Raw genomic sequence first — 144,179 nt, 5'->3', positions numbered from 1 at the left:
TGGTTGGAGTTTTCAAAGAAGAGAGATAGGAAAGTAGCTTTTCTATGGGAATGCATTTCATGGAAAAGAACACTTACGTGAGATACAGGAAAGTCACTTTTCCCCGGGCTCGAAATTGAGCTTTTTTTTTTTCAAAAGTGCCCTTAAGCTTTTATATAGAATGGGATAAGATCTTTTCCTTTATTAAGGGCACAACAAGTACTTTACACAACTTTTCCAGAAAAGTAGATGCTCAAACAAACATAAGTCACTTTTAAATATAGCATTTTGTCATGGTCAACCAAAGATACAAAAACCACTTTCTCGGGCATCATATACCCCAGCTTCAGCTTCTCAGGCAAAACATTCTAATAAGAAAAAAAAATTTCTGCAAACCAAACGAGTCCTTAAAATAATGAATTGGTCCGACTAATTTTTAACATGGCAAGTAATTTCAATGTATTAAGATTCAAAACAAAAACGATCAAATCGTACTTACACAATTCAACCAGTAAGCAACCAGCTAATTGAGATCAAAATTCTCTTTTTGGTTAACCTTTTTTCGGCAATCCTTTGATTGTAATAAATCATGACCCAAGAATACAACATAAGAAACTACTTACCTGGACAATGGTTTCTGCTGTCCACGGTACCATCCAAGGATTGCCATGTAAAGTGAAGATTCTGTCTGCTACCTGCAATAGCAATCTCCATATTAGTTGACCTGATGCAGCGTAACAACAACCACGGAAACCAATAACTAAATTGTTTTTCAATCTACACCTGATTAAACCAATTGTTACATGAACTAGTTCAATCACCAATCAATAAAAGAATTGATTTTGTAACCCAAAATATGGGTTTCATGGTTGAAAAATAGCCAAACAAACTGACTCAGCAGATATTTTAAGCCCTGAAGTTGAAAGACTCATTTATATTGACAAAAAGTATAACCACTTCTTCCATAAGTTAACATCTGGTGATTCCTTACCAAGCATGCAGTAAATCTAAAGCAACCATGTTTTCTTTCCAGAAATGGTATAGGAATTACCAGATTGTAAGTTGTAATTTTTTACTACTTTTATTACATTAATTCTCTAGAAGAGATTAGCCACAAACAGAATTTCAGGCTTTCAGTACTTACAGGAGTGACAGATTTGTATTAACCCATAGCCACAACTAGAACATGCCTAGGCAGCAGAACACCATCATATTAGACTTAGAATAAGATTTACATATCTAGCATTACATAAACTGCGGACCTACCTAAACATAGTGAACAATCTGTAAGTCATTCATTCAAGTGATACAACTAGAGCATAACTCAACAAAAAATTTCTAAGGAAGGTCAAGCTAAAGACGGCATCAAGAATATGTAACTGCATGCAGAACCATTTTTCTATACTTATCATGAGCTACAAAAGTCAAACCTTCAGTTATTATCTTCTGCAATTATAGACTAGAAGATCAGGACTTACTAATACCTATCACATCTAGGTGTACTTGGGTATTGTTTCTCTAATTGCTGCAAGCAAAGTTTTTAACTCATATGGCACATAAATTATCTTAATATGCTGGATTTCATTCAGTTAGAAAAATAACAAATAAATCATCAGGTTAATCATTTCGCTACTTTTGATGCCTCAAAGCCTACGATAACAGTTTTGTTTGTTTTCAACCATGATCTAGGTACTTGTTTTAATATTGCACCATAAGCCATAAAGATCAAACCAGATAGAGCACGAATTTGCTCAAGTACTCCAGGAGAATTAGAGAAGCACCACTTAGGAATTGCACAAATCACATGACTGTTGAACCATTCCTCCCGTTCCTTCTAATGCCTTAAAGTCACGAAAATGATCAACAGCATGATTCTTGCAGGTAGAACTGAGATCCTTGTACTTTTTCATGAATAGGAAAAGCTATATATTATGCTAGGTATCCCTTTTCTTATATTTATGTTAATAGCATGCAACTGTGTAAATAGTTAATCATTTAAAGGCATAAAAGTTGCAATTTGTCTCAGCTTACTCATAAACATAATAGTTGTTGCAGCAAGTAGTGAATATAATATACAGGTTTTATGGCTTGGTCAAATATATTTTATTTTTGTCATATTTTTATCCTTTTTTGATAAGTCCCAATGGTTCAATATATCACAGTGCCAGTCTGCTGGCTTTCATCACTATACGCAATCAAACAAACTGTAATTACATGAAACACGGGAAAGAGATCTCATCAAACCCAAGATACAATAACTCCTAAACTCGCAAATAGTCCTGGTATGGTGGCAATGCCATTGAAGAATGTTTTTCGTCACCACATTCTTACATATATTACTTATATCCAAGAAATGGAAGGGTCCTAGTAAAACATTAATTTTGCCTTCTAACCACCTATCTCACCGTATCAAAAGTCGCCATGAACTGTGAAGAGACAGCAACACAAAATGTGATAAAGACCACTTGAAAAGTGAAGGAATATAAAGAGGAAAGCAAATACGGCAGGAGGTGAAACACAATGTTGAGCAACATATAAATGCCAAGGAACCGAACAAAATTTAAATATGGTTAGCCATAAGCTATGCAAGGGCATGAGGCTGAAGACCTTAAAAAACCATAAATATTCTAAATCACCAAAGAATACAAAATATGAACAAAAGAATCTTTAGTGACAAATGATGCAATAAAAAAAATTAACCACAAAATATTTAAATAATGCCACAGAAAAAAATTATGTAATAAAAGGTGACTACGATTAGAATGGCTTGGAGTCAACAAGAAATCCCTGATAAATTAAAAAATGCCACATAAAGAACAAATGCAAGGAAAACGAGAAAAGATCTAAAGAAGTGAGATAGGGTCATGGCAGTCAAATCCAGATAAAAAGAAATGAAACAACCGAAAAATGATAGAATAACCAATAGAGGAGTTTGCATATAGTAGAACACCTAGAAAGAATATGAAGGACAAAACTACAGTACAAGATCAAATCCCAGGTAACAAGATGCCATAAAACCATCTGAAACAGCTAAGACATATTGATAAGTACTATCCAAAGCTATGCTTAGATGGAATAAACTATAAGGAGATGGGAGCTGCACAAGTTAATTTGACAATTTAGATTGAAGGTGGATGTTGAAATTGTTTATTGAAATGGGGGACTTGGCTATCCATTTCATGGGGGATAATTTTTGGTGATTTTGGTGGAAGCTTCTCCAATAGTTTCTAGATGTGTGTGTAGGAGGTCAATGGTGGATGATAATGAAACTTGGAAAGTAAGATGAGTTAAAAGCTTGGGAAGGAGTGGAGCTTCTAAAATTTAGACCATATTCAGTTACAGAATAAACCCGGGATAGGGATATTTTATCCCACCATCCCGCCAGACACCTTTCTGTTTTGGGAGATTACGTTAACCTAGACAACCCTACTTTTCTCAATATTCTGGATTAATTTAATTACAATGGGAGGTGGGACCCCCCCCCCCCAAAAAAAAAAGGGTGTTTTTTCTTTTTCCTTTTTTTCTTTTTGTGTGTGTGTGTGGGAGAGGGGGGGGGGTGTGGATATCTATTTCAGTTAACTCCACCAAATCCCAACCAAAGAGAAATTTGTTCTTATCTCAGAGATAAGGATATTTTCAGGGATACCAGGAAAATAGGGCTTGTTATGCGACCTTCTTCTATCTTGCAACCAACCAAGGCCTTAAAGTGATGGGGGACAAAGAAGGTGGAACAAATATAAGAGGAAAGGCTTGTTGTGAAGGAAACAATAGATGAGTTGGAGTCAAATTGAAAGAAATTAAGATGGTAGTAAAAAAAAAATGTGATGTCCTATTCCATAGATGGATACTTTAACATTCAGGGAATTGTCATGAACTAGGGTGTTCGTTTGGTTCGATAAGGCATGGCACATGTGCTTGATGATGTGGTGTATAAAAATGACATTTGACCTTAGTGCATTGATCAAAGAATATAAAAAAAGCCCATTGCAGGCTATTAGAAGCAAAACAGGGGCAAGGGAGAGGGAGGCAGTTACAAAGATTGATAGTGAGGGCCTCATAAGCTTTACGAGGACAAGATAAAGAGTACAACTGATGTGAATGGCCTACCAGAAAAACATGCTCAGCATCATCATTTTTATCCTACGTTCTAAGAAAAAAGTAAATGGCATAAGTAATAGGCACTAGCCACTCCATGTAATATCACAATTCATAACAGCTCCTCCATCCCCCTTTCATCTATTATAAATAATGAAAATTTATAATTTAAGAATGCTTTATTTGGAAACAAGGTTTTATGACCACTATTTCTTTTTTTTTCCTTCTCCTTGTAGCTTAAGGACTCCCAAAGTATAAAATTTCCAGGTGCCATATATCTTGCCAAAAATCAGGGGTTGAATTGATATCTTTTCAGCTGTAATTCTGGTTGAACAATGTAGTTACCCTTCAAAATGGTGAAACATGCATATACCTGGGAATGCTTATTCTATGGTAATCAATTTGGCTAATGAGTTAGATACCATAACCATAACCATCGAGCATTATCCAAACTATTTGAGGTTAGCTTTATGGATCCTCCTTTGCAAAGAATTCTTATCTAGGCCCACCTATTTAAAGGATTACGTTAATAAACTTTAGAAGGAGAGCAAATAACTGGATATATGGGCCGCCGAACCCACTGAATCTGTAACTTAAGCAGAAGATTCAGGCTGTTGGCATTTTATCCAACTGTAGCTGAGTTATTGTTGTCATTTCCAATAATTATGACCACAAATTTTTTTTTCTCACTAAACTAGACGTCTCTACTTGGAAGCCGCGAACAAAGAAGGAAACAAGAGTGTAATGAGCAAGAGGGAAAGGCCAAAAGTTTTGATTCCACTAATTAGCACTCTGAAGCTCCACTCAGGTCTCTCTACAGGTAATGCACAATTATCCAACAGATGTGGTCCCAATCTCACTCAAGTTGGAATTCAAAAAGATTTGCACAAGGAATACAAACTGGACTTGGATATGTTTAAGCTCAGATTAAGAGGTTAAACAATAGGAAGGGTGGATGAAAGATAAAGAAATAGCGTTGCCTTCCATGACTAGAGATTTCATCATCACCCTATGGTAGCAAAAACGAAATATTAGACCTTTGCGCTTTGAGTAAAATATATCCTTCTGACACTTGTGGGTTCAATGAGGTTACGATTCAAGTCTACAAATTGGCTACTCCAAATCCTAGAATTGATATTGAAGCTTTATTATTGTTTGAGTTGACCGCACTCACAAGGTATCTTGCAGGGAAGGTAATACTTAGGAGGAGATCTCAGACACTGCAAAAAATGCAGCAAATTTGGCAGGGATCCAAGAAAGTTCTCGATAATCAATCAGGAAGAACATTAAATTTATGAAAAGAAAGAAAACAGAATTAAATAGGTTAAACTAACAACTGATAGCAAACAACAGCATGTGTAAATGAACAACAATTATTTTATTGGTATTCAAATAATTCATGAATAAGCTGTCACTGTTTTTATCTAAATTAATGAAGTATCTGAAAATTTGTGAACTTCTGAATTATTCAAGTCATTTGGCTGTTGAGTAAGCAAATGGGCTAAGCCTTGCTTTTCAGTTATCATGTTTGTTGTGCTAATCTACCACTGAGTTTGAAACCATGAACCTTAAATATCCTACCAGCTATTGAACATGATGGGCATAAGCAAGACATAGAATTGCACAAAGTCAATGGGGATCTTTACACCAGCATGATGGGCTCTGCACATACAAGACCGAACAATGTGAATTGGTTACCAAAATATGGCATGACTAAATATTTCCATGGGAAATCAGAAATGGCTTGTAGTCATATCCATATCTCCTGGTGCACAATGCACCAAAATACTAAACGATGTAACATCTCCAGAGGTTCAACCAAGTCCCTCTATTCTTAAAAGCTTACTATGTTCTCCTTTTCCCCTATGTAACACCTCCTGGGAAAAAAGATAAAAACAAATATATGTGCCTTGCCTTAAAACACAACTCTGTGTGCATGTAGACTCTAGCATAAACCCAGCAACAGCCCATCATCAAACAGACCCCAGGTTTTCTCCCCTTCATTCTGTGGTACCAAGGATGCATGGTACCCACTGTTTCCAAAAAAAACAGGCTCCAAGACCCACACGCCCTCTCATGTGCAATCATGTGCTACAAATTAGTTTTTATGTGATGAAAAGAGGAACCTATGATCAAATGTATTTCATGCCGAACAAGCAAAAACATGGAAAGAATTATGATAATATATGGAATGGGACAGGTTTAAGATTTAACTATCTTTGACATGTTCTAGCATCAAATAAGCACTAGGAATAGCAAGAATGATGCTCATATACAACACAAACTTATACAAGCAAAAATGGGAAAAGATCTAAAAATATCACAACTAAGGATGACAAATGGTTAGGGAGGGCCCAGCCTTGGACTGGTGAAGATTTCGTGCAGCAATTTTCTACTTGCAATGATGTGAATCAAAAACTGTATCAGATGGTGCTCCAACTGACCATAGAAATATAGCAGAATTGATATTCAGATACATAACTAAAATAGTTGGCTACCATGACCAAAATAATTGACACGCTGACATATGTATCGTGCAAAGGGTTCCAAATAAGTGATATTATGGTATCCAAGTCCATAATCAGGGTCAAAGTACAACACAGATTAGCTTTAAAATACTAACTAGTGCCATAAAATCATGGCAAGATATCTGTAAAAGACAGAAAATTTAGTAGCCCTACTATGTACACACTTTCATCTGTATATCCTGGTACATTATCTGTGATTGATGTGTTGTTTATTCTTTCTATGAATGTATACATGTATGCAACTATGAAATTTCTAGGTATGAGAACATCTATAAACTAATTTTCCCAGCATCGAGAGAGGAAAAGAAGGGAAAAATCATGGCAGCAAATATAAGATAAAAAGTAGCGCACCTTTCTAATTTTTGAGGTCCAGTGCCTGTTCTTCGCACTTGATTGATCCAACTTAGCCTTTCCCAAGTCTTCAATTTGCTTACTATCCACAAACTCAAAACTGCCATTGATGGAAGAGGCTTCTTCTTCTTCATGCATAAAGCATGAAACACGACCTAGCTTCCATTTCTACACATAAAGAAGGACTCAATTTGGAAACTTGATTCCAGTAAATAGAAGAAGTGCAGCGACCAAAATTAAGACTGCACATAGTAGGAAATATAAATTAATATGAAAACTCTGAATTGGAGAAGACCACAGTCATCCTTTCAATACTGCTTCCTCTCAGTACTAGCCCAACCATAAGCGCAGAAGTTTTGTGGATAAAATAATAACAAAATCCCTCCAAACAACCCAATTTTTGGCTTCCTTTTACCAAAAATGTGAAATTACCCATAAAAAATTCGATTTGCATCTTATATTTACGCATAAAATGAGAAATTCATCAAAAAATCCATTTTTTGTCTTACCGTTACCCACGGTAAGGCTCGCTTGGGAGCTGCTGACAGCTTCCATCGCAGAGAGACGAGAGGGAAACGAGAGCGAAGGGGAGGAACTGGGGGAAGAAAGGAGGGAAGCGAGGACTGGTCCGTCTGCCGGGTTTGGGAGAGAAACGTTAGGGCTGAGGCTTGTCGCGGGGACGAGAAAACAGCACCCAGAGTAGACATCATTGCAGAGTTCCTCAGGAACGGTCCGCCGTCTCTCTCTCTCTCTCTCTCTCTCTCTCTCTCTCTCTCTCTCTTCGCTTCTTCGCCCCTCACCGTCTTTCCACTCCGCCGCTGCTCCTCCTCTCCTTCCTCCAATCCTCCGGCCCTTTCTCGCAGCGGTCCTCGCGGCCAGCAAGGAGGAGGGAGGGGAGGAGAGGAGAAGAAGGCCGCAGGAGAGGATGCAGCGGGCGGCGGCGGAGAGGCCGGCGGCGGGGGTGGAGAAGTTTGTAGGATTTGATGGGGAGTAGGGAGATGGAAGGGAGAAAGGTGGAAGGAAGGGGAAGGGCAAAGGGAAGTTTTGATTTGGTGCTGTATGGGCACGTGCGTTGCACGTGAGCATATGCCTGGAGCCCATCCCATCCTATTCCTGACTAGAAAAAAAATTAATAATAATTAATAAAATAGATTTTTAATAAATAAATTGAACTATTGACTCTTTTTGCAAAGCAACTTTAGGATGAGCCGGATGTTAAAAGCCCTTTTGCAACTTTTAAAGGAAACAATTTTAAAAAATAAATATTTGATAATATTGTATAGAAAATACTTCTGCAGAAATATAGTTAAAACAAAGAAGCTAAAATTTTAATTTATCCTTTTATTTTCATAAAGTAGAAATAATACAAAACATACCCTCCCTGAATCTAGATAAGTAAACAAATATGATATATATATATATATATATATATATATATATATATATATATATATATATATTGTATTTTATTTATACATTACCTTATCCAAGTTTGAACTTGAAGTCAGGATAAAATCATCCAAAAACTTCTAAAATATATTCTTAAAAAATATTGTAATTATATATATATATATATATATATATATATATATATATATATTATTTAAAAAAATCTTTAATCACATAATTTTTTAGAATATTTTAATTAGTAAGATTATTGTTTTTTCTTGAACTTATTTAACAGGATCAATTTATTAGAAGATGGAAAAAAAATCCTATTATTAAACCCGAGGTGAAGGTTGTAGGGATGCCTATCTCCATGTATATCAATGAGGCAAGGCATATGTGAGATGTACCCCCTTTTTTAATTATTAAAAATAATCAAATAATATGAAAATTTAAAAGAAAAATTTAAATGATGCTGAAATAATGCATAATTTTGAGATTTCTCTTTCCAAAGAAAAGTTAAAAGCCGTAAAATTTTACACAAAACCCAGTGCTAGTTTTTTACAAGTTGATCAAAAGATCCACTCTTTCTCTCTCTTGTGGCAGGGCATTTTAGTTTGCGAAATATTGGGCTTTTTATCAGGCTTTTTTAATTATTTTTGTTATATGAGAAATGCTGTGGTTAATTGCTCAACTTGCTAATCTCTTCTTAAATTACTAAAGAATAAGGATAAAAAAAAAAGGGATAAACTAGAAGCAGGAATATCCGGATGCAATTTCAAAAAGAAATCTTTAAAAGTTGGAAATGATCCATAATTAATTGGCTTCCAGACGTAAAAATAATTATATTGGCGTGGCCGGAGGCCTCACAGAAGGCATATATAAATAAAATTACATGTTGTATTGTTAAATGTACTAAAAAACATTGAATTCGTAAGAGAAAGAACACATAATAATCTTGGAAAACCTGCAACTATGAGTTCATATGCTTCAATCATTTCTTTTTTTTTAATGATAAATTTAGATGAATAGATGTAGCACCTGGAAAACATGCCAACAAAGTGTGTAGTGCCAGAAAACGTGCCAGAGGATCTGCACTGCATCAAGGAGACTGCATGGCTTTCAATAATATTTAAAAGAGACATGAATGGAGTAAATCATTCAGCAGCAGCGCGACAAAAAACAATTTCAGCAAAGACAATAGCTGGTTTCTCTCTTCAGTCAGGAAAGGTACTTAACCCAGCATCCATCGAGGCGAAAGGCACCGAAGGTTACACTTGGTAATGCAGAATTGATTTTAGAACACAAACCATGAATGGGGTTTCTACTCTTCAAAACTTTAACATGCATATCATTGTCACAAGTACACTATACAGGAAAACAATAACAGTTCTCATGCCAGATTTACCCTCCAATTTCAAATAACCACAAGTTTCCATTATAACCAAGAACATAAAAGCAGCTTGTGAAGGCTTGGCACAACAGCAGCAACTGCAGGCAATAGAACTCAAGCAATATAGACTAAGATGGTGTGAAGTTTGGAGATGAAAGAAGGTAGGAAACACGAGATGATATAACGACAGAAACTCGCTAAAGAAAAGTGGAGTTTGCATCAAAGAAGGAATGTATGCCAACCAAGATACATTTTGCTCCACAAGGGAGAAAGAGAGGAGCTTTGCACATGTTCTTGCTCAGGTGGAGAGGATGATAAGAGGTAAAGAGAAGGAAAACCAGTTACTGGAAAAAGGTCGAGCTGGCAGATTATCTTTAAGTCTTATATGAGTCAGCAAATTCCTTTTGCTATCAGTCTTGACTCTTGATATCCTTCTGGAGTACAATCCTTGTGGCTGCGAGGAGTGATGCATGTTTGTAGCCTCGGATTTTTTTTTTTTCATGCAGCAGCCTTGTTCTTCTGAGGATCTAAGCTTATTATCCGACTCCTCCATTGAATATTGGCACTCCGGATGGCTGCACATGATGCCTGTGTTTTGGGCATTGCAGCAGCTTTGTGGGGCTTTGCTGTGTCTGCCTGATACTTATCAGTGGCCAATCAAACAACCAAAGTGCATACAGAAGCCAATCTTTCATCATCTTTGCCTTTGTCAGTTGAGGTACCTGCATGCTCAAAGAGACAAAAAAGAATATCATTGCATCATGGTACACCAGACCATCAACATTTGGTAGCCACATCCTTGATACTGCTGGAAAAAAGAACAATTGCATGGTGCTCAACATTTTCGACCATTTTTTCTCACCAAAAAAAAAACATTTTGGACCATGATGTGACGCAAATATCCTTGGATAAAATCTAAAGGATAAAACATATTGATCCCATTATCCCTGAGAGCACATAGTCAAAAAGTTTCAATGACAATGGGGACAAAGTTAACTAAAACAAGCTAAATATCAAGGGGAAGGGATAAAAAAGAAATGAAGTTTACTATGTCCATACTCCAAGATTTTTTCACCCAGATTGCCGACGTATGGTCTGCTTTCACTTTGATCATCAACCTTGCTTTTTGGATCCCGCAATGCAGTCATGTAAATCAGCATTATGATATCTGACATGGACGGTGCTTGCTTCTATAACCAGACAAAGTTGATGAGGTAACACTGGCATAGATGATATATGGTAGTTTTCCGAGGGAAGTGACACAGCCACCTGAAGAATTCTTAATTACAAACCACCAAGATTGGTGCTTAAAATTGCATACATCCAGAACACACAGCATCGCATATATATGTGGTTATTCTGTAGATGCAATGAAATTGATAGATGCAGAAGCCATAATGCAATAAGTTCCAATTTGCCGTAGCAGACAAAAGTAACAAATAGTTCACGATGTCAAATAGAACATCAATGGGGAAGGCTTCCTGTTAATGGTGACCAAACAAAAGGTAACTAGAGACCTCATCTGTCACTATGCTAATAATTATGTTTGTGGCTTTCTTCAGTATGCGATGAAACTGATAATACAAATCCCATAAGTGTTGGAAGAAAGAATAATATATACAACAGATTCCTGTTTACAATTCTGTCATCTATTTGACATGAGGTTGTATCACACACAGCGACCCCATTTTTTCATGTTTAATTCCTCATACAAGTAACACACTTCTATGCCCTCCTTCATATGCTATCCCATTACTCCACGGGAATTGTGATCTTCTTAAGCCTTGTCGGGATTTTGTTTGAGAATGTATGGCCTTAGATTAAGATCTGAGTGAATATTTTGGTTTCATATGCAATAATCAGTTAGCGGCATGGGAAGGAGCTCTTTCTTTAACCTAAGGAACCAAGGGTACTTATACATTTGCTTTAGGTTGCATATAAAGAGGATGGTGGCAATTGGAGATCTACATGTTCCTTTTGGGTTCTTCAAATATACAGTGGCTGGTTGTCATTCACAATGAATTTTACTTGAGCAAATAGCAAAAAATTTTAATAATAATTCTACCTAAATATAGCCAGGACAAAAATCATGTCATATCAATTAAATTATGCAGTACTCTAGATGCTAGGATTGTAAAAAAGAAGTATATGACAAAATTACTCCTAACAACATTTGAAAAGAATGTTTTGACATTGGCCGGCTATAAGATCTTAAGAGACAGAATCATACCCCAAAACATGGAGAAAGTTGATTTGCAATTGGGGCTGCTCTGACTGCATTATTCGTTGGATAAGATGAATCCTCAAATGTTATTCCTGCAACAAGAACACCAACGGGCTATCCAGTATCTCCCAGCTCTTTCCCTCATGATCAAAAATACACAAAAGTGAGCCCTGGGGACCAAGCATGTAGGTTTCATTATGCAGCGTTATTGCAACTTCTTTTGCTATGCAAATGTTATCATACCCATAATAACGCCAGCCTAGATATTTCTTAACAGCCTTCCATGTCTCAAACACCTGCAGCAATGCCATAACACCATAGAAATACTCCATAAAAATGATTTGCTGACCATAGCATGTACACTTGGTATCTCTCCTGTTTTTCCTTTTAAGTTAAAATATAACAAAATCACCAATTGTAGTTATCATTTGGCCATTGATTCTGACTGAGGCATAATAATCATTTACATTCTATTCCCACTAAACTTTTTCTTGCTGTACTTTCCTTAATTACAAAATTTCAGTCTTATGTTCTATAGTTTCTTGCCTTTATTCCAACTGGGGTCCAACCTGGTTCACTCCTGTTCAATATATCAGCATGGAGAAAACCAAATGGCATCTCCAACTAAGTAGCAGCTATTGGTTCATACATTAAAATTAAAGAGAAGAGCTTATTAGTGATCTCCGGTTATGCACCTGCCATGATAAGTGACTTACCACTCTCACCAAGGATACTTCACACATCACACACCTGTCATTATACAATACCCTCTGGAACGCCAATCTTCTTCAAATTACCAAGCCATGGCACTGCACCTCATGTCCTCCCAGAGTCAATAAAAACCATGTTCAGGTCCTCTGTACTCTCTTAATATTCATATCACGGCCACAAGCAAAAATTTAGCTAAAAGGACCTTCTGAAGGAAGTGCAGTACCACCAAGCATCATTCTGATTGAAGTATTAATGGGACAGTATAAGGACATCATGTGCTTATTTTAATGTCTGGAATAACTCTTTCTACATCACATTCATTATTTCCTCAACTTTACAGCATACATGAATGAAGATGCATTTGTTCAACATGAAAAGCAAAAAGGGAAAGCTCAATGACTTGGAAAAGATCAGACCTAGTGTCCATGTTCCAAAGTTATGGCCTCTGTTTATGGAATAGAGACAAAAGCATACGCAATGTCTGAAAGCATTAACACATCATGGTTTGCTATACCAGTAGCATCCCGGGCATCAATTACAATTACCAACTCCAAAAGAAAAGTTACAGTTTCTTATTTCATGGTCATTTAACAGAGTAATGCAATCAAAAGACAATAAAATTAATTATAGAATGGCGAACAACATAACTAGTTAAAATTTAAACCACTAATTGGTAAAGAATTGGTCATGCAACTATTGTAGATGTTTAGGCACACCATCTCTCAGAGAATCTCTTAGGTGACAAAATAGAAACTTTATATCTTTATTCATAAAAAAAAAAAAAATCAATCATCACCCCATCCAAACCTAATAAGATGGTTTCATCTCTTATCTACACAACTCCAGATAGACAAGATCTTCAGCTCCATCCCCAGCAATTCAGCTGCCCTCGATATAAACCTGCATCAAAAACCAACCTTTGTCCATCATCGTCGTCCAAAATGGCCAAAGAGAACAAGTTCATAATCCAAACAATTTGAGAAAGAACAATACCAGTAAAATAATCAGATACCACTATGAAATTATGTAGAGAGAAATAAAGAGCATGCTCAATAATCCAGTAACCAATTCATTCGATATCTGAAACCATTCACCTCTGTTCTCCGGTAATAATTCTCAAAGCTGCACACAGAAGAAGACCGATCGACCGACCAACCAACCTAATCCTGTTAGCCTCTTCGATTGCAATTTTCTTCAATCTCCTCCTTGAATTCTCCTTCGAAGCTCCTCGGCCCCCTTGCCTGTCTACTGCGTTGACTCCTGTGAATTATCCTTCGGCGACACCAGAGGCTGCTGATGATCATGATGCTGATGATGCAACTGGCCGCCCTCGCCACCCCTTCCGTGCCCCATCTGCAAGTAGAATTGGCTCAAAACTTGCGAATTTAAGACTCCACCCATGCTTCCATCTTGTGAGAGCCCGAGCTCCAGCCCCGGCAGCTGCTGCCCATGCCCGCTGAGCATCGACAAGAAGCTCATGGCCCCCATGCCACCACCGGCGCCACCAGGCAACTCCATCCCGTGGAACCCAATGTTCGGCATCGCCGGCACCGCCGATGCCGACTGTAAAAATCCCGAATTGAACCCTCCGGCAGCAGGCGGCTCCCATAGCCCCTGGTGTTGCGGCCGGCCGAGGCTGGTAGTAGTGGTGGTGGAAGTACTAGCAGTGAAACCGGGCCAATTGGTCTGGGGGGTGGAGCCGGCGGCGGGGGCGGAGGAGGAGGAGGAGAGGGCGGAGGCGGGGATGGTGCCGGAGCCGGTAGCGGCGATGATGGCGGGCTCGGCCTGGTGGAGGAGCCACTGGATGGTCTCGCCGTCGGACTTGTGGCCGAGCTCGCGGGTGAGCTGGAAGATGCGGGCGGCGCAGAGGGCCGGCATGCGGATGCGGCGGCCGCGGCCGTCGACCTTGGTGTGGCGGTCTTTGTTGGAGCTCCGGCGAGGCGCAAGCTGCCGCCTTTGCTGGTCCTCTTTCTCGGCTACTGCTGTGGTTGCTGGTGCCGTGGAGGTCATCGTCGCTATCTGGAGGTCTTCCTTTCTGCTGCTGCTGCTGCTGCCGCTGCCGCTTTCTTGGTGTTGGAGGGTGGTGGTGGTGGTGGTGGAGCCTAGTCTGGCCGTGGGTTCTCTTTTATCCCCGGGGGGGAGGCCCAGGGCCTGGTGGAACTTGGGGGCCTCCGGGGGGCCCTTTGAGGAGCCCTTGGGATTCATTGATAGCAGAGAGAAAAGCTAGAGAAAGAGAGAGAGGAAAAAAAAAACCTTCTTTTCTTCTTTTTCTTTGTTAAGGATGGAGAAAGAGAGGAAAAAAAACCTTCTTTTCTTCCTTTCTTTGTTAAGAATGGGAAGGAGTTTGGATTGAGAGAGAGAGAGAGAGATAAGAGAGTGGAATCGAGAGGATGGGAAAAGGCTGAACTTTCGAGGAGTCTGCCTACGGTAACAACTACTAAAGACGACTGGGGAGAGAGCTGGTGATGCCGAGTTTTGGGATTTTTTTTAATCGACTACTACTATTATTATGAATATTATGATGCAAGTTGGGGACAATCAAGGGTGTCCATAAGGAATGGCCATCTCTTTCTCTTGTTCCCTTCATAATATTATTGCAAGATGGGAAGTCATGATTACAAGAAGGTGCACCTCCTCTTGCGTGTCTTCCTCTGTGCTGCAACTTGCATGCATCTTTTAAGGAGGAGAGTGTTTTATTTGTTACCTTGGAGGGCAAAGAGACACAGGTGTTCAGGTGGCACTATGGAGAAGGATACATTTGGCAGGGCATGAGTGGATGTTTGGCCATGTTTATGATTCAGTGCAGGCCTATGCTTCAGGTAGAAAGGAGGAATTAAATACTTAAAAAATATTATAAAAAATTTGAATGAGGACAGGGGGTTGTTGCAGTGCTCTCTTTTGTTTTTGTGGGACTTGGATGCTTTAGTTGTCAGGGGACTTGAATAGTTCTGGTTTGGAACTTTTAGCTGGTTTTATAAGTGAGCCTTCTGAGTTTCTCTTGCTGGGAGGAGGTTTCAGACCCTCTTGGCAGTTCATGGCCTCATAGGGCAGTGTTGCTGTTTCTGAATGCTTTTGTGGAGATGGAGAAATTGTATGCTATATGGCTTGCAAGCGCTCATCTCGGTGCACCGCTATAAGAATGAGCGGTTGTGATTGGCCTGGTGCACGGCATGTAAAATATAGTTTCTTCACCTTATAGGTGCTCTGCTAATAATGTTTAGAGAATAACACCTGCCTTTCTATTGTAAATGCCAAAACTCAGAGGAGAATATTATATGGGGTCCCTACACATCCATCCTCTCATGATACGGATGCCCATTTCCATGCGGACTTGGAAAGTCATATCTTTTTCATGCTTGGGTATCCTTGCACACCTCATTGGATGAAAAAAAAAATGGAGGTAAAGAGAAAAAGGCCATCCACAATTAAAGAAGAGGAATTTGGTGGAGATCTTTCATGTCTTAATTCTTCCAAGTCCACTTGGAAGGAATTGTTCCAAGGGAACTGCAATGCGTAGCTGTCAAGGATAAGCATACAATTCAAAAGAAAATGGACTTTTCTTTCAAGCTTGGATTTTTCTCTCTATCTTTTTCGTTACCCTTTTTTTTATTTGGAATGTTGCAGTAGAACTACATTAAATTGACAGATAACTTTGTCTTTATAATCATTGATTGCAGTTCGATTTAATTGTTGGATTCTCTGTTAACAATTATATGACCCCTTACCTATAATGAACAAGAATAATAATTACAATTATAATATGAACCGCAACTGCTTATACTTTGTATTGAAGTTTCTTCTTCCACATCCATTCTTCTCTGCTTTTGCATGATTAATGGCTTATGAAATTGAAATCGAGTGTATTTGAAGTCTGGTTTCTTATCACTAACTTGCTTACTGGAATATCCAAATCATTGCAATATATCACTACAACCAAAGAACACTTTACCATGACATCTTAATTCAGGTGTTCCTTTATTCGTGATTGCGTTCCCCTTCTCTAACAAAAGAGAGAATGGTATGGTCCCTGACAATGATTTTGTTTTGAAAATTCTATGGTGGTAGAAGCAGCATCCTCCGAAAATTCATTACTGAGGCCCTATCACACTAAAAAAGAAAAGGCTGGGTATAATGAATCAAATGAAGAACATGGAGAGAGAGAGAGAGAGAGAGAGAGAGAGAGAGAGAGAGAGAGAGAGAGAGAGATGCAAGCACTTCTTTACCCTTCCTCGGTCATATAGACTTATTTTATAGCCTTACCTTTGGAGAAATCATTGGTTGGTCCAGGTCGACCAACTCAGCGGTGGACCAGTCCAACCAGAAAGCAACATGCACAGACAAAGATGAGAAAGAAAGAAGAGAAAAAAAGGAAGATGAAAAGTCATATTTGCCCATGTTGCTTTCTGATTCTCAGCAGTAGATCTGATCCAACTACAATTTTCTCGTTATTTTTGGCACGAAGAAGACTTTTCAATCGGTGCGAATAAAGTATTGTGGGCGTGCACTGTTTATATGTTGGTGCTTGAACTACTTGTCACATGTGCTTCCCACGTTGGGGACACAAAATGCCCTCCTCTCAAGGGTATCATATCACTCAAAGATCAAGGAATTAAAATATATCTTTCTTTATATGGTTTGGTGGGCATGTTGGGATAAGCTTGGCATATATGTTTGTCCTAATCTTTCCAGCCTCTTAACCATCTTTTTTCTGAAGCTTTTAATGAGATGGGAGGTGGCAAGAAAGTTCCTAATTATTTACTAAGTCACCTATGTGAAAGTCTAAAGTCTTCTAATAACATTTGTATGCTTAGGCTTTGTGTACTTCCTCCTAGTTTAATGGACTCTGCAGCTGAAAAAGGGGAACAAAGATCTAGGGAGATCTGTGGAAAAGGTCACTAAGGTTGGAGCCATGAGTTGGGCCACCCATCTTGGGTTAATTTAATTTAATTCCACCTTCCTAGAATTGGCACTCACCTCTTGCAGGAATCAGCTAAAAGGTGTCTATGTACTTGTGGCCGTGGGTGTCCATGTTCAAAGGGAGGGCAATGTACTTCATAGTACTGCATCTTGCTGCCATTAGTGTTATGTTTGTAGTATTTGATTGATTAGGTTGATATTAGCATTTATTTGCAGAACTCCATGGAGAGAGATAAATTACAGCATAGTCAATTCTTGTAGCTGGATTTCCTTTGGGTTCACAAAAGACCAATAGTCTCGCAACCTGGCTCTTAAGAAGGGCAGAAATTTTTCTTAGAAAAAGATGACAGCAATGAGACTGGATTGAGATTGGACAGATTATGACCAACCATAAAGATGTATTCTGTTTTTGTGGTATTCAAAATTAAACTTTTTGCCAAGATGAAGGGAGAAAAAAAAAAGGCTACTGTATGCCTTCAAATGGAAGAAAGCTGCAATTATAACCACATATTATTGGGGTCCATCATTCATGTTGTTCAAGCTCGTGACAAAAAAGAAACATTGGCATTATTGTCATAAGTCATATTCACTTAGCAATCCTATCCGTTCCGACCCCTCCCACCTTCCCTCTAAAGAAAATCATGGACTCTTGATATCTCGAGGCAGCTGGGGCTTTTCCTCTGCAGTTACAGTGCCTCGGACAGTGTTTATCACTTGGGATCTCCCACCCCCGAGTTTCCTTAAGGTTAATTTCAATGGATGTGCTCTGGAAGGTGGTAGGAGGGGAGGTGGAGCTTTTATCATCAGAAGCCCGGACTCGAGAGTAGTTGTTGCTGGTGGGCACCAGATTTTCGATGTCTCGATTCCAGAGACTGAGCTAAGGGCGGCTTGGTTGGGGCTGGGTCATGCCCGACATGTCCTAGGTGTTAGAGCAGTCCTCCTTGAGGGAGACTCATCTACAGTGATCAGCTGGATTACGGGGAGCACCGACGGTGTGCACGGGTGCCACCCCCTGTTGTGTGATATCTGGGATATGGCTGAGGGCGTAGAGTTTCAGGCTAGGCATGTCTTTAGAGAGGCGAATGGGGCCGCGAACTGGGTAGCCTCGTATGTAGCCGACCACTTCGAAAGTACCCCATGGAGTGGAGAGAGGGAGTTGCCTATGGCATTTCACAATTTGTTGTTTTCTAATTTTGTTGGATGCATTCGTACTAGGTCTGTATGAATCATCTGGTTAACCAGAAGAAAAAAAATCATGTGCACAGACTATTCCAAAGAGGTCGGACCCAAGCCAATCTTGAACGGTAACCCATTTTCGAACTAGGCTAGTGGGGTGGCTTGAAGAGGCCAAGCCCAATTATCTTTGAGTGAGATTTGTAGCTCGCGATGGAATGGAGGAGAAGACTCCTGATCAGAGTCTTCTTCCTCCTCCACCTTCGTTGGACTCTAGGAGTTCTAAGGCGATCAAAGTTCGATTAGAACTCCAGGACTTCACCTATTTATCTCCTTCTCCCCCTCCGTTGAAAGCCGTCCTCAAGGAGTCCAAGAATCATCGCCGATCTCACGATCCTTCTCCTAGTCTCCTCCTTAGTTCGTCCCCAGAAAAAGCCACTAGAAAGCCTCGTCGGAGTTGAGGTAAAGCTCTGATCTTTCTTCCCTTAGCTTCTTCTTTTTTCCATGCTCCAAAAGCACCGTCGTCGGCTGAGAAATCGACTGGAAATCGATCGACAAGAGGGGATCCTGTTTTTCCCCTATTTGGTCGAGACTTTCTTTGTCGGCCTTGTTGCCGAAGCCTTCGATTGCTCTCTCTTGTTGGTCCCTAGCAGCCCCCAGCCGACGGTGAGTAGGCTGGGATCCGAGTACAACTAAGCACCCTGTTTTGGGATGAAATGCCCGGCCGCCACCATCGAAATAGATCACCATGGCTGCCACCATCCTACTCCGAGAAGAAGAGAGGGAGAGAATGACTCTCCCCTATTTCGGAAAAAAAGAAGAATCTTCTCTCTTTTCTTACTCTTCCTCTCTCCTTTCTCTCTCTTATTTCTCTATCTTCGCATGATTCTATAGATCCAGTATGAGGGTCTTAGATGTTTTTATTGTGGACCCGGATCCACCCCAGTAGAGGGTTCTAGATTAGTGTAGCGACCACCTGTTGCGCTAGTCTTATCCGAACCATTGCCGAGCATGGCTAAACTCTATCATTATAAATCCCTATTATGTTACCTGAACTATGGTTTGATTCTCGTTTCATAATTTAGCTTGCTTGATTGGCCAGAGCAAACCAACCCGGATCATTGGATGTTGTTATGTAGTCGATCCTGTTTGTCTTGCATCCGACTGTTATCAGCTACCATTGGACCCATAATTGATAACCCATGATCTATTATCCTTTCTTGATTGGATATATATTTTTTGATCAAATGGATTGAGTTATGATGTGCGATCAATTCAAATAATTAAGCATTGTCATCTAGCTGGCCTCGTATATTTTTCTATACGAATTTATTTTCATAGTCAACTTTGGTTTTATATAAGCTACAGTCATTCAGACAGAAAGAAGCAATACAATATTTTATACTCTAATGTCTAAATTAAGGTAAGACAATGACCCTTTATTTATTTTAATTTTCAATTAAGGGAAATAGAGAATATAGCCAATTCAAATATTAGAACTTTAAATTTAGATAATTTCTGAATAATTGATTTATTAATATGGAGAATGATTGATTAGGAATAAATTGATTTTATATTGACTGGGCATGTTAGGTGTGGATTGGTAGCGTTGTAGCTGTGTTGGATTGCAATAGAGATAAAAATTTCTGTACTTGAATCACCATATATACATATATGTTTATTAGTTTGTATCGCTGGACTTGCATTATGAGATTTGTATCGGTTTGGCATATAACAATATGCTTTTATATGATTTCCATTATAAATATATTTATGTGGTTATTATACGTATCAAATGTTGAGAACATGATTATATGAACAGTGATATCTTGAATTTGAAAGAAATTCATTGTATATGGAATAATTGATTTGACAAGAGTAACACGTAAATAAGATGGATAAGATATAATTTGGACTAACCTCTTCATAGTGCCCATGGTCTGACATATGAAAAATCCCCGCAGGTTATAGCATGGGTCAAAGAGCCCCCACGAGCTATAATGTGGGGCGGAGAGCCTCCACGAGCTATAACATGGATCAGATAGCCACCACGGGCGATAACATGAGTTGGATAGCTACCATGGGATATAACATGGGTCGGTTAGCACCACAGGCTATAATGTGGTACGATATCAGTCTTGGACTGAGTTATGATCTTACTTAGTCTAAAGTCGAAAAAGAAAATTGATAAAAAATTTGAAAATCAAGTTAACAAGAAACGAATGACATGACATAAAAAATTATTGTTAAACAATAGGTTATACCTATATATATGTTTATTAGATGAGAACTTATGTGTCTGTTATTTATGACTTTTTCGACAATTGATACAATATTCAGTTATCTAGCATTATTAATTGATTATTTTTTTTATTACTTATAGTGTAGCAGTTTGGGATTCTTATTAGGTTGAAAAAGCTTATATTCTTCTTACTTTTTTTTTCAGAGTCACAGGAGGCATAAACTCAAATGGGAGGGATGCAGAGTTTGTGCAGCTAGTTATTATTTATTTATTTATTTTAATGTGTGGTGTGTCACGCGCCCGAACCCAAGTGTTAGGTTCAAGGATTGACACTTGGTCCATCAAAACACATTACGATCTAAAAGTTCTTCCAAGTCGGGAATAAGAAAGGGTCCAAACCTTTTTCGTGGCTATGAATTAAGTATCCCAAGGAAAAAGAGATGGACGTACTTTTCACACCTTGTTTGGTTGTCGAATCGAAACACCTATGAGTTCTTGTTTGATTCTAATGCATATGTGCTGATCACCATAACAGCCCAGATGAATGAAGAATAATTCAATACTTAATCCCTTAAGTTAATCCAAATTATGCCCCTAAATAACAATGCTAATTCGACCAAGTGATTTAAATTGCATGTTGTAGAAAGAGCTTGATTTGTTAAAGCTACCAATTGCCTCGTTGCCATTTTTCATGAATGTAATTGTATGCATCATGTTCATAATGCATGCTTATGAAGATCCCATTGGATTGCCCAAATATGTTAAAGCATGATTAAATAACAACAAAGGCAATACGAAGAAGCATACATAATGATGCTTCCTTGGTTTGAAATTAGATTCGATGGAGTTGATTAAGAAATACTTAGGGCTCGTTTAGTTCGCAGGAAGCATTTTTCCTCTTAGAAGTATGATTAATGAGAAGAAGATTCCTAGGAAGAAAATGCCTGGGAATGTATTTTTGGCATGTTTGGTTAAACATGGAAAATTGACAGATTTACAGAATGCTTATGTTTGGTTAACCATCCACTTTCCAGAAAAAGTTATGTGTAATTCCTATTATACCTTTAATAAAAATTAGGTCTTTAATGCCTCTTTAATTTTGAAGGGCCTTTTTGGAAAAAAAGAAGATGGAGTGATTCGCGCCTTATAAGAAAGTAACTTTCCATGTTTCTCATGGGAAAGACTTTCCATGAAATGTAGGAATCATATTTCCATGGAAATACAATTTTTCTATCTCTCTTCTTTAAAAACTCCAACCAAACAAGAGTTATCTCATTACTTTTCCGTTGACTATACTTTCCCCCCTTCTTTTTTCGCGAGCCAGACGAGCCCAAATGTAATCCGAAACAGATGGTAAGTAGCTTGCATGTTTAAGTACCCGAAGCATTTAAAAATTCTATTACTTCTGCTTGTGAGACCTTATTTTTTTAAAAAAAATAAAAATAATTTTTAATCATGTTTTAACTAAACGACTAACTTATTTCATAGCATATCAATAAATTTTTCAACTATATATTCTATGAATAGGTGTTTTTTGTTTTTAAAAAAAAATTATTTGATTCAATCTAGCATTTATTCAATCTTAAACCAAACTTTATTTAGTTTCAACTCAAAGATTAACAAGTTTATTGATTAGACCCGTACCTTTGACTTGATATGAAATTAAACTTGATCACCTATGAATCAAGCATAATCTCAAAATCAAGTCTCACGACAAGCTTGACCAAATCAAATGCAACCAACGATGAGGTCCAAATAGGACCAAGTTACATTTACCCTTTAGTCTTTAAAAGGTACAATATGACTTATTTTTCTTTCACGAATCTAATGAATGGGAATGGAACTGGTACATAAATGGAAAGTTTTCGGGTAGATATATCATCTACCTCAAACCCTCCATTCCCCCGGCCTCTTTCCTCTGGCTTCCTCTCCTCTCTTCTCCGTCACCGGCGGCGCCGCCCCCGCCGCCGCAGCTACCCACCGGTTCTCTCTCTCTCTTTCGTGTTAATATTCTCTATGCTGATCCTGTAGCGTTTCATTTAAAGATCTCCTACACTGTATTCCGATTGCGTATAAATCTGCTGAGATCTAGAGAAGATCTCAATAACGTTCAATTTATTTGAAAATCTTAATAAGTTGTCGCGATCCTCCCATGTTGCTCCCTATCATATATATCTCAGCTCTCACTTCTTCTAGCTTTATCGCATCTTATTCTCGCTTTAAGAGTATCGCTATAAGCTTTTGAAATGAAGTAAAAAGAGTGAGAGAAGTACCTCCTTTGGCGAACCTTCGGCTTTTGGGTTGATGTAGGTTTCATCATTCATGTTGTTGTTCAGATGATACTTCTTGGATTGTGGTGACATGGCCCAGAGAGCGGAATGAAGTTAACGGCAGTCTGTAAGAAAATATATGATTGCATTCGCTATGATCTCAAGGAAATTGCCTTCCTTTCTTCTTTGCCTGACCCCATACATATCAAAAAACGAAGGAAAAATCTAGGCTTTATGCAGCTAGCTGGGTGCCAGATATTGGCCCTGACCTCAGGCCGATCGACTGTAAGAAGGACAGCAAACCTCATGCAGAGAATGGTGCATCTCACAACGGAGAGCCTTCGACTTCAGATGATCTTGCAGTGGCTGCAAGAGGTGGAATGGAGACCTAGGGCCTGCGCTGCAGTGCACTGAAAAGCTTCATACAAGGTTATGGGAAGGGATAAAACAAGTCATGGAAGGGAATTGAAGAAGCTGCCAAGTCTCCACTGAAAGGTGATGACCTGAAGAAATCAATGCAATCTTTAATTGTAAGTTATTCTCTAAGCCATGCCATTCACTAAATTCACAATAAATTCTCAAAATTTGATGAAATAAAGCTGAGATTCTTGTGGTTTGAAGTTTGGTTGCAGAAGAAATCAAAGAAATCTTCTGTGCTTGTGTAGAGACCAGTCGAAACATCCATTCCCTCCCCCCCCCCTATAGCATTACATAGTTTAGACTATGATGGAAGCTTGTACATTCAAATTTTTATGCAAGCACCAAGACATATTTTATCTAGTAAGTATATACTTTTGGATCCTTCATCGCTCCACTGCATTTTATTGAAGGAATTTAGGCATCCCTTCACATGAGCTGTTTGACTGAAGTTGCTAGATTCTTCTCTCTCAAGTTGGATACATGCATGACATCCTTTGCTCAATTTGTATAAAATGCAGCTGCATGACAGGGAATCGCATTCACCTTCTAAAATATTTTGGTTGATATTTTCTTCGGTTTTCTTAATTTACAAGAATTATTGAAGCTTGAAGTGAAACCAGTGAACTACCAAAACTGCTGCAATTGAAATTCATGCAGTCTGGCTGCTACCAATATTGAAACCAAGTTTCTTAACATTTCATGAAATGGTTTATTGAACTCCTTAAGTTGTTCGTCATTGAGTTTTCCTATCGAAATATTCAAGGGGATCCATTATGTGGTTTATTTCTATGATGCAGCACAGGTTTACGGACATGCTTTAAGCTGTAGATGTTAAATATCTTGTATAGGTTGCTTAATCATCCTTTGCATCTCTGCTTATCTTCTTCGGTCTAACTTCTTGTGCTGCCATTTTTTCTATTTAGATATTCTTTATGCAATGATATGTAAGGTATAATTCCCTTCTGATATCTGAATGGATGAAAGAGTTGCAAGGTATGATGCTAGGGTTCAAGTTGCATGTGCAGATGAAATAAGTGAGGAATAAAGAAAGTGATATTAACTGAACCAGAAAGTTACAGCAGACTTCTGCTGCTGCCAGATGGATAAAAGAGCTCAATATCAGCAAAAATGTTTCTTTCTCATTGATAATGAAGATTCGGGATATAATGGTCAAAGAGCCTCACCAATTCTTAAAGCCTTCTTTTATCACTTTCTCTGGCAAAAACTTCTAATCCTTTCCTATTACATCATTTAATACATTTCTAATTAACAAAATGATTTGTCGTGACTCGTGACTCTTGAATATGAATTACAGTGATGTACTGATGAAAACTCCCTAATGGTTTCGAATGGTTCCCTTACCTCTTTGTGCAAGGCTTCCCTATTTGAAATAACTCTTAACAAGTCATGTGGGCCCCTTAGTTGGAGGGTGAAAGTCCTTCGTTCTGTATTGCTTTATTAAATTATGTAAAAACAGTCCCTGAAGTGATAAAATTTAGATTATTAACTGTGTTCCCACCAAAAAGTGAAATCTCTAACAAATAAACCTCTGACAGTGCTGGATTCTGCAATAATGTGCTTCAGTGTACTTACTAGATATGAGCATGGTGCTTCATCGTAATGCCAGTTATTTCATCCATACGTTATGGTTTTTCAATGTTGTTGTTTCCATAATCTGTTTGCAGTTTTTGGTTGCAAATATACTACTACTACTATTACTACTACTACTACTACCATCATCATAAGGTTATATTAGTTTCATAGAAATTAAGGTGGTGCTTCACCCTCAACAACTCAAACAAGCACAAGCTAATTATAAGTTCGTATCTTGCATGCTTGTGAACCTGAAGTTTACCTTTATGTGAAGCTTTTGTATTTGTTTCTGCCTGCACATGGGTATTAGCAAGGTGATTATGGTGTTCATACAACCTTATGTGTGGTCTTTGTTTATTTATTTTTATTCTGTAGCTGTTAATTTGGCTAGTTCTGAGACTGTTGCCGGAGGAACCATTTTTGAAGAATGTGTTGTTCCACAAAATGCAAGAAACATCACCGAGGAATTTACTAGTCGACATGTTCGAGTAACGGCTGAAGAAGAGTTTGTTGCTGCCCATGTCGAAGGAAACATTACAGAAGAACCTATTTCTGCGAACGATAGACCAGATACTGAACCTAATTTATCCTCGGGCGCTGCTTCAGATGTGGAAAATTCTCTTGCCTCAGACATGGTGGATGCTGTTGGCGAAGTGGAGCATCGACTCATTCTAAGTGGTGAAAGGGAAATTCCTTTCACATACCTGGCATCTTTGCTGGCAAAATGGACCACCCAGAAGGACAACACACCATTCATTCAAGGGAAAATCAAGGTATTTATATTCTGGCTTGGTGCTACCGGAATACATACAAATTATAAATGTTATTTTATAAAACCATTTTAAAGACCATTAGTCTTGCTTTTCTGATTTGAGTGCCTTTGCTTTTATATCAATGTTCCTCATGATATGGTGTCATGACCATTTTAATTTTCTAACTATCATTCAGTTATGGTAAAGAAAAAAGTCTGGGCATTGCATGTTATTTGCCAATGTATAGTGAAATTTTTCATTTTTGTTATAACTTGTTAATAACTTTTGTCTTTCCTTAATCAGATCAGAAGAAAAAGTTTTTATTCACCATGACATACCAAAAATATCTGAAATATGTGTGATATATGTATATAGTAAAACGTTCTCTTATTGACATTAAGGTGTGATGTCTTCTATTATGCACCCATTCAATCTTCTAACAAAATGTGTGGAAAACTCAAAGGGTTTGTTTAGAAAATGTAGTAAATGCATTTGTAGCAGGACTATAATTTATAGGTAATAGATGCATTCTTGAATTTAAAGTGGTTCCAATCTTTAATTCAATTACATATAAGTAGAGCTTTGGATGTTTAGCTATTTAGCCCTTTTTTGATGTGTTTTGTGATTGTTTGCTTAGTGCTAGAAATTGTGACTGGAGTTTCATTTGTTCTAAAAATTAAAACACAATGCTGACTATTTAAAATTGTTCCAGTGCTTTTTGACCGGCGTCAAGGGGTTCCACTTCAAACAACGGAGTTCATTTGAGCTCCATGTATATGTTGATGATGGGAGTCTCATATCTGAGGTGCTCATTGACCACAATGTGAGTATAAGCACATATGTTCGTAACACAGATCTGATTTTGTTTGTGAGACTATAAATTTACAAAAGTTCTACATTTGCAATGTGCATGAGAGAAGTCAGACACATGAATTGGACTCTTTAAGGCAGGGAATCTCAAGCAGTATCCCCTCGTCCCTTGTTGATTTGAGTGCGTGGCCTGTGAGGGCATGTTATGGAAGATTTAATTCGGAAGGCATCAGAGTCCGGCAGGCATGCGGGACTCTTAAGCCTTTTGCATGCTATAAGAGAAGATGATATATATATATATAATTTATTTATTTATTTTTGTCAATTTTTTGTTTGGTAAAAAAGTCCTGCCACTCTTCAGGTTGTAAAGAATGGTATTGGCCATTCTCCTGAGGAGGTCACTGTGGCTCTTTCTTCATCAGATAAGAAAACAGTAACAGATATGAGGGAGACCATGAAAAAATTCCAGCTTTTCTTGGCTAAATTTGAGGTATGTTCAACTTACACCTCCTGTATAATTTTCTAAAGACATTTTTTACCTTTGCACTTGATGCTTTGCAAGCTTTGTAGGCATTTAGCACCTTATGTTGGTCTGCATGCAAGTGGTTCTCTCCCCTCCTCCACTTGTTCACACAAGTGCGTGTGTTGGGGGGATATAGCAATTCCTCCTTGTGAATTGTGTTGCTTCAAGAATAAATAGGGCATCAAGGAGATTAAGCATTATGTGCTACCAGTTACAGCATTTCCCAAGAGTACAATTAAAATATACTTATTAAGAACAATTGCAACTCTGACATAGTGAGGAAAACAAGTTATAATATTGAAACGAGGTATAAAGGCAAATCACGGCCATGTTAAGGCAAGCCGTTAATAGCAGTTTTACTTCCTGATGTGGATCTGATCTGCACTTTTTGACTCAAGTCCATGATCGATAAAACTTCTAGGAATATAATCTTTAGTGCTTAAGTAATTAATACTATTTTTTTATAACATTCTAGAATCTCCTTTGAATATGCACTTTTAAGTTGTATCTCTATCTCTCTTAAAGCTGATAGGGTGATACATCCTTCAACTATTATGCCACAATAGATTTGAGTAACCTTGGAGACTAACAGGGAATATCTCTTGCTAATAGGTGCATTTCTTTAGTCTGTGGATATTGTTTTGATGTCTTTGGAATTAGGCATATAGCATTTTGGAGATGGCTAGCAGTTGTAGCTCATGACTTTCTGCTTCTCTACTGCCACTTTGAAAGCAAGCCAATAAGTTGGATCTAGAAATATTTTGCTAATGGTCAAACATTCTTTATCACTAACATTTTCATTGTCTCTTGCCGTGATTCATTTGCATGATTTTTTTTCTTTGATTTACTATGGCTTGGTTTGAAGTTATAACAATATCTATGTATTACTTCTAAAAGTAACAATAAAGTGGAGTTTGGATCCAGGTTTACGGAATAGGTATCGGGGAGCATATCAGCTGGCGACCAGTTTGACACGGTATGGGTTGGTACTGTGCTGTTCTAGGGCGTATTGAAATAAGAGGGTTCAAAAGCCTTTGTCGTTGTCGTCGCCGATGGGGGGAGAGGGAGGAAGGAAAAGAGCCAATGGAAACCCTAGCCCTAACCTTAGCGGGGGAAGGGGGGATGCATATCGGTGATGCCCCAAGGGAGGGGGTGTGTGGAGAGTGAGTAGTGTTGAGTAGTTGCGAACCCGGACCGGGGGTGGGGGGGTGGGGAAGGGAAGGCTGCGAATCGAGTGCTGGAGTGTGGGTGACTTTATATCGATCCAAAGCATTATGTCAAACTACCTAGTAGCCGATCTGTCCGATTTGGTATGTCCCAAAGCAGCCGGTTTAGCACGGTTCATCAAACCATAGTTTGGATCTTCTCTAGGATTGCCTTGAACTAGAGAGGGCTGGTTCTTAAACATGGGTCATCCGACTATAGCACAAATGGCCCGCGATTGAATGTAGGGGTGCAACTTGGGTGGGTGCGGGCAGGTTGAGAGCAAATCTTGACCAAAACCTACCTCTATATCTCCTAACACTAACCCAACCGGGCTTGTTGGGTTGGGAGGTCTCTAACCCAACCCAACCTCATTTTGCACTAAATTCATGTCGTTAATCGAACTCATTAATCAGATGAGATCTACTTGAGCAAGAATTTTAAGATAGAGCAAAAGTTTGGGATGTTTTTGTTGGAATAATATTTATTAGATTGATGCCTCAACTATTCATCAATTTCAGTGGTAACAAGACTAAAAAATATAATATATAAACATGTAATTATTTGTATGGAATATGAATATGAATTGGAAACATAAATATGAATATCTATTCATTTATATATCAGGTTTGGCCGGGTTTTGTTTTGGTTGTAGACCAATCTTAATCCAACTCTATGAGGTTGGGTTAGGATTTTTGAGTCTAAGCCCAACCTTAATTTATAAAATTTCATTTCAAACCTACCAGATGAATGGACTGGGTTAATGACTTTGGGTTTGAGCCCAATCCAAGTTGCACCCCTAATTGAATGAGTCCCATGCTTGACATGGCAATGTTAATTGCAGTGCACCGGATCTGCTCAATCATGGACTGCCTATGCGATGTTAGGATGGTTTGTTTTTGAGAACCAACCTTCTCCAGTTCAAGGCTGAATAGCAGAGGATCTCAACTACCATTGCATACAATGACTCAATAACATGGTTTTTATGATCTCCATGCAACTTTTTGGACAACATTTCGAATCTTTATATTAGTACTTTGTTTGAGCATTATGGAATGTAAACTCCCTTCTTTACTCCTTTTTGTTGAATTTGAAATGTTAGTTAACTCTATTGCTTTGTTTATTTGGCTTGGAGTTTCACCTTCTGTAAGTTCTTTTTAAAGTTCAGTAAATTGGCATATTTGTTGCACAAAAAAAGAGGTTGTGTAAGCTTATACTGTTTTCATGCTCCTGTAGTGTCTCATGCCAAACTTATGTTGATTGTTGCCTTGATTCTCTTGAATAAATTCTTTATAAATCTCTATTTGCCTCTTATTTAGATAAGTTATGCTTTGGTGTGGCTAAACTGTAAATACCATATGCATCTTATATGTTTAACTGATAATAGTAGCAATTTCAATACTTCATATTTGCAAATCTTTATCTTGCATTGTTAATTTTCATTTTTGTTTATAGGGTACAATGTTGGTGGAGGTCAATGGAAACTCTCCTCTTCCTGTTGTCCTGGAGATGAACCAGAGCTGTTCAACATCTGATGCCTGGTTGCTCCTTCAAAGACTGAAGAAGTTTACTGCTCCTCAAAATAAACAACATAACCATTTGAAGCCTATTGATTTATCTCCGTGATGTTTATGATTGTTCGTTTGTTTTGACTATGGTTATGTATTACTGGAAGGTTCTGAGAAGTAATCAACAGAGATACTTTAGCATTGGGTAAGGGCTTTACTGATCCATCTTAAACTCATGCGCTCATTTATTATACGTTCATTTTGATGGCAACAGTACAGTCATGTCTTTGCACTATCCTATTCAGTGAATCTGGAACTCGTGAAGTAATATTTTTTTTATATCAGGTTTGCAAGTATAGGTATGACAGTATCCATTCCATTGGGAACCTTGAACCTAGGGTCTTCTGTTTTCCTTAACTCAATGTAAAAGGTCATTCTTCTTATATGATGCATTCTTGTGAGTACAGAGAGTAATTTGGCTAAGCACAACTAGTTTGAGATATTTTTGGTTGCTGGAAATGACTTAGAATTCACATTCATTCCTTCAAGTACGTATGCTTACAATGTTATGATATTACCATTAAATTTTTTGATACCCAACTGATTCATGTTATCAATAAAAAAAAGTATTCTTAGTTCAAACCATGCTCGAGCTTAATACATAATTTCGAAGAAAACTTTTGATGTTTTCCTTATTGTGGTTCTCTCTATTTAATCTGATTTTGTGTTTGGCAATCTAATATGAGTCACATTAGTTTTTGGCGCTATTCAAGCTTCTTTCCTGTATCAATATTAATTAATAGCGGACTTGACGGCATTAATCAGTTAGCCACTTGAGGCTATTAGCTTGCCAGATCAAAGGTGTTCTTTAATGTCATGAATCAGTACTATGTGCACATGCCATATGGTACTAAACTAAGTGATAAGTCAAATGATCACAACAAAATTTACAGATCATGATGTGACTGTCAGTGTATTTGTAATGCTTCTAAATTATGTGGTGGCAAACTATCTATATTTGCCATATCTGCTGTTGTTAAAGGCAGCTGCCTAGGCGTATGGATTACACAAGCATAGGTCACTTTGGTTTTTGGTGTTTTCCATGACTTCATGCGGGGTGGCCACTTGATTGCCTAGACTGGCACCTAGCTGCCTAGTGGTTGCGAACGTCTCTGGCATGCTCCTTGTTCCTTGACTTATCAGAGGTTTTTTTAACTCCTCTTTAAGTCACAAGTATTTACTGAAGAGAGAAAAAATGGGGTATTAGTCGATGCTACATCATGCAATTGCTTCTTTGAAGCTTAGCTTCTTCAAATTGCTCAATGAAAATGTAATAAAACTGCAGTAATTAAATGAATTATTTCATCATTGAATAGCTCAAGTTGTTAATGGCCTTATTGTTTATCAATATTTTTCAATATTTTTTTTTATCTGTTCTTGTAAGTCCAATATATACTTTTGATCATTGGATAATTCAAGGTATTCTATGGTTTTGCATCTAAAAAATGTGCACCAATTTTATCAATTATTAGTTTTTTTACTCCTAGTGCCTGTGTGGCTGCATAGGCATTCTTCCTATCCTTTAAGGGGGTCAAAGCCTAGGATTTCCTGGGAGGTTTGACAACATTGTCTATATAGGTCCATATGCCCAACTATGGTTTGTTTTATATAAAAATACCGTTTTTTCTACCCTGGATTCTTGCAAGTTTTGTTCAAACACTGGTCTGTGTAAATAAAAGTCAAATTCTTTTATTCAAAATTGTTCATTATTTCAAAAAGTTTGGAGTTACAAAGAGAAGACAAAGAAACTTTATTTACTAGTGCAGGTTTCATAATTGGTAGAATTTAAGGACTGGTAAAGAAAAGTGTTTTGTGCCATTTACTTGGGAATTTTAAGAATTTTACACTAGGAAGCATGGAGATGGATACATTAGAACACTGACTTATTGTGCAAGTGTAAAAAAATAATATACCATATGGCCAAGATTGAATGATAATTAAGTAAATAATATTTTTGTATTAACGAATCCATCAAGCATAATGTCATGTTTTTTTCAACTTCTTACCTTTGCACCATCTACATGTTAATGAGAAACATCTGGGTTCCAACAGGACACGGAATGGTTGTTAGTGAAGTGGGTGACTGGGATAAGAATGGTTCTGCTTAGCACAGGATTTGTGGTGATAGGCAAATATCAAGATGAGAAAAGTGAGATGCATAGTCAATGGCTTCACCTCCCTGAGGAACTACGTAACAATGGGCTTATGCTACCAAGCCTAATCCTGCTTCTTTTTGCTCATTGGAGTTGCTGCATCCAGTTCCTACATGCCTGATTTATGGTTGATTCATAACCTGGATAAACCTGTGGAAATTTCTAGGGTGGAGGGCTTTAAGCTGTTCTAATTTTGGCATCACTGGCTAAAGGTTTGCTTCAATTACCAAATGATTAGTTGCTCTTTCCTTTTGTATGGGGAGCCATAATAATCATAGATTCACATAACTCTGCAGAAAAAAAAGTGATCTCTCTGTATTTTGTCTTTGTGATGATCAGGGACCATCTTTCTATGCTCATTGTTTTTGCTTGACTTTTCCTGTAAGAACATGGCTTCAGTTTGAAAGCTGTGCGGATCAGCAAGTTCTGCAGGGTCTCTCTTGCTGTCAAGGAGTGGAAACAAGCTTCATGAGAGGTAATTGTATCCATGCATGTTTATGTTATAATATTTTCTGAAACTTAGTTCACTGTCAGATGTCAGTTTTGATTTATCACCTTTATTATGAATTTTTTAAATATAAAATGACTATTAACTCACGGGCTGCATCTGATATGTGGTTATAGATCCCTTGTTGAGTGCTTTTAGTACAGGTGCTTTGTTCTTTTTGGTGAAAAATGTCAGCAAATGTTTGATTTGATAGTTTAAGCCAAATGATTACCCACATCAGATTAAATGAATTCAAAGGTTTAATGGAAAATGATATTGTTGAACGAGCAATTCTCCCAGCTTCTGGATAATGGAAAATAAATTCACTAGTAGATCGTGACATGTTTGACCCATGCTTGACTACTGGATTCAATGAGCTAGGTTAGGTGTGTTTAGTTTGGGTTGGGTTGGGTAAATTGGTCCAGGTCAATTTTGCTACCCTTTTTGGTGTTGATGGGCGTCTTAGGTCATCTTGCTGCTTTGTTAATCAGTGTATTTCTACTGATACCCTGTCTTAAGATTTGGACAAGTGAGGCACATATTTTTTTCTCTCATTGGCAAAGGAAGTTACACCTGCCTAGAAATAGATGCATCCCTTAGCATCTTTCTAGCAAGTCGGGGAACCTTTTAGGAAAGTTACAAAACCATTTATACTTAGCCTCTTGTGAGGTCTCTTCACCAACTAGCCAATCGGCATATTGCTTCCTTAAAGGTTTGTTAGTCCTCATGACTATGTGGTAGTCAGGGTTATTCTTCCCTCGCTATGATATGCTGTCATTCTAATGTCAGTTATGGTACACCACTTAGGATGTTATGCTATACATGTTTAAGAGGTTGTTTAGAATCCTGCAACTAGACTTGGTGCAGATCAAGTTTCATGTAGCTGGAATTGCATACAGTTGAATCTACTCTATCTGGAGGGCTGCAGCTTGAGATTTTGTAATTACTGTTTTTCGTTTGCTAGACTGTGGCTGGGAGTTGCAACTTTGAAGAAGCTATTTGGTTGGATGCAACTGCAGGAGATGCAGCCATCCTGTAGATGTGGGGGCGAGCTTATCTTTATTCTTGATTGATATGCAAAAACTTTGTGAAGTTCCCAAACACCTGTATTGAATTACTACCTATAAACAAAGGCAAGTGGGATATGGATGGAGCTTTATCTCTGGAACGAAATTAACATTCATTTTTACTTTCCATAGACTGTCAATTAACAACTTGAATATACATCCCCATTTTAAATTCATTTTTTTAAATCACATTTGCATAACTTTGCTCTCTCTAGCTCCCATGCACTGTAGTCATTTTAAATCCAAGAGTGCACCTATCATGGATCAAGCAGCAATGCCACTGAGGTCGTCTCTGATCTAGGGGCAAGGGCTGCTGAGATCTGATCTTCTCCAGGCATGGCCTTCTTTGGAAACAGGGAGGGTGTGACACAAGGCATCAGTGTGGGGGCTGCCAATAGCATCTCCTGTGTGGACTTCTAGATGATGGCATGGGGTGACACGTGTAGGGATAGTTGCTTTGGCTTGGTTTGGAGAAGGTGACTTGAAGCAGGCAAGATTTTTTCTTTCTTTTTTTTTTCTTGAGGGACCAGAGTCGCTTGAGCTGCCTTTATTTTTTTTTGAATGGAAGCCTTTTTAGCTGCTTTAGCTCGATCCACAGTCATTTTTGGTTGCCAGTCTTAGAACCTACAGCTTAGGCCTAAGCTGCAGGTGACTAGCAGCTAGAGTCTTTGCGACTCAACAAACTGCAGGCCTGTAAACTTCATGGGTGTTTGGCTGTAGCTGGATTCACAGGCGGCCAGCTACCAGCTTCCAAACAAACCCTAACTGAAAAACTTCTAATTGACATTTAGACCTGCTCATGGAACGGACGGCTTGCCGGGCCTGCTTGAGCCGGAGGCTGAGCCATTTCTTGGAAAAAATCCTGTTTAATAAGCGGGCTGGGCTTGGCCTTGTTTTCAAGGAGTGATATGCAAGTCTATTCTGTTTGCTTCTATTTTATGACAGTCAAAATTGTTTCCTTGGGAATCTATTTCCTTTGTAGCTATAGCTGAGAGAAACATCGGATGATGTTAGTACTTTAATCCCTCCTTTTTGATCATTGAGTGCTTCTTTCTTGAGAAATCCCTCAATTTTATTCCTAATTTATATATTCTTCGAAAGTGAAATAACATTTCCACCTATCTTAGAAAAATACTATTAAATTATTCCCAGTGACATCTGATGTTATTAGAAAGATATCCAGAGCCCTCATTGTCTTCACTCCTTGACGATATCATTAGCTCCACCTTCATTCACTTGTCTCTTAGTGCTAGGCGATGTCACTGAAACTGGAAACAAAAGTTTTCTTGGCTCTTGACGCCTTTAGGATCCCCTTACTGAGTGTCTTGGTTGAAGTGACGCCCGACCTAGTAACACAGAATGAGTGAGAGAACCTTGGGATCAAGGCAGATGACCATATGCAATGGCTTGAACCAGGAGAGAACCTTGTGATCAAGGCACAGGACCATATTCATCACTTCTGCATGAGATGCTCACATTGTGCACGCTTCTCTGTGCAATCGACAGGAAGTGGTCCAAACTGGACCTGCCATTCGATCGCAGAAAAAGTTTAGTTCGCAAGATAGGTAATGCTTTTTAATGCAGTTTTATGATGTAGAGTAGATGTCAAATTGTGGACTAGTGATTGACAAGGTACATCTCTAGCTTCATCATCGATTCCTATTTCATCAGCTTCCTTAAGAACTTTGCATTTGGTGAGCTCCGATGCAACATAACCTGGAGTGATGACAGTGATCCTGATCTCCGCATGAAGCTTTGATTGCAATGCCTCATAGAACCTGATAATTGCTGCCTTGCTTTCCTGAAAATCATCCATAAATTCTATAAACCAAAACAAAAAGCTTTTTATGTTTTAAACTATTTTAAAACTTTCATTATCTTGTAGATGCTTGTTCTTGCAGCAGGAACATGGCCATTCATTGATGCTGTCCTAATTATATTGCCCTGGCTGTTCTGTAGGTGTGGAATTGCATAATAAGTTGGATACACTGAGCCCCAAAAGTTTACATCCTGAAAAGAGTCTTGCAATTGAAGATCAATGCTCTGTGAATTAAACTTGATAGTTATGAGTTATGACGTTGATTTCCATTTTAGGGTACTCTGAGATTATGTGCAGATGAAAAATAGTGACATGGGGACTGGAAGAGCAAATCTTGTAAGACATGTCAACTTTCATTTCCCCTTCAATTTGTTATGAATCAAAATTTTATCTTAGCAAATCAATTTAATTTAACAAGCCAAACAATTAGTATCATATATGCTGAAAAATGTAAGTTTTAGCTTAATCATAATTTGAAAATTTGAATTGAATGAAATTTTTAATGATAAATTTTGAACAAACATAAGATACAGCCCAAGTTATGGAGTAAAAAAATTTATTTAATGTTATACCGTCACTTGTGTGAAGGCAGATATGTTGATTTCTTCAAAGAGGCAGCTAGTCCAAATTGGATCATTGACAATGAGGTGATTCACTGCAACACAAAGTTTTAGGCTCATCAGTTCAACTCCAAGAGATTCTTGCCCAAAGTGAGCAATAGTCTCTTCAATGATTCATTTGGATTCACTGGGGACAGGGACCATTTTATATTTAAAAATATTCATATAATCTAATTAAAATTACAGTTAAATGACGTTATGGGATGCATTGTTACGATATATTGATATCCTGTAATCAAATAACAAAAGAATCCAGTTAACCATGCAGTTAACAAAAGAATTACTTATATTGCTATATTTTGTCAGGTTTCCAAAAGAATTCAGTTTACCATGCATGGATAGTTGTTAGAATTTCTCTTGCAAAATTTGTCATTTTAGGCATTTTCCTTTTGGATACAAAGTCAGGAGTTGTCAAAAACCATGATCTCTTGCAACTTTTCCTTTTCCTTTCATGTTCTGTCCAAGGGAATTCATCATTCATGTTGTTGTTCAGATGATACTTCTTGGATTGTGGTGACATGGCCCAGAGAGCGGAATGAAGTTAACGGCAGTCTGTAAGAAAATATATGATTGCATTCGCTATGATCTCAAGGAAATTGCCTTCCTTTCTTCTTTGCCTGACCCCATACATATCAAAAAACGAAGGAAAAATCTAGGCTTTATGCAGCTAGCTGGGTGCCAGATATTGGCCCTGACCTCAGGCCGATCGACTGTAAGAAGGACAGCAAACCTCATGCAGAGAATGGTGCATCTCACAACGGAGAGCCTTCGACTTCAGATGATCTTGCAGTGGCTGCAAGAGGTGGAATGGAGACCTAGGGCCTGCGCTGCAGTGCACTGAAAAGCTTCATACAAGGTTATGGGAAGGGATAAAACAAGTCATGGAAGGGAATTGAAGAAGCTGCCAAGTCTCCACTGAAAGGTGATGACCTGAAGAAATCAATGCAATCTTTAATTGTAAGTTATTCTCTAAGCCATGCCATTCACTAAATTCACAATAAATTCTCAAAATTTGATGAAATAAAGCTGAGATTCTTGTGGTTTGAAGTTTGGTTGCAGAAGAAATCAAAGAAATCTTCTGTGCTTGTGTAGAGACCAGTCGAAACATCCATTCCCTCCCCCCCCCTATAGCATTACATAGTTTAGACTATGATGGAAGCTTGTACATTCAAATTTTTATGCAAGCACCAAGACATATTTTATCTAGTAAGTATATACTTTTGGATCCTTCATCGCTCCACTGCATTTTATTGAAGGAATTTAGGCATCCCTTCACATGAGCTGTTTGACTGAAGTTGCTAGATTCTTCTCTCTCAAGTTGGATACATGCATGACATCCTTTGCTCAATTTGTATAAAATGCAGCTGCATGACAGGGATAGGGAATCGCATTCACCTTCTAAAATATGTAAGAGATATACAAGGACAATATCTATCCATAGTCGAAATAATAATGAGAGTCATGATGCAAGATGAATTTGATGGAACATTGAACAGACTTGCAAAATTTTTGAGCTAGTTTTGGCGAGAGTTTGCTGGCTATCTAATTTTCAGAGACTTGCAATGTTATATTATTGTCTCACCAAAAAGAAGGCTGTTATGCCTATGTATGTGTATGTGTTATGGCATCAACTTCACCCTCTGGAATAATTAAACCTATCAATTTACTGTTATGACTTTCTCAACAGGACGAGTGGCCTTAGAAGGTAGTGAGCATATTTTGGCACTAAATTTATGGATTGGTTACAACATAACTCTCTCTTCTTGGCCACTCTGTGTCAGAGAAATAGGAAGGATACACAATTGACTCAAATATTTGGTTGGAGAATGTTATTCATATTAGCAATATATTATCTAAATAAACAAATGAATCTAAAATTACAATTGATGAAAAATCTTTATAGGGAATAATATATATATATATATATATATATTATTCGACATCAAAATAATTTTATTTTAACACAAAAAAATCTATTCTAGCACAAAATAAAATTTATTCATTTGGTAAAATTAAATCACAAAATTGCAAATCCTACATATCTACTAATATTAACTTAAAAATATAAGTTAGAGAAAATAGCCTGATTGTAGGCAGGTCAAAGCGCGTAGGCGCTGTCCCAAAGAAGTGTTTGCCTCCACGTACGGATTTTCCGATAATCCTCCTTTGAGATACGATGACCCTACAACTTCTTCTTCGGTACATCTCAGAAGAAGTCAAAACGAACTTGATCGGACTCGCAGATCCAGCGAAGAACGAAAGAAAAAGGATAAAATATAGAATAGTAAAAATAAAAATCACAAGTGGCTAAGAGGAGGAAGAATTTTTCTCCATAATTTTTTCATTATTTTTCTCTATTTTTTCGTATCCCGAAAGAGATGAAATCAAGGGGTATTTATAAAGGTAATTATGCAGGGGCAAATGGGTCTTTTGCGGATGCGCCCGCGATGATTTCACGAACGCATTTTGTGAAATTCAAATAAAAAAAATTGGCAGCGGGTGCCAGCAATCCTCCACAAAAATTATTTTATTTCTTTTAATAATTTTAAAATCAAAACAAAATGCTGGATATCCTATATTATGTAATAGGTATAAGTACCTTCCGGTTTGAATCTTCACTTAGTGACAATTGATTACATCTGTGGAGCCAAAGTGGTCTTAACCTTGAACCTCGGTCCATGGGGCAAATTAAATCAACAGCATACATAATATAGCCCAATCTGGATTCTAAGCAGGTTGCGCTAATATGGCGATGCACAGGTATCTATCATGTGCTTTTTAGGGAATCTCCCTTTTTCTATAATCGTGGCCTCACGACTGCACATATAGGTGAGTCCTAATAAGAAATCTAGCAAAAAGCTCCTGTTTGTTGAGTCTCAGAGTCATTAAGAGTTATATAAACAAACTCATCCTACCACTTGCCTTTATGAGCACTAGCGTTATAGGGATGAGGAAAATATAAAACAGTGCTTCTCTTAGTCACACTCTGGTTTGTTTCTACCCATTGAACCTTTTAACGTTGGGTTTCCACCGTGGTGATCTATCTTTATGGGCTAAGCCGCATCCCCCTCGACGACTCTAGAACTACTGTTCTAGATAAACCTTTTGTAAGATGATCAGTCAAATTATTTTCTGATTTTACAAAATTCAGAGCAATAACGTTATTTTTCAATTTATATCTTTATGATTTATGACACACTTTTAAGTGCATGTTCATTTTTACATTGGCATTTTCTTGATTGCACTTATCTATTGCAGATTTATAATCACAATGTAAGGAGACAGTGGTAAAGGTGACTCATCTACAAGAAGGTCTATTAGTAGGTCTCTGAGCCACTCAGCCTCAGTGCTAGTGGTGTCTAAGGCAATTAGTTCAAACTCCATGGTACTCCTAGATATCAGAATTTGTTTGATGGATTTCCAAAATACACCAGCTCCTCCTAGGAGATAAACATATCCAGTGGTGGATTTAACATTTAAGGTATCGCTGATCTAGTTGGCATCACTATAGCCTTCTAGAACAGCAGAAAACCCACTAAAGTGCAAACTATAAGACTTGGTACCCTTAAGATACCTAAGGATCCTCTCTAATGTTGTCCAGTGATCTTTATTTGGATTAACAGTATATCTACTGAGTCTATTTCCATCATATGTTATATCTGACTCGGTGTAGTTTGCTAGAAATCCTAATGAGCTCATGATTTGAGCATATAGGCTTTGAAGGATAGGAATTCCTAAGTTCTTCTTAAGGTGTGTAAAGGGATTAAAGATAGTGGAGATAGACTGATAATCAGAATAATTAAATTTATTGAGTATCTTGTCAATATAATGACTTTAGGATAACTCAATTCTAATTGCACTTCTAATTATTTTGGTATTTAAAATTAAGTCAATTTATCCCAAGTCTTTCATATCAAACTTATGACTTAAGAATTATTTTACTTCATCTTCTATCTGAAGATCTGTCCCAAAGATTAGTACATCATTTACATAGAGGCATAAGATCACAAATTTATATCCAACTCTCTTATGATATATACATTCGTCTGTGTTATTGATTTCAAATTCAAATGTCATCACGGTTTCATCAAATTTTAAGTGACATTGCTTGGGTGCTTGTTTAAGACCATAGAGAGATATGACTAGTCTGCAAACTTTATTTTCTTGGTCAGAGATTACAAATTCCTCTAGCTGGTCTATATAGATTTCTTTATTTAAGTCTCCATTTAGAAAAGTTGTCTTGACATCCATATGATGAATTACTAATATATGGATGGAGGCTAATGCTATAAGGATCCTAATAGTTGTAATCCTAGCTACAGGTGCATAGACATCAAAGTAATCTACCCCAGATCTCTGAGTAAAATTCTTGGCAACTAATTTAGCCTTAAATTTATTTACAGAGCCATCAGACCTAAGTTTCTTCTTAAAGATCCATTTGCACCCTATAGTTTTACAACCATGAGGAAGATCAGTCAATTTCCAAGTATGATTTTGGATAATTGAATGCATCTCATTGTCCACAGTTTCTCTCCAAAAAGGTGAATCCAAGGATTTTATTGCGTCTACAAAGGTAGTTGGAGAGTCTTCTATAAGAAAGGTATAGAAATTATCTCCAAATGTTTCCTTTACCCTGTATCTCTTACTCCTCGTAGGTTCTGCTTCTACTTATATTTCACTTGTCCTTCTTCTACTAGAGCTACTAGCTATACCACTATCTACTCTAGTCCTAATGGAAAGATGTCTTCAAAATATGTTGCATCTCTGGGTTCTATGATGGTGTTGTTACTAATATCATTTTCTTCTAAATTAATCACCAAAAATCTATTGGCATTACTATTGGCTGCATATCCTATGAATATCGTATCCACTATTTTAGGTCCTATTCTTTTTCTTTTAAAATCTGGTATTTTCATTTTTGTCAAGCACCCCCACACTTTCAAATAGCCAAGATTATGTTTTCTATGTTTCCAAACTTCATATGGGGTTAGATCATTATTTTTAGAGAAAATCCTATTAAGGATATAACAGGCTGAAACTAGAGCTTCCTCCCATAATTTCTCTGGTACTCCTGAGTTTATAAGTATGGAGTTAACCATATCCATTAAAGTCCTATTCTTCCTTTCTGCTACTCTATTTGAATAGGGAGAATAGGGTGCAGTCACTTCATGAATGATTCTATGATCTTCACATAGTTGAGTTATGTCATTTAATGTGTATTCACCTCTCCGATCTGATCTAAGAATTTTAATTTTCTTCTCCTATTAGTTCTCAGCTTCGATCTTAAAAATCTTAAATTTGCTAAGCACCTCATCCTTGGTTTTAATTAGATAGATGTAACAGAACTTGGATAGATCATCAATGAAGGTCACAAAGTATCTGTTACCTCCCCTAGAAGTTCTACCCGAGTTACAAACATCACTATGGATCAACTCTAATTGATTTAAATCCCTATTAACAGATTTAAAAGGCTTCCTAGGGAGTTTGGCTTCTACACAAATTTGACATTTCTCATGATTCTTAAGATCACTTTTTGGTATTAGATTTAGGTTCATAAGTTGTTTAATTGAATTATAATTTACATGGCCTAATCTACCATGCCAAATAGAAGGAGCTTCTATATTCATAATCAAAGGATTTTCATTCATTGAAGGAGCTATTACATTCAACTTAAACAATCCTTCACTTAGGAACCATGATCCGGCAGGCCGCCGCGATGGTCCTAGGGTGCGGGTAGGCATAAGGCCACCAGCCACCGCGTAGAACCCTACTACCTATCAATCATCAATAAATCCTGAAAATTTTGGCATGATGCATGCACAAAATGATCATCTTTCCTATATTGACCTGTCAGGATTATCTCAATACATACAACAACACTACCTGTCAGAGCAGCAATCACATAATCTGTCACATAATGAGCCTGGACAATTTATATCAATACATCATCACAGGCATATAACTCATCTGTATAAAAATCTGGTTCTCATTCCATCCATGGTCAAACCCATATCCACAACAGGATCTATGTCTATAACTGTACACTATACTATGCTATGGGGCGGCACAGATAGCAGGCAACCACTAATCCTGCTCCTCTCTATATATCAGTTGGCCTGCAACAAAAATATCAACTGGGGAGTGAGTATATAAATACTCAGTGAGTGGAGTGGAGAGTACTATGCATATGAGATAGAATATAATCATGGCTCAAGATGAATCTCAAGAGCATATGAATAGTGATCAATAGCAAGATGAACATGAACTCAACATAAAGAATATGGAGTAAATCATCAATATCACCATAATCAATATCAACTCATCTGAAGCACATATGGAATAATCAAGTAAACATATATGCTACTCATGAATATGCTCAGCAGATCATAATGCTGGAACATACAAATTAGGTGTCAATATACGAAGTCATCACTAGATAGCTGTCGAAAGGTGGGTCTTACACCCCAGGCGAACCACAACAACTCTCTACTGTCACATGCATATGCAGGATAAGACACCATACTGATAATATAAATGCTGGCCAGTATCCAAAACAGAAATCCATAGAAACATCTCACATCTATATACTAACGGCACCTCGCGGGGTCTTACTTTGTTCGGCGGCAAGCCATATATAAGTCGCAGGACCGGCCGATCCTACGCCTAGGGCCGTGTCCCCTCCTAAGAAAGGACTGGGCTCCGCCCATCCAGAAGGCTACTATGTGCACACAGGTCGATGTCTAACCCATCGACTATAGATGTCCTGTAGATACTGCCAAGCCATGCATAAATGCCATAATGCACCCTCCCAATACTCTACATAAAAAGGAGTATAATCAAGACTATCACTCACTCGACCACGACCCAATTATGACTAGACATCAGGGTTGGGAGTGAGGAGTTAGGGGATGCAATGTAACTTAACATATTACTCTTTTCCTTCCTGTAATTCCTCTCAATTTCTCCCAAATGCATGTACAGAATAATCAAGCATGGAGAACAAAACATAGAGGAATCTACCACAACAATCAATCAATAAGCTCAGGTGGAATCAAGTCACACTTGGCAACATTCATGAAAATGAATAAGGAATGTGCTCATGGTACAAAGTACAATTTTCCACTCACTTGCCAATCTGGCACGATCCCGATACGCCTCCGAAGCTCTATGGAAGGCAGTAGGGGACTTCTTCCTCTTGATCCTTAGTTCCTTGCCCAAGTGAAACATGCATTAATAACACATTTATTCTTGTATCAAGGCCAAATAATCTACGTATCAATTGTAAGTATAAAAGTTTCAGTTGACACAACTCCCCCCCCTAATTAACATTTTTCTTTTTCTCCTATTCTTATTAATTAATCCTCAATTTACATTAATCATGATGCAAGAGTATCCAACACACACCTTGGACCAATGCTATAGGGTCAAGGTGTGCGAAGGGATCGAATCCCTTCAAATCTAAAATTTTACTGAACCTTGGGTCGACCCAACATCATCCTTTTTTCATCTTCTTCATCCAGATGAACAGTAACCCGGACTGACAGCAGGTTACTTCATTCCGATTTTGATCTACTTTTCGAACTCTAATTTTTATGAAATTTATACCCAATGTTCTACACTCATAGAAATTTCCAAAATGGTAAGATACATCATCATTGGAGGCCGATTGACCTCCAAAATAATTCACCGAAATTGGGACTTCGACACAGTTTTTCCGCAGTGCCGGAAAAACTTGTCGAAATCCGATTCTTCCTCTTTTAACCACCTCTCTAGACCACATCCACCCTTTGTATAGCCTAATTTCATTAGAAGACTAGGTAGGGATGGGTATTTACCTTTTTCTTTTCTGAAACTTGGGTCCTTGCGTAGAGGAAAAGGAGACCTACGCTTTTTCCTTCAGTTGACAACGCAACCGGGGCTCCCCTCCATCTCAAACTCCCTTCCCTTCTTCTTTCTTCTTCTTCTTTTCTTTCTTTCTTTTCCTTCTCTCTGTGTTTCTCCCTATTTGATTCCACCGCCTGAGACCACTTTCCTTCTCTGCTTCATTCCACCGACACAGCACACTCAAACCCCCTAATTAAGTCACATCAAGCACTATTCATCCTTTGTTTAAAATTATTAAATTTCCTTTTTGCCCCTAACACTTCAATATATCCACTGTTATGCCATTAACTTTTGATTCTTTCCAATTTTACCCCTTATATCAATTTTAAAAGACTATTATATCCTTTTTATATATATAAAAAAATTGGAGTTATTACACTCGTCTTGAACCTTTTCACCGCAGTATCATTAAGACCATATTTGCTTTTTAGGATGTCTCAGAGTTCTTTGGCACTCTTGGCTATGTTATAATGTCATATAGCCTCTCAGAAAGGGCACCTAGGATTCTATAGATGTAATGATAGTCTATTTCATCAAGTGTCCTAGAGGGTATGCTGGTGGAGGCAGAAGATTCAGTGTGGAAGGAGGATGAATTCCGGTTTGAATTTTGGCGAGTAGCATATCATGAAGTAGTTGAGTTGGACCCGTTATCAACTTCAGTGGTGCTCTCATCTATGGCTGAGATCAACCCTAATGTGGTGAGCCAGAACAGCATTTGGTTTTGCCACCTCCTGAAGTTATAGCTATCAAATTTTTCTAGTTTGGCACTAAGGTGGTCACTAGTGTTTGAGGCCATAGGTTCAAGGTTATAGAGAAGGGACAGAAACCTGAATGAAAGTAAAAAGTCTATGTAAAAAGATTGTATTAAAATTTGTATTGAATTTTGAATGTCTAGTTGATATATCCAAAAAAAATAGCCAGATCAGTTCTAGATCAGTGGTGAAGCACTAGGTTCACTTAAGTACCAGCCTTTCTTAGGCACGTATGCCTTTTTGACAAACTTTTCTTTGACACTATTAGTTAGTGGATATAATCACTAGAAATTACATAAATTTAAGTTTTACAAAAGCCTAAGTGCAAACTTAAATTTGTTGTTATGAATTAACCAATTTTCAAATTTTTCGTTTGATTTTTTAAATTAGTAATAATTGATTACTAGTTATGTGCCAGCAAATCAAATATTATAATTAAGATCTAAAATGTCAATTTAATGAATTATATGATTTATTATCTTATTAAAATAATTGATTATTAATTTTGTACGAGCAAATCAATTATTGTAATTGAGATCTAAAATGTCAATTCAATGAATTATAAGATTTATTATCTTATTAGAATAATTGATTACTAATTTTGTGCTAGCAAATCAATTATTATAATTGAGATCTAAAATGTCAATTCAATAAATTATAAGATTTATTACTTTATTAGAATAATTGATTACTAATTTTGTGCTAGCAAATCAATTATGGTAATTGAAATCTAAAATGTCAATTCAATGAATTAATTATTATGTATTAACCAATTTTTAAATTTTTCATTTGAATGGGATCTAAAAATTACTCCTTGAAGAGTTCAAATGGAAGTATGATAAATCTTTTGGAGGTTAAACAAATTATTACCATTTTAGAATGATTTACTGAATTATATATTACTAACAAAAGAAATAAACATACACTTTTTTGGATTATTAGTAAAATATTATCTAAATAAACAAATGAATCTAAAATTACAATTAATGGAAAATCTTTATAGGGAATAATATGTATATATATTATTCAACATCAAAATAATTCTGTTTTAATAAAAAAATCTATTCTAGCATAAAATAAATCTATTCATTTAATAAAATTAAATCACAAAATTGCAAATTCTACAGATCTACTAATATTAAATTAAAAATATAAGTTAGAGGAAATAGCCTGATTGTAGGCAAGTTGAAGCGCGTAGGCACTGTCCCAAAGAAGTGTTTGCCCCTACGTACGGATCTTCCGATAATCCTCCTCTGAGATACGATGATCCTACAACTTATTTTTTAGTACGTCTCGGAAGAAGTCAAAACGAACCTGATCGGACTTTCCGATCCAACAAAGACGAAAAAAAAGGATAAAATATAAAAGAGCAAAAATAAAAATCACAAGTGGCTAAGAGGAGGAAGAACTTTTCTCTAGAATTTTTTCAGTATTTTTTTTATTTTTTCGTATCCCGAAAGAGATGAAATCAAGAGGTCTTTTTGCGGACGCGCCCGCGGTTTAGTACGTCTCGGAAGAAGTCAAAACGAACCTGATCGGACTTTCCGATCTAGCGAAGAACGAAAGAAAAAGGATAAAATATAAAAGAGCAAAAATAAAAATCACAAGTGGCTAAGAGGAGGAAGAACTTTTCTCTATAATTTTTTTAGTATTTTTCTCTATTTTTTTTGTATCCCGAGAGAGATGAAATTAAGAGGTCTTTTTGCGGACGCGCCCGCGGTGATTTTGCGAACGCGTTTCGCGAAATTCAAATGAAAAAAAACGGCAGCCCCGCTGGCTATTGTCCACACGGCCCGAGAATGGCCGCATGCGCATTTAATTTTTCCATCAATATACCATTGCTAGACGTGGGACATGTGAGAAATCAGGACGATGAAAATAAATTAGCATCTCATCTCTTACTAGAATTTAATCATTTCAAAGAGGCTTTGTGCTCAAAGAAAGTCATAAATTAGGGCATTCTCACTTGAATTGGTTTAATGGTGCTGCCTTAATATACTGTCCATCTTACAAAGTTTGACTGCATATTGGTGAGGATATATATATAAGCTGGTCTAAAAGCAATCTATTTTAAATAGTTGACCCACCTTTTTATTCTAATATAATCTGTCATTGTCTTTTTTGGTTTAATCTTTCAGATGATTGATGATCAAGACTTGTTTTTTTTTGCCAATTTTCTTGGCATATTTATATTTGTTATGATGATTGCTTATATGTGATGGCAGACCCAAAATATGAACCAGTTCTCCTTTGATGGCATCCTGTAATCCAGAACTACTTTTAAACTCCGACGCCAACCCGAATGTAATTGCCTAAAATTACACTATTGCATAAACACCGGATTTGACGCAATCTGAATGGCGCGAAAAAAAATGGCGTCTAAAAAGGATTACTAATTCTTAACTTTTCGACCCGAGTTGCAGATTCTTTCCATTGTTTTCGGAAAATGGTATTATTTGTACAGTCACAACCATTTAGCTGGTCAAATATGCCTTATATTTGTTTAAATCGACAGCTTTTAATCTTATCGGAGTACTGGCACGCTGTGACCTGAGGAGATAACCAAAGCCTGATGCTTGTATCATGAATTTATCGTAGTTACAAATACTTTAAATCCAGATGGTAGGCAGACTTGTGGACCAGAGCATTGTATCATGGATGGTTTCAGCTTGACGAAAAAAACGTGGATAGCTGTGAGCAAGGCCAATATTCGACTAATTAGTTTTTATTTTCATGGACAAGGACATTTTTGGAGATCTAATGCTTGAACATTCTCCAATTTCTTGTTTTTGTGGGATGAAATAAACATTGGTATACTGCCATTTTTTGTTATTTATCACCCTGTGGCATTCTCCTTGTTCTGTGAAATGAAGAGTATGTCTTTGGAGAGAGCAGCAGATGCAATCTTTAAAAGCATGCCCAAGGTAGTAGCAGATGAGTTCTTTTCTTCCTCTTGTTTCAACATTCAAGCGGATGGTCATGAGCCCGTTTGCCATTGGGAAAGTTTCGATCAGAGCCTTTAACTTACTCCGAGTTTGAAGATCTCGCGCAACCAGCTCCGCCTGGACGCGCCGCCCCATACTCCTCACGATGACGGCCCTTCCCTCCTGCTCCGTCCGGGCCTGCTCCAGTCGCTCCGATGGAACCACTACCATCCGAGGGAACCGCCGTTTCAGGTCTGCCAACTCCTCCACACTAGGCCGGAAATAGGATATTTCCGGCTGCACTGTTCTTCCTTGAGCCACCGCAGACCACGCCGGAGACGACACTGCAATCCCTTGCACCGGAGCCGACCGCTGGAGCCGATCGACACCCCTCGGCTTGCCAGGCCCGGGATCTCCCATCGGTCCGCCCACCTGGTGCTCGACAGAAAGCCCTTTCACCGCACGATCCTTGATACAGCTTCTCACTCTCTCACTCTCTCCTCACTCCTTCGCAAAAAAATTAAAAAAAAGGGTATTTTTTTGCCGGTTGACCTTGTCTTGGTGCCATGGCCATTGATTCATTGAAGTAACCAAAGCTTTTTGAAGCAGTACAACAGCTAAGGTAAAATCAAAGCTAAATCAAATTTGGATGATACTAAATGCATGGTTCTTGTTGCATCACATTTTGGTCTTGCTTCTTTCGTTCCATGTTAGAATCAAACTAATTTGAGTACATCTATTTAAGATATTGGCAGAGAGACATGGAGGTACAAAAACTCAGGAGCCTCATGGGGGGGATTGGAGAAAGATACTTGGTTGCTAGATCATGAGAAATTTTCCAGCAAAGGACTGCAAGACATCCATCTATATTCAAAAAGTGGATATAAGAATAATAAGAGGACAAGCGAGGGGTTTACTGTTAATTCTTCATTCACATTTTTGAATATTAGTGGTTATAAAATAATTCTACGGTCAAGATATGGGAAACAAAGCATAAACCGAAGAGGTGGAGCTTTTCATTTACCCAAAGATTGCCAAACCGGTACTGATAGATGTACCGGTCGGTCATCGGACTGGTTTGGTACCGGTTCAGACCGGTACGAATAGGTACTGAACTGGTATCACTGGTTTAACCTAGTTTATGTATCCAAAAATCTAAAAAAAATTTGGAACTGGTACGGTTCAGCCGGTTTAGGTGGGTTCAGGCCGGCACAGGTCGGTACTGTCCAGCACCGCTTTTTAACGCTGAATCGAACTGGTTAGAGACCAAACCGGTTCGGTATAGGTACGAACTGGTTCAACATTCCTTGATTTTCTTCCTCCTCAACTTTTTAATAAATTAACCAAAAAATAATTTAAAATTTATTAAAAATAATTTTAATAAATTTATTAAAATCAACTTTTTAATTTTAATTTTATTATTTTTTTATATAGTGACCACAAAATGATTTGATAACTACTATATACAATGCATAATTAAATCACATTAATACAGTTAGTCACCCCAGGCTATTGGGTTCGGATCCGGGCCAGCTTGCTGTGATCCGGATCCAATATCCCCCGGTATAAAAGGCCATGAAAGCAAAGTGGCGGCAAAGCCCCCAAGTCGAAAGAAACGAGAGAAAAAGGGGGGGAAAATGAGGCGAAGGCTTAGGCTCCCGAGCTCCTCCGACGAAGACGACGACGACCGGCGGCCCCAAACCCTAACCTCTCCAAAGCCTAGCCCTAACCGCAATCCTCCCCCCGCTGCTCCCAATCCTCCCCTCGAGATATCCGACGACGACTTCGTCGACGTGCCGGACGTCCTCTCCCCGCCCTCCCCTCCGCCGCCGCCCCCCGCTCGCCCCGCCGGAGCCCCCGAGGACAACGACGGATCATTATCCGTGCCATGGACGGGCTTAGATGGCTCTCTGCGGCCGATCGATGAGTTCCTCCGGAGGCTCGGCCTCCGGCTCCGGCCGGAATGGCTGGGCTTCTGCGTCAAAGCCCTGACGAGCTACGGGTCCGGCTTCGAGGGCCTGGACATAGCCGGTAAGGCGAGGAGGTGCTTCGAGCAGTTCCTCCTCTCCGACATGAATATCTGTGGCGCTGGCGTCCTTCCTGAGAACGTGCAAGCCATGCATAAGGCCGATCTGGAGGGGCCTTTCGTTCTCCAGGTGTGTAGGTTTGTCTCCTAGGGTAATGGTCTTGACCTAGATATCTGAGATGGTCTTTAAAGGTCTGTGGTTTGTTATGATTGATTTGCTTTCACTTGATTAGGAGTTTTCATGAAATAAAAATCTAAAATTATGTTTCTCTATATTACAAACTACTTTAGAACGGAAAATCACAATCCAAGTTCTGCTCGATTGCTTATTTGTTGTGAACAAACAGTAAAACATTTAATATGTCCCTTAAAAATCTTACTGAAAAATTGGCAATTTATTTTCAAACCAATTTTTAACTTAATCTATGTTTTTAAAGTAATGGAACTTAAAATTAAAATAACACCAATTTAGCTTCTGAGTTCTTGGTTGCTCTTTGTTGAGATTAACAAGCAATTTTTATGTGACACATCCATTCATGTTACTATAACCTTCATATCCCATTTGTGGGCTGGAAAAATCAAATAATTCATTCTAGGATCCTGCATTAACACTTAAGTGTATTCCTATTAAACAATGTAATGAAAACTAAAATTTATTTGCCAATGATTTTCAATTCAGACAAGATACATGTTTAAAAAAAAATATTATAGTGGTGTGGTAAATATATATTTTCCAGGTATTTACTCTATGTTACATGCTGCCTGCATCTTATCACAACTAGCTACCTGTGCATTAAATATATATTTGTGAAGCTGTTCCAGCTTAAGCTTAAATCAACTGATAGCAGTTATAATGTGTTAAGAAGGCTTGATGGAGAGATATGCGGTCATAATTTATTTTTATTTGATGGGAGAATCTAGGGTTTGCTTCTCTACAAACCTTTTACTTTGCTTTATTGTTTTCCATTATTTTGTTTTATCATATGGTACTTTATGCATTCATGTTATGATGTTCCCTGTTCAATTTGTCTTCTCAGTCCTTATTGCTATGAAGAATGAATCAATGACCATGTTTTAATATTTATTGTTATCAAATAAACCTTTAAATAATCTTTTGTTTTTGAACTGAGTAACAGGAATCTTTTGCTTAGGGTGGTGCATCTACTTCAGAATCTTCGCAGAAAACTCGTCTTTGCATCCGCTTCCTAAGCATTTTCTTATTAACTTTTTTTATTTTTAAAAGAGATCTGCTTCACTGTACCTGCATCTGAATCTGCACCCGACACACTTGCTTCTAGCAAGAAGTTTTGTCATGACTGAGTATTGTATATTTGGCTCTAGACACATTCTCATTGAATGCAAAACCATTTGTTTATTTGGTTGTGCAATGGAGGGTAAAAATTATCCTTGATAAGTTGTCCTTGTTAAAGCAAAAAAGTTACCTTCAATGACCAATTCATGCATATCTACCTTTTTGTTTCAGTCAGAAAGAAAGTCACTTGGTAGGCTAATTCTGATTTAAATTTCATAAATTGAGGTTTTTGTTAAATGTTCTTGAGTATGTTTTTTCTAGTCATTGTACATTGTTGGTTATTGGTGTTGAGTTGCTTCTGTGGAAATATTGCAGTGTTCTGCTTTTGTTAGATGATTTTCTGACCGTATCCATTTTTTTTAGCATTTCATTAACTCTGTACCAATTCTCTTGCTATTCAGTTACTTTTTTCTTGCTTTCCAAGATTTTGTAATCATGCATATGAACAGAGGTCTAACATCAACCATTTTATGCCTCTAGGTTGATGAAATAATTAACATCTCTGCTCCTCTTCGAGAAAGGTATCATGATGCACCTGCTGGATTTAAAAGGTGCTTGAAATTGTCAATGACAGATGGTGTTCAGCGCATATTTGGCATGGAATATAGGCCTATCAGAGAATTGGAAGTTCTTGCTCCTGCTGGTTTTAAGGTCTGCTTTGAGTTTCTTCAGAAATATTAATTCATGTTTCTTCTGTTAACTTTTCTCAATTGACTTTTCATCTGTTATAGTTTATGCCTTTGAAATAAATGCATGTGTGTGTGTGTTATATTTATACCTATATGTGTGTATATGTAGTATATATATATATATATATACCACTAGGAAGGCCTAGAAATCAGAAAACATTTGTTTTGGTGGTCTTTAACCTTGTATTAAGTAGACAAGAAATGGATGGTTTCCATTGAATAAGTATGCTAAAATATATGATCTAAACATTAAAATCTATTGATTTTCAATCTATACATGTTTTAACATATTTAGATCATGGTCAATAAGGTGGATTCTTAATTTAAATGTTTTATCATGTATTTTAGCATATAGCACAATGGAAACTGTCCATTTTTTTGTCTACTTGAAGCGTAAGTTAGAGATCATCAAAACACATGAATTTTAATTTTTGGGCATTTTTAGTGGTATAAATCATGATCAGTGGTGCGGATCTTCGATTTGAGCACTTGATTATTGATTTTGGACCTACGAAGAGTAAATATTCTCTCCTCTTAAGAGGAGCAAAGTCCATCTCCCACCCTCTTTGTCTATATATATGTATGTATGTATGTTTGAATGTGTAGTTTTAGAGGGTTTGTTCTTGGTATATGACCTTAGATTGTGTACTAATAATGCATGTTCTTTTTCTTGTTAGTTGCTTTGCTAAGTATCATGGCAGGACTTCTCCTGCACAAACTCTTTGGCCAGGATTTCAACACATTTCAGAGTATTGATTGTAGGTGAAATGCAATTGTAAATTTTTGATGTTACTTTGTTCTGTAAAACTAATCCCTTTGAAATTTGATTGAGCTTATTCATTCATGGTATGGCATTAATATTGCCTTATATTTTGTCATGGTTTTACTATATTTTTTGTGTATGTTAATAAATCCGATCTTTAATAATGAACACATCTATAATCCTATGTATTTGTAGTTAGTTTTATGTAGCAAGGTATGATTAGTCCAAGTTTGAATACACATTTTGACTGGTTCTCAACTTGAAACTAACATTCCATGAATTGATACGGAATTACTTGGCATGATTACTTTTGGAAGTATAGAGGTTGTCATGAAACACAAAAGGCTGATTCACGGGTAAGGACACTGACATTTGTTACATGTGTGGTTCCATACAGAACTGTAATTGGGTTGATATATCACCGCACCACCTTTTTTTGTTGTTTACTAATATATTTGCGGACCATACATTAAAAAGAGAAGCTTGTGTTCAATGATGGATTTTGGTGGCCTATAGTAGTGTAACCAATGAAAATCATTTGGACAATTTCAACTATTTGGGGCTAGATGCTAATTTCCTTTATATTTTCCAAAAAAGTTGTGGCAATGTAGCCTTTCTTTAAACCATGCTTGTTCTTCTATTAATTTACTTCTCGATATTCGTTGATGGACATTTGCTTGATTTCTATTAATTTCATATGGTCTACTTTTTCTACTGCTGCTGCTACTATTGTTATTTCATATGTCTGATGATTTGATTTTTGAAAATCATTCAGTTGTTTAAAATTCCTATTCCCTTTTTAGGACTTAAGATTACAAAATGTACTTTGATAATTAAACTGTATACATCAAGAGTAAAAAAGTGGGGGATAACAATTTGTAGATTATTATTTGTAATGTACACATACGACGAGGGCTTCTAATGCTGGTCCCCGAAGTTTTGGAGGTTCTTGGGGGGCAGGTTGATGATCTGGACGCAGCTCGTCAAAGGCTAGTTGGCGAAGTGAATAAACCACCACGAAGCAAAAAGGTACTAATAAAATCATACTCAGTGTTGAGAATATTATTGACTTTGTATCATTCAACATTTTCATGTTCCTTTCTCACAATGTCTAATATATTTATGGTATCATCCACTGCATCAATGTGTCTGGCTCTTTTAAGTTTTGAACAATTAATTTTAGGAGAAAGGTTTATTTGATACATTAAAAAAATGCAATTTTAAGTTTTTTCCAGTTTCAGGGTTAAAAAACATAACTAGTTTAGGTGGATTTTCGTAGAAAGTGAATTTTCTTTCTATTTGTTAAGTTATACTATGCAACGTGATCCTGAAATGATTAAAATCTAAGCCTAATTGTTGTTGACATCCTGAGAATCTTACTAACTCTTCCTTGCAATATGAACTCAAGTGTGTTGGGTTTCTCTTCACAGCGATTTAGTTAGCCACTACAATGCTTTAGGCCTTAGAATTAATTCCTTTCGCCAATGGAACCTTTACAATTCTCCTTATTGTCAGCTTTTATTTATGTAATTTTTTTTGCTTACTCTTATGAGATAACTTGTATTTATCACATTTATTGCAGGAAGCAATGTGGACTCCCTTTGTCTAGAAGAGCTTCGCTTGCTGCTTGGCCATCTGATGTCATAAATAATGGTGCACAAACAAACATCCCATCTCTCAAAATGTGAATAATCCCCGAGAATTGGCTCAAGGTATCATCTTCTTTGTCATGCATATAATGACTATTAAGATTTTGTATCTTGTCAACTGATCCAAATTTTTTAAGTCATGCATCTAATTTTGGCTCCATATGTGATGAACTCTAGTTGTAAGAGATCGACAATTTAGACGCTGCGACTACTGGGATATTGCTAAAGAAATGGAAAGGTCAACATTTATTAACTTTTCTTAGTACTTACGTACGTACGTACATACATACGTACATACATGCATACATACATTTGTGGAGAGAGAGAGTTAAGCTTATGAGGCACTAAATTATTAGAAATTTGATCTGTATATGTTTTAAAGAATTTAGATCAAGATCAACGGTTTAGATTTTCAATTTATGTAGTGTATAACATGCTTTAGTTTACGAGCTATATTGCTTTGTTCATACATTAGAGAGAGAGAGAGAGAGAGAGAGAGAGAGAGAGAGAGAGAGAGAGAGAGAGAGAGAATTAACCTTATGAGGCACTAAATTATCAGAAATTTGTTCTGTATATGTTTTAAAGAATTTAGATCAAGATCAATGGTTTTGATTTGCAAATTATGTAGTGCATAAGATGCTTTAGCTTACGAGCTATATTGCTTTATTCATTTTGTGCTCGCTTGATGCATAGGCAAGATACTTGTAAAATAAATGATTGTTAGTCTCTAGATATTTTATATACCGTAGATCATGATCAATGATGTCGATTTCATTTTGAGAGGTGCATTATTGATTTTAACTAGGGAGCATTTGGAGGCAAATGAACTTGAGTGCATCGTAGCCTAAATATATATGGATGGACTTTGCTTTTCTTCAGAGGAGAGGGTATCCACATGATGCGTATCTTAGAGACCGCTAAAACATGTGATTTTTTGGTTTTTACGTATTTTTAGTGGCATAGATCATGAATAGTGTGGATCTTTGATTTGGATGCCCCATTATTGATTTGGAGTTAAGAGGTATAGATACCAAAGCTCCACTTGAGAGGAGCGCAGTCTATCCCATTTATACATATATATGTATGCATGATTGCTTCAACCAAAAGTACATATATGCAATTGCTAATCTCTTAGAGGCTTAGAATTTTTAAATTCTCCAAATCCATTAGACTCTTCAGTAATAAGAGTCCTGATGGCCTAAATTCCGAGATTCCAGGTGTGGATGTAAATGTATACATTTTAAAAGTACTTGCTGAATCCTTAAGATCTGAAAATCTTAGATGCTGTGGTGAAGCAGGGTTTGTTTCAAGAGTTTCGAGCCAATGGTCCGATACTATTAGCTCTCAATGATTAATCTCCATTTTTTTATTGTTCATGTGAAAATATTAAGAACATCCATAGGTAGAAATATCAATTTCAAAACATGTAATTTGTTTAGCTTGGTCCTTGAGATTCCCACCCTTTAGAAAAATAAGTACGGGGCCTCATCATAGGGATCCAATCTTTTGGGTAAGCTTTAACTTTGAAAATTGTGCTGATAGAGTTGTGTATCATTGGTGCAATTTTTTTTGCTCCTAAATCTGAATCTACAGTAACCTCTAATTTAATGTAATATAATTGAATATATTTTATTTACTTGGACCTTTGTAGGAAATCTGATCTTCGTGTATTGTGATAGATTTGAACTTTCCTATGAATATCATTTGTCAAGCACCAAACTTGGGCCCATTAGAGATCTAATACTTAAAAAAGAGTATCAATTATTGATTCTTCATCAACTTGCAAAATTTATTTTCATAATTGTTGAATAATAATTCAAAGCATGCCAGTCATGCTTCTATGACATTGGTTTACATGTTTGAAAATTTTCTCAAGACTTAACTTGAAATACTCTAAAACTTTGAGATTGAAACTAAAGCTCATTGGCTTTGGCTGGAACATATCCAGAGTTTGGCGTCAATTTCAAAGTTTTGATTGAAACTTTAAAGAGTCAAATTTATTGTATATGTAGGCTGCTTATTTGCCCCCATATCTTATATTTAAAACATTAGAACCATATTCTCTCTCTCTCCTCCTCCTCCTAATTCCCACCTTCTACCCTTTTACCCACCCCACCCCTCGAGGGTTGACTCCAACTGGAATCGAACCCCTACCCTTCTTTTTCTTCTTCTTATCCCCACCTACGTTATTACCCACCCCACCTCTTAAGGGTCGACTCCAACCCCACCGCCATAAGGAACCCTTATTCCCTTATATTTGCAAGTTTGGAGAGGATCTAGAAGCACTATGATGCTAGCTGCCCATGAGATTAAAGAGTTTGGCATTCCTAGAGCTCATGTTTTGTATACTTTTTTATCTTGCTCATGTTATAGATTGTCGTGAATAGTAAAATGACATATTAAACTGCAAATATGAATTGCTCGTGTTAGATTGTCATGAAAAATAAAATGACATATTACACTGCAAATGTGATTATTTGATTTTCTTAGAAAGCTAAAACTTCCATTGATTCTATGTGAAACCACCATTATGATACATATGGAGGTTCTCAACAATGAAGTGCTGACATAGATTTGTGATATGGATACAACAAACTTTAAAAGAATAGGATATGCATGGCTAGGATATGACAACAATAAATAAATGTGTTTTTACATATATTTTGAAAAGCATCCAATAACATATATACTCCATGCTTCATACAATAGCATCAACATATGCAAAGTCCATTTGTTCAACAAATGTCCTAGATATATTTGATGAGTGCCGCTATCTGATACATATTGCATATGGACACAAGATGCAATGGGAGGTTTTCGTGTATTTAGGTCTTAAACAATACATTATACTTCAAAAATAATGTCTAAGTTTTTGACTTATTTTGTTCTTTTTAGTTATCCCTAATTCTGGTTGATATTTTCTTCGGTTTTTCTTAATTTACAAGAATTATTGAAGCTTGAAGTGAAACCAGTGAACTACCAAAACTGCTGCAAATGAAATTCATGCAGTCTGGCTGCAACCAATATGAAACCAAGTTCTTAACATTTCATGAAATGGTTTATTGAACTCCTTAAGTTGTTCGTCATTGAGTTTTCCTATCGAAATATTCAAGGGGATCCATTATGTGGTTTATTTCTATGATGGCAGCACAGGTTTATGGACATGCTTTAAGTTGTAGATGTTAAATATCTTGTATAGGTTGCTTAATCATCCTTTGCATCTCTGCTTATCTTCTTCGGTCTAACTTCTTGTGCTGCCATTTTTTCTATTTAGATATTCTTTATGCAATGATATGTAAGGTATAATTCCCTTCTGATATCTGAATGGATGAAAGAATTGCAAGGTATGATGCTAGGGTTCAAGTTGCATGTGCAGATGAAATAAGTGAGGAATAAGAAAGTGATATTAACTGAACCAGAAAGTTACAGCAGACTTCTGCTGCTGCCAGATGGATAAAGAGCTCAATATCAGCAAAAATGTTTCTTTCTCATTGATAATGAAGATTCGGGATATAATGGTCAAAGAGCCTCACCAATTCTTAAAGCCTTCTTTTATCACTTTCTCTGGCAAAAACTTCTAATCCTTTCCTATTACATCATTTAATACATTTCTAATTAACAAAATGATTGGTCGTGACTCGTGACTCTTGAATATGAATTACAGTGATGTACTGATGAAACTCCCTAATGGTTTCGAATGGTTCCCTTTCCTCTTTGTGCAAGGCTTCCCTATTTGAAATAACTCTTAACAAGTCATGTGGGCCCCTTAGTTGTAGGGTGAAAGTCCTTCATTCTGTATTGCTTTATTAAATTATGTAAAAACAGTCCCTGAAGTGATAAAATTTAGATTATTAACTGTGTTCCCACCAAAAAGTGAAATCTCTAACAAATAAACCTCTGACAGTGCTGGATTCTGCAATAATGTGCTTCAGTGTACTTACTAGATATGAGCATGGTGCTTCATCGTAATGCCAGTTATTTCATCCCATACGTTATGGTTTTTCAATGTTGTTGTTTCCATAATCTGTTTGCAGTTTTTGGTTGCAAATATACTACTACTACTATTACTACTACTACTACTATCATCATAAGGTTATATTAGTTTCATAGAAATTAAGGTGGTGCTTCACCCTCAACAACTCAAACAAGCACAAGTTAATTATAAGTTCGTATCTTGCATGCTTGTGAACCTGAAGTTTACCTTTATGTGAAGCTTTTGTATTTGTTTCTGCCTGCACATGGGTATTAGCAAGGTGATTATGGTGTTCATACAACCTTATGTGTGGTCTTTGTTTATTTATTTTTATTCTGTAGCTGTTAATTTGGCTAGTTCTGAGACTGTTGCCGGAGGAACCATTTTGAAGAATGTGTTGTTCCACAAAATGCAAGAAACATCACCGAGGAATTTACTAGTCGACATGTTCGAGTAACGGCTGAAGAAGAGTTTGTTGCTGCCCATGTTGAAGGAAACATTACAGAAGAACCTATTTCTGCGAACGATAGACCAGATACTGAACCTAATTTATCCTCGGGCGCTGCTTCAGATGTGGAAAATTCTCATGCCTCAGACATGGTGGATGCTGTTGGCGTAGTGGAGCATCAACTCATTCTAAGTGGTGAAAGGGAATTCCTTTCACATACCTGGCATCTTTGCTGGCAAAATGGACCACCCAGAAGGACAACACACCATTCATTCAAGGGAAAATCAAGGTATTTATATTCTGGCTTGGTGCTACCGGAATACATACAAATTATAATGTTATTTTATAAAACCATTTTAAAGACCATTAGTCTTGCTTTTCTGATTTGAGTGCCTTTGCTTTATATCAATGTTCCTCATGATATGGTGTCATGACCATTTTAATTTTCTAACTATCATTCAGTTATGGTAAAGAAAAAAGTCTGGGCATTGCATGTTATTTGCCAATGTTTAGTGAAATTTTTCATTTTTGTTATTAACTTGTTAATAACTTTTGTCTTTCCTTAATCAGATCAGAAGAAAAAGTTTTTATTCACCATGACATACCAAAAATATCTGAATATGTGTGATATATGTATATAGTAAAACGTTCTCTTATTGACATTAAGGTGTGATGTCTTCTATTATGCACCCATTCAATCTTCTAACAAGATGTGTGGAAAACTCAAAGGGTTTGTTTAGAAAATGTAGTAAATGCATTTGTAGCAGGACTATAATTTATAGGTAATAGATGCATTCTTGAATTTAAAGTGGTTCCAATCTTTAATTCAATTACATATAAGTAGAGCTTTGGATATTTAGCTATTTAGCCCTTTTTTGATGTGTTTTGTGATTGTTTGCTTAGTGCTAGAAATTGTGACTGGAGTTTCATTTGTTCTAAAAATTAAAACACAATGCTGACAATTTAGAATTGTTCCAGTGCTTTTTGACCGGTGTCAAGGGGTTCCACTTCAAACAACGGAGTTCATTTGAACTCCATGTATATGTTGATGATGGGAGTCTCATATCTGAGGTGCTCATTGACCACAATGTGAGTATAAGCACATATGTTCGTAACACAGATCTGATTTTGTTTGTGAGATTATAAATTTACAAGAGTTCTACATTTGCAATGTGCATGAGAGAAGTCAGACACATGAATTGGGACTCTTTAAGGCAGGGAATCTCAAGCAGTATCCCCTCGTCCCTTGTTGATTTGAGTGCGTGGCCTGTGAGGGCATGTTATGGAAGATTTAATTCGGAAGGCATCAGAGTCCGGCAGGCATGCGGGACTCTTAAGCCTTTTGCATGCTATAAGAGAAGATGATATATATATATATATAATTTATTTATTTATTTTTGTCAATTTTTTGTTTAGTAAAAAAGTCCTGCCACTCTTCAGGTTGTAAAGAATGGTATTGGCCATTCTCCTGAGGAGGTCACTGTGGCTCTTTCTTCATCAGATAAGAAAACAGTAACAGATATGAGGGAGACCATGAAAAAATTCCAGCTTTTCTTGGCTAAATTTGAGGTATGTTCAACTTACACCTCCTGTATAATTTCTGAAGACATTTTTTACCTTTGCACTTGATGCTTTGCAAGCTTTGTAGGCATTTAGCACCTTATGTTGGTCTGCATGCAAGTGGTTCTCTCCCCTCCTCCACTTTTTCACACAAGTGCGTGTGTTGGGGGGATATAGCAATTCCTCCTTGTGAATTGTGTTGCTTCAAGAATAAATAGGGCATCAAGGAGATTAAGCATTATGTGCTACCAGTTACAGCATTTCCCAAGAGTACAATTTAAAATATACTTATTAAGAACAATTGCAACTCTGACATAGTGAGGAAAACAAGTTATAATATTGAAACGAGGTATAAAGGCAAATCACGGCCATGTTAAGCCGTTAATAGCAGTTTTACTTCCTGATGTGGATCTGATCTGCACTTTTTGACTCAAGTCCATGATCGATAAAACTTCTAGGAATATAATCCTTAGTGCTCAAGTAATTAATACTATTTTTTTATAACATTCTAGAATCTCCTTTGAATATGCACTTTTAAGTTGTATCTCTATCTCTCTTAAAGCTGATAGGGTGATACATCCTTCAACTATATTGATGCATTATGCCACAATAGATTTGAGTAACCTTGGAGACTAACAGGGAATATCTCTTGCTAATAGTGCATTTCTTTAGTCTGTGGATATTGTTTTGACGTCTTTGGAATTAGGCATATAGCATTTGGAGATGGCTAGCAGTTGTAGCTCATGACTTTCTGCTTCTCTACTGCCACTTTGAAAGCAAGCCAATAAGTTGGATCTAGAATATTTTGCTAATGGTCAAACATTCTTTATCACTAACATTTTCATTGTCTCTTGCCGTGATTCATTTGCATGATTTTTTTTCTTTGATTTACTATGGCTTGGTTTGAAGTTATAAACAATATCTATGTATTACTTCTAAAAGTAACAATACAGTAGAGTTTGGATCCAGGTTTACGGAATAGGTATCGGGGAGCATATCAGCTGGCGACCAGTTCGACACGGTATGGGTTGGTACTGTGCTGTTCTAGGGCGTATTGAAATAAGAGGGTTCAAAAGCCTTTGTCGTTGTCGTCGCCGATGGGGGGAGAGGGAGCAAGGGAAAGAGCCAATGGAAACCCTAGCCCTAACCTTAGCGGGGGAAGGGGGGATGCAAATCGGTGATGCCCCAAGGGAGGGGGTGTGTGGAGAGTGAGTAGTGTTGAGTAGTTGCGAACCCGGACCGGGGGCGGGGGGTGGGGAAGGGAAGGCTGCGATCGAGTGCTGGAGTGTGGGTGACTTTATATCGATCCAAAGCATTATGTCAAACTACCCAGTAGCCGATCTGTCCGATTTGGTATGTCCCAAAGCAGCCGGTTTAGCACGGTTCATCAAACCATAGTTTGGATCTTCTCTAGGATTGCCTTGAACTAGAGAGGGCTGGTTCTTAAACATGGGTCATCCGACTATAGCACAAATGGCCCGCGATTGAATGTAGGGGTGCAACTTGGGTGTGTGCGGGCAGGTTGAGAGCAAATCTTGACCCAAAACCTACCTCTATATCTCCTAACACTAACCCAACCGGGCTTGTTGGGTTGGGAGGTCTCTAACCCAACCCAACCTCATTTTGCACTAAATTCATGTCGTTAATTGAACTCATTAATCAGATGAGATCTACTTGAGCAAGAATTTAAGAATAGAGCAAAAGTTTGGGATGTTTTTGTTGGAATAATATTTATTAGATTGATGCCTCAACTATTCATCAATTTCAGTGGTAACAAGACTAAAAAATATAATATATAAACATGTAATTATTTGTATGGAATATGAATATGAATTGGAAACATAAATATGAATATCTATTCATTTATATATCAGGTTTGGCCGGGTTTTGTTTTGGTTGTAGACCAATCTTAATCCAACTCTATGAGGTTGGGTTAGGATTTTTGAGTCTAAGCCCAACCTTAATTTATAAAATTTCATTTCAAACCTACCAGATGAATGGACTGGCTTAATGACTTTGGGTTTGAGCCCAATCCAAGTTGCACCCCTAATTGAATGAGTCCCATGCTTGACATGGCAATGTTAATTGCAGTGCACCGGATCTGCTCAATCATGGACTGCCTATGCGATGTTGGGATGGTTTGTTTTTGAGAACCAACCTTCTCCAGTTCAAGGCTGAATAGCAGAGGATCTCAACTACCATTGCATACAATGACTCAATAACATGGTTTTTATGATCTCCATGCAACTTTTTGGTCAACATTTCGAATCTTTATATTAGTACTTTGTTTGAGCATTATGGAATGTAAACTCCCTTCTTTACTCCTTTTTGTTGAATTTGAAATGTTAGTTAACTCTATTGCTTTGTTTATTTGGCTTGGAGTTTCACCTTCTGTAAGTTCTTTTTAAAGTTCAGTAAATTGGCATATTTGTTGCACAAAAAAAGAGGTTGTGTAAGCTTATACTGTTTTCATGCTCCTGTAGTGTCTCATGCCAAACTTATGTTGATTGTTGCCTTGATTCTCTTGAATAAATTCTTTATAAATCTCTATTTGCCTCTTATTTAGATAAGTTATGCTTTGGTGTGGCTAAACTGTAAATACCATATGCATCGTATATGTTTAACTGATAATAGTAGCAATTTCAATACTTCATATTTGCAAATCTTTATCTTGCATTGTTAATTTCCATTTTTGTTTATAGGGTACAATGTTGGTGGAGGTCAATGGAAACTCTCCTCTTCCTGTTGTCCTGGAGATGAACCAGAGCTGTTCAACATCTGATGCCTGGTTGCTCCTTCAAAGACTGAAGAAGTTTACTGCTCCTCAAAATAAACAACATAACCATTTGAAGCCTATTGATTTATCTCCGTGATGTTTATGATTGTTCGTTTGTTTTGACTATGGTTATGTATTACTGGAAGGTTCTGAGAAGTAATCAACAGAGATACTTTAGCATTGGGTAAGGGCTTTACTGATCCATCTTAAACTCATGCGCTCATTTATTATACGTTCATTTTGATGGCAACAGTACAGTCATGTCTTTGCACTATCCTATTCAGTGAATCTGGAACTCGTGAAGTAATATTTTTTTTATATCAGGTTTGCAAGTATAGGTATGACAGTATCCATTCCATTGGGAACCTTGAACCTAGGGTCTTCTGTTTTCCTTAACTCAATGTAAAAGGTCATTCTTCTTATATGATGCATTCTTGTGAGTACAGAGAGTAATTTGGCTAAGCACAACTAGTTTGAGATATTTTTGGTTGCTGGAAATGACTTAGAATTCACATTCATTCCTTCAAGTACGTATGCTTACAATGTTATGATATTACCATTAAATTTTTTGATACCCAACTGATTCATGTTATCAATAAAAAAAAGTACTCTTAGTTCAAACCATGCTCGAGCTTAATACATAATTTCGAAGAAAACTTTTGATGTTTTCCTAATTGTGGTTCTCTCTATTTAATCTGATTTTGTGTTTGGCAATCTAATATGAGTCACATTAGTTTTTGGCACTATTCAAGCTTCTTTCCTGTATCAATATTAATTAATAGCGGACTTGACGGCATTAATCAGTTAGCCACTTGAGGCTATTAGCTTGCCAGATCAAAGGTGTTCTTTAATGTCATGAATCAGTACTATGTGCACATGCCATATGGTACTAAACTAAGTGATAAGTCAAATGATCACAACAAAATTTACAGATCATGATGTGACTGTCAGTGTATTTGTAATGCTTCTAAATTATGTGGTGGCAAACTATCTATATTTGCCATATCTGCTGTTGTTAAAGGCAGCTGCCTAGGCGTATGGATTACACAAGCATAGGCCACCTTGGTTTTTGGTGTTTTCCATGACTTCATGTGGGGTGGCCACTTGATTGCCTAGACTGGCACGTAGCTGCCTAGTGGTTGCCAACGTCTCTGGCATGCTCCTTGTTCCTTGACTTATCAGAGGTTTTTTTAACTCCTCTTTAAGTCACAAGTATTTACTGAAGAGAGAAAAATGGTGTATTAGTCGATGCTACATCATGCAATTGCTTCTTTGAAGCTTAGCTTCTTCAAATTGCTCAATGAAAATGTAATAAAACTGCAGTAATTAAATGAATCATTTCATCATTGAATAGCTCAAGTTGTTAATGGCCTTATTGTTTATCAATATTTTTCAATATTTTTTTATCTGTTCTTGTAAGTCCAATATATACTTTTGATCATTGGATAATTCAAGGTTTTCTATGGTTTTGCATCTAAAAAATGTGCACCAATTTTATCAATTATTAGTTTTTTTACTCCTAGTGCCTGTGTGGCTGCATAGGCATTCTTCCTATCCTTTAAGGGGGTCAAAGCCTAGGATTTCCTGGGAGGTTTGACAACATTGTCTATATAGGTCCATATGCCCAACTATGGTTTGTTTTATATAAAATACCATTTTTTCTACCCTGGATTCTTGCAAGTTTTGTTCAAACACTGGTCTGTGTAAATAAAAGTCAAATTCTTTTATTCAAAATTGTTCATTATTTCAAAAAGTTTGGAGTTACAAAGAGAAGACAAAGAAACTTTATTTACTAGTGCAGGTTTCATAATTGGTAGAATTTAAGGACTGGTAAAGAAAAGTGTTTTGTGCCATTTACTTGGGAATTTTAAGAATTTTACACTAGGAAGCATGGAGATGGATACATTAGAACACTGACTTATTGTGCAAGTGTAAAAAAATAATATACCATATGGCCAAGATTGAATGATAATTAAGTAAATAATATTTTTGTATTAACGAATCCATCAAGCATAATGTCATGTTTTTTTCAACTTCTGACCTTTGCACCATCTACATGTTAATGAGAAACATCTGGGTTCCAACAGGACACGGAATGGTTGTTAGTGAAGTGGGTGACTGGGATAAGAATGGTTTCTGCTTAGCACAGGATTTGTGGTGATCGGCAAATATCAAGATGAGAAAAGTGAGATGCATAGTCAATGGCTTCACCTCCCTGAGGAACTACGTAACAATGGGCTTATGCTACCAAGCCTAATCCTGCTTCTCTTTGCTCATTGGAGTTGCTGCATCCAGTTCCTACATGCCTGATTTATGGTTGATTCATAACCTGGATAAACCTGTGGAAATTTCTAGGGTGGAGGGCTTTAAGCTGTTCTAATTTGGCATCACTGGCTAAAGGTTTGCTTCAATTACCAAATGAATAGTTGCTCTTTCCTTTTGTATGGGGAGCCATAATAATCATAGATTCACATAACTCTGCAGAAAAAAAAGTGATCTCTCTGTATTTTGTCTTTGTGATGATCAGGGACCATCTTTCTATGCTCATTGTTTTTGCTTGACTTTTCCTGTAAGAACATGGCTTCAGTTTGAAAGCTGTGCGGATCAGCAAGTTCTGCAGGGTCTCTCTTGCTGTCAAGAGTGGAAACAAGCTTCATGAGAGGTAATTGTATCCATGCATGTTTATGTTATAATATTTTCTGAAACTTAGTTCACTGTCAGATGTCAGTTTTAATTTATCACCTTTATTATGAATTTTTTAAATATATAATGACTATTAACTCACGGGCTGCATCTGATATGTGGTTATAGATCCCTTCTTGAGTGCTTTTAGTACAGGTGCTTTGTTCTTTTTGGTGAAAAATGTCAGCAAATGTTTGATTTGATAGTTTAAGCCAAATGATTACCCACATCAGATTAAATGAATTCAAAGGTTTAATGGAAAATGATATTGTTGAACGAGCAATTCTCCCAGCTTCTGGATAATGGAAAATAAATTCACTAGTAGATCGTGACATGTTTGACCCATGCTTGACTACTGGATTCAATGAGCTAGGTTAGGTGTGTTTAGTTTGGGTTGGGTTGGGTAAATTGGTCCAGGTCAATTTTGCTAGCCTTTTTGGTGTTGATGGGCATCTTAGGTCATCTTGCTACTTTGTTAATCAGTGTATTTCTACTGATACCCTGTCTTAAGATTTGGACAAGTGAGGCACATATTTTTTTCTCTCATTGGCAAAGGAAGTTACACCTGCCTAGAAATAGATGCATCCCTTAGCATCTTTCTAGCAAGTCGGGGAACCTTTTAGGAAAGTTACAAAACCATTTATACTTAGCCTCTTGTGAGGTCTCTTCACCAACTAGCCAATCGGCATATTGCTTCCTTAAAGGTTTGTTAGTCCTCATGACTATGTGGTAGTCAGGGTTATTCTTCCCTCGCTATGATATGCTGTCATTCTAATGTCAGTTATGGTACACCACTTAGGATGTTATGCTATACATGTTTAAGAGGTTGTTTAGAATCCTGCAACTAGACTTGGTGCAGATCAAGTTGCATGTAGCTGGAATTGCATACAGTTGAATCTACTCTATCTGGAGGGCTGCAGCTTGAGATTTTGTAATTACTGTTTTTCGTTTGCTAGACTGTGGCTGGGAGTTGCAACTTTGAAGAAGCTATTTGGTTGGATGCAACTGCAGGAGATGCAGCCATCCTGTAGATGTGGGGGCGAGCTTATCTTTATTCTTGATTGATATGCAAAAACTTTGTGAAGTTCCCAAACACCTGTATTGAATTACTACCTATAAACAAAGGCAAGTGGGATATGGATGGAGCTTTATCTCTGGAACGAAATTAACATTCATTTTTACTTTCCATAGACTGTCAATTAACAACTTGAATATACATCCCCATTTTAAATTCATTTTTTTAAATCACATTTGCATAACTTTGCTCTCTCTAGCTCCCATGCACTGTAGTCATTTTAAATCCAAGAGTGCACCTATCATGCCACTGAGGTCGTCTCTGATCTAGGGGCAAGGGCTGCTGAGATCTGATCTTCTCCAGGCATGGCCTTCTTTGGAAACAGGGAGGGTGTGACACAAGGCATCAGTGTAGGGGCTGCCAATAGCATCTCCTGTGTGGACTTCTAGATAGAGATGGGCGCTGGGCCGGGCTTGGCACGGCCCATGAAAGGGGGCCGGGCTGGGTTACCATTTTCTGGCCCGCGGGCCGAGCCCGGCACGGCCCATAAGGGCCTGGGCTGGCATGGCCCGCGGGCCAAGCACGGTACGGCCCGCGGGCCAGCCCGACACGGCCCATAAGGGCCTGGGCCCGGCACGGCCCGCGAGCCAGAAATTTTTTTCCCAAAATACCCCTCAAATTAGCCGTTTTTGGACTGTTGGGAGGGGTATTTTGGGAAAAAACCAAAAATAGCTGTTGGAAACGGCTATTTTCTCCCCCCTCCAGACGGGCCGTGCCTGGCACGGCCCGTTTGCGCCCGAGACGGGCCGTGCCTGGCACGGCCCGTTTGCGCCCGAGACGGGCCGTGCCTGGCACGGCCCGTCTCGTGCCGTGCCCGGCCCGGCTCGCCAATCCACGGGCCTGGGGCCGGGCCGGGCTTGCGTTTTTTGCTGAGCGGGCCGTGCCGGCGGGCCGGGCCGGGCCGGGCCGGGCACGGCCCGTTTAGTCCGTGGCCCGGTGGGCCTGGGCCGGGCCGGCCCGGCACGGCCCGATGCCCATCACTACTTCTAGATGATGGCATGGGGTGACATGTGTAGGGATAGTTGCTTTGGCTTGGTTTGGAGAAGGTGACTTGAAGCAGGCAAGATTTTTTCTTTCTTTTTTTTTTTCTTGAGGGACCAGAGTTGCTCGAGCTGCCTTTATTTTTTTTCGAATGGAAGCCTTTTTAGCTGCTTTAGCTCGATCCACAGTCATTTTTGGTTGCCAGTCTTAGAACCTACAGCTTAGGCCTAAGCTGCAGGGGACTAGCAGCTAGAGTCTTTGCGACTCAACAAACTGCGGGCCTGTAAACTTCATGGGTGTTTGGCTGTAGCTGGATTCACAGGCGGCCAGCTACCAGCTTCCAAACAAACCCTAACTGAAAAACTTCTAATTGACATTTAGACCTGCTCATGGAACGGACGGCTTGCCGGGCCTGCTTGAGCCGGAGGCTGAGCCATTTCTTGGAAAATAATCCTGTTTAATAAACGGGCTGGGCTTGGCCTTGTTTTCAAGGAGTGATATGCAAGTCTATTCTGTTTGCTTCTATTTTATGACAGTCAAAATTGTTTCCTTGGGAATCTATTTCCTTTGTAGCTATAGCTGAGAGAAACATCGGATGATGTTAGTACTTTTATCCCTCCTTTTTGATCATTGAGTGCTTCTTTCTTGAGAAATCCCTCAATTTTATTCCTAATTTATATATTCTTCGAAAGTGAAATAACATTTCCACCTGTCTTAGAAAAATACTATTAAATTATTCCCAGTGACATCTGATGTTATTAGAAAGATATCCAGAGCCCTCATTGTCTTCACTCCTTGACGATATCATTAGCTCCACCTTCATTCACTTGTCTCTTAGTGCTAGGCGATGTCACTGAAACTGGAAACAAAAGTTTTCTTGGCTCTTGACGCCTTTAGGATCCCCTTACTGAGTGTCTTGGTTGAAGTGACGCCCGACCTAGTAACACAGAATGAGTGAGAGAACCTTGGGATCAAGGCGGATGACCATATGCAATGGCTTGAACCAGGAGAGAACCTTGTGATCAAGGCACAGGACCATATTCATCACTTCTGCATGAGATGCTCACATTGTGCACGCTTCTCTGTGCAATCGACAGGAAGTGGTCCAAACTGGACCTGCCATTCGATCGCAGAAAAAGTTTAGTTCGCAAGATAGGTAATGCTTTTTAATGCAGGTTTATGATGTAGAGTAGATGTCAAATTGTGGACTAGTGATTGACAAGGTACATCTCTAGCTTCATCATCGATTCCTATTTCACCAGCTTCCTTAAGAACTTAGCATTTGGTGAGCTCCGATGCAACATAACCTGGAGTGATGACAGTGATCCTGATCTCCGCATGAAGCTTTGATTGCAATGCCTCATAGAACCTGATAATTGCTGCCTTGCTTTCCTGAAAATCATCCATAAATTCTATAAACCAAAACAAAAAGCTTTTTATGTTTTAAACTATTTTAAAACTTTCATTATCTTGTAGATGCTTGTTCTTGCAGCAGGAACATGGCCATTCATTGATGCTGTCCTAATTATATTGCCCTGGCTGTTCTGTAGGTGTGGAATTGCATAATAAGTTGGATACACTGAGCCCCAAAAGTTTACATCCTGAAAAGAGTCTTGCAATTGAAGATCAATGCTCTGTGAATTAAACTTGATAGATATGAGTTATGACGTTGATTTCCATTTTAGGGTACTCTGAAATTATGTGCAGATGAAAAATAGTGACATGGGGACTGGAAGAGCAAAATCTTGTAAGACATGTCAACTTTCATTTCCCCTTCAATTTGTTATGAATCAAAATTTTATCTTAGCAAATCAATTTAATTTAACAAGCCAAACAATTAGTATCATATATGCTGAAAAATGTAAGTTTTAGCTTAATCATAATTTGAAAATTTGAATTGAATGAAATTTTTAATGATAAATTTTGAACAAACATAAGATACAGCCCAAGTTATGGAGTAAAAAAATTTATTTAATGTTATACCTTCACTTGTGTGAAGGCAGATATGTTGATTTCTTCAAAGAGGCAGCTAGTCCAAATTGGATCATTGACAATGAGGTGATTCACTGCAACACAAAGTTTTAGGCTCATCAGTTCAACTCCTTCAAGAGATTCTTGCCCAAAGTGAGCAATAGTCTCTTCAATGATTCATTTGGGGACAGGGACCATTTTATATTTAAAAATATTCATATAATCTAATTAAAATTACAATTAAATGACGTTATGGGATGCATTGTTAAGATATATCGCTATAATATCCTGTAATCAAATAACAAAAGAATCCAGTTAACCATGCAGTTAACAAAAGAATTACTTATATTGCTATATTTTGTCAGGTTTCCAAAAGAATTCAGTTTACCATGCATGGATAGTTGTTAGAATTTCTCTTGCAAAATTTGTCATTTTAGGCATTTTCCTTTTGGATACAAAGTCAGGAGTTGTCAAAAACCATGATCTCTTGCAACTTTTCCTTGTCCTTTCATGTTCTGTCCAAGGGAAAGATCTCACAAGCATCTGTTGAACCACTCTCCGTACCAACCTAACTGGTAAGTAGGCTGATAGGAATATAGCAACGGCAACATGCATCAAAAGCATTAATAAAGCTATTGAAAAAATCCAGTGAGATAAGATAAGATGGATGGGTTCATGGGGGGAGAGGGAGGGTGGGAGAGGGAGAAACACCCTTGAGTGAAATGATTTCCTGAAGATTTTTCTAAAAGCTTCAATTTCAGTGAAAAAAAAGTGTTCTCAATAACTATGATGGAAATTGATATATCCCGAAACATTAACTAATCCAGAAAATGAGCTGTAGAAAAGTAAGAGTTACAATAACTGCAACTTGCCACGGCTCATATATGTCTTGAGTTCTAGCATGTGTTCTTAAGACGAAGCAAACGCTTCACATGGCCATCTTTTACTTCTCTCAATGGGAATACTTATTGCGTCAAACTTTCAACTTGTTTCGGCCTGCTGCTGAACATGTTGAAAAGAGCCGTGACAACGTAAAGACTTGCATAGTTTTCCTCTTGCCTTAGAGGATCTTCATGTATCTTACTTCATTCTCTTAATGAAGATAGTTGAACCTCTAGCTTTCATTGTATCTTACTTCATGCTCTAACTTTTGTACAAGAGCTAAACATTAAATACTAAATATATACAAGGTAAACATAAAAAAATATTATTTATTAAAGTTTTGGATGTTAACTTTTTATTTATTCATATTGGGCTGAAATTAGATCGGATACGGATCGGATAATAATATATTCGTATGCATATTTATTTTATTTGACGAATATGCATGCAGATACGGATGTTAGTCGGATATAAAAATTTATATCTATATTTGTTTAAAAAGGATACAGATATAGATACTGAAAGTATGGATATAAATCTGTATATAAATCGGATAATTAAACTTTGTAGTCATAGAATCAAAGATATTATTAAGTAAATGATAAATCAAGTTAATATCAAGTTAATATGATCATTTATTTTTTTAAAAAGTTTATAAATACAATATAAATTAAATAAAATTATAAATAAAATCGGATATTCGGATAGTTGTCTATTCATATTAATATTCATATTTATTTTTTTTTGATGGATATGGATATAGATATGGTTATTAGTCGGATGCTCAAATTTCTATTAGTATCGGGATAGTTTTTGGATATGCTCGGTATCCGATCCACTCTCACTCCTATTAGGCTACTATCACATCAAGAAAAAAAAATCCCGACACTCAAAGGAGAGGATGCACATAGACGCACATACAACGGCTGAAGTAGATGATGGCAGCATCAATGAACCACCGATGCTCATCGGGCTTGGACACATCGATAGGGACCACAGGGGCATCAGGCGAGCCGAGATCCCGAGCCTTCTCGGCGGCCTCTGTGAGGCTTCTCTCTCTTCTAGCTACCAGAACTAGGAAGGCTTCTTTCTTTGCATACTGATAAGGTAAATGCTGCGAGGACAAGGGAAGTTAATGAGTTCAATAATGGTGTAAGAGATAGAGATGCATGAGGGGGACGGAAGTCATCAAAAGGGAAGCCAACCTCGCCGACGCCGGAGGAGGAGGCACCGGTGAAGGGGACGACCTTGTGAGTCATCATGTCCTCAGGGGAGAGGGAGGAAAGGAAGGAGAAGAAGAGCTTGGAGAGGTAGGAGGGAGGGAAGAAAAGGAAGAATGCTATGAGGGTGGCAGGTCGTGCAACAATGTTCATGAACTTGGTTACCAAATCGATGACCCCCTTGAGAGAGCGAGAGAGAGAGAGAGAGAGAGGGAAGGAGGGTATTATCCTTCCATGGTAGTAACAAGGTGCAAAAAGTTGACCATTATGGAGCCCGGTTGTGAGATTCGCAGTTTATGAGTTCAAGCTGGCTCTACATTCTACTTTTGATATGGTTAACCTGAATACAACGTCGTCCATCCTTGAGCTTTCTATAATGTTCAGAACAAGCATTCTTCCATACTATAGTTCATTTTGCGATAATGCCTTGGAAAGTATCTATGGTTAAATAAAATACCTGCAAAGACTTATTCATCCACGTTGAGATGGCCGAGTTGGTCTAAGGCGCCAGATTAAGGTTCTGGTCCGAAAGGGCGTGGGTTCAAATCCCACTCTCAACAGGATATTTTTATTTAAATTTCTATATGAAAAATAAAACTATTTATTCTAAATTTCTTAGAGAAAAACAGGGAAACGACAATCGATAATTGCTCTTTATTTTATTTTTTTAAAAAAATTTCTTCAGTTTTTTTTTCAAATATTCTAATTTCTACAAATAAAATTGTTTCTTTTCTAATTGTCTAAAAATAATATATATATATATATATATATATATATATATATATATATATATATATATATATATATATATATATATTATTTCGTCACAAATGAAACTGCCTCTTTTGCAATTTTTCTAAGTTCTACAAAAAAAAAAAAAAGTGAAACCACTATCAACAAATGTTCTTTATTTTTTGATTTTTAAAAATTTATCTAAAACAAATAGTTTGAAAATTTTCACTTTAGGTCCAGATTTTGAAGTTCTTTCACCAGAACTACATGTCTATTGTTATGCAGATTATGTACGGAACCATTTCCTAGTTGAAGATGGAAAGGCCTCTTTGGACAAGGTTACCATATAAAAAATCATAAATAAATAAAACAGAAAATAATAATAGATTTTTTTCCAAATTTTCTACAAAACTATGAAATCCCTCTCAAGTCTCAACAAATGCTTTTGATTTTGACTTTTTAGAAACTATGTAGAAACAAGAAGTATGAAAAATTTTACTTCTGAGATTCGATTTTGAAGTTCGAACATTGTGGATTCGTTTGGCTCGCAGGAAGAATTTTTTCTCACCGAAATATTTTTCTGAAAAGTTGATTTCTGGAAATATGATGCCTGAAAAAATGATTTTGGCATTTTTGATTAACCATGAAAAAGTAGTACATTACAGAGAGGCTTATATTTGATTGAGCATCTACTTTTTTTGGAAAAGTTATGTGAGATATTTACTATACTCTTGCTAAAGAGAAAGATTCTATCTATGAATTTGATGGCTTAAGGTAGTTTTTGAAAAAAAAAAAAATCCAATTCCTAAGTAGCTTTCTTATATCCTTTATGGATTTTTCTTTTTCATAAAATATAAAAAATTAATTTTCATGGAGATGCTACTTTTCTTTTTTTTATTATTTTTTTGAAAACTTCAACTAAACCAAAGATTTTTCTTTATTTTTTCATTGACCACACTTTTTTTCATCTTTTTCCGCAAACCAAATAAGCCCCATGTCTATTGCTATGGAGAATATGTAGGTAACCAGTCTATAGTTATAAGTTAAAGATGGGAAGGCTTATTTTGAAAAGGCTCCCACATAAAAAATAACATGTAAATAAAACAGAAAAGACTCCTAGTTTTTGAGGGAGAAAAAGAGTTTGATTTGCTGCTCTAAACATACAAATGACTAGATTTTTGTTACTTAGAAAAGTAATTTGCTTGTGCACTCCTTTGTGCACTGATCGTCTTCAACAAGCCGATTTTAGTGACCTTGTTGATAAAATCAGTGGTGGGCATGTTCCTGATCTACAGTTTTTGGCCACAATATCCTGAGACTCGAAACTCTGCACCTCCTTTATATGGATGACGAAACAATTGAGCTATAAGCAGCTCAACTACTTATTTTCTTGTTGAAGATAACTTGCTACAATTGAAGGTCTCCCATTTCTCAATTCATTTACAATACCTGAGACAAGAATGCTGAAATTTTCCTTAGCCAAGCAAAAAAGGGGACCCATGATCCCACTTTATGAACCATGCGCCATGTATATTCCTTTTGTTTTGGAGAACACAGCACATAATTATGACACTAGACCTTTGCAGCCTTTGCAGCAGGAAATGAGCTCCATAACTTCCTCTCTTATAATCCTACTCTTTCTTGATCTCTGAAGTCTGGATTGAAGAAGGGTAGAGGACACTCTTGGCTTTACTTAAATCCAGTATCTTCTTGCTCAGTGCGTCGCAACTAGGAGAGCCAGGCCTGGTCACATAGAGCATATGGATAAACCAGTCCATCACCTCAGGCACAAACACTCTCCATAGGTTCAGCACCTTGAACCACGATGGCTCGGTCACGCATGGCTCGCCTCGACATGCACCGTTTACAATGGCCTTGGCACAACGTTCTGAGTCCCCTACTGGTACCAGGCCAATGAGAACCTAGCCGATCACAGCATGAACACCAGAGTGACAATGCATCAGTGCTTGGTGTAGAGCAATAAGAATTACAATGAGCAGTTAGGGTTTGCTTGGTTGAATGTTCTGATGCTTGCATTTGATTTTGTGCAAATTTATGTGGAAATGACCTTATGTTGGTTTGCCACAATTAAGGGCAAGTGAGGTAGGCATTTTTCAAAGTGATACCAGCTGAGTGTAACTGAAGTAGCTTCGTTTTTAGCTCCATGAACAACAGTAACGCAAAATCTTTAGGTATTTCGATCCAAAAATAAAAGAAACTGGCTATCAAACAAAGGACCAGGAATGAAAATGATCAGGATTTTTTTTTTCTTTTTTTGTGTGTGTATGTGTCTGTGGAAACATTTGGATGTGTTTCACTGTTGAGAAAGCTGAGGGAAGGAGATGAGCAATGTACGTAGGCTAATTTTGCCATTCTAGGCATTCTCCAGTAGGGGCTTAAATGAGTAGAGGTCCAGCAAGGTAGGCCTACCTCAAGCTAAGCAACTCTGATCAAGTTGAGATCGAGCTTCCCTTACGAAAAAAAAAGGAAAAAAAGGAGAGAGAGAGATAAAAAGGTAAGTTGATAACTTAGTCTATTTCAAACCAAACCAAAGCTGCTCATGAACAACTAGTTTAGCAAATTTAATTGACTTTCAGGTTTATCAAGGGTTTCATATATATATTTTTGAGGTAATTACCATAGTTATATTTCAATCCTATAACTGAAATACATTATTTTTACATAAATCATATTTATTAGTAATGATAAATATAAAAATAGCTTTTTATCTATAAAAATAATTACTTATTCATATGTCAAGTTTAAATGACTGCAGCTAGAGAAAACCAAGCTCATATATAGAGTCAAATTCGAGCCAAATTTTAAGCCAAACTTAAGTTGCTCTAATGCCTATACTACATACTAATTTTTCCAAATTTTTGATTTTTTCAGGTTTTCTTTTAATTTTGGATCTTCGAAATCATTTGCACAATAAATCCGAACTGAGTTTTTCCCGATCCTTCAACAAAAAAAATATATTCTCTTCATAAAAAAGAGGAGGTAGAACCAATAAAGTTTTTTTTTTTTTCCGATTAATCTCTGGAGTTTGAATTCTAAGAATCAATCTTAGAATCATATTATTTCTTTCATTTGGTTTCTCACAAAAATAATCAAGTGTTAAATGCGGGTGGAGAAAATAATGAAGCCTTAATGTAGCAGGTGCAATGAAGTTAATAGGTTGAAAAGCCAAGAACCTTGATTAGGCTGCTAATATAGCTTGCAATTGGATGGCTGTCCTCCAAAAAGAAGAATGGTCCTTTAGAATTACAGGTACCGTTTTCATCCTTCGAACAAAACAGTAGGTTAATCACCTTGCTTTTCATTAATGGAATGAAAAGCAAACAAAGGAGAATGAATCATGAGCATCCCCTCCCCCAGAGAGCAACCCCATTAGGTCTCTAGCAAAACCAAAGTTCAAGTAAACATACCCTCATTCCAACAACATCAAACTACTCTCGCACTTCTGTGAGGACTCATACGGGCATGTATTTAGTCTCATATCGGTTATTTGTTAAGAAGATCTTGGATACTTATACAGGACTAAGGAAAAAAAAAACTTTTTATTTAGCCATTTTGGATGAGGTTGTGGGTTGTGACAAATGGTATCAGAACGGATCCAGCCTATAACTTACGTGGTGTAAAGACCAGAAATTGGGCCCGTTCTTGGGCCCAATGAACTGAAGTCGGCAATGGATGCCGACTTCAGTCTATTCATCGTGGTCTTTCCACGATGAACCCGCCAGCCGAACGGCCAGCGGGATCTCCGCACACCACCCCCCACCTCTTCCCTCTTCCCCTCTTCCCTCTCCCTCTCTATCTCTCTCTCTCCCTCTCTTTCTCTCTTCCCTGAGAGCCCACCCCTCAAAAAAAAAAAAATTGGGTTTTTCCCTTCCTTCATCTTCTTCCCCTTCCTTGAGAGCAGCTGCCGCTGCCGTCACCGGAGCCCCGTCACCGCCGGAGCCGCCATCGCCGTCGGGAAGCCTCACGTCGACGACCGGAGGTGAGAAAGATCGGATTTAAAGGGGAAGAAATGAGGGTTGTTAGTGGGTTTTCCTTCCCCTGTTTCGGGGAAGTTTTTTTTTTGTGAAATCCAGTCGGCCGACGGTGGCCGGCCGGGGTCAATCCGGCCGAAACGGGTTCGGCCGGAGATGGGCGAACGGGGGGCCGGGCTTCCCAGCCCCGAGCTCCCTCTCTTCCTTCCTTTTCTTCCTCTCTCTCTCTCCTTCTTCTCTTCTTCTTCCCTTCCGTCGCCTGTGATCGTGGGGTGACCGACGGCGGCTGGCCGAGCGCCGCCGCCGAGGGCCACGGTCGGCCGCCGAGGGCCGACCGGAGCCACCAGCCACCCCCCCCCTTCTTCCTTTCTTCTTCTTCTCTCCTTCTTCTTCCTCTTCTCCTTCTTTTTCTTCTTCTTCTTCTTCTCTTCTTCCGGCTAGGTGTTTTCCTTGCATCGTTTTCCGTGCCCTATTGGTGTCTCAAACCACACAAATGAACTTTGGGTGTTTCCCTTGCATCAAGTTCCGTGCTCTGTTGGTGTCACAAACCAGACGCAAATGAACTTTGATTTGATTGAACCATCTTCTGACTGTGGATTTGGTCTAGACTTGGGTTAGTCTAATTTGAGTGTAATCTGGTTTGTTAAGCTTGATCTAATCTGGGCTGATCAGAGCTGGTTTGGTGTGGGCCGGTTTGATCTAGATCTGTAATGTGGTTTGGTTCAATTGGGCCTAATCTGGGTTGGGCTGAGTTGAACCTAATTGGATCTGTGGGCTGGGTTGGTTTGGGCCCGAAATCTGATTTGGACCTGATACCTGGTTTGGTTCAATTGGGCCTAATCGTTTTGGGCCACAATTGACTTGGGTTTAAAGGGTTCTGATTTTAGGGTCTATGTTTGATCTTAGGGGCCCATTCTTGGATCTATGAACTTAGGAGTTTAAGGGTTTAAAAAATTGTTTAAATTATGTTTCTTAGTTAATTAAATAATTAATATTTATGTTTAACCAGGGGTTCGTGAATCTGTGGCAGGGATTTTTAAGCGATCCCAGGTAGGTGACCTATTGCTTTAAAGTAGAATTTTAACATGTATCTTGCATATATGGATGTTATGATTTATTATTGGCATTATGTATTAGAATTAAAATTAAGTATTTAATTTCATAAACTGTCATGTACTTTACTATTGGGAGTATGATCATGACTTGATTTGGAAAGTTGATTATTGATTTTTAAAATCCGCGTGACTATAGTCTAGGCCCCGCCAATGGGATGATACGTTGGCCCTGTCGACTTGTACTGAGGAACTAGTTCCGACACCGCGACCACCGGTGATAGAATAGTGGCGGCACAGGGGTGCGTTTTGCTCTTCGGAGCGGCTCGGTGGAGCGTGAGTTTGGCACCAGGGGGTGCGGCACAGTGGTGCGTTGGCTCAGTGGAGCGGCTCTTCGGAGAGTTGTATTGGCACTTCGGTGTAACCATGCCACTGGGTGATGTGGCCGTAGTCATGCGGATGAGTTATTTTGAGTCTCGGATCGGGTTTACGGATTGTCGTGTGGATTTTGGATTCATGAGTTTTAGCTGCTTTTTATATGCATCATGACATGTTATATGATGACTTTATTGCATGATGTTGCCTACTGAGCTGTTAGCTCACTCCTACCATTTACATTTTTGCAGGTGATGACATATGATTATGGGGATTACGGGATAGAGTGATCATGATGTAATTAGCTAGTGGATATTGACTTTCTCTTTTGACTTATGTATATATGGACATTTGATATGAAAACTAGAAGTTATCTTTAATTAGTTATTGATGGTTGATTAGATTTATCTGCCTTGCGTGCCTGCGGGGTCCGCCCTGCAGGTGCGCGGCGTCTGCTCGCGCCCCGGGCCCCGGGTTCGGGGCGTGACAGATTTATTGGTATCAGAGCATAGGTTAAAGATCACTAGGGACATTAAAACAAAATCATAATAAATATAATAATAAATAATAATAATTAAAAAAAAACTTAGGAATATAGGGACACATGTGAAGAAATGAGAGTGGGGTAGAAAATCTTATGGGTCGGTGAATCTAACACTAATAATGTGTATTCGGGAAAAAAAAAAAAAAAAAACTTAGGAATATAGGGACACATGTAAAGAAATGAGAGTGGGGTAGAAAATCTTATGGGTGGATGGATCCAACACTAATGATGCGTTATTTAAAAAAAAAAAAAAAAAGAAAGGGAATATAGGGACACATGTGAAGAATGATAGTGGAGTAGAAAATTTTATAGTGGATGGATCTAACCCTGATGTTGTGTTATTTGTGTATGTATCAGCATGCCGCCCCGCCGTGCACGTGTGGCACCTCGCCGCCTGATCGAGACTATCGGGAGTGATCCAGCCACTTCTCATCCGACTGAGAGAGTCCAGGAGGATGAGGCTGATCAGACAGTACTAGATGGACCAGATCATGGCCAGGAGAGCAGGATGGGAGGTCCGACCCAGGTGATGGAGCTGATCAGAGAGGTTGTTGGGTTAGTCCGACAGCAGAGGGGACCACAACAGCTATTTCCTTCTGCTAGTTCTTCAGATCAGGGGAGGAGTATGGCAGAGTTCAGGAAGTTAGCTCCTCCGGCCTTCAAGGGAACTACCGATCCCCAAGAGGCCGAATGGTGGATAGATGAGATGGAGAAGGCCTTCAGGGCCATGGGTTGTACTGAGGAGAAGAAGATCAGATTTGCCACCTATATGCTTCAGGACCGGGCTCATCATTGGTGGGAGTCTGTAGAGAGGACCATGATGCAGGATGCAGGATCTGTGACCTGGCCGGGATTCCGCATGGCCTTCTACTCCAAGTATTTCCCTTCCAGTCGTATCAGGGAGCTGGAGAGGGAGTTTCTGAGTCTCTCTCAGGGGAGTATGACTGTGGAGGACTACGAGGCTGAGTTTGATCGGTTGTCCCGTTTTGCACCATCTCTTGTCCAAGACCCTAAATCTAGGATGAGTAGATTTGAGGAAGGACTGAGGCTTCGCCTGCGTCAGGGTTTAGTTGCTGTTCACTCGACTGATTATGATGACCTAGTTGACAGAGCTAAAAATATGGAGATCATCTGGAAGGAGACACAGGATGCTCAGAAAGGGAAGTCGAAGAGGACCAGGGACTTTGATTTTGACGGTGAGCGGCATCTGCGCCGACCTATGCAGTTCCGTCCAGGAGCAGGGCAGCGAGTTCCATATGGGAGGACTGCACCGGATCGCAGGGGGATATCAGGAGTGTGCTTCAGGTGTGGCCAGACTGGACATAGAGCTGTTGAGTGTCGTCAGACACGGCCTGGTATTGGAGCATGTTTCAGGTGTGGTCAGCAGGGCCACCGGATAGCTGAGTGCCCTCAGACTCAGACTTTTTCTGGAGTTTGTTTCGGGTGTGGTCAGCCGGGTCACAGGATTTCCAGTTGTCCTCGTACTAGATCTGTGCAGAGGCCACCGAGCGCTAGGGCTCCTCAGCGACAGATTCTCCCTGATCCAGCACAGATTTTTCAGCCAGCCGCTCCCAGACAGCAGACAGGAGGAGGGTCTCGCACCCAGGGACGGGTATATGCACTGACACAGCAGGATGCTCAGGCATCCAACACGGCAGTGACAGGTACCTTATTAGTACATTCTACTTATGCATATGCACTATTCGACTCAGGGGCCACACACTCTTTTATTTCATCTACATATGTGCATAAGCATGATATATTTTGCTCACCCTTGGAGAGGGAATTATGTGTTAGTACCCCAGCTGGGGGTAAGATGATCACCTCACTGATATGCAAGTCTTGCCCAGTAATTGTAGAGGGTAGAGACTTGAAAGCTGACCTTATTGTCATGGACTTACATGAATTTGATTTAATTCTGGGTATGGATTGGTTAGCTATATATCACGCTACCATTGACTGCTTCTCGAAGCGGGTGACTTTCCGAATCCCTGACATTGAAGAGTTTTATTTTGTGGGTGATGGAGGGTGTGTCTCCCCTCAGATAGTGGCAGCCTTACAGGGTATTCGGTCTCTCAGGAAGGGGTGCTCTGTGTATATGGCAGCCGTCATGGATTCTGAGCAGTCGGAACAGAAAATTGAAGACATACCCGTGGTCAGGGAATACCCTGATGTTTTCCCTGATGAGCTTTCTTGTTTACCACCAGTTAGAGAGGTGGAATTTGCCATTGATCTAAACCCTGGTACGGCACCCATATCTAGACCTCCTTACAGAATGGCCCCTGTTGAACTAAAAGAACTGAAGGAACAGTTGCAGGAGCTATTGGATCTGGGTTTCATTCGACCCAGTGTCTCTCCTTGGGGTGCACCAGTGTTATTTGTGAGGAAGAAGGACGGCAGTATGAGGCTATACATTGATTTCCGGGAAATTAACAAAGTGACTATCAAGAACAGGTACCTCCTGCCCTGGATTGATGACTTGTTTGATCAGCTTCAGGGTGCCCAGGTGTTTTCAAAGATTGATCTGCGATCTGGATATCATCAGTTGAGGATAAAGGAGTCTGATATAGCCAAGACTGCCTTCCGCACCAGATATGGCCATTATGAGTATCTGGTGATGCCTTTCGGGTTGACAAATGCTCCAGCTGCATTTATGGATCTGATGAACAGGGTATTTAAACCTTTCTTGGACAAATTTGTAATTGTGTTTATTGATGACATCTTAATCTATTCCAAGAGTCATACTGAGCATGAGCAACACTTGAAAATTGTTTTGGAAATTTTGAGACAGAATCAATTGTATGGAAAACTGAAGAAATGTCAGTTCTGGCTGGATCAGGTGATGTTCTTGGGGCATGTGGTATCTAAAGAAGGAATTATGGTTGACCCGAAGAAGATCGAAGCTGTAGTTGACTGGAGCAGACCGACAAATATATCAGAGATCCGCAGTTTCCTTGGATTAGCCGGCTATTACAGAAGATTTGTAGAAGGCTTCTCTAGTATTGCTGGGCCCTTGACTCGACTCACTCGCAAAGGAGTGAAATTCGAGTGGTCGGATCAGTGTGAGAAGAGCTTCGAGGAATTGAAGCGCCGGCTAGTGTCAGCACCTATTTTGACTCTGCCAGTCACGGGTATTGATTATACTATTTACAGTGATGCCTCCAAGAAGGGTTTGGGCTGTGTGCTGATGCAGAATGGAAAAGTTATTGCCTACGCCTCTAGACAGCTCAAGCCTTATGAAGAAAACTATCCCACACATGATCTCGAGCTTGCAGCAGTTGTATTTGCTCTGAAAATATGGAGGCACTATTTGTATGGAGAGACATGTCAGGTATATACTGATCATAAAAGCCTGAAATATCTCTTTACTCAAAAAGAGCTGAACATGAGACAGAGGAGGTGGCTGGAGTTGTTAAAAGATTATGATCTGACTATCCACTATCACCCTGGAAAGGCAAATGTAGTAGCAGATGCACTGAGCCGGAAATCTTCAGGAAATATTGCAGCCTTGATTACTACTCAGAAGGATATTCTGGAAGATCTGAGGAGAGCAGAGATAGAGGTGTATCTACATGAGGCTACTATGAAATTGGCAAACTTGCGAGTCCAGCCTACACTTATTGATAGAATTAAGGCAGCGCAAGTTGATGACCCTCGACTCCAGAAGATCAGGAGGGATATCGAGTCTGGTACACAGTCAGATTTTCATATACATGAAGATGGCTCTTTGAGGTTTATTAACAGAGTCTGTGTTCCAGATAATCCTAGTCTGAAGAAGGAAATCATGGATGAAGCTCATAGTACGGGATATACAGTGCACCCAGGCAGTACCAAGATGTACAAGGATCTGAAAGCGGTGTTTTGGTGGAATAACATGAAGAGGGAGATTGCCCAGCATGTATCTCAATGCTTAACTTGTCAGCAAGTTAAGATTGAGCATCAGAGACCAGCAGGTATGCTACAGCCTCTGCCGATTCCAGAGTGGAAATGGGAGCATATCACTATGGATTTCGTATCAGGGCTACCTCGTACCCTTAGAGGTCATGATTCAGTCTGGGTGATCGTAGACAGACTGACCAAAACAGCTCATTTTCTGGCAATCAAGACTGGGATGACACTGGAGAAGCTGGCAGAATTATATATCGAGCAGATAGTACGGCTGCACGGAGTTCCAGTATCCATTGTATCAGACAGAGATTCCCAGTTTGTGGCACATTTCTGGGGCAGCTTGCACAGAGCTTTGGGGACCACCCTTAGCTTCAGTACAGCCTTTCATCCACAGACAGATGGACAGTCTGAGAGGACCATCCAGATTCTAGAGGATATGCTGAGAGCCTGCTCTATTGATATGAGGGGTTCTTGGGATCATCACTTGTCACTGGTAGAGTTTGCTTATAATAATAGCTACCAGGCAAGCATACAGATGGCTCCTTATGAGGCTCTATATGGTAGGAAGTGCAGATCGCCTATTTGTTGGGATGATGTGGGGGAGAGGAAGATCTTGGGTCCAGAGATGGTGCAGCAGACAGTGGAAAAGATTCAGTTGATCAGAGAACGACTCCGAGCAGCTCAGAGCAGACAGAAAAGCTATGCAGATATCAGGAGGCGGGAATTGGAATTTCAGGTCGGAGATCATGTGTTCCTCAGAGTATCCCCTTCTAAAGGGATCATGCGGTTTGGAGTTCGAGGCAAGCTCAGTCCGAGATATGTGGGACCCTTCGAGATTCTCGAGAGAGTTCGATCTGTTGCTTATAGACTGGCACTTCCACCTGCTCTATCGGGAGTTCATTCTGTATTTCATGTCTCCATGCTGAGGAGGTACATTGCTGATTCCAATCATGTGATTGAAGTGGCACCTTTGCAGCTCCGCGCAGATCTTCCTTATGTTGAGCAGCCTATCCGTATAGTGGATAGGAAGGACCAAGTTTTGAGGAGGCGCACGATTCCTTATGTAAAGGTGCAGTGGAGCAATCACAGTGAGAGAGAAGCTACTTGGAAGCTGGAGGAGGAGATGAGAGAGAAGTTTTCTGCCTTGTTCTCGGATTGAGGTATGTTTTAATTTCGAGGACGAAATTTTTTTTTAGTTGGTTAGAGTGTAAAGACCAAAAATTGGGCCCGTTCTTGGGCCCAATGAACTGAAGTCGGCAATGGATGCCGACTTCAGTCTATTCATCGTGGTCTTCCCACGATGAACCCGCCGGCCGAACGGCCAGCGGGATCTCCGCACACCACCCCCCACCTCTTCCCTCTTCCCCTCTTCCCTCTCCCTCTCTATCTCTCTCTCTCCCTCTCTTTCTCTCTTCCCTGAGAGCCCACACCTCAAAAAAAAAAAAATTGGGTTTTTCCCTTCCTTCATCTTCTTCCCCTTCCTTGAGAGCAGCTGCCGCTGCCGTCACCGGAGCCCCGTCACCGCCGGAGCCGCCATCGCCGTCGGGAAGCCTCACGTCGACGACCGGAGGTGAGAAAGATCGGATTTAAAGGGGAAGAAATGAGGGTTGTTAGTGGGTTTTCCTTCCCCTGTTTCGGGGAAGTTTTTTTTTGTGAAATCCGGTCGGCCGATGGTGGCCGGCCGGGGTCAATCCGGCCGAAACGGGTTCGGCCGGAGATGGGCGAACGGGGGGCCGGGCTTCCTAGCCCCGAGCTCCCTCTCTTCCTTCCTTTTCTTCCTCTCTCTCTCTCCTTCTTCTCTTCTTCTTCCCTTCCGTCGCCTGTAACCGTGGGGTGACCGACGGCGGCTGGCCGAGCGCCGCCGCCGAGGGCCACGGTCGGCCGCCGAGGGCCGACCGGAGCCACCAGCCACCCCCCCCTTCTTCCTTTCTTCTTCTTCTCTCCTTCTTCTTCCTCTTCTCCTTCTTGTTCTTCTTCTTCTTCTTCTTCTTCTTCTTCTTCCGGCTGGGTGTTTTCCTTGCATCGTTTTCCGTGCCCTATTGGTGTCTCAAACCACACAAATGAACTTTGGGTGTTTCCCTTGCATCAATTTCCGTGCTCGGTTGGTGTCACAAACCAGACGCAAATGAACTTTGATTTGATTGAACCATCTTCTGACTGTGGATTTGGTCTAGACTTGGGTTGGTCTAATTTGAGTGTAATCTGGTTTGTTAAGCTTGATCTAATCTGGGCTGATCAGAGCTGGTTTGGTGTGGGCCGGTTTGATCTAGATCTGTAATGTGGTTTGGTTCAATTGGGCCTAATCTGGGTTGGGCTGAGTTGAACCTAATTGGATCTGTGGGCTGGGTTGGTTTGGGCCCGAAATCTGATTTGGACCTGATACCTGGTTTGGTTCAATTGGGCCTAATCGTTTTGGGCCACAATTGACTTGGGTTTAAAGGGTTCTGATTTTAGGGTCTATGTTTGATCTTAGGGGCCCATTCTTGGATCCATGAACTTAGGAGTTTAAGGGTTTGAAAAATTGTTTAAATTATGTTTCTTAGTTAATTAAATAATTAATATTTATGTTTAACCAGGGGTTCGTGAATCTGTGGCAGGGATTTTTAAGCGATCCCAGGTAGGTGACCTATTGCTTTAAAGTAGAATTTTAACATGTATCTTGCATATATGGATGTTATGATTTATTATTGGCATTATGTATTAGAATTAAAATTAAGTATTTAATTTCATAAACTGTTATGTACTTTACTATTGGGAGTATGATCATGACTTGATTTGGAAAGTTGATTATTGATTTTTAAAATCAGCGTGACTATAGTCTAGGCCCCGCCAATGGGATGATACGTTGGCCCTGTCGACTTGTACTGAGGAACTAGTTCCGACACCGCGACCACCGGTGATAGAATAGTGGCGGCACAGGGGTGCGTTTTGCTCTTCGGAGCGGCTCGGTGGAGCGTGAGTTTGGCACCAGGGGGTGCGGCACAGTGGTGCGTTGGCTCAGTGGAGCGGCTCTTCGGAGAGTTGTATTGGCACTTCGGTGTAACCATGCCACTGGGTGATGTGGCCGTAGTCATGCGGATGAGTTATTTTGAGTCTCGGATCGGGTTTACGGATTGTCGTGTGGATTTTGGATTCATGAGTTTTAGCTGCTTTTTATATGCATCATGACATGTTATATGATGACTTTATTGCATGATGTTGCCTACTGAGCTGTTAGCTCACTCCTACCATTTACATTTTTGCAGGTGATGACATATGATTATGGGGATTACGGGATAGAGTGATCATGATGTAATTAGCTAGTGGATATTGACTTTCTCTTTTGACTTATGTATATATGGACATTTGATATGAAAACTGAAAGTTATCTTTAATTAGTTATTGATGGTTGATTAGATTTATCTGCCTTGCGTGCCTGCGGGGTCCGCCCTGCAGGTGCGCGGCGTCTGCTCGCGCCCCGGGCCCCCGGGTTCGGGGCGTGACATGTGGACTAGCAGACACTGCAGCACGGATCCATTAGACTACGGGCTGATCGTGATGCTTATAATTAGATTTGAATAGATTTGAACCCTTAGCCTGATGAGGACTTCAGAGCTTAAATGGTGGGAGTATGTCAGGACATGTGCGGCATGTGTTTAGTCCCACATCGGTTATTCGTTGGGTAGATCTTAGATACTTATATAGGATTAAGGAACCCAAATAATACCTTCCGACTAGATATTTTGGGTGAGATTCTGGGTTGTAACAAATGGTATCAGAGCGGACTCGACCCAAGCCTATGTGGACTAGGAGACATTGCAGAAGGGGTTCATTGAGGCTGACCACGAGCCTATCGTGGTGCTTGTAATTAGATTTGAATGGATTTGAACCCTTAGCCTGACGAGGACATCAGAGCTTGAATGGGGAGAGTATGTGAGGATCCGTAGAGATCTTGAGTATTTATACAGGACCAAGGAACCCAAAAAGATACTTTCTGGTTAGCTATTTTGGGTGAGGTCTTGGGTTGTGACAAATGGTATCAGAGCAGACTCAGCCCATAACCTATGTAGATTAGGAAATACTGCAGCACAGATCGATTGAAGCTGATGACGGACCGATCGTAGTGCTTATGATTAGATTTGAATGGATTTGAACCCTTAGCCTGATGAGGACTTCAGAGCTTAAATGGTGGGAGTATGTCAGGACATGTGTGGCATGTGTTTAGTCCCACATCGGTTATTCGTTGGTAGATCTTAGATACTTATATAGGATTAAGGAACCCAAATAATACCTTCCGACTAGACATTTTGGGTGAGGTTCTAGGTTGTAACAAATGGTATCAGAGTGGACTCGATCCAAGCCTATGTGGACTAGGAGACATTGCAGAAGGGGTTCATTGAGGCTGACCACGAGCCTATCGTGGTGCTTATGATTAGATTTGAATGGATTTGAACCCTTAGCTTGACGAGGACATCAGAGCTTGAATGGGGAGAGTATGTGAGGATCCGTGGAGATCTTGAGTATTTATACAGGACCAAGGAATCCAGAAAGATACTTTCTGGTTAGCCATTTTGGATGAGGTCTTGGGTTGTGACAAATGGTATCAGAGCAGACTCAGGCACTCAGCCCATAACCTATGTAGATTAGGAAATACTGCAGCACAAATCGATTGAAGCTGATGACGGGCCGATCGTAGTGCTTATAATTAGATTTGAATGGATTTGAACCCTTAGCCTGATAAGGACGTTAGAGCTTAAATGGTGGGAGTATGTGAGGACTCGTGCGGGCGTGTGTTTAGTCCCACATCAGTTATTCGTTGGGTAGATCTTGGTTATTTATATAGGATCAAGAAACTCAAATAGTACCTTTTGGCTAGCCATTTTGGATGAGGTCATGGGTTATTACAAATGGTATGAGAGCGGACCTTGCTTATAACCTATGTGGACTAGGAGACACTGCAGCATGGATCCACTGGGGCTGACCATGGTCGATCGTAATGTTTTTGATTAGATTTGAATGGATTTAAATCCTTAGCCTAATAAGGACGTAAGTGCTTGAATGAAAGGAGTATGTGATGACTCGTGTGGGCGTGTGTTTAGTCCCACATTAGTTATTTACTGGGTAAATCTTGGATACTTATATAGGATCAAGAAACCCAAATAATACTTTCCGACTAGTCATTTTGGATGAGGTCGACAAGAAATTACAAGTACTGGAGACAAGTAATTACAAGTATTCATGCCAACTAGCATAGTTGGTAAAGTCTTTGAACATTGCTATGTTGGTACCAAACACCTTGATTCTGAATCCCACCATGGATCAATGGTCATTAATTGTGGCCATTAAACATCATCTCCTAAGTAACAGCTAGGCCTGGAATTAGCTCAGTTAGGATGACATGGGAATCAAAATGCTGGAGAAGAAACTAAGGATGATGAAGCCTGCCCGGGCCTAGTTTATTTTCACCTTAAGCTAGAGCATGGCCTAGACATCGAGGCCTCGGCTTTTCAGGCCATCAGCCAGCTTGATAGCTTAATACTTGGGACCGAGCTCGATATTTTTCTTTTCCCTTCCTTGACAACGAAGCCCACTCGCCTCTAAATGGAGCATATAATCCTCTATATAGGGTTATCATACTTCCACTACCGAAAAATGATTGCCACAGTATAGAGTTGCCCGCTTCCGTTCATCATTTTTCACAGTTTATTTACCCACAGTTCAGAGTTTCCCCCATTTTATTCCTCATTTTTCACAGTTTGTTTACCTACCTACAGTCAAATTGCATTCATGAAGTGCAATTGCTAAGTCATATCCACTTAAAGAAACACTTACTTTACCACAACAAGGCTGAACTGAACATCACTTATTCCCACATGCTATCACTTCTGAACATGGTAGACATACTTATCACTTCTTCAACATACCACTGCACATCAAACATTGACATGCACCTAACAACACTGCTATTAAGCACAAGACCACACTATCCACACACAATATCTACTCATTCAGTCCTGCTTGACCTCACCTGTCAGGATTGAAGAAGAAATGAGGGCCTTCTTGGCTAGCTCCGCTAGCTTCCAACATTTTCTTGCTTAATTGGCACCTCACTAGTTGGAGTCCCTGGCTTGGTTACATATAGAAAATGGTAAAGCCAGTCTAACACCTCTGGGGCAAACACCCTCCATAGGTACAACATCTTGAACCATGATGGCTCGGTCACATACCGGTCGCCCCGGCATGCGCCGTTCACAATGGCCTTGGTGCAACCATCTGAGTACCCTACCAGAAACAAGCCAACTTGAATCTAATTAGCAATCACAGATACAAGCACCGGAATAGCACATTAGAGCCAGGTTTAGCAGCAGCCAGGAACTTGGAAGGCTACTAAGCCATACTTAGGGTGTGTTTGGTTGCATGCTGCTAGGCCACTTGCAAGTTCAGTTATCGCAAGTTCTATGCTTTACTGTGACTGCAAATTCGCAGGTAAGTCCAGCTTCAATGAATTGCCCGGCTGTTGCCGATATGACCTATGGCCAAAATGATCATATATTGAGTTTGCAGCAGCTGAGGGCAATTTGGAGCTTTTTTTAATTAAGTCATGCCTGAGGGTTACTGGAGTTGCTGCTATTCCAGCTCCATGCAACTCTAGTTGAGATATAATGTACTGTTAGCATCCAACAAATCCCTTAAAGAAATGGTTCGTTGCTGGAAACTTGATGTAAGAAGAAAAGGGAACTCAAATTTGTCATTCCAAGCATTCTCCAACCCTAACTGATTGATGTGTCTAAACTTTCCTAGTACTCTCATCTCCATGCAACTCCAGTTACGTAGCATCCTAAATACTAGCAACAAGACAAACCCTAAAGATAAAAAATTTATAGAAGGAAGTTGTGAGAAGATATTGATGCTTACATCTCTCAATTCCTGGTCCACTACCATCTTGCCCTCCTTGGAAAGAAATTTGCCTTGGGTCATCTCGGATTCAATCCACCATGGTGTTGCAATTGTTATTCCAATTTCATGACCAAATTCTATTCGCAGCGTCTCGAAGAAATTTATCAATGCTGCTTTGCTGGCCTGGATAAGTAAAATAAGAAGCATCGCATGCTGTAAAGACTTAGTGATGAAAACATAAAGCATACATATGAAAAAACTAACATATGGAAAGTACACAGACATTGTAGAAGCTCATCCTTGGCATCGGTAACCACCCCGCAGAAGAGGAGTTCACAACGATCCTCCCTCTCGTCTGCTTGAGATGAGGGAGTGCAAAGTAAGTCGGATAGATGGATCCCCAGAAGTTTACATCCTGCAACAATTTAAAGCATTTCACTGTAATACCATGGCATCCTCTATGTATGTGTGTATATGTATATATATGTTGCAAGCTCCTAAGCCATATTAGCAGGAGTCAAGAGTACAATAAATCTAGTTTGAGACTTCTTCCATGATCTAACCCTTGCCATCGAAGAACAACGATGTTTTATGCTTAAAGAAAAACTGCTAATGATCTTTGAGCCCCTCCCAATTGGTTTCAACCTGTATCAGAGGCATGTAATGTTCACAACCAGGACTACCCCTTCAGCCATAAAAAACTATTAGGCCCTCCCCTGGATTTACTGCCATTTATGTTGACTCCCTGTGGACAGAAAATTTTGTTCCTCGCCCTTCGTTCCAGTGGCTATTTTATGTCCAATTCCTGGCTCATGCGTAAGTCTTAGAAAACAAAAAAGACTCTGCACAAAAATAGGCATAACAACGTTCAAAGACAAGTCTAACTGTGCTCAAAGGACTAAACATTAAAAGGCATCAATTTCATTGTTTGGTAAATTGCAAGTCATCCACTACAACTTTGTTATCACCCCAGACGACTGCTACTAACCTGTAACTTCCCTAATTTTTCCTGCTATCTTTTTCTTAATTTTGTTTTTGTTTAATTAGAGCAGCTATTAAGTTGCAAGGAAAAATGGAAAACTTTGTCCACTACTTAAAACCAGTGGGGTGATCAAACATTGTTATGATTCATAAAGGACAAGTGCCTTACTGGTTGTATTGAAAATTATGAGGGACTAAAAGATAGACATCAAACTAATAAATGATAGATATCATTTTTTTTAAAAGAAAAACAGATACCAAAAAAGAATTGAGCATTCTATCACCGTATTTTACCATAACAGGCGTGAAATTGGTTACATCCTCAGCTTCCTCAAACATGCAGAGATTTGCGATGCCCGCATTGTTCACAAGATGATCCACTATCACCAAAATAAAGAAATAAATAAGCAGATATATGGAGAATAAGTAGCAAGTAGCTAGAGAGGGAGCTAGAGAGCTTCCAAGCAAGCCATTTACACCGGCCGAAGTGGCTGATGGCGGCATCGATGAACCTCCGACACTCTTCCGGCTTGGCAACATCAGCCGGGAGGACTAGCACGTCCGGCGAGCCGAGCTCCTGAGCCCTCTTAGCAACCTCTAGGAGGCTGCTCTCTCTCCTTGCCACTAGGACCAGGCAGGCTCCCTTCTTTGCATATTGGTAAGCCATTTGCTGCAAGGAACATCAAAACAAACATCAAAGCAAGTTAGGAACTGGAACTGCACATTGGTTGAGAGAGAGAGAGTGTCGACCAACCTCGCCGATGCCGGAGGAGGCACCAGTTATGAGAACCACCTTGTGCAACATGTCCTCGGGGAAGAGGGAGGAGATGAAGGAGAGGAAGAGCTTGAAGAAGTATAAGGGTGGTAGGAGGAAAAAGAGAGCCGTTAGGAGAGTGGGAGGTGCAAATAAGTTCATAAACTTAGTGATCAAATCCATGTTTCTCATAGAGAGAGAGAGAGAGAGAGAGAGCTTGAGGTTTTGGTGCCTGAAGGAAACAGAAGAGAGGAAGAAGGTTGCAGGCTGGATGAAGAAATAGGTTGGCCATGCCCGGGGTCTTGGACACGTAGCTAGGTGGGAGCACACGCGTCGCAGCTAGAGGAAAGGTTGGACCTCTTCTCTAGCCAAAGGGTGATCCTCTTTTGGTGCTTGCATCACTTACCAGCTGCCATTGTCATCCTGGAAAATCCTTGAGTTATAAATCAGAAACCCCGGTGGAAAAGCCATTCGGCTGATGTCCCCTAATGCAATGCGCATGCACACAAGCAAACTATTATCCGGTTCAACTCTGAACTGGAAAGCATCTAGACTCGGTAATATTTGGAGGCAGTTCCCTTAATCAATATCCCAAACTGATTCTCTTGTCTGTTAATATGTAAAAATAATTATTAATCATATGAAATTATGTATTACTCATCATGAACACATGTTAAGGAATAATGAAAATATATATAAGGAAACTTAGGATAGGATATTGAGAATTTAAAAAACTATACTTGTCATATTCTCTTTAAAAATAAACATTAAAATAAAGATATATAAAATTTGGAAGCCAGATGCTATGTTCTGATGGTATGTTCTACATAATTTTTGCCCTGGTTAGGGCCTAGGAGCTCTTGCTAGCCGAATGGTTAAACTTAAATTGCAGGTATTTATCTTGTCTGATAACCATATTAGATCCAAGTCCAATATCCAATTTAATTATCTTGTCACTAACTGTAATAAAAATAAGGACACTTATTAAGATTTTTGGCAATATTTAGGACTATTTTTCTACGTTGCTCAAATGCAACCGGATTTCATGCATATGCAACATATGCTTGTATGCTTGCATGGGTGTCTATAGAAACATTTGGATATGTATATATATGTGAATATGTATATTGAAAAATATAATTATGTTGTATTTGGATTTTTGGTCTGAATTGGCCTGAATGTAGACCTGACTAAATAGATTATTGGGACCTGACTAAATAGAGATTGAAAAATATAACATTGATCAATCTCTGTTTTGGTTCGCATTTTACTCTTCATACGATGAAACAACGTAGAACTTCCCACCATTTTGCTAAGAAATAACTAGAACTTAAAGTTCAACAAAAAATCAAACAATTCCAAAAAAAGGATGAAGGAGCCGTGAAGAAAATGCTGGTTTCACCACAATAAACTAATGCAGATATTGAAAACCTTGCTACAACCACCAGTCAGAGAATAAAGACAATTCAGCCTAGTCATTAAAACAAGCAATAAGGTAAATATTTTTATTTAGTTTCACAAATTATCAAGTATTTGGTCAACTCATTTTTAAGTAGAAATAACTTTCAACATACAAATAGTAATAGGGAAAGAAATTCATCCTTTGCAATGGAACAAATAGATGAAGAGAGATAACTCCACCCACCTTGTATCTGTGAGAATAGGGCCTCAATGGACTGGAGTCGGCAGGCCTAGTCGACTCCAGCCCTAGGCCCCCAAAAGGAAACAGAACAGGGGATCGCGATCGCGATCCCCTGCTCCTCCTTCCACGGCATGACCGGGAGCAGCGGCGCCGCGGCCGTTTCGCGGCATCCCCGCGGCTGTTCCGCGGCTGCCCCGCGGCCGCTTGAGCGGCCGCCGATCTCGCTCAACCGCCGCGGGAATCGCGGCGGTGAGCTGTTTGGATCTTCCTTTAAATCCCTCCTCCTTTGTGATTGTTCCAGCACCGAGCCTCTCCTCCCTCTTCTCCCTTTCCTCCTCCTCCTTCCTCACCTCCGGCCACCACCTTGAGATCCGACAAGCTCTCTCTCCCCTCCTTTGATTTCCATCACCAAAAACGCCGAGATTCAAGCCTTCTTCTCCGAGCTTCTTCCTCTGGGATTTCTCATCGGAAGGCGCCGCCGCTTGACCGTCGGACTAAACCACCTGCGGCCGGGATCCACTGCCTCCGTCGACCGCCGGTAAGCTTCTTCTCTTTACTATTTGTTCCGATGCCAATAGCCTTGATTTCCTTCCTTTCGGCCCCCAACCGAGATCATTCTCGGATTTCTTCTTCACGGCCGAGCCGCCGCGCCACTCTGCCGCCAGCCATGACCACTCTGCCGACGGCCGCGCCACCCCCTGCAAGCCACTGGCCGGGCCATCAGCCTCCTCCTTCTTCTTCCTTTCTCCTCTCGGTCTTCTCATGTCCGTGGGGATTTGGGGAAGAAGGCCCATCGTGGGCCGAACTGGGCCAAGCTTGGGCCCTGTTCACTGTGGGCCCAACTTGGGCCCAGTCCAGTCGTGTTGAGCCTAGATGGGCCGTACCCATTGTGGGCCCAACTTGGGCCCAATTCAGCCTTATTGGTCCTATTTGGGCCGTACCTTTTGTGGGCCAACTTGGGCCCAGTTTAGATTCGAACCCGAAACCCATTTCAGATCCGAAATCCGGAACCCGAAACCCGAACTCGTTTGGCCAATAAATGGAATTTTACAGTTAAGCCCTTGATAGTATATTATTGCACAAAAGAGCCTTCTGTAATTTATGTTTGATCCCTATAAGAAGGATTTATTACGTAAAGGTCCTCAAATATATTATTTGTCCCTTCACTCAAGCTTTATTATAGAACAGTATCCCGTAATTAAGTGTTAGTCCCTACAATGAATTTTATTGCATGAATAATCCATCTAGAGGCCAACTTTGGGGGCCCTATTGGGTCGAGTCTATGCGGGCCCATTGGCCGTGTCCGATGTGGGCCCTATCGGGCCATACCCATCATGGGCCAACTCTGGGCCCTGTTGGGCCGTGTCCAATAATATTGATTTTGGTTTTGCTTAGCTCTGAAATTAACAAAGAAATTAATTAAACAGGTGTATCTGACATGTTTGCCTGAAGTGGGATTTAGAGCAAAAAGAGGTAAGTAACTTAATACTTCAAGTGTAATTTTCAAATTACTTGATAAATAGATTAAATTCTGATAAATATTTTGTATTCTGTAAAATGGGTCAGGCATGTTAAATTTTATTTGAAAATCATGTTATGCTCTGAAATCCGTGAAATATGACTGCACAGTTTATGAAAACTATTTTTATATATATGCATTCTCAGCATGGCTATGATCTGTTCTGTTCTGTTCTGGCCCCGCCAATGGGGATTGTACGTTGGACCTGTCGACTTATATTCTGTGAGGAACCGGTTTCGACACCGCGCCACCGGTGATTAGAATAGTGGTTTCTGGACACCGTTTCCACCGGTGACTAACAATAGTGGTTTCTCTGTGCAACCCATGCCACTGGGTTACGTGGCCGTAGCCTATTATGTTGAGATTCTGGTATAAGAGTTTTTGAAAAAATGATAATAAGTTTTGAAAACAACAAAACGATGTTATTTATGATTTATTCCAGACATTATCCTGTATTTTGATCTGATATGCTCTGACCCCACTCTGGGGTATTTTGTTGCTTACTGGGCTAGTGTAGCTCATTATTCTGTTTTTCTCCATTTTTCAGATCCAGAGGCTTGATCGCACGGGATTGGGGAGTGCGTTAGAGTTTCCGATGATTCTTCAGTTATTGACATTTTAGTTAGTTTAATTTGGACATTTGAATTATATTGGCATATGTTATTCTGAAATTTTGTAAGACTGCTTTTGAACAATTTAAATAATTATGTCAATTTTGAACATCTGTATCTGCTTTGATGTAATCCGTTGCCTTGCACGCCTGCGCGGCCCGCCGTGCGGGCGTGCGGCGTCTGCCGCGCCTCGGGCTCGGGGCGTGACAGATTTGGTGGTATCAGAGCTCAGGTTTCAGATTCTTAGGGATTGTGTTTGAAATAGTCAGATGGAGCTTAAGTTTTAGGATCTTTAGGATTCATCGGAAAGTTTGAGAGATGGGTAGACATTAGGCCATTAGACGAAGGCATTTATTTGCTTTTGTTATTGATAAATTTGAGTTATTTTATCCTAATTTTGAAATGCTAAAATTAGAATGCAACCTAATTATGGTCGTAACCGAAGTGTGAATAAGCTATTCCGAGAGTATTCTTGGTAGAGCAATTTGTATTTCAAGTTATGATTAATTAGATTTTGACTAAATTAAGTGAAGGAATGTTAATCATGGAATATTATCGTGCAATGTAATTATTTTGGAAGTTCAACTTGATATCAGGCACTGTGGATATTGCTTCTAGTTGAAGTTAATTATTTTGGTAGCAATTTAAGATTCATCTATAAAAAGATGTTTAAAGCTTGGACTAGAAAATATTTTATGATATTCATTGAAATATTCTTCGAGGATTGATATCTGTATGTGGATCATGTATGAAACTCTTGTGTAGATAGAAAACATATTTGGGATGAAATTCTAGAATTTTCCTTTGGCTTTACCTAGAATTTGAAATTTTATATCTTTTCAAATTACAATGCAGATTGGTATTTTAATTGGAAGTGATTTAGTAAATTATGAGAATATTGGTTGCTTAAATTATTTTAAGCTGGTCAGCGATATTAACTTTGTGATTTGGAAATAGTTTCTGATGGTTTTTTTTTCTTATTAAGGAGAATTTCAATGTCAAAGAAAAGAATAGTGTTTTTGATTTTGACTGACATGGATATCATGGTGTCATTAGTGTAGGTACTTCTATCTATCATGCAATATATATATATATATATATATATATATATATATATATATATATATATATATATATATATATATATATCGTTGGAAGGTATAGTGTTTTTGATTTTGATCAATATGGATATCATTGTGTTATTAGTAGATTCTTTTATCTGCAATATATATATTAAAAAAAAATGGGAACTTTTACTAAAGGGATGAAATAGTTAATGAGTTTGTGGTGTTTTGAATAGATTCTCTAAGTCTAGTAGTTTACAAGATTCCGAAATGTCTGCAGTATTGCAAATAAAAAAATATTTTACTTATTTAAGGAATTGATCTCAATGTAAAATCATAGAGCTTATATCTTAGAGGAATTTCTTATAAATCTTTGAACCAGATTATTAGATTTGTGTGAGTTAAATATTTATTAATCAAGGCTATGAGTTGATTGTGGATTTTGTATCACCATATGAGAAATGCAAGTGGGATTTCATGAGAGGCCCAAATAAGTTTAGCCTAAAAGAAAAGATTCGGGATGATTGAGTAAGCTCCTAAGTAAGTTAATCTAGAATCTTTTAATTATCAAAGTTTAGAATAAATATTAACTTGAATAATGGAATTGTCAAGGGAAACTAGAATTGGCTTAGTTCAAATTTGGATCTAGAATATAATTACTTGATTATATGATGGTACAAATACGACAACTATCTCAAGGGTTAATCATGACCTAGTGTACTTGGAAAGCAAGGATAAAATTTTGCTTGGATATTAAAAAAAAAAATGTTGATGATCTGGGATCATTAAGAAATTTTGGAGAATATTGATCCGAGTTGCGCAGCGAAAGTATGATGGACTAAGTCAATTTAAACTAGTCAAAAATATTGACCGTGTTTTGGTAACATGTTATTATGAAAGACTATGTTGTTCAATAATGAAAGATTTTGTTAATAAGGGAAGGTGTATACTATTGATTCTCAGGTCAATCATGAGATGATTATGTTATCTCTTGGATAGAATTTGCTATTTTGGGTATGCTAAGAAAATAATAGTAATAATAATTGAGCGTATCATGACTCGGGTTAGTTGATTGTCGACCAAATATGGTCTAATTTGTTAAGTATCTGAATAAACCATGCATTATTTGCTTCCATCTTATGATTTATAAGTTTAAGTTAAAAGCTTTGTGGCATATTGAATCATGGTATCAATACTTTGCCTTCTCAGACTTGCTTTTGTGATTTGATGCAAATCATTTTTGAGATAGACCGTTGCTATCTAATGATTATCAGTACATGTTTATTTTGTGAATTACATTACTAGCCATATAATGATTTGATTCTAAGGTTGGTCATTATCCTTTGAGGGATCAGCACACTACCATGATAAGTGTATGAGATCTATTTTATTTCAAGTTCTATCCCAAACACAACTAATTTTAATCAATCCTGTTGTGAATCGATCCTGATCCGATCTCGAGTGAACATGCATCAAGATGATAATTTCAATATGAGATTTTAGTCAGTCACTTAACTAGTGTTAATCTTGCGAGTTTTATGAAATTTTTGATAGTTGATCCAAAGCTATCTATCACACTGATTTTGATCAAGAAGAATGAGATTTTGGATTTATATTACTCAATGGGCTGAGCATCTTTAAATTTGAAAGACCTAGATCTCTCAAATTTCGAGGACGAAATTTTTTTAAGGGGGAGAGAATGTGAGAATAGGGCCTCAATGGACTGGAGTCGGCAGGCCTAGTCGACTCCAGCCCTAGGCCCCCAAAAGGAAACAGAACAGGGGATCGCGATCGCGATCCCCTGCTCCTCCTTCCACGGCATGACCAGGAGCAGCGGCGCCGCGGCCGTTCCGCGGCATCCCCGCGGCTGTTCCGCGGCTGCCCCGCGGCCGCTTGAGCGGCCGCCGATCTCGCTCAACCGCCGCGGGAATCGCGGCGGTGAGCTGTTTGGATCTTCCTTTAAATCCCTCCTCCTTTGTGATTGTTCCAGCACCGAGCCTCTCCTCCCTCTTCTCCCTTTCCTCCTCCTCCTTCCTCACCTCCGGCCACCACCTTGAGATCCGACAAGCTCTCTCTCCCCTCCTTTGATTTCCATCACCAAAAACGCCGAGATTCAAGCCTTCTTCTCCGAGCTTCTTCCTCTGGGATTTCTCATCGGAAGGCGCCGCCGCTTGACCGTCGGACTAAACCACCTGCGGCCGGGATCCACTGCCTCCGTCGACCGCCGGTAAGCTTCTTCTCTTTACTATTTGTTCCGATGCCAATAGCCTTGATTTCCTTCCTTTCGGCCCCCAACCGAGATCATTCTCGGATTTCTTCTTCACGGCCGAGCCGCCGCGCCACTCTGCCGCCAGCCATGACCACTCTGCCGACGGCCGCGCCACCCCCTGCAAGCCACTGGCCGGGCCATCAGCCTCCTCCTTCTTCTTCCTTTCTCCTCTCGGTCTTCTCATGTCCGTGGGGATTTGGGGAAGAAGGCCCATCGTGGGCCGAACTGGGCCAAGCTTGGGCCCTGTTCACTGTGGGCCCAACTTGGGCCCAGTCCAGTCGTGTTGAGCCTAGATGGGCCGTACCCATTGTGGGCCCAACTTGGGCCCAATTCAGCCTTATTGGTCCTATTTGGGCCGTACCTTTTGTGGGCCAACTTGGGCCCAGTTTAGATTCGAACCCGAAACCCATTTCAGATCCGAAATCCGGAACCCGAAACCCGAACTCGTTTGGCCAATAAATGGAATTTTACAGTTAAGCCCTTGATAGTATATTATTGCACAAAAGAGCCTTCTGTAATTTATGTTTGATCCCTATAAGAAAGATTTATTACGTAAAGGTCCTCAAATATATTATTTGTCCCTTCACTCAAGCTTTATTATAGAACAGTATCCCGTAATTAAGTATTAGTCCCTACAATGAATTTTATTGCATGAATAATCCATCTAGAGGCCAACTTTGGGGGCCCTATTGGGTCGAGTCTATGCGGGCCCATTGGCCGTGTCCGATGTGGGCCCTATCGGGCCATATCCATCATGGGCCAACTCTGGGCCCTGTTGGGCCGTGTCCAATAATATTGATTTTGGTTTTGCTTAGCTCTGAAATTAACAAAGAAATTAATTAAACAGGTGTATCTGACATGTTTGCCTGAAGTGGGATTTAGAGCAAAAAGAGGTAAGTAACTTAATACTTCAAGTGTAATTTTCAAATTACTTGATAAATAGATTAAATTCTGATAAATGTTTTGTATTCTGTAAAATGGGTCAGGCATGTTAAATTTTATTTGAAAATCATGTTATGCTCTGAAATCCGTGAAATATGACTGCACAGTTTATGAAAACTATTTTTATATATATGCATTCTCAGCATGGCTATGATCTGTTCTGTTCTGTTCTGGCCCCGCCAATGGGGATTGTACGTTGGACCTGTCGACTTATATTCTGTGAGGAACCGGTTTCGACACTGCGCCACCGGTGATTAGAATAGTGGTTTCTGGACACCGTTCCCACCGGTGACTAACAATAGTGGTTTCTCTGTGCAACCCATGCCACTGGGTTACGTGGCCGTAGCCTATTATGTTGAGATTCTGGTATAAGAGTTTTTGAAAAAATGATAATAAGTTTTGAAAACAACAAAACGATGTTATTTATGATTTATTCCAGACATTATCCTGTATTTTGATCTGATATGCTCTGACCCCACTCTGGGGTATTTTGTTGCTTACTGGGCTAGTGTAGCTCATTATTCTGTTTTTCTCCATTTTTCAGATCCAGAGGCTTGATCGCACGGGATTGGGGAGTGCGTTAGAGTTTCCGATGATTCTTCAGTTATTGGCATTTTAGTTAGTTTAATTTGGACATTTGAATTATATTGGCATATGTTATTCTGAAATTTTGTAAGACTGCTTTTGAACAATTTAAATAATTATGTCAATTTTGAACATCTGTATCTGCTTTGATGTAATCCGTTGCCTTGCACGCCTGCGCGGCCCGCCGTGCGGGCGTGCGGCGTCTGCCGCGCCTCGGGCTCGGGGCGTGACAGTATCCGTAGAGACCTTTGAAGTCATTGCTTTCAAGGTTGTCCAGGTACCAATCCCCAGCACGATTTGTGATGAATGGCCAAAGAAAACCCCATGATATGATGGCTCCAAGAAGAACTGAGCAATTGACAATGTGTGGACAGATAAGACCACATCCAACATAAGTTGGACTGAAATCAAAGTAGAACCTGCACACGAAACTGTCTTCCTGCATTACATTGTACAAGTATGGAGATATTAGAATTTTTTAATTCTATACTTTCATCAGTCATACAAATGGATAGAAGAACTGTCTCAAATCAATGCTGGCCCCAGACTTACATAGTACAGTATCATACTGCATTGCTGCAGTCAGGTAATGGGTCTATGCCAGTTTAAGCTGGACAGATGCATAGCTACAGAGTTATGCACTTTTATACTGAGACATACTTTTCCAGCTCTGGAACACGAGGTTTTAAGTTTCACCCAGAATTAATTGGCTTTGGCTGAGTCCTAGCTGAAACTGACTCCCTTATTTGGTCTTCAGCCGGTTTCCATTGAAGCTGACAAGTTTCAGCAGTTTTGGTGTGTTTCTACTGAAACTCACTAAAGATAATAATAGGTCCCATTTGTATTGATTATTTGACCTTTTTTTGTTTTACCTTGGAATCATTACATCATTTCTTTAAGTATGGAAAATTCAATGGTGTCTATTTTTTATCTTTTTTTTTTCATTTTCTTTTGAGTTGGAAGGGAGGTTCTAACTTGCATAATACTAGCATTCAGTGCTATGGAAATTAATCGCTCAAGTAATTTTTTAAGACTTTTCATATCTTATCAGTTATTTACCAAGTTATGTAATATCTAAATGAACAAGAAGAAATATATCCTTTTAAATATTGGAAAGATATAAGTTGATAACGCAAAAAAATTACATTAGTTAATTTACAATGTCAAATAGTCATTAATATCATAGAATAAAAGGAACCAAAACAACCAAGATTTCTATTCATCATTGACATTATTCAGAACTGCATATATGGGATATAACTTAAGCACCTTGCATGTAAGATTTTGGCAATTAATCACGTAGGGGAACTAAACTGCCTACTTCTAATAAAGCTAGCATTTAAGAAATACTTTTGTAAAATCAACCATAGATTTTTTACAATTTCTCAAAAGAGTAGAGGCAATTAGGACTTAGGAGTTCAGTTCCAAGTAACTGAACTTTATCTCCAAGATATAACTGCCAAGCACCCTCTCCCTCTTTCTCTTATATTCGGGCCATTGTTGGACACTTATTTAGGTTTGCCCCTCTCCTCTCTCCCACTCATGATGTTTTCTAATACTCATTAATTTTTTAAAGCTTAATTATCATGTAATGTTGTGCTTAATATGTTTTTTCTATGATGTTTAACATGTATATGTTATTTTTTTGTAACCTAAAATATGATATAATGTCTACCTAGATTTGTTATTGTTATTATTACAAATTTTGCATTTTTTTAATTAATTCTTTATATGCTTTAAAGCGCCCATATAATCATCCCAAGCCTACTAAATTGTAAGTTATTTAATTGTTTTCTTTTTATCGATGGATTTTTTTGACAAAAATAAATGCAATTAACGCTGAAGCATGAGATTTTATTTTATTTTTAAATTATTTTATTAATTATTTTTAGATTTAAAGGTTGTGCACAATATGACACATGGTGGAATAGGATAGCCCAAATGGCTTTTTTTTTTTTTTTTTGGATACTTTGTATGGATACCATTCCAAATTTTGCATAAGTATCATTCTAAAATTGATATTTGCATATATATCCTCATCAAACTTTGTTATTGTACAAATGTCAGTTGTTTTAATAATGTTAAAAAAATTATATTTATACTAATTAAAAATAAAATAAAATTTAAGAATTATGCTATTGTCCTTGTCTTTTTGTTCTGCTGCTATTGGGATCGCGATCTATTTGCATGTCTACCTATTAAGAGTATTTTAGTCATTTTAATTTGAAACCGTTAATTTTTTTAACGCCGTTAGATGACATAGGTACATATGCAATAATAATAATAATAATAATAATAATAATAATAAAATAGAATAGCAAAACAAGTGTTTTACGAGGGTATACATACAAATATTAATTTAGAAGGATATTCATGCAAAATTTGATATGTAGGAGGGTATTCATGCAAAAAAAAAAAAAAAAAAAAAATTATTTTTTTTTTTTTTTTGGGTTACCTTTGCCATCATCGGGGCGAGCCTCTTGCCTCACATCCATCCAGGGCACGCCGCGGCCCACCGCCGACGACCACCACCGCTTCCTACCTCCGATCGCCTTCTGCGGCCCCCACCTGCCACCTCCACTCACGGCCTCCGGCCGTCGTCTCCACCGTAGGTAAGCCGCCTCCTCTCTCCCCCTCCCCCCACCCCGTGGGGGGCTTGCTAACGAGGCGGCAACTACGATCACCTTGGCACCGCTCCTTCGCCACCAACACCACCACCTGGCCGTCCTTCAACAACAATACCATCACTACGAATCTCCGCATTGTAAAGTTCCCGCTTCAAAAAGCATAATAACCAAAGGGGACCAGTCTCGCTCTCTCCTCCGCTTCGAATCCTCCGCCTCTCCAACGAAGTCCTCGAGGCTCCCTTCCAAATCCCCCCCTCTATATTTCTCTCCTCTCTCCCCCTTCCTCCCCAAACCCTAATCCCCACCTCCTACCCTCCCCCCCCCCCCCCCCCCCCCCCCCCCCCCCCCCCCACCAAAAAAAAAAAAAAAAAATCCCTCCCGACAATCTCTAATTTCCTCGATGCAGGCCTCCCTCTCCCTCCCCCCGGCCGCGCCGAGATCCGATCCGGGCCCCGCCGTCTTCCGCCGCTCCGCCTTCCGCTTCTGCGGCCTTCGCCGGGAGGCCCTGGGCCTCCGCTCGCTGCGCCCGGCGGGATCCACGCGGATCTTTCGATCTCCCGCTCGGACTCCCTCCAGGAAGACAGTGACCGCAGTGTCGGGGAATGGAATTGGAAGCCTGTCTAAGGGGTTTGACTACGATCTTGTCATCATTGGGGCTGGTGTTGGTGGTCATGGAGCTGCGCTTCATGCTGTCGAGAAAGTAATTACTAACTTTGTCCCGGATCTTATGTTGTTAAAGTCGCAAGCTTTTGTAGATTTCGTTTTAGTAGTTTAGTTTGATTAGAACTGGAATTGCAGTCCCTGTGTTGCTGATCTTGATGATTTCCGTGGATTTAGAAGCATAAGACTGTTGAGAGATAGGATTTCTTATTTTAGAGTTGATTTGTGTGATAAAGATGAACAATTTTTTGCATTTCTTAAACGAAAGATATCTTTTTGCTGTGAAAGAGCACTTGACTGATGCTAATATTTGATTATTTTTTTCTTACAAATCTTTGTTATACCTTTAAGAAATGATATTGCCTGCTGGAACATTCATGCTGAATTAATGTGGTTATAATTGTGACTGCATCTTTATACACTTTTTTAGTAGGGTTATAGTGTATATTTTTAGCACACTTACCATAAATGGAGCAGTGCACTTACTATGGAATATCTGTTTTTAGTACTTCCACATAGAATTTGGAGCATACGATATTTTGGCACTGAGAGCCTTGATGATCTTGGCTATTCTCTCAAGGTCATCATGTATGGCAATACACTAATGTTTCTTCAAGGGTCAATTTTGTTATATTTATAGTTTATCCACGACCGAAGCTTTATGTGACAGCAATTCCCGTCATTCTTCTTCATTATGAGGAGAAGTCAACCATTATTAACTTATCGATATCCAGTTCAGCAACTGGCCTGGAGTGCCATTTATAAGGATGCTACAAACCTGGAAGTTAAATCTTTCCCTTTATTCTAAAATAGTTAGTTGGGCACCCAATTGCAGTTATTAGGATCCTCCAAACACCAGCACCTTAAGCCAACATGTTTTTTCTTTCTATAAACAGCCACTCATTTTCATCACTGATGTGATGTTAAGTCCTCTTGTAGCCAAATTTTCATCAGAGACATCTTTTTTTCCCCACCTTTCTCGCCTAAGAAAAATTAGAATACGGGACAAGCATCCATTTCGTTGCCTTGATTGAATTCCATATTCTAGCTTCAATATTTTATTGATAATATAAATTGAATGTGCTTTTAATTTTTTTAATATGATCTTTGATAACTGCTAAGGGTGTTTAACATCCTTCTGACTTTAACCCATGCTTCTGGACCTGTATTAATGAATTTTCTTTTCAGAATAAAAACACTTTGAAGAACGTAAAGGCTAGAACTTCCCATGGAAACATTGCATCAGTGATAACTATAAGCTTAGATATATATGGCATGGGCTTTATTGCATGGCATGGATATGAGAGTTTATGGAAGCATGAAATTTCGAAGAGCAGACATGAGCCATGACCACAAAGGGGCTATATACTGATAGCCATATGCAAATATTCTGTTTCAGAAGAAATATTATACGTGAAACATTGACTTCATCTAATCATTTCAATGAGTGATTGAAAGAAGCAAGCACCTCAGATGGAAGCACATCCAAGTCAACATTATATCTGTCACCACCCTATAATACCGTTGGCACTGGTCTGTTTGGCAAACTTATATTTTTTCCTCAAGTTTGAAAGAGAACATATGTACACCTTTTTAACTATCAGTATCATATCTCAATCTAATATGGTTATGTTTTCTAGCTTTCTGTTTGCACTTCTCATGCAACTAAGTATGTGTTAATTAGCCCAACTAATAGGCATCCTATTGTTACCACCGTAACTTAAAAGCATCAAACTTGTCTTGGGTGATTATTCATGTTGTTTTAAGTATCATGCTGGATAAATTGTCTTTACATTCTCTTTTTTTTTTTTTTTTGTAAAAGTTGACTGCTTGAATTGGTGCTCCACAATTATTCTTCTCAAGGCATGCTTGTTATGCAGGGTCTGAAGACTGCCATCATTGAGGGGGATATTGTTGGTGGAACTTGTGTAAATAGAGGTTGTGTTCCATCTAAAGCTCTTCTTGCTGTGAGTGGTCGGATGCGTGAGCTCCAAAATGAGCATCACTTGAACGCACTGGGTTTGCAGGTAGTGGAACTATTTTGCTCATTCCTAGTATTGTGCACCAAACAAGTCACAATTAGATTATGCATAGCATTACTCGCTTCATATTTTTGTTAAACCGAGGTGATATGTAGCTTAAATTTTGAACTCAATTTGCTTTTGTACTAATGACTTAGGCCCTGTTTGGGGGAGCTGTTAGCAGTAGAGCTGTTGGAAGTAGAGCTGTTATAAAAAGTTATTTGCTGTTTGGTAACTATATTTCTAAAGTATTGTGACACTTTAACATATGTTTGGTAAACAAACTGAAAAAATACTTTTATTTGACAAAATTACCATAAAGGATATTACATAGTATTATGCAACAGAGCATAATAAAACATAATATATATTAATACATAATATACGATATAGTATAATATTACTGTAATATAAAATAATATTATTATAATATAGTAATATGACATTGCATAGCATAGCATAATAGTAATATAATTATTAGAGTAAATTAATTTTTCATAATATAACATAATATTAAATTATGTAACATAACATATTAATGTATTATGATATAATGTAATATATATTATATTTATAGTATAATACAATAATAAAGGTATAAAATATTATAATTATTAGTATTAATTAATTTTCCATAATATAACATAAGATTAAATTATTTAAAATAGCATATTAATGTATTATGATATAATATAATACAATATAATATGTATAGTATAATACAATAATAAAGGTATAAAATAATATAATTATTAGTATAAATTAATTTCTCATAATATAACATAATATTAAATTATTTAACATAACATATTAATGTATTATGTTATAATGTAATATATATTATATTTATAGTATAATGCAATAATAAAGGTATAAAATATTATAATTATTAGTATTAATTAATTTACCATAAGCCGGCCATTCGTCAAGGCCCCCGGAATCCGCTGGACATCTCAGCGGCGGGATTGGATATAACATAATATTAAATTATTTAAAATAACATATTAATGTATTATGATATAATATAATATAATATAATATGTATAGTATAATAAAATAATAAAGATATAAAATAATATAATTATTAGTATAAATTAATTTCTCATAATATAATATAATATTAAATTATTTAACATAACATATTAATGTATTATGATATAATGTAATATAATAATATATTTATTGTATAATACAACAATAAATGTATAAAATATTATAATTATTAGTGTAAATTAATTTTTCACTCTTCTAATGACCATTTATTTCTTTAACAGATTATCTCTTTACTTAACTATTTGCAATAGTGACAAATTCACTGTACCTATCAATATCATAAGTATCAGATTTGTTGCTGGAAATTGGACCCGGGGGCGATCGTCGGTCGAGGAGGGGGAGCGGCGGTGGACACGGGAGAGCGGCGGTCCGTCGGCGAGCGGCGTCCTCCGTCGTGGTGCCTGCAGAAAAGCCGGTGGCCGGGTCTTCCGGCGCCGGCCCTCCGATGCTTAAGTCAGAGGGGGGCAATCAGTGTCAAAAGGAGGAAGAAGGCAGAATATTTTGAGTTTTCTGTGTCCCCCCCTTTGAGAAGTGAGGGTTTCCTTTTATAGGGGGGTCGGTGTACCTGTGATGTGATGGGGCGAGGCCGTCGTACGGCTCGGCATGTTACTTGGACGGGCAAACGATCGGGCGAATCATTGCATTAATGTCGGAAATGAGGCCGTCGTACGACCCGAGCTGGCACACGATCGAGTGAATTATTGCATTGGTGTCGGAGGTGAGGCCGAGATCAGAGACTTATTACGGTTGATTGGACTCCGCTGGGCTGATTTGCCGTGGAGAGCCATGGGTCCGTAGACAATAGGAGCCATGCGCATTAATTGTTGAGTAAGCCGGAGGTGCGCATTAATTGCTGAGCAGGCCGGAGATGCGCATTAATTGTTGAGTAGACCGGAGCTTTGCATTAATTGTTGAGTGAACCAGGGGTTTGCAGAGGTCAAGCGCATTAATTGCTGGGGCAGTGGCAGGATATGGTCCTCGGCCGGACTTCGGAAGGGTTCGGCCGTAGTAGGTGGTCGACAAGGACCGACCTTTGGTGTCAGAAACTCTCCAGGTCGGGCGTTCAGAGGTCGGACGCCGACCTCGGTCGTCCAAGTTCGGCGGCTATGCGGCCTTTTGGAGGCGGGGTTATTATATTGCTGGAGGAAAACTGTATTCCCCCAACACTACCCCCCGACTTCCGAGTTCGAGCGGCTTGCCAGCTCGGACGTGGGAAGTAGAAGTTGTCATTAAGGTTACTGAGGTCGAAGGGGATCACGTCTGCACCCTTACGCACCTCGAAGCTTTTAAAACGGAGTCTGCGCCTTTTGGCTCTTTGAGGTTGCTCTACATGGCGAATTTATACCGGGGTTTGCGCTCTTACACATCCCGAAGCAGCTACAACGGGGACAACACTCTTTGGATCTCGGAGATCGCTTTGTACGGCGAACTCATGATGAGGGTCCCTGGGCCCAATGGGGCGGCGCCTCGATCTCGTGGTCGAGGTCCCCCTCTTAAATGGGTACGCCGTCTCGTGCCTCAAAATGAACACGCGGCTTGATCCGAGGTCAGATGTTTCTGATCTCGTATTGGTAGGATAATGATCCGGGGAGGCGGAGGTTAGATCGACGCTCCACGTGTCCCTGAGGCCTATTAAATGGGGGGAGCGGGAGTGACGTCCGCTCGTCTTTCAAGATGGTCCGGTTTTGCGGACCCATGATGAGGCCGTGAGATCCGATGGGACGGCGCTTCGATTTTGTACCCGACTTATTGATCTGGAGTGAATGCGGTGCTTTGGCTTCCGAGGCCGACACGTGGCGCAATCCAGACGGGGGGTGGGAACCGAACCCGCCGACCTGGGCCGTCAGGGGGGTCTATATAAACCCCACGAATCTGCCCTAAGAGTTCTATTTGGTTGCCTTTTGTTTTTGCCGTTTCCTCCTTCGCTCCACCTTTCGACCAATCTTGCCGACGGTGCCCGGAGCGATTTTCGGCGACTTTTCCGTAGGTTCCCACCCTGTGCTAGCTAGGGTTCCTCTTCCTCCTCCTCTTCACTCCCTTTACCTCTAGTTTATTTCATTTCTCTGTAAAATGGGTTCTGGTCCAGAGGAAGTAGGGTCGAGTCTGTCGGGGGAGGAGTTGGAGTTAATCCGCTCCCGGTTCTTCTTCCAGCCCGGGTTTCGTCTTGAAACCGCGGGGCCGGAGGACAGGGTGACGCGGCCGCCCCCAGGTCGGATCGCGATTCATCGAGAGACGCTCTGGGCCGGTCTTCGGTTCCCTGTTCACGAGTTCGTGAACAACTTGCTGGTAGAGTATCAGCTCGTTCCAGCACAGCTTGCTCCGAACTCGTGGAGGACCATAATCGGGTTCTTGTCCTTGTGTCTTGCGCACGGGATCCCGATCTCGGTGAGTATTTTCCGCCGGTGTTTTTTATTAAAGAAAAACCCGGCGGATGCAGGGTGGCTGTACTTCGCCTTTCGGGGCGGTATGTCACTCTTCCAGGGTGTCCCTTCCTCTATTCACGATTGGAAGGTAAAATTTTTCTTTCTTGCGTCCGAGGTGCCGTGGGGGTTTAACCCGAGGTGGGGGCACCCTCGGCTGAAAGCTCTCAATAGGCTTTTCGAGCTCTCGGGGAGGGAGATGAGGGTCTTGGACTTCCTACGGGCCCTCGGGAAGGGGTTCAACCTAACCGAGCTCCTACGGGAGGGCGCCTTGGCGAGCGTGGGCTTGAGTTCGGTGCGCTTCGAGGGTAAGAGTAGCCGCATCGCTTTGTTTTTATCTGTTTTCTCTTTTTACTAACATTGGTCTGACACTTAAGAAAATTTTTGGTTTCAGACATCCCCCATATGCCGACCAGCAGCACGTCCCTCTTCTCTCGACTGAAGAGGCGGGAGGCCGAGCCCGGGGGGGCTATTCCCCAGCCTCGGAAGAAGTCAAGGTCGGCCGGTGCTTCCACATCGGCCGGGACGAGAGGCCCGGAGGCGGGGGCCTCCACAATTGGTCAGGGGCGGACACGGGCCGTCGGTGATGCGGGCCCAGCGGCCCCCCCTTGTCCCGCCCTCGTTGCCCAGCGGGAGGGGCCGGCCCGTAATTCGCTTACGGCGCCCGGGGCCTGAGCCGACCAGAGGCCTCGAAGTTAGAAGTCCCGAGGTCCCTAGCTCGGACGAGCCGAGCTCTTCAAGGGTCCAAAGGGAGGAGTCGGCCGAGCCAGGATCCCCACTCCTCAAGGGGAGCTCGGCCATCCACGACGCCGATGTCGCACGCGCCGTATTCCGGCGTGCAATGCTTCCAGCGGACCGGGCTGAGTTCCGGAACTTGCCGCTGGAAGAGATTGTCGACGGTACTTACCGCAATACCGCTCGGGTAAGCTACTTTCCCAACTTTCCTTAGACTACTGGCGAATATGTTATATTTTTTAACTCGTGATTGCTTTACCCTTTTTCTCTTACAGCATATCCTTGAAGTCGACACCCTAGTATTCATTGCCCAAGGGTGTCAAGAAGAAACTCGGCAAATAAGCCGGCAATTGGAGCTGGCCAAAAAGAAGATCACCGAGTTGGGGGCGGCGCTGGCCGGGGCCGAGGCGCGGAGGGAGGCCACTGAGGCCGGGCGCCTAGCAATGGTCGAGGTGCTTGAAGAAGAAAGGAGTGCCCACTCTTTGGCCAAGTCAGCTCTGCGCGCCTCGGAGGCGCGCCTGGGGGAGGTCCAATCCGAGGTCGCGGGCCTCAAGTACGAGGGCGGGGTCCTGCGCCTCAAAATCGAGCAATTGGAAGCTCGAGAAAGGAGGGCACTCGAGCGGGCCGAACATGCCGTAGACTCCTTCAAAGAATCAGAGGAGTTTCGCGACATGTTAGAGGAGGAAACCGTGGATGGGTTCCTCCGCGGCTTCGAGAACTTCCGGAGGCAGATGGCTCGGTTCTGCCCCCAATTCGATTTCTCCACGATTCGTCCGAAGATGAGGTTGGGCTGCGACTCCGATGACGACGTTCCTGATGCCCTCGCGCCCGAGGAGTCTACCGAGGCTGAGGCGGACTCAGCCGCGCTGGTGGTGACGGAGGCTCCCCCTCGCGGAATTACCGAGGACGCTCCTGAGGTGCCCGCCCGTGTCCGCCGAAGACCCCGAGCCCGTGTCCGCCGAAGGCCCCTAGGTCATTGCCATAGATGACCCTGAGGGCGACGCCGACGCTGCTGCCGCCTCTTAGGGCGTAGACTTTTTTCTTCCCTTTACTGTAAATGAGGTCGGCCTTCAAAATTGTTGATCGGTCGACTTCTAATTTTGTACTTAGCCTTCCGGCGCTTTATTAATGAAAAGATTTTCTTTCGCGATTCTGCGCCTATTCTTTCCTTTTACTTTCTTCAGTTGTGAGCGAGGCCGGTACTTCAACTTATTATTTTACCGATCCTCGACTTTGTATCCTAGCCTTTGAGCGGCTTATCAATGAATACACGTTTCTCAGCTGTATTTTGCTTTTCTTTCCCTTAACTTGTTTTCCAACAAATTTCACCAAGTCTTGGAGCTCGGATTCGAGCGTCCGACAAGTTTTGGAGCCCGGATTTAGAGCTCGCAAAGGTTGCCGGGTTTGGTTTTCGGATTCTTGAGGCACCAAGCTCGGGCCCTAGACCCTGAGAGGGGCCTTGTCCGACTCGCATAAGTTGCTATCAGGGGGCCTAGCCGAGCTTTCAGGCTCGGCTCTCGGACCGTAGGTCAACAAAAAGGTTAGCTATCGCCCTCGGACCCCGCCGAGGCTTTAGCGAGCGGGGCCGGAACCTGTGGAGAATACCTCGGCCTTCTTGAGCTCGATCAGTACGCCCACGGTCGAGGTTATCCTCCTAAGTCGACGTTGGAGTCCGTGTATGGGGGCCGAATTAGGCCCTTATTCATGAGGGTTTTCATAGGTTGTCGTGAAGATTATCGGTAGACGGAGCATGCATGAGGTCAGTAGACTAAACCGACTTGCAGGAGCAATGCGACCTTGGTCAGAATAGGGTCCCGATTTTAATCGGGATGTGGCTGGCAATACGTGGATAAATATAACGAGGCAAGCGTCAAGCAGGATGTACCTTCTGTATTTCCCAAACTGCGCTCCTCGTAGCGAAGTGGGCGGTCTTGTTTCCTTGCCGACTTTCGGAGTCATTCTTTGACTTTCGGAGAACTCGGGCTTCTCATGGGCCCGGTGGCGCCCGCCGAGGTTGAAGAGGTTTGGGAATGCTCCATTAATCTGCGACTCTTCTCGAGGTCGAGGGAGTTTGGGGCTCTATGGTCGGCCCTCGGGGCATTCCGACCTTAGTCGAGGAATCTTGCGTCAGGTCGATGGGTCTGGGAACGCTCTATCGACCTGCGATACATCCCGAGGTCGAGGGAGTTTGGGACTCTACGGTCGAACCTCGGAGCATCCCGACCTTAGTCGAGGAATCGTGCGTCAGGTCGATGGGTCTGGGAGCGCTCTATCGACCTGCGACGCTTTCCGAGGTCGAGGGAGTTTGGGACTCTACGGTCGACCCTCGGGGCATCCCGACCTTAGTCGAGGAATCGTGCGTCAGGTCGATGGGTCTGGGAGCGCTCTATCGACCTGCGACGCTTTCCGAGGTCGAGGGAGTTTGGGAATCTACGGTCGACCCTCGGGGCATTCCGACCTTAGTCGAGGAATCTTGCGTCAGGTCGATGGGTCTGGGAACGCTCTATCGACCTGCGATACATCCCAAGGTCGAGGGAGTTTGGGACTCTACGGTCGAACCTCGGGGCATCCCGACCTTAGTCGAGGAATCGTGCGTCAGGTCGATGGGTCTGGGAACGCTCTATCGACCTGCGACGCTTCCCAAGGTCGAGGGAGTTTGGGACTCTACGGTCGACCCTCGGGGCATCTCGACCTTAGTCGAGGAATCGTGCGTCAGGTCGATGGGTCTGGGAACGCTCTATCGACCTGCGACGCTTCTCGAGGTCGAGGGAGTTTGGAACTCTACGGTCGAACCTCGGGGCATTCCGACCTTAGTCGAGGAATCTTGCGTCAAGTCGATGCTCTGTCGTCCTGCGACACTTTCCGAGGTCGAGGGAGTTTGGGACTCTACGGTCGAACCTCAGGGCATCTCGACTTTAGTCGAGGAATCTGGAGATCACAAACGACCCAACATTAGAAGAGAGTCATAATTATTGAAAAGAGACGAATCATTGTAAAGAGGAGATTGAGTCCATGTTCCTGATTGCCCAGAACCCCTAGGGGTTTCATTGGTAATACATCCGTAGATTCTCGGAGTTCCAGCTTCGCGGAATTGGAGTCCCTTCGAGCGATTTCAACTTGTATGCCCCGGGTCGTTGTACTCGGGCGATTTGATATGGCCCTTCCCAGTTTGGGGCGAGCTTTCCCTGCTCAGTTGGCTGAGAAGCCTCGGCTCTCCTGAGGACGAGGTCCGCCACTTTGAAGAGCTTGGGCTTGACTCTGGAATTATAGTATTGGACCGTCTTCTGTTGGTACCTTGCCATGCGGATCCGGGCGACCTCTCGTGTCTCTTCAACGAGATCCAGATTATTTCTGAGTCGGGAAGAGTTGGAGTCGGGGTCATAGTGCTCCACCCTTGAAGAAGGGAGGCCGATTTCCAGCGGGATGACAGCCTCTGTGCCATATGCTAGGTTGAAGGGGATCTCTCCTGTGGGCAATCGGAACGTAGTCCGGTATGCCCAGAGGACGTTGTACAAGTCCTCGACCCACTGTCCTTTGGATCGATCAAGCCTAGCCTTGAGTCCCTGCAAAATGGTACGATTTGTTACCTCAGTTTTTCCGTTTGTCTGGGGATGGGCGACCGAGGTGAAGCGGTGGTCGATGCCGAGCTCGGAGCAAAATTCTCTGAAGTGGACGTTGTCGAACTGCCGACCGTTGTCAGATATAAGGATTCGGGGGAGTCCGAATCTGCAGATTATGGACTTCCACACGAAGTCCCGCATCTTTTGCTCGGTGATCCGGGCTACAGGTTCAGCTTCAACCCATTTGGTGAAGTAGTCGATGGAGACAACCAGAAATTTTCTTTGTCCGGTGGCCAGAGGAAAGGGCCCCAAAATGTCGATCCCCCACTGGGCAAACGGCCAAGGGGCGATGATTGAAGTTAGCAGGGCCGAAGGTCGGCGTTGGATGTTGGCGTTCCGTTGGCACCAGTTGCACTTCCGAACAAAGTCCACCGCGTCCTTCTGGAGCGTGGGCTAGTAATATCCTTGCCGCAGGATCTTAAAGGCTAACGCCCGACCTCCCAGGTGATTTCCACAAATTCTTTCATGGACTTCTCGGAGGGCGTAGTCCGCCTCAGAGGGGCGGAGACATCTGAGAAGAGGAGAAGTGAATGATCGACGGTAGAGCTTGTTTTCATATAGGACATACCGGGAAGCTTGGCGCTTGATCCGGCGAGCCTCTGTCTCATCATGGGGGAGGGTTCCGTCCTGGAGATAGCGGACGAACCCGTCGATCCAGCTCGGCTCGAAGTCGATGCACATGGTAGGTTCGGATTCCTCCGTGCTGGGTGTCTGAAGATACTCGAGCGTTGTCTCCTTGGAAAGCTCGCTCATGCGGGAGGTCGCCAGTTTGGACAACTGGTCTGCCCTGAGATTCTCCGCTCTGGGAATGTGCTGGATGCTGAAAGAGCCCAAGGCCGACGTAAGTTCCTGCACTTTTTGGAGATATTTTTGCATTGACGGCTCTTTTGCTTCAAAGTCTCCCTGGATCTGGCTCACTATCAGCTGGGAATCGTTGAAGGCCTTCAGGTCTTCCACTTTCAGTTCCTTCGCCAATTTGAGCCCAGCAATGAGCGCCTCGTACTCTGCCTCATTGTTTGAGGCCGGAAACTCGAGGCGCAAGGCTTGTTCAGCCACCACTCCGTCCGGGCTGGTGAGGATGAGTCCAGCTCCGCTACCCCCCAAAGTTGAGGACCCGTCCGAATATAGGACCCATGGTAGCCTCGGGGCTGTCCCCATAGGTGCAGACGGTAGCTCGGGGTCGTCTGGCAAGGTGCACTCCACGAGGAAGTCGACGAGTATTTGAGCTTTAATGGCCGGCCTGGGCCGATATTCGAGGTCGAACTCCCCGAGCTCGACCGCCCACTTGGCGATCCTCCCCGCACGATCTGACCTTTGCAATATTTGCTTCATAGGCTGGTCGGTCAATATGACTATTGTATGTGCTTGAAAATAAGGCCGGAGTCTCCAAGCCGAGATAACAAGGGCAAAAATTGTCTTCTCCAGTTTAGAGTACCGGGTCTCGGCATCCCTGAGGACCCGGCTGATGTAATAGACCGGCTTTTGGAGCTTGTCCTCTTCCCGGACCAGGACCGAGCTCACTGCAACCGGGGAGACGGCCAGGTATAAATAAAGAACTTCATCCCGCTGAGGCTTGGTGAGTAGCGGGGGAGAGGCCAGGAGGCGCCTGAGCTCTTCAAAGGCCTGCTGGCATTCTTCTGACCACAGGAAGTCCTTTGGCCGCTTAAGGATCTTGAAGAATGGGAGGCAGCGCTCAGCCGATCGGGAGACAAATCTTCCCAAGGCGGCGACTCGTCCGGTAAGCCGCTGCACTTCTTTGACTGTCTTTGGGGGCGCCATCTGTTGCAGCGCTCGGATTTTCTCGGGGTTGGCTTCAATCCCACGCTGGGTCACTATGAAGCCCAGGAATTTGCCCAAGGTGACTCCGAACGCGCACTTTGCTGGATTGAGCTTCATTCGGTATCTCCTGAGCTTGGCGAACGTCTCGTTGAGATCAGCTACATGGCGTTCCGCCGCTCGGCTCTTCACCAACATGTCATCCACATAAACTTCCATATTTCGACCGATTTGGTCCTCAAAAATTTGGCTGACTAGCCTCTGATATGTGGCTCCAGCGTTCTTCAGACCGAAAGGCATCACCCTGTAACAATAGGTGCCCTTGTCGGTGATGAAGGCCGTTTTCTCCTCGTCTTCTGGCGCCATTCGGATTTGATTATATCCTGAGAAGGCGTCCATGAAAGTCAGCAATTGATGTCCTGAGGTGGAATCGACGAGCTGGTCGATGCTTGGAAGGGGGAAACTGTCTTTCGGACAAGCCTTATTCAGGTCGGTGTAGTCCACGCACATGCGCCATTTTTCGTTGGCCTTCTTCACGAGGACTATGTTGGCGAGCCAGTCTGGGTAGGAGACCTCCCGGATAAAGCCAGCTTCAAGGAGTTTGTCCACTTTCTCGGCTGCAGCTCGTTGTCGTTCCGGGGCGGAGCTTCTCTTTTTCTGCTTCACAGGCCTGCTGGTCGGCTTTACCTGGAGTCGATGGGTCATGACCTCAGGGTCAATTCCTGGTACATCGGCAGGTGACCAGGCGAAGACATCAGCATTGTCCCGCAGGAAGCCGATGAGGTGATCCCTTTCGCGGACGCCAAGGCCGGAGCCGACCTGCACGGTTAGCTCGGAAAAATTTTCTCGTATAAGAACTTGAACGAGGAGCTCACCAGGCTCTACTTGCTTCTTCCAGAGGTCGTCCCTTGCGTCCAGAGTTTCCATGGGTAGCGAGGGGCCCGTTGCCTGAGGCGGCGCCTTAGTTGGTTGTTTCACTCTGTGAGCCGCCATGTAACACTGCTTGGCGACCGGCTGGTCCCCGCGGGCCTCGCCTACTCCTTGGCCGGTGGGGAATCGCACGAGTAGATGGCGGGTCGAGACCACGGCTCGGAGGGCATTTAGCCCTGGCCGTCCAAGGATGGCGTTGTAGGCTGAGCATAGACGGACTACAAGGAAGTCCGTCCTCACGGTGCTTTCCTGGGGAGCGAGGCCGACCGTAATAAGGAAGCTGACCTCACCCTCAACTGGGACCGAATCTCCGGTGAATCCGACTAGTGGGGTATTAATTTTTCGGAGATGTCCTTCTGGTAATCTCATTTTTTGGTAGGCATGGTAATACAAAATATTGGCCGAGCTCCCATTATCAACTAAGACACGCTTTACATCAAACTTATTTACAATCATGGAGATGACCACAGCATCATCATGAGGGGTCTCAACCCCTTCCAAATCCTCGTCCGAGAACGAGATGGCTTCGAAAGCGCGTGGGCGCTTCGGGGAAACTTCCTGGGCTGGCCCTCCAGCGGAAGTCCCTCCCCTAATGACATTGATGGTGCCGGCGATGGGTCTGTTGTCATTTGAATTCTCAGGGGGCGTGGTGTTTTCTGCTGGCCTCCTTTCTTCACGTCGGTTCCGTATGAACCGATTGAGCACCCCGCGGCGAATAAGCGCCTCGATCTCGTCTCGGAGCTGAATACAGTCCTCCGTATCGTGCCCATGGTCCCGATGGAAGCGGCAGTACTTCCTGGGATTGCGCGGGAATTCCGTATCCCGCATAGGAGGTGGAGGTCGGAAAAAGTTCCGGCCTTCAATCTCCATCAAAATCTTGGCCCGGGGTGCATTGATGGGTGTGTAATTTTCGTACCACCCTGGGTACGTCCGAGGCCGTGGTGGGGACCTTGGTCGAGGTGGGGTCCTCCGTTGTGGCTGTCCCTGCTGCCGGGGCGAGCTCCTCAGTCGGAGGAAATTCTTCTCTCGACGGGGGGATCGGCTTCTTTGTCGGCCGCGCTCTTCGCGGCGTTTCTTTTGCTTCCTTGAGGCGGGCTCAATCGCACCCCGCCTGGAGGCGATCGCCTCCTCGGCCTTAGCGTACTTCCGAGCTCGGGCCAGCATCTCGGTGAAGTCGGCCGGGAAGCTCTTCTCGATGGAGAAGAGGAATTGATAAGAGCGGGCCCCAGTCTTTAGAGCCGACATGGCTATTGGCTTGTCCAGCTCGCGGACTTCCCACGTGGCGGTGGTAAAGCGGTCTAGGTACTCCTTGAGGGATTCCCCCTCCTTCTGCTTGATATCCAGGAGGGAGTCCGACGTCCGCCTTTGGCGTCGGCTGGCAGCAAAATTGGTAGCAAATTGCCTGCCGAGTTGCTCGAAGGAAGATACCGTGCTCGGCTTTAGCCCAGAAAACCAAAGCCGAGCTGTCCCTCGAAGAGTTGCCGGGAAGGCCTTACAAAGCATGGCCTCCGAGGATCCTTGTAGGGCCATGAGAGCTCGGTAACTCTCCAAGTGGTCGAGGGGGTCGGTGATTCCGCTGTAGGGCTCCACTTGAGGCATCTTAAACCTCGCGGGGACCGGCTAATCCTCGATCTGGCGGGAGAAGGGGGACTTGGTGGTGAATTCAAAATCCCCTTCTTGCCTTGCCTTCTTGTTGTGGAGCGCTTCGATCTGGCGTTCCAAGTGTTCGACTTTTCTGTCGAGCTCCCCAACCTGTGGAATCATCACCGTGGTTTGCTCCGTCCCACGGTGGTCTGGGGCTGATTCGGCTTCAGAGGGTTGGGGTCTCCTGCTGAGGCCTTCCCCCGGCAGCTCTCTCTGGGGGGAGGCCCGCCCTTCGTTGTTGGCCCTGGAGGAGCCATGAAGATTCTGGCCTGGGAGAATCGGGCCGTTGGGAGGAAACTCCGGCAAGACCTGGGCCTGCGGGGGAAGCGTTGGTGAGGCCTCCCCACGCCGCAGGCCTTGAACGGCAGCGGCCAGGGCCTGAACTTGCTGCACCAGAGCATTGAATTGTTCCGGCTGGACCTGGGGAGCCGGGTCAGCCGGAGTAGGCGAATTCTGGACGGAGCGTCCAGGACTCTGTGGGGGACGCCGGGAGATATTGGAGGCTCCCTTACTTCTCAACTTCATGATCGCGACTCGGGCTCTTCCTCTAGCGCCAACTGTTGCTGGAAATTGGACCTGGGGGCGATCGTCGGTCGAGGAGGGGGAGCGGCAGTGGACACGGGAGAGCGGCGGTCCGTCGGCGGGCGGCGTTCTCCGTCGGGGTGCCTGCAGAAAAGCCGGTGGCCGGGTCTTCCGGCGCCGGCCCTCCGATGCTTAAGTCAGAGGGGGGCAATCAGTGTCAAAAGGAGGAAGAAGCAGAATATTTTGAGTTTTCTGTGTCCCCCCTTGAGAAGTGAGGGTTCCCTTTTATAGGAGGGTCGGTGTACCTGTGATGTGATGGGGCGAGGCCGTCGTACGGCTCGGCATGTTGCTTGGACGGGCAAACGATCGGGCGAATCATTGCATTAATGTCGGAAATGAGGCCGTCGTACGACCCGAGCTGGCACACGATCGAGTGAATTATTGCATTGGTGTCGGAGGTGAGGCCGAGATCAGAGACTTATCACGGTTGATTGGACTCCGCTGGGCTGATTTGCCGTGGAGAGCCATGGGTCCGTAGACAATAGGAGCCATGCGCATTAATTATTGAGTAAGCCGGAGGTGCGCATTAATTGCTGAGCAGGCCGGAGATGCGCATTAATTGTTGAGTAGACCGAAGCTTTGCATTAATTGTTGAGTGAACCGGGGGTTTGCAGAGGTCATGCGCATTAATTACTGGGGCAGTGGCAGGATATGGTCCTCGGCCGGACTTCGGAGGGGTTCGGCCGTAGTAGGTGGTCGACAAGGACCGACCTTTGGGGTCGGAAATTCTCCAGGTCGGGCGTTCAGAGGTCGGACGCCGACCTCGGTCGTCCAAGTTCGGCGGCTATGCGGCCTTTTGGAGGCGGGGTTATTATATTGCTGGAGGAAAACTGTATTCCCCCAACAAGATTATTTGCCACTCACTCATTATTTATTTATTTATACGTTCATTCGTATATATATTTATTTATGCATTTATTTATTTATTATTTTATTCATTGAAATATATTTATTTATTATCTTATCTATTCATTCATTCATTCATTCATTTATATAAATATTTATTTATGCATTTATTTATTTATTTATTATTTTCTTTTCTTTTCTTTTCTTCTCTTTTTTTTTTCTTTTTTTCTTTTTTTTTCCTTTCCTTTTTCTTTTCTTTTTTTCTTCTCTTCTCCTTCCTTCCTCTCCCCCCTTCTCCTTTCTTCTCCTCCTGCGCGGCTGGCGGCGCCAGAAGGGGGCTAGGCCGCGGCGGCCGCAGGAGGGGGCCGAGCTGCGGCAGTCTTGGCGGCCGCCGCTGGTCCCCTGAGAAGGGTTCTCCTCCTGCGAGGCCGACGACGCCGGAAAGGGGCCGAGCCGTGGTGGACGCAGGATGGGGACGGGTCGTGACCGGCGACGGCCGCAGGAAGGGGGAGGGTGCCCCCTTCTTCTTCCTCTTCTTTGGCACCTCCCCACCGTGGGAAACTCCTTCTTCGGCACCTCCCCATCCGTCCGTGACGGGGACATCATGGCCGGCGGCGGCCGCGGGAAGGGGAAGACCAACCCATCTTCCTCTTCTTCGGCACCTCCCCACCAGGGAAGGGGGGGAAGGGAGGGGGTGCAGCGGCGGGGGAGAGGGAGGGGGTGCAGCGGCGGGGGAGAAGGGGGGAGGAGAGGAATAGGCGGTGAGAGAGGTTTTTGGAAGAATTTTTTTTTTTTTAAAATAGGGGTAGTTTGGTCAAAAATAGAGCTTTCCAACAAAGCTCAAAATAGCGTTTTCGGAAAGCTCCAAAATGGAGCTTCTACCAAAAAGCTGTTTTCAGCTTCCCGAAAAAGCTGAAACAACTTTCCAAAATTTTTACCAAATACCATTTTTTATCTAAAAGTACTTTTGGACGGCCAGAAAGTGCTTTTTGGCCCTCCAAAGCTCCCCTAAACAGGGCCTTAGAAGGTTTGTTTTTACAGTATGGATTTTCTGAGTTTGACCAAGCAGTTGTTTTATCAGGGGTCATTCGCTTGATTATTCATATGTCATACATTAACCTACTTGATCCGTTAAACTTTTCATTTGTTGGATCTGCTTTTGTTGAAGAGACATAGAAGACTTGTGAAGTCAAAAACATGCCAGTTAAATACATTCATTTGCTATCTTATAATCATGTTTTAGTTACAGATCTGCGCCATGGCTTGCTATGTGAACATTCTAATAAGAAGACATAGTTTGCATCCAGTGTTTTCAACTGCAAGTTAATTGAAAATAAGCCATGCAAACCATTTTATCAGTGGTTTTCATCCAAGGGGTGAAGACCAAATTTCTTTCTAGAAAGTGCTTCATAACGTAGCCTAATTGTTATCATTAGCCCTCTTACATCACAATGTTTGACCTGGTCACGCTTTTTCAAACCAGCATTATTACTCTACATGTCTAGGATCTTCAGCTGCATGAGATATTTATTTATGCTAATTTTGCTTTGCTTTTTTATCTATCTTATACTCTAACACGAATCCCTTCTTGTTCTGAATGATAGGTATCATCTCCTGGTTACGACCGACAAGGTGTTGCTGACCATGCAAATAATCTTGCTTCAAAAATTCGTAATAACCTGACAAATTCATTGAAGGCTCTGGGCGTAGACATACTAACTGGTGTTGGCACAATTGCGGTATGTCATACATGTTTCCCCAAGCATTGTCTGCTCTAATGTATGAACTATGCTAGAAACGAAAAATTTGTTGCCAAGTCATTTCGGTGTTAGTTGTAAAATGTCTTTGTGGTCATGTAACATCTGCAAACAGGGAAACTGCCTGAGAAACGTATTTTCTTTTAGAATTATTCTTTTGGAAACAGTGAATTGATTTTTCTATGTTCCATTAAATAACAGCAGTAGCCCAATGCATGCATTTAGCATGTGGACTCACATATCAGATTCCAGATAATGCATGAGTTTCTAATGTATATACACTCACAAAATCCTAAATGCTTTGATCCATGTGCTTACAAAGTACATAATGACTGTATGTAGTCCATGTAATATAGTTGTACAGTAGATAAAATACTTTTAAAGGAATATTAGCCTTTTTCATTAAGTTCTCTCATCTTATCAAGGACAACTACACAAGGTGTTCCTGTACCCAGCAACAATATTATAAATATACTACTACTGTAATAGATTTGGAGTTTGCTCTCTCTCTCCTTTTACTCCTAATTTTTGTTTGCTTGCATTTCTGAAGCTTGAGGTTATTCATGTCTCTTTGTTGAGTAGCATATATCCTATATGGAGCTTATGAATTTTGGTGCTTATGGAGATTGAATATATTGCAGGATACACAAAAAGTGACATATGGTAAAGTTGGATTTCCTGACACAGAAATCACAGCCAGGGACATAATAATTGCAACTGGGTCTGTTCCTTTTGTTCCTACTGGCATTGAAGTTGATGGTAATTGCTGTTTACTTGGATCCATTTTATTCATAATTAGTCAAGTATATGATGGAGGATTTTCTTTTGATAGGTGACATTAATCTTTGTATTCTTTATTCTAATATTTGAGAGAGCATGTTAGTCTTTTTTGGTTTTGTTTTGTATATTCTGCTGCATCTAAGATTTTATAGATAATGTTCTCATTTTGTTTTTTTGGAACTTTGACTTCTTGCACTGTTTCCTGCTTTTGTTCCTTGATTTATAACTATGCTTTCCAAGTCAATTGTATTCAATGTTCCAGATAATGTTCTCATATTGTTTTTTTTGAAACTTCCACTTTTTTCTGTGTCTCCTGCTTTTATTCCTTGATCTATAACTGTGCTTTGCAACTCAACTGTATAAAATCTTCCGTGAAAGTTGTCTATGCCTTGGTGCATGTCGTAAAGATCAAAGTTGTTCATAACTAGCAACCTCAGAAAAGCACATCCTGACATTTCTGTGGTGCTGTGGAATGTGTGGCACCATTTCTTGTAAATAGTGGATATGATCATAGGGTTTTGGGAATCAGCTTGCTGCGGCTGGAGCTTGAATCCATGCTTCTATACATGCCTATGTGCATGGTTATTCATATCTCTGATTTGGTGCTGTCTTGAATGCATCCGTTGGGCAAACTCAGACTTCTTTCTATTCACAGTATACCTTTTTCTTGATTTTCTACGTCAAATGTTGTTCTTATTGGCACATTTTGTCAATACACAGGTTTACTGATAATTACATAGAAACCTTTCTGTATTGAAATATTATGCCTATGGTTTCTATGTAAATTTAAAAGCACTTCATATACATATAGAATAAATAGGGAATTAAGGTCCCTAGTTGTTATCTATAACATCCAAGATGCCTAAAAACAAGAGAAAGGAGAAAATTCAATATTTTGGAGGTTTCTTACTTGCTCATTAATTGCTCTTAAGATGGACAAATTTGAATTTCAACTTAAATAGTTTCATTTGATTTAGAGTCTAAAGTATCCAAACCTACTGAATTCACATGTTGGATAGGTATGAATACCCCAAAACATGTGATCTTTAGTTTAGGCATTTTATCTATTGTAAGTCATGATTGACTAATGTGGATTCTCAATTTGGATTGCTCGAAGTGTGATCCACACTCCTAGGATTGTATCTCATATTTCTATACATGTACGCTTGCATGATGCACGCATTATGCCCTTTGCATTTTATGCAACTTCAAGTTTAAATTGTTTTCCATTAGTTTGTGATTGGGATCAGATTGAGATATTCTAGGTCTTCACTATGTAAATCATATCAAACTCTATATCATGGCATATTGTGGTAGATATGTCTGTCTAGTTTGGTTGGACATGCTTTAAATACTATAACTAATATTCTCTAGTAGTACTTTTTTCAAACTTAAATATACAGCATTTCTTTCCTTTGATGGTTTGCTGATCTCATTGGATGATATGCAGGGAAAACTGTGTTTACAAGTGATCATGCTCTCAAGCTGGAGTGGGTTCCAGAGTGGATCGCCATTGTAGGAAGTGGTTACATCGGACTTGAATTTAGTGATGTGTACACAGCACTAGGAAGCGAAGTATGTAACCACTCTTTCATTCTGCAGTTCATTAGTTTTCTCTTTTGCTAATTTACATGTAGTAATATCTAGATCAGCTTTCAATTTTGGTTTCATACTAATGTGGTTTTGAAACTTTTTTTCCTCCAACAATTGAAAGCCTGCAAACTACCCTAAGGTGAAAATTTGAGTTCGACTAATCTTGACCAGCAAGCCTTATCCAACTTTATGCTTATTGGTTGTCCATTAAAAAATATTTTACAACTTTTCCAACTTGACAGCCCTTAACTTGGTGCCAAGTTTCTAACCAAGGAAACCCGAGACAAAAGAGGGGCCCTAAATATAACCTAGAAGACTGCTTAAGGGACATCATATTGGTTATGCAGTTTTAGCTCATGAAATACAAGAGTAAATCAACTTTTTTAAACAGAAAAAAAAATGTACTTTATTCAATATAAAATGGCAGATATTTGTAAATTTAACTATCTTAAATGCTTACCAGCTCCCAGATTAAAAATGCATTAAAAAGCAAGAATTAAATCAATCTGGTCAAAACGGACATGGTGAGTCTGCAACTTTAAGTTTGGTCCACAGCCACATCTATTCCCTCCACCTAACGAGATTGAGTTATGTAATTTGTTTATTTGTTCTGTTGGGCAGGTTACTTTTGTCGAAGCTCTGGATCAACTAATGCCTGGTTTTGATCCTGAGATAGGGAAGTTGGCCCAGCGAGTTCTCATCAATCCCAGAAAAATTGATTATCATACAGGAGTATTTGCAAAGAAGGTTGTTTTTAATTACAATTGCTTCTTCTGTTAAACATAAATAAGGAGATATCATTAATTTCTTTCTTTTTTTCTTTGTAGATCACACCAGCAAAGGATGGCAAGCCTGTTCTTATTGAGCTTATTGATGCAAAGACAAAGGAACCCAAATATACTCTGGAGGTGAATTATCTTTAAAACATTTGCTCTTTGTTTGAAAACTTCATCCTTAGCCAGTGTTTGTCTTGTTATTGCCAATTTTCGGAACAGAGGAAGAATGGGGCTTAAGTAATTTGAAATTTAAGGAAGATTTAAAATATTATATTGCTTATAAAATTAAGCTTTGGAGAAGAAAAGCTTCTGAATAGTTAATTGCATTCGATCAAAGCCAAATTGAAGGCATAGTTTAGGGTTGGGTGTATTTTTCATGCTTCTTCTTTTTCTTTATTTTCATTTTTTTTCTTTTGCTTTTGGTTGGGGATTTGGTGGGGTGGGGTTGGGGGGAGCTATCCTGTATTGATCCCAATACCTAAAGGTTGTAAATCTTATCAAACAGCTAAGTTATGGACCCAAGGTTTACCATGAAAATCAAACTTTTACACCAACAACTAATGGGATATTTACCACACTAATTTTATGGGAATATTACCAACTAATAGTAAAAGACTTTAATATTTTGTACCTAGAGATTGGAAGATGTGCCTATTACATATTTTTTAACCGCACATTAAAAAAGATCTCAACTAAATAACAAGTGCAAGTATACTGTCAGAAGAGATCCGAAACATAATATGTTGCATATCTCTTCATATGTCCCTGTTTTATAATGATTGATGTCGCTGACTTCCATTGCCGAGTTACTATAGTATTTTTAGGTAACTATTATCCCTGGTAACAAAGAGGATAAATATATTTAGAAACGATGGGAACATGTGCTTGCAGATTAGAGGGCATGGATCATCCAAAAAGATAGTGAAAATATCACAAAACCTTCAAACACAGAACAAGATCAATATATTTAGTGTGATGAAACCACCATCATTATCTAAAGTATAGGACTGTTAAGACTTAAGATAGATTTTCTAATTCCACAAGGAATTCCAAATGTGATTCTCCATCTATTACTGCCCAACACTTTGACATTACTCTTGGCGACTGTCTACTTGAGACTTATAGATTGCGTACCAATTCGCATTGTGAGAAAAAAAACATAAACATGGTCAAAGGGATCCTGTTTTCAGATATGAATATTTACTTCAGAAATGCAGAACATACGTTTTCTATTCATAGGTCTCATTTGCATACTGTTGCATGTTGATTCTTTGGATAGCCTATCATAAGCATGCCTTGCCTATTCATGGGCGTAGTGTATGGCATATGTACTTTCCTAATCGATTTTGAATCTCATATGGTCTCTCATAAGGTGAAATGAGTTATGTGAATTCTGCAGGTAGATGCAGCGCTTATAGCAACTGGAAGGGCACCATTCACGAAGGGACTTGGCCTAGAAAATGTAAGTGCTTGAAGGTCTTGTCTACAGGACTAGATAAAATACAAACCAGCAGGCTCAAATATTCTCCCGATTTCAGATAAATGTAGTTACACAACGTGGATTTGTTCCGGTCAATGAGCGAATGCAAGTAATTGATGCAAGCGGCAATCTGGTTAGTCATTTACTCTCCATATGAATTAACTATCCCTCATCTGTTGGCAAGTTTCAAATTAATTCACAATCTGTTTAATAATAAATGCATTCAGCTTGGGATTTCTATACTTTCTAAGGGTGCATTTTTATATTAATTTGAACTGTATAAATCCATGTGTAGATCCCTCATTTATATTGCATTGGAGATGCTAATGGAAAAATGATGCTTGCTCATGCTGCCAGTGCACAAGGAATCTCAGGTATATGCATCTTTAAATTTTCTGTCAAACTATGTGTGCTCTTGTTGTCTGTGTATAAATGATCGCTCATTAGTGCTTTGCATTGGTCTTGAAAACAGTTGTTGAGCAAATTGGTGGGACAGATAATGTGCTAAACCATTTAAGCATCCCAGCTGCTTGTTTTACCCACCCTGAGATCAGTATGGTTGGCATGACAGAGGTATGTTCATTTCTCCTAATATGAAGTTGGAAAAAGTAATCTCTCCCTTGATGTTGCATGCATTGCCAGCACTAGCGTATCTAATATGAATTAGAACAAAATCACAAACCTATCTACAAATGGGCATGCATTTTTTGGTGAGTCTATCTTGGTCAACATGCTGCTCATCTCATTGCTGATGGGTTCCAGATTCAGATTGCTATTTGGTAGTTTGAAAAAATTTGATGTTAATCGTTCTGAATTACACAGCATGCTCTGCCATTTCTTGATATACATGTGATTCCAGACTTAAGAAGTTATCTTATGATGAATCTTACTATTAGTAGATGCTTTTATTCTCACGATGAAACGTACTAAGAGGAGTGTCATGAAGTCAGTCTTTCTAGAATGCTACTGAATATAATTATGGTGTAAAATTATTTGGCCTTTTGCTTCAATTTGGCCACAATCAGATAATCCATGCCAATCCACAAGCTCTGTCACTTTGCCTATAGTATTTTGACTCATGTCGGTGGGCAAGTTGTGATCTAGTTATTCTTTTCTCAATTACTATAGCAGTACAGAGAATAAAGCATAGAACAAAATCTTGCTTCACAAAAGTTTTCTAAATAGAATGTCAATCTCTCTTTTTTTTTAATCAATTTAATGATATCTAAGCACTTTTCCTTGATAATGTGGCTTTTCACCTGCCAAAAGTATTGCGTTGTTTTGAGATATCATATATGAACTTATTTGCAGCCTCAAGCAAGAGAGAAAGCTCAGCAGGAGGGATTTGAAGTAAGTGTTGCTAAGACAAGTTTTAAGGCTAACACGAAAGCTCTAGCAGAAAATGAAGGAGAGGGGCTTGCTAAGGTGAATCTTTCAACTCCTATTAACTTGTTCATTTTTGGTTCATGTAATGCTAGGTTTAGCGCTTGCAATACCTTCTTTATGAGGCTTGAATTAGATAACAAGTAATAGTGTTTAAAACCAGATTCATTCAGCTTTATTTGTTCTGTGCAACCATGTGTTGAATTTTTCTGCCATCATTACATATACGTAGGTATACATGTTTTTGACCAAAATAATTTCTTTTGAGTTCTTCAAGAGTTCAAAAATTTCTTGTACCAGCTTAGGGGAAATTTTAATGAAGATAAAATATTAGCATATAATTATTTAATAGGTTCAAGAATTCTCAAACTTATAAGCAAGGTTGCTCATAACCACGATCATCAAGCCTTTTCTCAACTATATGGGGTCGGATTTATGGATCCTCATTCCCCAAGTATTCCTATTTAGAGATTGCTAATAGTGCGAAATCAGTTCTTTGAATCGTTTCCTAATAATTACCTCATACTGGCACTGTATGCTGTTGCAAACCATAAAAACAGAATCTTCCCTGTTGCAGTAGCATAACTTCCTGCTTTTGCTTTTAGATCCTCATGTTTGAGCACACCAAGTTCTACATTCATCATGATGATCATTATTATATGACATTATTATCTTTTACTCAAACACCAATTTTTCTACTGTAAGTGCATCTTTAGTTGTATCTCTACCAGTGCCAGGCGTTGCTTTTAGCAACTGTCTCTCCTTAACAAAAAATTTGGACTGCTTCCATAAATTTATTGTTGGCGATGGAGGAGGATTACAAATTTAATCCCCAAACTGAATTTAACTCACTCTTATTTCAGATTCCCTGACCACCCCCCTCCAAAAAAAAAACAACAGACTCCAGCAAATAACTTCAACAGTTAAAAATTCATAACAAGGTATATTGTTCGGTATTTTGAGTCCACAACACAAGTGGCCACTAATATAACAAAAATATTGAGCACATTATTGATATGCTGAGCTGATTTTTTCTCTTTAATTCAGCCAAAGTACTCCAAAAAGAATTAAAGTTGCAGGTGTAGGAAGAAAAATGAAAAATATGATGACTAAGTTTAATTTGCCCTCTTATTGAATTCCGGACCAGCAAATTTTTATTGAGTTCCATGAATTGCTGAACAAATGGCACCTTAGATTTGTGTAACTATTGCAGATTAAAATAATAAAATACAAGCAAGTTTTTAACCTACAACAGGCTTGTGGGACCATCAACTCTTAAACTGATAGGAGGAAACCTCTTTTTGTTGTTCAGCTTCATGTCTTATCTTTGTTTTCATAGTCTTCGTGGAGTGCTAAAATAAGGGAAAACCTCCAAAGAATATCTCCTTGTTCCACCAGATATGCTCTCTCTTTACCCCTTGGGTTTTTTCAAGAAAGAAACTTCAATAGGTGTTTGGTTGCTGTGAATGTCTGAACATGATTAGTTCTCCACCTTCACTGCCTCATGCTTCCTGCGTCACTAAGAATTTCCAAAAGCACCTGGATCCATGGGTTGCGAGCCTTCTCGGTGCTTGCATTGGGGAGAATTGGATCAGTCCCAGATTTGGACTCTGGTGGTGGCATTCCCACTGCAATTCTAAACTGAACCAGTATAAGGGGATCTTGGCTGCTCCAAATAAGTTTTGAGGGCTATGGAGGTACAAAATAAGCTCCCTTCTCCTTTTCAGTCTCATATTCAATGACAATTGAATCAAATATTGGGTTCTTTTAATTTTTATAAGCAATTAAATATGAGGCATTAAGGTCGTGTGCTGTGATATATGTATAGACGCCTGCAACTTAGAGGTGCATAGAACTTTCCATGAAAGATCACATGTATGGTGGTAGTTTATTCTCCAACATGGATTCTCTTATGCCTTAAATTTGACATACCAATCTCATAGTAAACTGTATCAATATGATGGCCAATTCCCCTTGAATGTTGCATCAGCAGGAAGAATTCAAAGCTACTTTGTCATAGTGCATCAGTAGTACTAACAGTTTTCAGAAACTATGGCACAACTACCAACAACTATCTGTTGTTGAATTTGGGGCTATGTGATTAGGTTCTTGGGCTACAGCTCTGTTTCATGTGTTGGCATACGGTAATCTTTTGTGGATTCTGGTGTTGGAAGATTACAATGAACCCACTTTTAGGCATTTGATCAAATGACACTGACAATCAGAAAACATAGGGCTGCTGCATAGTTGAATTCTTTTTATGAAAATTGTTTACTTATCTGGTCTATGACTATTCAGTTATCATAGTTATTGGAGCACTTTGTTTCCATTTTCTAGCTATGTTCGTTTCATCCTTCTGTTAAGGAGTTCGGTATCTGTGGGGCTCTTCTCTTCTTAGATTTGTTCCGATTTGTTTCTATCCTTTTTGTCTCATCTCACTCATGTGTGATTTATCTTCAAAAAACTGATTTTTAACTCTTCGATACATATTCAGATTTCTACTTATTCCCTTGTTGCCTGAGTTTGGGTAAAGGTTTCATTTCCTTTTTCATTTCTTTTTTTTTGTAATACAGTTAATATACAGACCTGACACAGGCGAGATTCTTGGAGTTCACATTTTGGGGATGCATGCTGCAGATCTCATCCATGAGGCATCAAATGCAATAGCCTTGGGAACACGTGTTCAGGTGATTCTGTAGATGCTTGTGTTTATTCATTTGAACAACAAAATTTAAAAAACATAGTGTGCTATAAACATTCAATTTTTCCCTTTTGAGCAAAACAATGGATACTAACATGCCAAATTAGTCTCTATAATATCCATCTAAAAGAACTGTAAACAGGGATAATGCTGTAATGGAATAATAAGTGTTTCTCATATCGTGCTTTCATATAGTTGTGGCATGTGTTTTTCGATGCTTGGACCTTTTATGAAAATTAGTGTGATTTCCTCAGATTGTCATGAGGCAAACCTGTCTGCTAATTAGGCAATTAATAAATGAAGTTGGTAGTTACTAAAAAAATTCTATAGTGAGAAGTAACAAACCCAGAATACTAAAGAGATGAACATATCATGTATGGTCAATAATCACAGATATCATTTAGGACATATTATAACGTTATATGTGCTTTGCTAAATACAAGATTAGCTACTCATTTTCCTGTGTTTTCCATTGAATAGTTTGTTTAACTGATAATGGGCATAGAACTTTTGAAGGAGCAAGTAGGATTTTATAAGAGCTCTGGTAATAATAAGTTGCCAGGTGATTTATTGGATTTAAACTGTCTACTAGTCGTATTCTATGATTCAGACCTCTCTCTCTGTCTCTCTGACTGGAGAACAAACTATCGTATAATGTAGTAAAGAAAAGAAAAAACTCCATTAAAATCATAGGTATAGCTGCATGTCAACCATATTACTAACCAGTGCTCTCAATAGTTAATAATGCCACAAAAATGCTGCTTTACTAATGTATTTATTAAAAAAAAATCAATTGTAGTTATATTGCATGGAGGTGCAAATATAAGAAGCATTCACAACTCTGCATCTGCACTGTCTTATCAACTATCTATAGCCAGATGGACTATAAAGATTCATCTATTCAGCTCCCTCTTATTAAATCGAAGTCCTCATCTTTATTGTCAAACCTTGAGTGGCTATGTAAGTTAAATCTGGAGTTGTTTAAGTCTTTACAGACTGTTGTATGTTGTTTTCTTATTTCTGAAGAAACAGGTCTGGGGCTTAGTTTTAATCTATGAAGCTATAACCATCTCCTATCTGTCTCAGATTGGACTGTCTTTGTTTGCAGGATATAAAATTTGCTGTTCATGCACATCCAACTCTATCCGAAGTTCTAGATGAACTCTTCAAATCTGCAGAGGTATGCCTCTAATTTCGTGGTCAGAGTCCTGCACTTCAAAATGTCCACGTTTTGTATAATTTTGTGGACCTTATGTTATATCTGAAGAATTAGAATATGCCACTAAAACACCAATTTATTACTTACCGCTCATGCTAGATGTGCATAATTTTCCATCTTAATAAATTGTTGAAAATTTCTAATATCTTTTTGTTGGCCAAAAGTGAAATGGTCCTTTTCCTTTCCTTATTTTTCCTATTATCAATAAATTTCAGAAGGGGTAAGACAGCATTACCCTAATATTTTGTTAACCAAAATGGGATCTGGAACACTATTGCCCCAATAACCTCTATCATTCATTTTGAAGCTTTTGGGCCTATTGAGAGAGGGATATACTAACTCCATGTTACTCCCCAACCATCAAACTGTTCTTTCAACATGATAATTGTAAGCTTAGCTTTATTTATTTTTTAAAATGGATAGCCTTATGTTTGTTGTGACGTAATCAACATTCTATCTTGATCTTGGGTGAATTCCTATCTGTCATGCCTTCATTTTTGCACTACTAAATAATGATGCCCTTCTGTAGTATAATCTACAAATCTCTCTCTCTCTCTCTGAGAGAAAGTTCTTTTCAGATTCTACAGCATAATTTGTTCCATATACTTTCAGCGCAGAGCTTGTGATACCATTTGTCACGAACTTCTCTTTTAAGCATCCCGTTTTCTGGAAATGCTGAATCATTAGTTTATAATGTCTAATATTAAATTGTTTGTCTCATGTTGACTAGTGTATTTTCTATCATGCAATTGAATTATTTTTTTTTAATTAGATATTTGACTTATTGCCACTGGAGGCAATGTGCTGTTAAGAGTCAGCAAGATCTCTCTCTTTTTCGGCAGGTTAATACTGGTGTATCTCCTCCTTCTGTAAATGAACCAGTTACAGTCTAAACAGTACGATAGACAGCATAATTATCTGGAAGAGGCGTTCTCCAATATTTTTATCTACGTCAGGAACCTGTTGCCTTTCCTCAAGTGAAAAGATTGGTGCACGGTCGATCATCATGGAGCTGCTCCTGCTGCCTATTTTGGAAAGAAAGCTGCACCCTTTGTTTCCTATCATTTCAATTATAAAATGTCATGAATTTTGTATCCTTTATAAATTTTTGACACTGAGTGGCATAAAAGGTGGTGCTCTGTTGCATCAGTTGGGGTTCTCTCTTGGTAGCATATTTGGAAATGAATCTTGTGATGCAATAATAAGCTACGTATTTAATGTAGCTTTGTTATATTGGTCTCGTCTGAGCACAGTTTTCTCCACCCTATTCATATGGTTGTCTAATTTTTCTCTACTTACTGTGAAGACAAACAAGTGGAGGGAGCAACCTCCCAGTGTGGCAAAGGAAAAAAAAATCCGAGTGAGACCTGTCGCCTTGTTTATTCTTTATTAATGTTAGTGCAACTAATCCTGGTAATTATAGTGTGATTGTTTTGGCCATTATTTTATTTAACTAGATCTGTCTTCCCTTGGCAGATATTTTGGCAGCATTTTTTTTCTCACCTATATTTGTATTATAACATATTGGTTTATGCAACTGATGAAGTAGTTTTTATTCATGTAAAATTGGATGTTGCACGACTACATATCTTATTTTTGGTACAAGACTGCATATCTTATTTGCAGGTTTCTGAGTGCATCGGTGGAGCACATCTTATGAGGAATTGTGCATAAGATAGCATGTTTGGCATCTAATTGGGTTTTGTTGAGTTTGACCAAAATATATCATGCTAAAAGGCAGGATAAAAGCAATTTACATGTTAACCACTTCTCATAGGCTGTACTATAATTTGCTTGTGCCAAATTTAGTAGGCCTTACCAAATTTCTTGATTGTGCTTAACTTAGTAGGTCTTACCAAATTTCGTCAGCCTCTGATTATATATAAAGACTGCTTCATGCATTGTAAAAGATAGATAGCAATATAATTCTCTTCTCTTTTTTTTTTTTTTTTCAACTTTTGTAATGCAAAAGGCCCATGCAGCGGTCTCCTAGCTTGTTGGAACAACGTTAAACTCGATGGCAACCCTATTCATTTATGTGAATTCTCCTTGAGTATGCAGTTTTCATTGAAGGGCAGTAGCCCTCGGTGGACTCTAACTAATGTCTATGAACCCACTAACCAAAGGGTGCATCATGCTTTTTATGAAGAACTGAAGCTCATCAATCTCCATGTCTCTAGTCCATGGATTATCGTGGGTGACTTTAATATACCTGCTACTCATCAGATAGGCTGGGAGTTTAATAGATTCCTCAACACCCTGGAGCTGATAGAAATCAACGCTCCGAATAGGAAGTTCACTTGGTCAAACTTCCGGGGTCAACGTTACTGGGGCATTCTTAAAGGCAATAGATTGGTGCTCGCTCTTCAAAACCAATCTATGGATCTTGCAAGACTCAACTTCACCTATATTGCCCTCATTGCAAAAAAGATAGGATCAGTGTGAGTCAGAGACTTCAGACCCATTAGTCTCAAAAATGCTTTCATCAAAATCATATCCAAAATTCTTGCCACCTGGTTTCGCAAGGTGATTGGATTCATGCATGGTCTCTACAGCGTAGAGTGCTTTCATCAAAGACAGGCTAAACTTCGAGAGCTACGCATCGGCCAGTGCGACCTTATCCCGCTGTAAAAAAATGAAACATAAGGGCATTCTCTGCAAAGTCGACTTTGAAAAGGCCTTCGACTGTATTTCTTGTAAATTTATAATAGAGCTTCTGCAGAGACAGGGTTTTGGATCTAAGTGGATCAGGTTTCATCCTTGCCTCTAATTCCAAATCAGCTCCAATCGTCAACGGGAACAATGTTGCTTACAATTTGCTGACGATGCTTTGAAATTTTGCAGTCCTTCCAAGGAGCATGTCCAGCGGACGAAGATGATCTTATATTCATTTGAGCTGTTAACAGGACTAAAGATCAACTTTGATAGGTCTAACTATGACAATAACTGAGAACTATGCTTTGCTTTTGGGCTATCAGGTAGGAGAATTTTCCTTTCCTTACCTGGGAAACTAAAGTTGAGAAGAGATTGACTGGATGGAAGGGGAAGACTTTATCCATTGTTGGTCCCCTTGCTCTCATCAATTCCATCTTAAGAGCCATTCCACTGTACTGGATGCCGGTTCTCTCTGTTCCAGTAGGCATTATTCATAAGATTGATAAACTTTGCCAGGGTTATCTTAAACCGGGAGGAAGTGTACAATATCTTGCGAGTGGCCCTAGGTTTGTAGGCCAAAAGCTTTGGGAGGCCCTGGCATAATTAATCTTCACCTTGCAAATGTTGGTTCAAGTTCTTCGGTGAACCCGGCCATCCATGGCGAGCACTGGTTCAGAAGCTACATTTCAATGGAATTAAACTCGCCTGGTGCACTATCCACCCACCGGGCTTCTCACGGTTCTCCATTCTAGAAGAGCATAAGTAATCAAACTTACTTTTGGCACAACCTCTGAGCTGATCATCATTCGCTTGCAGTCAAGTTCCCCTCCTTATACAGACTAGCTAATAATCAATTTGATTCAGTGGTCGAATTGATGGCATCTCAAAACTGGTCTTCTAAATTCAGGTGGCCACAATCCTCAGCAACAAACAGAGAGCTCCACTCTCTGTGATCTTGCCTCGACAACGTCCAGCTCTCGACGGCAATGGCAATAGATCTTGGAGATGGCATTCATCTGGAAACTACATTGTTAAACGATTGCATGGGGGGGGGGGTTTCCATGCAAAGCCTATGATTTTGCATGGGCACTGTAACCAACGTCATCGCTTTAATACCACACCAGGGTCGCTCCAGTTCGTTTTTTTCGACTCTCTTACTTCGCAATCAGTAAGCACCATGAGTGAGTTTGCATGGGCATTGTAACCAATATCGCTTTAATGCCATACCAGGGTCACTCCAATTTGATTATTTTGACTCTCTTTCCTTGCAATCAATAAGGTTCAGGAGTGACTCTTTCCACTTCCCATGGTACTAACTTATCATCTTTGTAACAATTTACACTTCCAAAAAAAAAAATATCACTATTGTAATGGAGAAAATATTATTTTTTGTGATACATTCGGAAACTAGAAATACATTGCCATTCTGAATTATTCTAGATATTTTTTTTTAAGAGAGAAAAGCTAACCAAGGTTCAAGTTATGGTTGATATTTTAAAAAAACAAGGTTCATGTCAAATTTACAATGGATAGAGACGTGCTGTGCCAGTGGTCTTGGTGAATCTAAAACTTGACTTGAATTACCAAATATTTTTTCCATATGAACAATCTAATCTACAACTTGGATATTGAGTATAATTCTGCACCGACAGGGTAATTCAGAATTTTGCCAGTTATGATTTTGATGAGTGCTTAACCAGGCATGATCTCAAAGAATGTATAAAATCTTAACTTCAAATGAATAAATAACTTGTATATAGAAATCAATTAGCATTAAAAATAGTCAATCTTTGATAGTCATCGTCATATCACTATACTACAGTAAAAGTGGGAAAAGCCGACGCTTAAATGCCGATGCTAGGGGAAAGCGTCGGCATTTTCTGCTCCCGCGCCAAACTTTCCCGACGCTCTTGGTGAGTGTGGGTAATTTGAAGTAGTGGACGACGCTTAAAAGCGTCGTCGTAGACTTCAGGCTAAACGACGCTTTAAAGCATCGTTGTTTTTGCCTAAGACGACGGTTATAAGCGTGGTTAATTGAAACGCTAAAACGACGCTTATAAGCGTCGCCGAAGCCTCCTTAAAACCCAGCGGCCGACCCCAAGCCCGCATACTTGCCCTAGCTACTCTAGATACCCCTCATTCTCCTCTCCGGCACTGCCCTTGCCTGAAGGGTTTTAGCATGTTATAATGCGCAGCGGAAGCTAGGGATTTTAAAAATTTCTTGATAAAGTTCCTTAATATAAAATCCTTATAAGCCAAGATCACCTTAATGGAAGCAATCAAATAATATAATATAAATGTAGAAATAGAAGAATACCTCTAACGCTAATCCAATATGCAGAATTTCCACTAGGTGCCCAAGTGTTCACCCTCCAACGTTGATCCACACGAAAACTTGATTTAAGTCTTAAGCTCCAAAGACTTTGATCCTTAATGCAGAATTCTTAAAGAACTCTAATGGCTTGCTTTCCTTTCTTTCTATTTTTCTTTAACCTTCTAAAATCACTTCTAATCCTTTTGTCCTAAAGAAGACCACCTTGTCTTGGCTTAGGACACACTAGAAGCAATGCTAGAAAGAAAGAAACTAATGTAAGAAAGAAAGAAGAGAGGAGTGGGGTGGAGTTGGAATAATGAAACCCATGGAGTGCTAGCCTATTTATAATAGGTGTAGGGATGCATCTCCAAGGGATGCATCCCATCCACACATCCTTTCATGAAAGGACATCATCTAAGGGCCATATCAAATAAGAGGAGGTGCAGATCAAGTGAAGAGGTGTATCAAATGATATGTTCTTTCATGTGGTGCCATATTTTGACCAAGTCAACATCACATGCTAATCACATGTCCATCACGCCTCACCTCTTGATCTTTCATGATGATGATCCAAGGGCTCCAATGCAAGGCGCCATTTACTTGACCCATTATGTCTTCATCCAATGGTGGGATTAAGATCCAATGGTCAATTATGATAGCCATCCTCTAACCCAATCCAATTGGGTTAAACCAACTCTCCATTATGTCTTCATCCAACGGTAGATCAAGATCTAACGGTCTAGATTGAATGATTTATTAAATCTAATCCAATTAGACTCAAACCAAGCCAATTAGGTGCCAACTCTTGGCTAACCCATATTAGAAGATGATCTAATCAAATTAGATCAATTAAGAATCAGATTCGAATCCAATTCGAATCAAGAGCTAAGGGTTTGCAACACCTGCTAGGATGTCTATCTTGCAAACATGATCTAATCCAATTAGACCCTTAATAAGTTTTCTTGTGTGTGACCCATTGGGTTCCATACTTAGCCAGCAATAGGTGTGAGTGCAAGTTGACCTAACTTGATTAGAACTCTTCTAATCGATTTAAGTCCAAACTGTGCGAACCCAAACTTAACAATTAGAATCCTTTCTAATTGGTGATCGAATTAAACTCTTTAATTCGATCAAACCTATAAGACAAGATTGACGTCTAGCAACGTGTCATGTCTACCCGGAAAATATGGAATTTGGTGGAAATACCAAAAATACCCTTCAGTGGCAAGTTACCGTGCAATTCAATCCTTTAATCAAACTGCATCCCAAATATGTATATGAGTATGAATATATGTCAAACTCAATTTCATATTCATATTTTTCTCAATCTTTTAATGATAATTCAAATAATGAAACATTAGAAACTCTTTTTAATTTTCATTCTGCTTTGATCAAAGGCTTCCTGAATTATCATATGATTAGAATAAATAGGATGCTATCTTCTCTTACTAGAAGTGATTAATTCCTTGTTGACCTACTCATAATCTTCGTACACAATTCACCATATCCAGAAGACCTCGTACATAACTTATTGTCATGAATGAGTGTAAACCAAAATATGGGTTCATGTGCACAAGATACCATGGTGATCTCAGGTCATAGGATCAGTTGCACAACTCCCACTAAGAGAATCATCTTTTGACATGTAAGTAAGACTTCATAAGATTTCTCTTTGTAGGTCAATTCAGTGAACTCATTCCTCTAATGAGCACCCACATCTTTGTATTAGTGTCTCCACACAAATGATTGTGAGATCAATCATCCTCTGCATCGAGCATACATAAGACATGCCAGTCTTTCCGGTAATCATTGATCCCCGACTCAATGTACCAATGACTGGGAATATTTAAGATTAGGATTTTAGAATTTTAAGTCTCACTAGTATGATCTCATCATAGTCTTAAAACTATTGCCCTAATCTAAGGAGTTTATCATAAATATAATCAACAGCATATGATAAAACATAACGCCTTTATTCATATTTAAATGTCATGTACATGATTTGGACAAATCAAAAGAAAAAACCTTTCGCAATACATATTGCGATTGGCTTGTAGGGCATCTACTCTTTCAATCTCCCACTTGCACTAAAGCCAATCGCTCTTATATTTTATCCCCATACAATCGAGGTGGCGATCGAATTGCTGTTGTGGTAGAGCTTTAGTGAACGGGTCTGCTAAGTTGTTCTTTGTGTCTACTCATTCAATGACTATGTCTTGTCTCTCGACGATCTCTCGAACGAGGTGGAAGCGTCTTAGAATGTGCTTGGATTTGTGATGAGATCTTGGTTCCTTTGCTTGAGCAACAGCTCCAGTGTTGTCACAATAAACTGAAACTGGTCCAGCAATCTCAGGAACTACTCCCAACTCAGCGATGAACTTCTTCATCCAGACAGCTTCCTTAGCGGCTTCACTTACAGCGATGTATTCTGCCTCAGTAGTTGAGTCAGCTACAGTTTGCTGCTTGGAACTCTTCCAGCTCACTGCACCACCATTTAGGGTAAAGACATACCCTGAAGTGGACTTGCTATCATCTGGATCTGATTGAAAACTAGAATCAGAAAATCCTTCTAGTTTCAACTCAGATCCTCCATAAACTAGAAAAATATCTTTAGTCCTTCTTAAGTACTTAAGAATATTTTTCACAGCTATCCAATGATTTTCTCCTGGATCAGCCTGGAATCTGCTTGTTATGCCTAAGGCATAAGCAATATCAGGCCTAGTACATAGCATAGCATACATAATTGATCCTACTGCCGAAGCATAGGGAATAGAATTCATTCTATTCCTCTCTTCAGATGTCTTAGGAGACATCTTCTTAGAGAGACGTATGCCATGACTCATAGGTAAGTAACCTCTTTTACTTCCTTCCATGCTGAATCTTTTTAGCACACGATCTATGTACTTAGACTGGGACAAGCCTAGCATCCTTTTAGATCTATCCCTATAGATCTTTATACCAAGTATATAGGATGCTTCTCCCAAGTCTTTCATGGAAAAGCTTTTTGATAGCCAAGTCTTGACCGATTGTAACATTGGAATATCATTTCCAATGATTAGTATGTCATCTACATACAATATTAAGAAGACAACGACACTCCCACTAGTCTTCTTGTACACACATGGTTCATCCACATTTTTGATAAAACCAAACTCTTTGACTGTTGTATCAAAACGGATGTTCCAACTCCTCGATGCTTGTTTTAATCCATAAATGGATCTCTTAAGCTTGCATACTTGATTTGCTCTCCCACTTGAGACAAATCCTTCTGGCTGTGTCATGTAAACCTCTTCCTCAAGATAACCATTAAGGAAGGCGGTTTTGACATCCATCTGCCAATTTTCATAATCATAGTATGCAGCAATTGCAAGCAAAATCCGAATAGATTTAAGCATGGCAACTGGTGAAAAAGTTTCATCATAGTCAATTCCTTGCTTTTGCCTGAAACCTTTTGCCACCAATCTAGCCTTGTAGGTTTCTACTTGGCCATCTGCTCCAATCTTCTTCTTATAGACCCATTTGCAACCTATAGGGTTTACACCTTCTGGTGCATCAACCAAAGTCCATACTTGGTTGGTATACATAGAGTCTATTTCGGATTTCATAGCTTCTAACCATTTGTTAGAGTCATTACTCATGATAGCTTCCAAATAGGTCAGAGGATCATCATTTTCGACGATGTGGGCTTCATCATTCTCAATGATAAACCCATACCTCTTAGGTGCATTTCGCACTCTATCTGACCTTTGGAGAGGAGATGTGTGTTGTGGTTGTACTTCATCAATGGGTACATCTGGTTGAAGAATTTCTTGTGTTTCTATTTGTAGGTCTTGAACTTCATTAAGTTCAATTCTTCTTTCACTGCCCTTTTCTAAGATAAACTCTTTTTCTAAGAAAGTGGCATGCCTACTAACAAATACCTTTTGTTCAGTAGGGTGATAGAAGAGATATCCAATACTTTCTTTGGAATAACCTATAAATGTACATTTATCTGATCTAGCACTTAGCTTATGTCCAAAATTTCTTTTAACATATGCTTGGCAGCCCCATATTTTAAAATATTTAAGATTGGGCTTTCTACCTCTCCATATCTCATATGGAGTACTAGATACAGATTTTGAAGGTATCCTGTTTAGCACATATGTAGCAGTTTCTAAGGCATAACCCCAGAAGGAAATAGGAAGATCTGTAAAGCACATCATGGACCTTACCATATCTAATAGAGTACGATTCCTCCGTTCAGCTACACCATTTAGTTGTGGCGTATACGGAGGTGTCCATTCAGAGAGAATGCCCTTTTCTTTAAGATGATTTAAAAATTCACTAGAAAGGTATTCACCTTCTCGATCAGATCGAAGGATTTTAATACACTTTCCGGTTTGTTTTTCAACCATACTTTGATACTCTTTAAACTTATCAAAGGCTTCGTATTTATGTTTCATAAGATACACAAATCCGAACCTTGATAAATCATCAGTGAATGTGATGAAGTAAGAGTATCCACCTCTAGCTGGAGTTGTCATAGGACCACATACATCTGTATGTATAAGTCCTAATAACTCACTTGCCCTTTCTCCATGTCCAGTGAATGGAGACTTGGTCATTTTTCCCATAAGACAAGATTCACAAGTTCCTAATGATTCATAATCATAAGGATCAAAGAACTCTTCTTTGTATAACTTGTTGATTCTTGATTCACTTATGTGACCAAGTCGGCAATGCCAAAGGAGGGTATTATTCACTTCCTCTCTCTTTCTTTTATTGCTTTTATTAATATGAAAGACATTGTCATTAAGTAATAAAACTAGAAGACCATTTTCCATAATGCCATTGCAAAGATGCTTATTAGAAAAATAAATAGAGCAACCATTGCCCTTTCCATTAATTTCAAAACCTTTCTTTAACAACAAAGGAATGGAAATTACATTTCTAATAATTTTGGGCATATAATAACAATCTTCTAATTGTAGGAGCTTTCCCGAAGGCAATTCCAAATTGTAGGTTCCAACAGCTTCAGCCTGGATGGACTCTCCTCCAGCGCCATACAGCTCGAAGTCACCTTTCTTCAAAATTTTAATTTTCTGTAGTCCATGCAAAGATTTGCAAATGTGAAAACCACAGCCGGTATCCAATACCCATAAATTTGAATTTGAAGAACTTAATGACAAGTTGGCATGTAACATAAACATACCTTTTGATGCAACTCTTGCATCGGTCTTCATACTTGCAAGAAAACTCTTGCAATTCCTTTTCCAGTGGCCAGCTTTGCCACAATGAAAACAGGTACTTGATCCGGAGTTTTTCTTTCCTTTTTTCTTTTTGATGCTACTCTTGGGGTTCAATCATTTCTTAGAACCCTTATTTCCCGATTTCCTCATAGAGGTGCTATTTATAAGAAGGAGTGGACCTTTATCCTTCTTAATATGCCCTTCAGCTGTTTTGAGCATATTTAACAGCTCGGGCAGGGAGGTGTTCAGCTTGTTCATGTGAAAGTTCACAACAAACTGAGAGAATGAATCAGGCAGTGATTGCAGGATCAAATCCTGACTGAGCTCACTATCCATAGCAAAACCTAATTGACTTAATCTGGTGATCAAGTCTATAACCATAAGAACATGGTTTTGCACTGGAGTTCCTTCATTCATTCTAGCACGGAACAACTGCTTAGATATCTCATACCTAGCAGTCCTGCTTTGTTCTCCATACAACTCTTTTAAATTGAGAAGTATGGATTGAGTGTCCATGCCTTCATGTTGCCTCTGTAATTCATTATTCATAGAGGCAAGTATGATACATTTGACAGTCACACTGTCATTTTTCCACATCTTATGTGTGGCAACCTCCTCTTCTGTAGCATCATCCCCTAGATCTCCAAGATCAGGGGTTTCAAGTATATAGGAAATTTTCTCCTGAGTGAGTACTATCTTTAAATTCCTCAACCAGTCCACATAGTTTGGTCCGGTCAACTTGTTGGCATCTAAGATGCCTCTTAGTGAAAGTGAAGAAGCCATTTAATAATTCTACATATGCAAGAACAAAACTAATATAAGCAGACCAATCATGATGACATGTTTGCAACTAGATAAGGACTTTAATCTAATTTGTCTCCTACTATTTTTATCGAATATCATAGCCCTCTCCTATGATAAACGTGAAAATATAATTTTTCTTAGTAGGGTTGAGATCCTAATTCATCATAAAAAGCCTTGTGTTTACACAACAAACTCTTATGAGTTCAAAGGTAGGAAACTCTTTCCAATTGCATCTCATGCAATTCTCAACTTTATCTTGTCCTCTTAAAATACTTATTGCCTTGTGTTAGCACAACAAACAATAATATTTTAGTTAAGTCAAACCCTTCATTTCCATATAGTCATATTCGAATAATATTCTCCTTGTGGTTGCACAACAAGGCAATATATTAAAATATGCCATAAGCATCTTAATGCACCAAGACAGTATAACATCAGTCCCCATTGCAAGTCTTGTGTTAGCACAACAAACTAGCATGGATCTTGACATAATAATATCGAGGCATGAAGGAAGGCTATCAATAGTGTTATATCAATATTAAGCTTATCCATAATAGGCAATCAAACAATTGGCCAGGTAAGCAGGTGGGAGGCTCCCCTTACTCAGAGAGTAAGGTCCTAATTAAGTAACCACCTTTAGTGCTTTCCTTAGACACCAATTAGATTAATTGTTTTAGAATGGGTTAGCTCAAAGTTTTTCAACACTATGACTTAATATAATTTTTATTGAGGGCTTACTAGTCTCTAGCACATTCTTTAATTGTAACATACATTTAACATGTCTAAAATAAACTATTATGCATCATGGCTATCTCATAGCATGTATAAATCATAAGCAATTAATTAACATGCTTCAACATATTTTCATATGGAAAATTTTATATCATGATATTTTATTACATAACATATCATATATTAATCATACATTTCAGCATTTCTCTAAGCATATGACATTACTATCTCATAGTAAATTAATAATCATACATCATACATAATTATTTGATTGAACCAATTAAGGATGGCTCTGATACCACTGCTGAAGGGTTTTAGCATGTTATAATGCGCAGCGGAAGCTAGGGATTTTAAAAATTTCTTGATAAAGTTCCTTAACATAAAACCCTTATAAGCCAAGATCACCTTAATGGAAGCAATCAAATAATATAATATAAATGTAGAAATAGAAGAATATCTCTAACGCTAATCCAATATGCAGAATTTCCACTAGGTGCCCAAGTGTTCACCCTCCAACGTTGATCCACACGAAAACTTGATTTAAGTCTTAAGCTCCAAAGACTTTGATCCTTAATGCAGAATTCTTAAAGAACTCTAATGGCTTGCTTTCCTTTCTTTCTATTTTTCTTTAACCTTCTAAAATCACTTCTAATCCTTTTGTCCTAAAGAAGACCACCTTGTCTTGGCTTAGGACACACTAGAAGCAATGCTAGAAAGAAAGAAACTAATGTAAGAAAGAAAGAAGAGAGGAGTGGGGTGGAGTTGGAATAATGAAACCCATGGAGTGCTAGCCTATTTATAATAGGTGTAGGGATGCATCTCCAAGGGATGCATCCCATCCACACATCCTTTCATGAAAGGACATCATCTAAGGGCCATATCAAATAAGAGGAGGTGCAGATCAAGTGAAGAGGTGTATCAAATGATATGTTCTTTCATGTGGTGCCATATTTTGACCAAGTCAACATCACATGCTAATCACATATCCATCACGCCTCACCTCTTGATCTTTCATGATGATGATCCAAGGGCTCCAATGCAAGGCGCCATTTACTTGACCCATTATGTCTTCATCCAATGGTGGGATTAAGATCCAATGGTCAATTATGATAGCCATCCTCTAACCCAATCCAATTGGGTTAAACCAACTCTCCATTATGTCTTCATCCAACGGTAGATCAAGATCTAACGGTCTAGATTGAATGATTTATTAAATCTAATCCAATTAGACTCAAACCAAGCCAATTAGGTGCCAACTCTTGGCTAACCCATATTAGAAGATGATCTAATCAAATTAGATCAATTAAGAATCAGATTCGAATCCAATTCGAATCAAGAGCTAAGGGTTTGCAACACCTGCTAGGATGTCTATCTTGCAAACATGATCTAATCCAATTAGATCCTTAATAAGTTTTCTTGTGTGTGACCCATTGGGTTCCATACTTAGCCAGCAATAGGTGTGAGTGCAAGTTGACCTAACTTGATTAGAACTCTTCTAATCGATTTAAGTCCAAACTGTGCGAACCCAAACTTAACAATTAGAATCCTTTCTAATTGGTGATCGAATTAAACTCTTTAATTCGATCAAACCTATAAGACAAGATTGACGTCTAGCAACGTGTCATGTCTACCCGAAAAATATGGAATTTGGTGGAAATACCAAAAATACCCTTCAGTGGCAAGTTACCGTGCAATTCAATCCTTTAATCAAACTGCATCCCAAATATGTATATGAGTATGAATATATGTCAAACTCAATTTCATATTCATATTTTTCTCAATCTTTTAATGATAATTCAAATAATGAAACATTAGAAACTCTTTCTAATTTTCATTCTGCTTTGATCAAAGGTTTCCTGAATTATCATATGATTAGAATAAATAGGATGCTATCTTCTCTTACTAGAAGTGATTAATTCCTTGTTGACCTACTCATAATCTTCGTACACAATTCACCATATCCAGAAGACCTCGTACATAACTTATTGTCATGAATGAGTGTAAACCAAAATATGGGTTCATGTGCACAAGATACCATGGTGATCTCAGGTCATAGGATCAGTTGCACAACTCCCACTAAGAGAATCATCTTTTGACATGTAAGTAAGACTTCATAAGATTTCTCTTTGTAGGTCAATTCAGTGAACTCATTCCTCTAATGAGCAC

At 39.8% G+C, this 144,179-nt stretch overlaps 8 protein-coding genes, 1 non-coding gene and 1 pseudogene across 18 annotated transcripts in view; 6 read left to right on the top strand and 4 right to left on the bottom strand.

Moving 5' to 3' along the window:
* The window catches only part of LOC103696628, a 10,931-nt gene extending 2,952 nt beyond the window's left edge, over window positions 1-7,979 (bottom strand). For both annotated transcript variants that reach the window (XM_026800970.2, XM_008778312.2), the window contains exons 1-3: window positions 7,463-7,979; window positions 6,954-7,121; window positions 603-674 (exon numbers count right to left, since the gene is read on the bottom strand). In XM_026800970.2, coding sequence (XP_026656771.1) covers window positions 603-674; window positions 6,954-7,121; window positions 7,463-7,663 — 441 coding nt within the window. In that variant the 5' untranslated portion in view covers window positions 7,664-7,979. The remainder of the gene's footprint in view (window positions 1-602; window positions 675-6,953; window positions 7,122-7,462) is intronic.
* Window positions 7,980-9,754: 1,775 nt separating this feature from the next.
* LOC103696626 (transcription factor TCP20-like) lies at window positions 9,755-15,721 on the bottom strand. Of its 5 annotated transcripts, none has more exons than XM_026800965.2 (3): window positions 13,661-15,721; window positions 10,781-13,567; window positions 9,755-10,454 (listed from the first exon to the last, which is right to left on the bottom strand). In XM_026800965.2, the coding sequence occupies exon 1, from the start codon at window positions 14,870-14,872 to the stop codon at window positions 13,913-13,915; it is 960 nt and encodes a 319-aa protein (XP_026656766.1). In that variant the 5' UTR covers window positions 14,873-15,721; the 3' UTR covers window positions 9,755-10,454; window positions 10,781-13,567; window positions 13,661-13,912. The 5 variants fall into 5 exon arrangements, with proteins under 5 accessions (XP_026656766.1, XP_026656767.1, XP_026656765.1 ...); XM_026800966.2 differs by having other exon boundaries at window positions 10,792-13,567; XM_026800964.2 differs by having other exon boundaries at window positions 9,755-11,001; window positions 11,963-13,567.
* A 7,168-nt stretch (window positions 15,722-22,889) lies between these two features.
* On the top strand, window positions 22,890-37,933 carry LOC103699109 (recQ-mediated genome instability protein 1-like). Of its 3 annotated transcripts, XM_039133402.1 has the most exons (11): window positions 22,890-22,982; window positions 23,336-23,799; window positions 23,891-24,049; window positions 25,658-26,055; window positions 26,747-26,857; window positions 27,206-27,334; window positions 30,026-30,283; window positions 32,191-32,503; window positions 32,631-32,766; window positions 35,805-36,000; window positions 36,778-37,933. In XM_039133402.1, exons 3-7 carry the CDS (start codon window positions 24,022-24,024, stop codon window positions 30,194-30,196), a joined length of 837 nt encoding a protein of 278 aa, XP_038989330.1. In that variant the 5' UTR covers window positions 22,890-22,982; window positions 23,336-23,799; window positions 23,891-24,021; the 3' UTR covers window positions 30,197-30,283; window positions 32,191-32,503; window positions 32,631-32,766; window positions 35,805-36,000; window positions 36,778-37,933. The 3 variants fall into 3 exon arrangements, with proteins under 3 accessions (XP_038989330.1, XP_038989331.1, XP_038989329.1); XM_039133403.1 differs by lacking the exon at window positions 35,805-36,000 and having other exon boundaries at window positions 23,336-24,049; XM_039133401.1 differs by having other exon boundaries at window positions 22,890-24,049.
* Window positions 37,934-47,058: 9,125 nt separating this feature from the next.
* LOC120113124 lies at window positions 47,059-47,474 on the top strand (annotated as a pseudogene).
* A 1,976-nt stretch (window positions 47,475-49,450) lies between these two features.
* On the top strand, window positions 49,451-54,671 carry LOC103723472 (recQ-mediated genome instability protein 1-like). Its single transcript, XM_039133400.1, has 5 exons — window positions 49,451-50,000; window positions 51,663-51,833; window positions 53,517-53,660; window positions 54,215-54,346; window positions 54,461-54,671. Exons 1-4 carry the CDS (start codon window positions 49,482-49,484, stop codon window positions 54,320-54,322), a joined length of 942 nt encoding a protein of 313 aa, XP_038989328.1. The 5' UTR covers window positions 49,451-49,481; the 3' UTR covers window positions 54,323-54,346; window positions 54,461-54,671.
* Window positions 54,672-58,645: 3,974 nt separating this feature from the next.
* On the top strand, window positions 58,646-69,589 carry LOC103696630 (recQ-mediated genome instability protein 1-like). The gene is given in 8 exon segments (XM_039133404.1): window positions 58,646-58,908; window positions 58,911-58,993; window positions 59,683-59,793; window positions 60,145-60,273; window positions 62,967-63,224; window positions 65,128-65,440; window positions 65,568-65,702; window positions 69,329-69,589. Coding segments are annotated over 5 exon segments (549 nt in total). The 5' UTR covers window positions 58,646-58,853; the 3' UTR covers window positions 63,138-63,224; window positions 65,128-65,440; window positions 65,568-65,702; window positions 69,329-69,589.
* On the bottom strand, window positions 69,054-72,004 carry LOC120113123 (11-beta-hydroxysteroid dehydrogenase A-like). The gene is made up of 4 exons (XM_039133934.1): window positions 71,837-72,004; window positions 71,553-71,745; window positions 69,762-69,844; window positions 69,054-69,170 (listed from the first exon to the last, which is right to left on the bottom strand). The coding sequence occupies exons 1-4, from the start codon at window positions 72,002-72,004 to the stop codon at window positions 69,054-69,056; spliced, it is 561 nt and encodes a 186-aa protein (XP_038989862.1).
* A 326-nt stretch (window positions 72,005-72,330) lies between these two features.
* TRNAL-AAG lies at window positions 72,331-72,411 on the top strand. The gene has a single exon. It is a non-coding gene; the product is annotated as a tRNA-Leu (tRNA).
* A 1,803-nt stretch (window positions 72,412-74,214) lies between these two features.
* LOC103722549 (11-beta-hydroxysteroid dehydrogenase 1A-like) lies at window positions 74,215-91,247 on the bottom strand. The gene is made up of 7 exons (XM_039133399.1): window positions 91,046-91,247; window positions 90,769-90,961; window positions 90,586-90,671; window positions 89,594-89,725; window positions 89,329-89,493; window positions 88,580-88,720; window positions 74,215-74,364 (listed from the first exon to the last, which is right to left on the bottom strand). Exons 1-7 carry the CDS (start codon window positions 91,235-91,237, stop codon window positions 74,215-74,217), a joined length of 1,059 nt encoding a protein of 352 aa, XP_038989327.1. The 5' UTR covers window positions 91,238-91,247.
* An 11,403-nt stretch (window positions 91,248-102,650) lies between these two features.
* Window positions 102,651-131,520, top strand: LOC103719803 (dihydrolipoyl dehydrogenase 2, chloroplastic-like). 3 transcript variants are annotated; one of them, XR_005514741.1, is made up of 16 exons: window positions 102,651-103,004; window positions 104,845-104,991; window positions 120,196-120,330; window positions 120,990-121,107; window positions 122,579-122,703; window positions 123,343-123,468; window positions 123,549-123,629; window positions 124,897-124,959; window positions 125,036-125,110; window positions 125,273-125,351; window positions 125,450-125,550; window positions 126,289-126,402; window positions 127,929-128,057; window positions 128,934-129,047; window positions 130,170-130,241; window positions 131,123-131,520. XR_005514741.1 is itself a non-coding variant. In XM_039133397.1 (15 exons), exons 1-15 carry the CDS (start codon window positions 102,705-102,707, stop codon window positions 131,171-131,173), a joined length of 1,704 nt encoding a protein of 567 aa, XP_038989325.1. In that variant the 5' UTR covers window positions 102,651-102,704; the 3' UTR covers window positions 131,174-131,520. The 3 variants fall into 3 exon arrangements, 2 of the variants coding, with proteins under 2 accessions (XP_038989325.1, XP_038989326.1); XM_039133397.1 differs by lacking the exon at window positions 127,929-128,057 and having other exon boundaries at window positions 131,120-131,520; XM_039133398.1 differs by lacking the exon at window positions 127,929-128,057 and having other exon boundaries at window positions 102,652-103,004.
* Window positions 131,521-144,179: the final 12,659 nt, after the last annotated feature.

Source organism: Phoenix dactylifera, chromosome 14 (assembly GCF_009389715.1).
Source record: "Phoenix dactylifera cultivar Barhee BC4 chromosome 14, palm_55x_up_171113_PBpolish2nd_filt_p, whole genome shotgun sequence".
NCBI classification, from domain to species: Eukaryota; Viridiplantae; Streptophyta; class Magnoliopsida; order Arecales; family Arecaceae; genus Phoenix; species Phoenix dactylifera.
This window is presented reverse-complemented; position numbering and strand designations above follow the sequence as displayed.

Coding starts and splice junctions, on each gene's coding strand:
- LOC103696626 (XM_008778311.4), bottom strand. CDS start 14,872: ATGAATCCCAAGGGCTCCTCAAAGGGCCCCCCGGAGGCCCCCAAGTTC.
- LOC103699109 (XM_039133402.1), top strand. CDS start 24,022: ATGCAAGCACCAAGACATATTTTATCTA. Junction 26,056..26,746: donor TCATTCAAGGGAAAATCAAG/GTATTTATATTC, acceptor AAATTGTTCCAG/TGCTTTTTGACCGGCGTCAA. Junction 27,335..30,025: donor TTTTCTTGGCTAAATTTGAG/GTATGTTCAACT, acceptor TTTTGTTTATAG/GGTACAATGTTGGTGGAGGT.
- LOC103723472 (XM_039133400.1), top strand. CDS start 49,482: ATGAGGCGAAGGCTTAGGCTCCCGAGCTCCTCCGACGAAGACGACGAC. Junction 51,834..53,516: donor TTGCTCCTGCTGGTTTTAAG/GTCTGCTTTGAG, acceptor AACAATTTGTAG/ATTATTATTTGTAATGTACA. Junction 53,661..54,214: donor ATAAACCACCACGAAGCAAA/AAGGTACTAATA, acceptor CACATTTATTGC/AGGAAGCAATGTGGACTCCC.
- LOC120113123 (XM_039133934.1), bottom strand. CDS start 72,004: ATGAACATTGTTGCACGACCTGCCACCCTCATAGCATTCTTCCTTTTC. Junction 71,746..71,836: donor CCTCCTCCGGCGTCGGCGAG/GTTGGCTTCCCT, acceptor TTGTCCTCGCAG/CATTTACCTTATCAGTATGC. Junction 69,845..71,552: donor CATCATCTACTTCAGCCGTT/GTATGTGCGTCT, acceptor TTTGTGTTGCAG/TGAATCACCTCATTGTCAAT.
- LOC103722549 (XM_039133399.1), bottom strand. CDS start 91,237: ATGAGAAACATGGATTTGATCACTAAGTTTATGAACTTATTTGCACCT. Junction 89,726..90,585: donor CCAATTTCACGCCTGTTATG/GTAAAATACGGT, acceptor AAATTGTTGCAG/GATGTAAACTTCTGGGGATC. Junction 74,365..88,579: donor GGAGGGTGTTTGCCCCAGAG/GTGTTAGACTGG, acceptor TTTGTGCCTGAG/GTGATGGACTGGTTTATCCA.
- LOC103719803 (XM_039133397.1), top strand. CDS start 102,705: ATGCAGGCCTCCCTCTCCCTCCCCCCGGCCGCGCCGAGATCCGATCCG. Junction 125,551..126,288: donor GTATGGTTGGCATGACAGAG/GTATGTTCATTT, acceptor ACTTATTTGCAG/CCTCAAGCAAGAGAGAAAGC. Junction 129,048..130,169: donor CCTTGGGAACACGTGTTCAG/GTGATTCTGTAG, acceptor CTTTGTTTGCAG/GATATAAAATTTGCTGTTCA.